The sequence below is a fragment of the Helianthus annuus genome, chromosome 4, assembly GCF_002127325.2.
Source record: "Helianthus annuus cultivar XRQ/B chromosome 4, HanXRQr2.0-SUNRISE, whole genome shotgun sequence".
Classification (NCBI taxonomy): domain Eukaryota; kingdom Viridiplantae; phylum Streptophyta; class Magnoliopsida; order Asterales; family Asteraceae; genus Helianthus; species Helianthus annuus.
The window spans coordinates 162,921,292-163,065,470 of record NC_035436.2 but is presented as its reverse complement, the minus strand read 5'-3'; the positions used below and the strand labels follow the sequence as shown (position 1 = coordinate 163,065,470).

At 38.3% G+C, this 144,179-nt stretch overlaps 5 protein-coding genes across 5 annotated transcripts; 3 read left to right on the top strand and 2 right to left on the bottom strand.

The window, feature by feature from the left end:
* The first annotated feature begins 47,833 nt into the window (after nt 1–47,833).
* Nucleotides 47,834–54,788, top strand: LOC110936871 (protein NRT1/ PTR FAMILY 4.5). Its single transcript, XM_022179285.2, has 6 exons — nt 47,834–47,906; nt 48,000–48,096; nt 51,257–51,474; nt 52,851–53,294; nt 53,367–53,494; nt 53,762–54,788. The coding sequence occupies exons 1-6, from the start codon at nt 47,895–47,897 to the stop codon at nt 54,600–54,602; spliced, it is 1,740 nt and encodes a 579-aa protein (XP_022034977.1). The 5' UTR covers nt 47,834–47,894; the 3' UTR covers nt 54,603–54,788.
* A 20,341-nt stretch (nt 54,789–75,129) lies between these two features.
* On the bottom strand, nt 75,130–76,224 carry LOC110936870. Its single transcript, XM_022179283.2, has 2 exons — nt 75,762–76,224; nt 75,130–75,639 (listed from the first exon to the last, which is right to left on the bottom strand). Exons 1-2 carry the CDS (start codon nt 76,006–76,008, stop codon nt 75,398–75,400), a joined length of 489 nt encoding a protein of 162 aa, XP_022034975.1. The 5' UTR covers nt 76,009–76,224; the 3' UTR covers nt 75,130–75,397.
* An 11,461-nt stretch (nt 76,225–87,685) lies between these two features.
* Nucleotides 87,686–105,788, top strand: LOC110936869 (protein NRT1/ PTR FAMILY 4.3). Its single transcript, XM_022179282.2, has 6 exons — nt 87,686–87,739; nt 87,847–87,943; nt 88,364–88,581; nt 104,004–104,447; nt 104,521–104,648; nt 104,838–105,788. Exons 1-6 carry the CDS (start codon nt 87,728–87,730, stop codon nt 105,685–105,687), a joined length of 1,749 nt encoding a protein of 582 aa, XP_022034974.1. The 5' UTR covers nt 87,686–87,727; the 3' UTR covers nt 105,688–105,788.
* Nucleotides 105,789–106,589: 801 nt separating this feature from the next.
* LOC110933695 lies at nt 106,590–108,073 on the bottom strand. Its single transcript, XM_022176905.2, has 3 exons — nt 107,838–108,073; nt 107,283–107,378; nt 106,590–106,943 (listed from the first exon to the last, which is right to left on the bottom strand). Exons 1-3 carry the CDS (start codon nt 107,931–107,933, stop codon nt 106,590–106,592), a joined length of 546 nt encoding a protein of 181 aa, XP_022032597.2. The 5' UTR covers nt 107,934–108,073.
* Nucleotides 108,074–114,295: 6,222 nt separating this feature from the next.
* On the top strand, nt 114,296–116,956 carry LOC110934874 (oil body-associated protein 2A). Its single transcript, XM_022177607.2, has 4 exons — nt 114,296–114,580; nt 114,721–114,803; nt 116,276–116,390; nt 116,684–116,956. Exons 1-4 carry the CDS (start codon nt 114,298–114,300, stop codon nt 116,953–116,955), a joined length of 753 nt encoding a protein of 250 aa, XP_022033299.2. The 5' UTR covers nt 114,296–114,297; the 3' UTR covers nt 116,956.
* Nucleotides 116,957–144,179: the final 27,223 nt, after the last annotated feature.

Sequence of the window (144,179 nt, the reverse complement as noted above, 5' to 3'; positions counted from 1 at the left end):
TTTCCAAGGAGAGACTTTTAGTAACACTTTGTCTCCTATCTGAAATTCCAACGGCTTTCGTCTGTTATCATCATAACTCTTTTGTCGATTACTTGCGGCTTTCAGTCGTTCCTTGACTTGAATGATTTTGTCGGCTGTTTCATGTACTATCTCAGGTCCGAATAGTTGCTTTTCTCCAATTTCTGCCCAACAGACTGGGTTCAGCACTTCCGTCCATAGAGTGCTTCGAATGGTGAAGCTTTGATACTTGCGTGATAAATGTTATTGTAAGAAAATTCTATTAATGGTAGATGATCATCCCAATTTCCTCCGAAATCTATTACACAAGCTCTAAGCATGTCCTTCGGTGTCTGAATTGTCCTTTCGCTTTGTCCGTCCGTTTGAGGATGATAGGTTGTGCTTTGATTCAACTTAGTTCTCATTGCTTTTTGGAAACTTGTCCAAAAATGAGAGGTAAAACGGCTATCTCTATCAGAAACAATTGATAAAGGAATTCCATGTAATGAAACTATTTCATTTACATACAACTTAGCTAATTGTTCCATACTGAAAGTTTCCTTCATTGGTAGAAAATGAGCTGACTTAGTTAGCCTGTCTACAATTACCCAGGTTGTATCATTACCTTTTCTAGTTTTGGGTAATTTGGTAACAAAATCCATTGTTATCAATTCCCATTTCCACACTGGCATTTCTAACTGCTGCAATAAACCTGAGGGTTTCTGATGTTCAGCTTTGACTTGGGAACATGTTAAACACTTATAAACATAAGTTGCTATATCCTTTTTCATTCCTATCCACCAGAAATTTTTCCTTAAGTCCTGATACATCTTATCACTTCCAGGATGCATCGTTTACTTAGACTTATGGGCTTCTTTTAATATACGGTGTCGTAGGTTTCCTAATTTGGGTATCCACATTCTTCTCTTATGGAATCTCTAAATTCCATCTGTTCCTTGCTCTAATTCCTTAATCATTCCTTTTAATTTTTCAGTATCATCGTTGATTACTGATTCTTGTGCTTTTCTAATCTGTTCATTTAAATCTATCTGTAAATTTAATTTAAGAGAACGCACTCTTTTTGGCTTTTCATGATACTTTCGACTTAAAGTATCAGCTACCACATTTGCCTTTCCTGCATGATACTGGATATTACAATCATAATCACTAAGAATTTCCATCCAACGTCTTTGTCTCATATTCAATTCCTTTTGAACAAAAACATACCTTAAACTCTTATGGTCGGTGAAAATGGTAAACTTACTACCGTAAAGGTGATGTCTCCAAATTTTAAGGGCAAAAATTATAGCTCCTAATTCCAAATCATGGGTTGAATAATTTTCTTCATGATTCTTAAGTTGTCTAGACGCATAGGCTATAACCTTCTGACGTTCCATCAACACACATCCATAACCTAATTTAGAAGCGTCACAATAGACTACAAAGTCTTCAGTTCCTTCTAGTAATGCTAGTATGGGTGCGTTGGTTAGTCTTTGCTTAAGAATTCTAAACGGTTCTTCTTGTTTTGGTCCCCATTCAAACTTAACAGATTTACAGATTAGCTTAGTTAAGGGAATGGCTATTCTAGAAAAATCATGAATAAATCTTCTATAATATCCGGCCAATCCTAAGAAACTTCTAACCTCGGTTGGTGACTCAGGGGTTTTCCATTTAGTAATCGCCTCGATCATGGTGGGATCCACATGAATTCCTTCATGATTGACTAAGTGTCCAAGAAATTGTACCTGTTCTAACCAAAATTCGCACTTTGAAAACTTTGCATAAAGCTTTTCTTTTCTCAATAAACTTAGAAGTGCGTGCGAATGCTTTGCATGCTCCTCTTTACTCTTAGAGTAAATGAGAATATCATCTATAAAGACAATTATGAATTTATCCAAATATGGCTTACATATTCGGTTCATCATGTCCAAAAATGCAGCTGGGGCATTTGTTAAACCAAATGGCATAACAGTAAATTTATAATGGCCGTACATTGTTCTAAAAGCGGTCTTAGGAATGTCTTCTTCCTGTACCTTTAATTGATGATATCCTGAGCGTAAATCGATTTTCGAGAAAAATCGAGCTCCTTGCAATTGATCGAACAAATCATCGATTCTCGGTAATGGATACCGATTTTTAGTTGTGACTTTGTTCAATTCGCGGTAGTCAATGCACATACGCATTGATCCATCTTTCTTTTTAACGAATAAAATCGGTGTTCCCCATGGTGATGAACTTGGTTGTGTGAATCCTTTCTCCAACAATTCGTCTAACTTCTTCTTTAACTCTTGCATCTCTACAGGTGCTAGACGGTAGGGTGCTTTGGGAATCGGTGTTGTTCCTGGTAGTAGGTGGATTCTGAATTCAACTTCTCTGTCTGGCGGTAGTCCTGGTAATTATTCTGGAAACACATCTGGAAACTGGAATACTGCTGGAATATCTTTTAGTTCTTTTCCTTTAGTGTTAGTGATTATGGAAATCAAATACACTAATGATCCTTTTCTTATATAACTTGTTGTTTTTATCACAGAGATGAATTTTGTGGATCTAGATGGCTTATCTCCTTTAATTGTGATCTTTTCACCCCTTGGTGAATTTACTTGGATCGACTTTTGATCACATAAAATATTGGCTTTATTGGCTATTAACCAATCCATTCCTAATACAACATCAAATCCTGCTAGATTCATTGGATAAAGGTTTGCAATAAACTTTTGATTTAAAAATTCTATTCTTGCTCCCTGCAAGATTTCAGAAATCTTAATGGTTTCTCCATTTGCTGTTTCTACTAGACATTCTTGTGGGAGTTTAGTTAATGGTTGATTGAGACGTTTGCAAAATGAAGTATTAATAAAACTTTGGTTCGCACCAGAGTCAAATAATACTTTAGCAAAAACATCATTAACTAAAAACGTATCGGCTATCACGTCCGGGATCATCTTTGCTTCTTCCGCAGTCAGAACAAATGCCCTAGCATTTTTAGTAGTCTTATTGCCCATGGCTGGAACTAGTTTTGGACAGTTTGGCCTGATGTGACCTTTTTCTCCACAGTTGAAGCATATTCCATTGTTAGGTTTCTTCCTACAATCTTCTTCCTTGTGTCCTGGTATCTTGCAGAAATTACAATAGGTGGAGCATTTTCCTAAATGCTTCTTCTTGCAAGCCTTGCAGTAGGGTGCAGAAGTAGAACCTACATTTTTCCCACGGTTGGAATTTCCATAACGAAATTCTTGGGTAAGCCTTTGAGCTAGGTTCCTTCTCTGGTCCTCCTCTCATGTACGCACTAACTCATCTGTTAAGGTGTTTGCTAGTTCTACAGCTTCTTCTATAGTTTGGGGTCTAGCTGCCTTGACTACATGCCTAATCTTACTGATTAATCCCCAGATGTAACGGGAGATTAATATTGGTTCTGGTGATGCAACGGTTGGTACTATTCTAGCATATTCAAAGAATAACGTAGTGTAACCCTTACTATCCACTCCAGTCATTCTAAGGTTTAGGAACTTATTTGCTATCTGTTCCTTTTCGTTGGGAGGGCAGAATTTCCTTTCTACCATGTTTTTAAATTCCTCCCATTCCATATTGTAAACCCTATCACTTCCCCTAGACTGGAGGATAGTGTTCCACCATTCTAAGGCTGAGTTCTTAAACAGATTGGAAGAAAACATTATCTTATCTTCTTCTGCACACTTACTTATTTTTAAGACAGCCTCAGTCTTTTCGATCCAGCATAGAGCTGCAACGGCCCCTTCATTGCCCGAGAATTCCATTGGTTTACAAGACTATAATTCTTTATAAGAACAACCATAAGACATGGTTCTTCTTCTTTTGTGAATGAGCACTTGAACTATGGGTCCATTGTTTACGCTGTGTTCTGGTTCAGTTGGTCGCTAAGTGCCATTGTTACTTTTATTATCCGCTTCCCTAACTGTTTTGATAATATATGGCATTGCATCTATTATCCCTTGTGCCACTATGTGTTGAATGGCACTCTTATCCACTGGATTTCCATTATTATCATTGTTCGGGTTATCATTATTTAGGTTATTGTCATTCTGGTTTTCCTGGTTCACTTCGTTGTCCATCTGAATTTTAAACATTTGCCACGTATTAATATTACAGGATAATATTTAATCAATCACACAACACGCATATTGATCAGAATCGTCGAACACTGTGACTTACTCTTTCTTATATAGTATGCATCCATATATATTACAATATAACTGGAATTAAAATTACACAACTATTAGGCATCCATAGTTATTATCTATATATTTTTTTCAACATACATACATATTATATACTATTATTTTATTATTATTACCATCACCATCACTGATATGGGTTTATCCAGAACTCCATATTACGCTCGTCATACTTCCAGACGAGTCGTTCTCCGATCTGTCTCATCCTGTCACTACCTTCCAAAATCTCCCCACCAAAGGTGCGGAGTTCTTGTACATTCTCTGCACTCATTGGGGGTGCAGGGGCTGGTACTGGGTTTGGAACTGGGGCATGGGTTCTTGGTAAGGATAAGGATTCTCTAAAATTTCCCTAATGTATTCATCGTTATCATAGTAGGGATCTAGAGGGTCCAAATCTGGGTAGGCTGCTAGGTTTGGCATAGGTTCGTCTTCTGGTATTGGGTAGCGTTGCTGGTAATCCCTATTGTCGTCTAACCATGGGTCGTAGTTTGGGTCTAAGGGATTGGGTGCTGGTATTCTAGGCATCTCATCTGGGTTGATATCAGGCATTGGGATTTGGTTTTCTGGATTGTTTTCAATTTCCATTGGCTGGGTGGGAAACAGTGGTAAGGGCTGAGGTGCTATGAGTTGCTCCAGGTTAGGGTTTGCAGCTGTGGTTGCTAGGATATGGAAATTGGCTAAACTCCTATTAAGCATATCCTGGGTGTGAGCATTTGTTTCTCTCTTGGTGACTGCTACAGCACCCTGTTGTTGTAACTTTTTCATTCTCTTCCTACGTTCATGTGCTCCCCTACTGAACCATCCTCTCTTTTTAGGAGGGAATGGCTCTTTAGACTAAGCCTTAAACATGACTATCCCATCTTCATTGTCAGCTGAATACCCTAAGAGGGCAGGCTGTGAAGAGGTGCCTTCGCTCCTAGGTGAGCTGGACAACTGACGGTAGGCGTCGGAAGGTCCTTGGTCACTCATACTGTAAACTAACAAATAGTCAAATAACACACAATAAAAAAATACAAATATGCGCGTATTTCCATAATTTATTTCCTAACATATTGAATAATATCTTGGTGTCAGCAGAGCACTTGAGTGGCTGAATCAGTGGCTTAGCTCTGATACCACCTTCTGTCACAACCCCCGTCCCCTAATTACCTGGGAACGGGCAGCCGCGGCTAGTTTCAGTGGTATCGATGTTTATCATTTTGGCAGCGGAAATTACATCAGGACCATAGTTAGGAAATATTTTATCAGAGTAAAATACCACACTTTCATAATATTAACACGTGGGAAAAATCCCAAGTTTTAAGTACACACATTTTTATAGGGACAAACCCTATTTTATTTAATAAAAACATCTCTTTATTTAGGTAACTTTTATAGCCACTTTTCCAAGCCCTCAATGCTGTCCAGCTGGCTTCTATTTGGCTTTCACATTTTGTTACCTGAAACGCGTTTAAAAACATTTTGTCAGTGGGATATACTGGTGAGTGAATCTCAGTTTAATCCAGTTAAGTAAAAGCAATGTACAGTATTGAGGGCGGTCGCGCAATTACATTTGTTTCCATCTACTTTAATTACCACCCACGGTACTGTCAACCCGACTTCTGGTCATGTTACTACTCATAATGTAGTAACAAATTTGATATACAAAACCCCAACATACCAACGATAATTGTAGAATACAAATACTCAATCCCTGTTTAATATAATGTTAATCATATGAAGTTTTTTTTTTTAAAAACAGTTTGCAAAAAGAGATTACGCACATTGTTGTCTTAGGGTTTTCCTTAAGGATTTCCTGGTGATTATCTATTAAATGGGGAATTGGCCTATAATAATCCCACCTAGACCTTATTGGCCATTAATAATCCCACCTCAGAATATTCCCCCCACCAGTCCCACATTTCACCTATTTTTCCTGCAATGGTCCCCTGTTAAAAAAACTTAACCGAGTTAAGCTTCTTTTCCAAATTACAAACAGATTTTTTAGGGCTTTTGATCAGAACGATGATACGAGTCCATTGATGTAAAACTTACTTTGAAATGCTGCTCCAAGTGGCTTGATTTTGGTTAATTGGAAATTTAAACACCCGAATTGAAGCGTCGTTTTCATCGTTTGGAGCACCGTTTCGAGGCAAGTTTTACATCAATGGACTCGTATCGTTGTTCTAATCAAAAGCCCTAAAAAATTTGTTTGTAATTTGGAAAAAAGCTTAACTCCGTTAATTTTTTAACGGGGGACCATTGTAGGAAAAATAGGTGAAAGGTGGGACTGGTGGGGGAATATTCTGAGGTGGGATTATTAATGACCAATAAGGTCTAGGTGGGATTATTAAAGGCCAATTTCCCTCCATTAAATACATATTCGGTTCATCATGTCCAAAAAATGCAGCTGGGGCATTTGTTAAACCAAATGGCATAACAGTAAATTCATAATGGTCGTACATTGTTCTAAAAGCGGTCTTAGGAATGTCTTCTTCCTGTACCTTTAATTGATGATATCCTGAGCGTAAATCGATTTTCGAGAAAAATCGAGCTCCTTGCAATTGATCGAACAAATCATCGATTCTCGGTAATGGATACCGATTTTTAGTTGTGACTTTGTTCAATTCGCGGTAGTCAATGCACATACGCATTGATCCATCTTTCTTTTTAACGAATAAAATCGGTGTTCCCCATGGTGATGAACTTGGTTGTGTGAATCCTTTCTCCAACAATTCGTCTAACTGCTTCTTTAACTCTTGCATCTCTACAGGTGCTAGACGGTAGGGTGCTTTGGGAATCGGTGCTGTTCCTGGTAGCAGGTGGATTCTGAATTCAACTTCTCTGTCTGGCGGTAGTCCTGGTAATTATTCTGGAAACACATCTGGAAACTGAGATACTGCTGGAATATCTTTTAGTTCTTTTCCTTTAGTGTTAGTGATTATGGAAATCAAATACACTAATGATCCTTTTCTTATATAACTTGTTGTTTTTATCACAGAGATGAATTTTGTGGATCTAGATGGCTTATCTCCTTTAATTGTGATCTTTTCACCCCTTGGTGAATTTACTTGGATCGACTTTTGATCACATAAAATATTGGCTTTATTGGCTATTAACCAATCCATTCCTAATACAACATCAAATCCTGCTAGATTCATTGGATAAAGGTTTGCAATAAACTTTTGATTTAAAAATTCTATTCTTGCTCCCTGCAAGATTTCAGAAATCTTAATGGTTTCTCCATTTGTTGTTTCTACTAGACATTCTTGTGGGAGTTTAGTTAATGGTTGATTGAGACGTTTGCAAAATGAAGTATTAATAAAACTTTGGTTCGCACCAGAGTCAAATAATACTTTAGCAAAAACATCATTAACTAAAAACGTATCGGCTATCACGTCCGGGATCATCTTTGCTTCTTCCGCAGTCAGAACAAATGCCCTAGCATTTTTAGTAGTCTTATTGCCCATGGCTGGAACTAGTTTTGGACAGTTTGGCCTGATGTGACCTTTTTCTCCACATTTGAAGCATATTCCATTGTTAGGTTTCTTCCTACAATCTTCTTCCTTGTGTCCTGGTATCTTGCAGAAATTACAATAGGTGGAGCATTTTCCTAAATGCTTCTTCTTGCAAGCCTTGCAGTAGGGTGCAGAAGTAGAACCTACATTTTTCCCACGGTTGGAATTTCCATAACGAAATTCTTGGGTAAGCCTTTGAGCTAGGTTCCTTCTCTGGTCCTCCTCTCATGTACGCACTAACTCATCTGTCAAGGTGTTTGCTAGTTCTACAGCTTCTTCTATAGTTTGGGGTCTAGCTGCCTTGACTACATGCCTAATCTTACTGATTAATCCCCAGATGTAACGGGAGATTAATATTGGTTCTGGTGATGCAACGGTTGGTACTATTCTAGCATATTCAAAGAATAACGTAGTGTAACCCTTACTATCCACTCCAGTCATTCTAAGGTTTAGGAACTTATTTGCTATCTGTTCCTTTTCGTTGGGAGGGCAGAATTTCCTTTCTACCATGTTTTTAAATTCCTCCCATTCCATATTGTAAACCCTATCACTTCCCCTAGACTGGAGGATAGTGTTCCACCATTCTAAGGCTGAGTTCTTAAACAGATTGGAAGAAAACATTATCTTATCTTCTTCTGCACACTTACTTATTTTTAAGACAGCCTCAGTCTTTTCGATCCAGCATAGAGCTGCAACGGCCCCTTCATTGCCCGAGAATTCCATTGGTTTACAAGACTATAATTCTTTATAAGAACAACCATAAGACATGGTTCTTCTTCTTTTGTGAATGAGCACTTGAACTATGGGTCCATTGTTTACGCTGTGTTCTGGTTCAGTTGGTCGCTAAGTGCCATTGTTACTTTTATTATCCGCTTCCCTAACTGTTTTGATAATATATGGCATTGCATCTATTATCCCTTGTGCCACTATGTGTTGAATGGCACTCTTATCCACTGGATTTCCATTATTATCATTGTTCGGGTTATCATTATTTAGGTTATTGTCATTTTGGTTTTCCTGGTTCACTTCGTTGTCCATCTGAATTTTAAACATTTGCCACGTATTAATATTACAGGATAATATTTAATCAATCACACAACACGCATATTGATCAGAATCGTCGAACACTGTGACTTACTCTTTCTTATATAGTATGCATCCATATATATTACAATATAACTGGAATTAAAATTACACAACTATTAGGCATCCATAGTTATTATCTATATATTTTTTTCAACATACATACATATTATATATTATTATTTTATTATTATTACCATCACCATCACTGATATGGGTTTATCCAGAACTCCATATTACGCTCGTCATACTTCCAGACGAGTCGTTCTCCGATCTGTCTCATCCTGTCACTACCTTCCAAAATCTCCCCACCAAAGGTGCGGAGTTCTTGTACATTCTCTGCACTCATTGGGGGTGCAGGGGCTGGTACTGGGTTTGGAACTGGGGCATGGGTTCTTGGTAAGGATAAAGATTCTCTAAAATTTCCCTAATGTATTCATCGTTATCATAGTAGGGATCTAGAGGGTCCAAATCTGGGTAGGCTGCTAGGTTTGGCATAGGTTCGTCTTCTGGTATTGGGTAGCGTTGTTGGTAATCCCTATTGTCGTCTAACCATGGGTCGTAGTTTGGGTTTAAGGGATTGGGTGCTGGTATTCTAGGCATCTCATCTGGGTTGATATCAGGCATTGGGATTTGGTTTTCTGGATTGTTTTCAATTTCCATTGGCTGGGTGGGAAACAGTGGTAAGGGCTGAGGTGCTATGAGTTGCTCCAGGTTAGGGTTTGCAGCTGTGGTTGCTAGGATATGGAAATTGGCTAAACTCCTATTAAGCATATCCTGGGTGTGAGCATTTGTTTCTCTCTTGGTGACTGCTACAGCACCCTGTTGTTGTAACTTTTTCATTCTCTTCCTACGTTCATGTGCTCCCCTACTGAACCATCCTCTCTTTTTAGGAGGGAATGGCTCTTTAGACTAAGCCTTAAACATGACTATCCCATCTTCATTGTCAGCTGAATACCCTAAGAGGGCAGGCTGTGAAGAGGTGCCTTCGCTCCTAGGTGAGCTGGACAACTGACGGTAGGCGTCGGAAGGTCCTTGGTCACTCATACTGTAAACTAACAAATAGTCAAATAACACACAATAAAAAATACAAATATGCGCGTATTTCCATAATTTATTTCCTAACATATTGAATAATATCTTGGTGTCAGCAGAACACTTGAGTGGCTGAATCAGTGGCTTAGCTCTGATACCACCTTCTGTCACAACCCCCGTCCCCTAATTACCTGGGAACGGGCAGCCGCGGCTAGTTTCAGTGGTATCGATGTTTATCATTTTGGCAGCGGAAATTACATCAGGACCATAGTTAGGAAATATTTTATCAGAGTAAAATACCACACTTTCATAATATTAACACGTGGGAAAAATCCCAAGTTTTAAGTACACACATTTTTATAGGGACAAACCCTATTTTATTTAATAAAAACATCTCTTTATTTAGGTAACTTTTATAGCCACTTTTCCAAGCCCTCAATGCTGTCCAGCTGGCTTCTATTTGGCTTTCACATTTTGTTACCTGAAACGCGTTTAAAAACATTTTGTCAGTGGGATATACTGGTGAGTGAATCTCAGTTTAATCCAGTTAAGTAAAAGCAATGTACAGTATTGAGGGCGGTCGCGCAATTACATTTGTTTCCATCTACTTTAATTACCACCCACGGTACTGTCAACCCGACTTCTGGTCATGTTACTACTCATAATGTAGTAACAAATTTGATATACAAAACCCCAACATACCAACGATAATTGTAGAATACAAATACTCAATCCCTGTTTAATATAATGTTAATCATATGAAGTTTTTTTTTAAAAACAGTTTGCAAAAAGAGATTACGCACATTGTTGTCTTAGGGTTTTCCTTAAGGATTTCCTGGTGATTATCTATTAAATGGGGAATTGGCCTATAATAATCCCACCTAGACCTTATTGGCCATTAATAATCCCACCTCAGAATATTCCCCCCACCAGTCCCACATTTCACCTATTTTTCCTGCAATGGTCCCCTGTTAAAAAAACTTAACCGAGTTAAGCTTCTTTTCCAAATTACAAACAGATTTTTTAGGGCTTTTGATCAGAACGATGATACGAGTCCATTGATGTAAAACTTACTTTGAAATGGTGCTCCAAGTGGCTTGATTTTCGTTAATTGGAAATTTAAACACCCGAATTGAAGCGCCGTTTTCATCGTTTGGAGCACCGTTTCGAGGCAAGTTTTACATCAATGGACTCGTATCGTTGTTCAAATCAAAAGCCCTAAAAAATTTGTTTGTAATTTGGAAAAAAGCTTAACTCCGTTAATTTTTTAACGGGGGACCATTGTAGGAAAAATAGGTGAAAGGTGGGACTGGTGGGGGAATATTCTGAGGTGGGATTATTAATGACCAATAAGGTCTAGATGGGATTATTAAAGGCCAATTTCCCTCCATTAAATACATAAATGCACACGTATTAGTATAATAACCTAATATTTACATTAGTAATACCCTCCTCGAGACGGCATTCCAACGACTCCGTCGGGCAGAACCTCGACAGCCGTTACGGAACCCTGGATCAATCGGGCAGCATATCTAATACATTACCGGGGTTATGATACTTAGAACGGGGCAGAACTTCGTTAATTATGGGGTATTATACCCGAAAAGCACTTTGACTATATAGAAATTCGAGAGAAAGAAAGAAAATGAGCGAATTCGACTGAAGGCCGATGCCCTCAATTTATAGGGCCTGATTTTAGGTCCCTCGCGCCCCGCGTAAGATGAAGCAGGGGCTTACGTGGCCCGTGACCTAGGGTGGGTAGGCACTAGCTGATCCGGGTCAGCACACTAGGCCTGACACGATTGTGCCACGTGGCGGCTCGAGGTAAGGCCTCGTAGCAGGGCTGTCGCGCCCCGCGTAGGCCGAAGGGAAATCCTTCTCGGCCCGCCACAACCATTAAAATTTTGATTTTGATTTTATTTTTAATTATATATGTATCCTAGGCTCGGTTTTCGCATATGGGGTGTGTTTTAAGACATATTGGGACATTTTAAACATATTAAGGGTGTTGAAATTATTTTGGAGGGTTGTTGTAGTTGCCCACTGTCTAAAAGTTTGCGCAGCTGCTATTTTTTTTTAATTGTGAACTTCATGTATAAGGTTATCACAGTCTTCAAATCGGAGAGCCCCGTATTGCCCCACTCTGGCCAGGCTATGTGTCCCAACCGGGCCCATGCTATCTCAAAGTTTGGCTTTTTTGGGCGTTCCCCCGGGAAACCATACCACCGGCAGCAACTTGACAGTTGTAGTGCTACCACAGGAGCAGAACTCTCGGACGTAACACACGGTGGGACGAAAACTCGGTTGGGCTTGAGAATCGAACTGACAACCTCATACAAGCCCTAGTTCAAATCCATCATTGCTTATATCCACCCCATATTATCACAACCCCCGATCCCTAATTCCCGTGAACGGGTGGCCGCGAGCCAGTTTCGGTGGTATCACGTTATTATCCAATTTGGCAACGAAAATTTTCATCAGCACCGTAGTTAGGAAATATTTTATCAGAGTAAACCACCACATTTTATAACATTAAACACATGGGTAAAACCCAAGTTTTCAGTATACACACTTTTATAGGAATAAATCCTATTTTATTTAACAAAACATCTATTTTATTCTTAGGTAACTTTATTGCCACTTTTCCAAGCCTTCAGTGCTGTCCAGCTGGCTTCTATTTGTCTTTCACATATTGTTACCTGAAACGCGTTTTAAAAACATTTTATCAGTGGGAAATACTGGTGAATGAATCCCAGTTTAATCAAATTTAAGTAAAACCATTTCACAGTGTACAATATTGAGGGCGATCTCGCAATTACATTTATTTCCAAGTTATACCAATTATCACCCGTTGGTACTGTCAGACCTGACTTGTGGAAATGTTACTCTTTGACCAGGTGGTAACAAATTTTGTATACAAAAAACCCAACATACCCACGATAATTGTATTCTTACAAATACTCAATAACTGTTATTAACATGGAAAGTTATTTAAGGTTTTGGAAAAATAGTTAACAAGAAGATTTACAAAAAGTGGATCAACTCACATTGCTGTTTTATGGTTTTCAGTAAGGATTTCCTAGGAATAATCTATAAATTACACAAATGCACTTGTGTTAGTATAATAACCCATTTTAACATTAGTAATACCCTCCCCGAGACGGCATTCCAATGACTACGCTGGGCAGAACCACGACAGCCGTTACGGAACCCTAGATCAATCGGGCAGAGTATCTAATACGTCTCCAGGGGTTATGATACTTACATCGTAGCAGAACCTCGCTATTTAGGGGGTATTAGACTCGGGTATAATGCCCACTATTCAGAAATTGAGATTGAGAAACAGAAATGAACGAGTTTCGACTGAAGGCTCGTTTCCCTCTTATATAGGGTTGTAATCGAGGTTTCTCGCGGCCTGCGTAAGATAAGGCAAGGCCTTACGCGGCCCGCGTCAATGTTAGTCAACGCGTAGCTTGTCTGAGTCATTAGGTAGGGTCGCCGGGTGTTGGGCCACGTGGCCGCACCGGGCTGTGCCACAATCTTGATCTCACGCGGCCCGCGTAAGGATAAGCTTAAGCTTACGCGGCCCGCCTAAACTTAAAATTCTGATTTTTATTTTATTTTTAATGTTATATTGTATTTTGGGCTTGGTTTTCACATATGGGGTATATTTAAAGACATATTAGGACATTTTAAATATTTTTAGGGCGTCAGAAAAATTACGAGGGTGTCGGTTTTCTTGAGGATTGTTACATCCTCCCCACCATGTTTTAGAGCTTGTCCTCGAGATCTACTGGAAAAAGTGTGGATATTTCCTTTGCATTTCTGATTCAAGCTCTCATGTATACTCAGGTCCTCTTTTGGAGTCCCAGTTCACTTTGACCAGAACTAATCTCTTATGTTTGAGATTCTTAACCTTCATGTCTTCAATCTGTAGAGTCCGCTCTACAAACTTGAGTTGTTCATTTACCTCTATATCCTTAAGAGGTATGTCACACCCCAATATTTCCACATATTACCGGTGGGCCCGGTGGGGAGTATCGTGACGTAGTTGATATCATCATTGTCATTACACACAATAATATAGCACAGCGGAAGGCTGGGCAAAAAAAAAAAACTATTACAAACCATACTGTCTGTGTGTTCGAGTATATGAATAATACAGACGGGAATGTAATAAGATCCACAAGCGGATCATAATATACAAAGAAACAAAAACTACAGATTTCAGGTATCTTATGGATTTGCAAGATCCACTATGACACCCTATAGCTCCAGCCTATTTCGAGAAATATCTGTCAATCAATCTTTAGGAAAATACGTCAGTTTACACTGGTAAATACAATTTAACTGACTCGTTTTGAAGATATTTAAGAAAATTGTTTCAGGCGCACAAGGCACAAATTATTTAGAACTTGGGACAATTTTAATAAAATCTTGTATACAGTTTTACATGTTTGTCATACATGTGGGGCCGGTTTGTAAGCCGGACATGATTAACTGACTCACCACTTATAGAACCCACAAAGGAGTTATCCCCAACTTGTGGGTAATTTAATATTTAGCATTTGCATCTGTCGGGTGCAAGCCTGCACCCCGTGCATAGGTCGTGGCCATTAATAATTTAAATGAGCCAAGGATATCCAGGACACGGTCGTTAACCCCCAAATGTTTATGTTATCAAACAATACAGATTAATACGGGTTATGCGGATTTATTAAATCACAATCCGACTAAATAATCCCATACCCGACCAAGCGGTATTAATATATCGTATCCTAAGCCCGTACAGGGAAAATAAGTTAAAAGTATTTAACTGGTGATAGCAGTAAAATTCCTAAGGTTCTTGAAGGCACTTTTTACTGGAAGCTATTTAATCTGTATAAAAGATTTAATTAACCTATTAGGATGCTAACGGGCCTTTAACTAAGTAAAGGACTTAGACCGGCTAGCTAGAAAGAAAACCTTACGGTTCTAAACGCTAGATTAAGCGAAGACCGGGATAGAATGTGATTTAGACCCAACAAGCTTGGATACTTGTATAATATGGGTAAACTAAATACATTCTGGAAAAGGAGAATTAATTGATAAGGTTAAGCCCGTTTCGTCTATTTTACGTAAACTAGCCACGTAAACCGATCCGAACGCATAAACGCGTAACGGGTAACCAGTTAAATTATATACAGGTCTTAATCATTATTATGCTCAAAATATGTTAATACATCAGCAACATATTAACATATATGCCCAAAAAGTAATTTAAACCAAAATAAGTCCCATAAGGGCATTTTGGTAATTTTAATGCCCATAAAAGAGTTTATATACTAAACTGAGTTCCAGATCTGATTTAATTAGTAAAAACATGTATTTTCATAAGTAACATCAGTAGGGTATTATATATATGAAATATATCTTATATAACCAAACTATGCACCGTAGGGGCATTTTGATAATTTCACATAAGCTTTAAAGCTCAAAATAGGCTTCTGAGTTTAAAAACTTTGGCTTACTGTATAATTATATAAGTTAGCTTAAAACATCAGTGGGTAATAAGTTTTATATGCCAAAAATAGTTTTGACCCATACTAGGAAATCTGAGTTTTAAGGGGTATTTGGGTTAAAATAGGGGTATTTGGGTTAAAATAGGAAATCTGAGTTTTTGATCAGTTTAAAAGGTTCAAAATATTTTATTTGTCATATAGGATCAGTAGCAAAAGGTTTGGTATTGAAAAGTTATGTAAAACTCATTTTATGCATGAAAAGGGTAAAACCAACAATTACCGAAATTAAGCTATAATCCTATGTTATGCTCAGCCTAAAAATAAATAAAAATCTTCAAAAATCCCAAGATATTACTTTACATCAGTAGGTAAAAAGTTTGGTATCAAAAATTGGGTTTAGATAGGCTTTATGCTAATTACGCTATTTAAATAATAAGAAGTTCCTTAATTACGCTATTGAGCATAATTCCTATTCTAGACCTCAACTTGATGTCAAATTTTCGGGACATGACTAAATATCAGTAGCAAAGGTTTTAGTCCATTCACATTGCTAAAAATCTCAGTTGTATGTAAAAAGGGCGTTTATGGCATTATTAAGCATAATTACGATCAAGTGCATATAATTCAAACCACAAGGCACCATGCAATATAACTCCAGAGGGTTATACTACTAAGTAATGTGGTCCTAATGGAAGCTTAAAACTTGGAAGAATTAAGCTTGAATGGGTCAGAACTGACAGTCAAAGCAAAAGTCAAGCTTTTGCGACTTTCGGTTATAAACTGACCTTAGACTACTAATTGTCGGGTTAGGACAGATAAGACATGTTTTAACATCAATTACCAAGTCATTAGAATGTTAAAATATAATTTAGAACCTCTGGTTTATTAATTTTAATCATTTTTTACTATTCTGTCCAGATTGTCAAACTACTTTGACCCGACAATTAACAGGTCAAACGAGATAATTAGGAGATGCCCTTTTAAGGGTTAATCACCTGTACTAATGTGGTTCTATAACCACTTTCAATTTGATCAGTGGTTAAGCCACTTGTAATTAAAATGAAAGTCAAACTAATTTTTCGATTAGTTTGACTTTAGAGTAATTAAGCTAATTAAAACAACTAATCAAGAAATTAGAGGCTTACTACAAGTCCTAGCTGTCTTTTCTATACTTGATGATCCTCTTCTTACTGTTGGAAGCTCCAGAACAAGTCCCTCAAGTGAATGTTTGCAAATGTGCTTATGAACACAAGAATAGGCTTTCTTATATAGCAATTTCTATGAATCTTGATTACTTCCAGGTGTAATTGGAGGCCCTAGGATCACCCCAGGTGTCCTAGCTAGTGCAAATAACTGACATATAGCTTCTGAGGTCGTCACAAACTAGGTAAAGGCGGTGAAACAGCCAAACCCGCACCTGTCAACATTTTTCTGATACTGGGGACCTCTCGCGGCCCGCGTAAGGATTCTGCTTGGCCTTACGTCGCCCGCCTGGAGATGGGAAACTGGCAAAACAAGTTTCCTAGTTGGCAGAAACAGTCCCTGAATGATTTTAACCCTTTTTAACTTCGTTGTTTTCATGTAGGGCCCTTGTAGTTAGTTTGATGAAGCTCATGGATGAATAACCAAACTTCGTTAGGCTCGGGTTCGTTAAATATCTTCATGAAAGCAAGTTTCATCAAGTTGACACTTTTAACCCAAAGTTTGGAAAACACGCTTAACGGTCTTGGAATCATGTGAAATTTTTACCACTTATTCCCGGGAGTATATTTGAATATTTCGAAGCCTCGGTTTCGTTAAAAGGTCACTCAGAGGTCAGAATTGACATATTGACACTTTTAAACCTTGTAATTTATAATCTTTTGATTATTTTTATAAATGGCTTCTTATATCAAATTGATTACCCGTTTCAGAATATTTTCGTCACGTATGATCATTCAGAGGCTCAAGTTTGGCATGTTGACCCTTTTAGTCCTTTCGTTTGCGTATTTTCGCTCTTTGTCAGCTTTAGTCCCTTAAACTCGATCTTTCGCATAATTAGAGTTTAGGACACGTGTCTATGTATAATTGGATACGTTTTTACGTGGTGTTACATCCTCACCCCCTTAAAAGAAATCTTGATCCCGAGATTTACTGGAATAAGTGAGGGTACTTCTGTTTCATAGTGGACTCGACTTCCCACGTAAATTCGGGACCTCTGCGAGCATCCCATTTGACCTTTACTATAGGCACATGCTTTCTTCGGAGCTTTTTAACCTGTCGATCCTCGATTGATATAGGTCTTTCAACAAATCTCAAGCTTTCATCGATTTGAACGTCTTTATGAGACATAGCTAGCGATTCATCGGCTAGGAATTTCTTGAGATTACAAATGTGGAATACTTTATGGATTCCACTCAGCTCCTCATGCAAGTTTAACTTATAAGCTACACTGCCTACACATTCGATAATCTCGAATGGTCCAATATATCTAGGGCTCAACTTGCCCTTTTTACCAAATCGCATCACACCTTTCCAGGGTGACACTTTCAGTAGGACTTTATCGCCTACCTCAAACTTTAGAGGTTTTCGCCTCTTATCAGCATAACTTTTTTGCCTATCCCTGGCAGCTTTCAGGCGAACACGAATTTGGACAATCTTGTCTGTAGTTTCTAGGACTATATCAGGTCCTGAAACTGAGCTTCTCCTACTTCTGCCCAACAGACAGGCGTTGTACATTTTCTACCATATAGTGCCTCAAAAGGCGCAACCTGAATGCTAGTATGGTAGCTATTGTTATAGGAGAACTCAATCAATGGCAGGTGGTCATCCCAACTACCACCCAAATCAATAACACATGCACGAAGCATGTCTTCCAAGGTTTGAATAGTACGCTCACTCTGACCATCTGTCTGAGGATGGTAAGCAGTACTAAAATTCAAACGAGTACCCAAAGATTGTTGGAAACTTTTCCAAAAATGAGAGGTGTATCTAGTATCCCTATCCGAGATAATAGACACCGGTACGCCATGAAGAGCTACAATCTTATCGACGTACAATTGGGCTAACTTATCGGAGCTATGAGTCTCCTTGATGGGCAAGAAATGTGCTGACTTTGTCAGTCTATCAACAATGACCCATATAGTGTCGTTTCCGTGCCTCTTTTTAGGTAACTTGGTTATAAAATCCATGGTTACCATCTCCCATTTCCACGTAGGGAGTTCTGGCTGTTGTAGAAGACCTGATGGCCTTTGATGTGCAGCTTTAATCTGAGCGCATGTCAGGCACTTAGCTACGTGGGTGGCAATAGATTTCTTTAAACCTATCCACCAATTGTTAGCCTTCAAATCTTGATACATCTTGTCACCTCCAGGGTGAACCGAATACTTAGAGTTGTGGGCTTCCTGAAGGATCACATCTCGAAGTCCTCCTTGAATAGGAACCCAAATTCTTCCATTCATTCTGAGAATTCCATCCTTCCCAGGTGTTAACTGTTCAGCAGTTACACCCAGCTTTTCATTTGGAAGATTAATTTCCAAAACAGCGTCTTTCTGTGCAGCTAATAGTCTTTCATTCAGACTATTCTTCAATTCAATGCTCTTGGCATTGATTCTAATTGGTTTAACTCTTTCCTTTCGGCTTAGAGCGTCAGCAACCACGTTCGCCTTACCCGGATGGTAGTGAATCTCGCAATCATAATCATTCAGAGTTTCCATCCAACGGCGTTGTCTCATATTAAGCTCTTTTTAATTGAACAGGTGTTGGAGACTTTTGTGATCTGAATAGATCACACACTTTGTTCCATATAGATAATGTCTCCACAACTTTAGTGCAAATACAACGACACCCAATTCTAGATCATGGGTGGTGTAATTCTTTTCATGCACCTTTAGCTGTCGTGATGCATAGGCAATTACATTGCCTCGCTGCATAAGTACACACCCCATGCCGGTGTGTGAAGCATCGCAATATACAACAAACTCTTCAATTCCTTCCGGTAATGATAATACCGGAGCATTGCTCAACCTTTGCTTTAGAATCTCAAAAGATTCCTGCTGCTTTGGACCCCAGACAAATTTCACATTCTTACGGGTCAAAGAGGTTAATGGTGCAGCTATTCTTGAAAAGTTCTCAATGAATCTTCTATAATATACAGCTAAACCTAGAAAGCTGTGAATTTCTGTAGGCATCTTAGGTGCTTCCCAATTCATAACAGCTTCTACCTTGGCAGGATCTACTTGGATGCCCTGCTCACTGACAACATGTCCAAGAAACTGGACCTTGCGAAGCCAAAACTCGCACTTGGAGAATTTGGCATACAATTTCTCCTGTCGAAGCAGTCCTAAGATACACCGAAGGTGCTTTTCATGCTCCACTTGGCTACGAGAGTAAATAAGTATGTCGTCTATAAAGACAATGACAAACTTATCTAAATAGGGCTTGCAGACTCAATTCATGAGGTCCATGAATGCTGCAGGCGCATTAGTGAGCCCAAAAGGCATCACTAAGAACTCGAAGTGTCCATACCTCGTTCTGAATGCCGTCTTCGGAACATCTTCAGTTCGAACCTTGAGTTGATGATACCCAGATCTCAAATCAATCTTTGAGAAATAACTCGCTCCTTGGAGTTGATCGAACAGATCATCGATCCTGGGTAAAGGATAACGATTCTTGATCGTTACCTTATTTAGTTCACGGTAATCAATGCATAAGCGCATTGATCCGTCCTTCTTTTTCACGAACAGAATTGGAGCTCCCCAAGGTGAAGAGCTAGGATGAATGAAACCCTTTTCCAGTAAATCATCTAACTGAGTGCTGAGCTCTTTCATTTCAGTAGGCACTAGACGATACGGAGCTCGTGCTATACGCGCAGATCCTGGAAGGATATCTATCCTGAATTCTACTTGTCTCTCAGGAGGTAATCCAGGTAACTCGTCAGGAAAGACATCAGGATACTCTGAGATGATTGGGATGTCTTCAATTTTTGGCTTTGGATCATTCACAGTCACTTATGCCATATAAATGACACATCCATTTTTCAGACACTGAGATACCTTAAGAATGGACACATTGCTAGGCAATCCATATTGTGTGTCTCCCTGAATAGTGACTGATTCGCCAGAAGGGGTTTTGATAATAACTAGCTTTTTGTCATAGGCAATTTGGGCTTGGTTATGCGACAACCAATCCATGCCTAAAACTATGTCAAAACCAGCCAATTTCGTTAGCAAGAGGGATAGCGGGATAGAATGGTTCTTAATGGATATGGAGCATCCATCCAGAAGAGTTGAAGTTGTTTCTAAGGTGCCATCGGTAAGCTCTACCTCATATTTTATGTCTAGAGTCTTAATAGGCAAATTCAACAACTTATAGAACTTATGGTCTACAAAGGACCTATCAGCACCGGAATCAAATAAGACTCTAGCATAAATATTATTGATGAGGAAGGTACCTGTTATGACTTTCTCGTCATTCACCGCTTCCCTTGCTTGCATCTGAAACACTCTGGCATTGTTCTTCTTTGCCTCTTCAGGCTTCTTTGCGTTCTTGGGGCAATTAGTTTTGATGTGCCCCTTCTCATTGCAACCATAACAGGTTTCATCCTTCATATTCCGGCACTCAACAGACTTGTGCCCCTTCTTTTTTCAAATCCCTCATGGTTTGGCCTGTGGGTCTCGATTGCACTTCCCAAAGTGCCTTTTGTGACAAGTCTTGCACCTGGGCTTATCGTCTGATTGCCCCTTCTTGGAACAGAGTTCCCTTTGCCCTTTTTGTTTGATTGAGAAGACTGATCATCCTCTCTTTTTCTCTTTCCTTCTTCAGTAGTCTTCTTCGCCGACTCCTCACTACATCTAAAGTGAGGGATAATGATAGATCCACAACGGATCTATAAGTGGCTGGTTTAGAGGCTTTAACATTTCCCTTGACTTCAGGGGCCTGACCACCAATGAAACGGGCAATGCGTTTGGGCTCAGGAGTGACTAGATATGGTACCAGCCTTAACATAGAATTGAAACTAGTCACATAGGATCTACAATCTAGATCCTTCATCACAAGGGTGAGGAAATCCGTCTCTATCCTCTCTACTTCGTGCTGAGGACAGTAAGTGTCATTCACCAAGTCAACAAACTTCTCCTACGAGAGATTGTACAAATGAACTTTCCCACTGGACTGTACTAGTGCCTTCCACCATGTGAGGGCATCGCCCTTAAACGATTAGGATACAAACATAACCACATCCTCCTTAGCGCATCCGCTAATGTCTATCACCGTCTCCATCTCGTCTAACCATTTCATGCAATCTATCACCCCCTTTTCTCCTGTAAAGTCCCTTGGCTTACAGGAAACAAAGTACTTGTAAGTACAACCTTTGATGTGGGGTTGACTCAAAGACTAACTGCTTCTTGGGTTCACTACCCTGGTTAGATGAGTGCGGAGACTCAGTATTCTTATGAGTGTGTGGTTGGGAATGGGTTTTTGAGTGAGTTTGAGACCTAACGATACTCGGCTCTTTAAACTTAGCATCTACCGCTTGAGAAACTGCCGCGGTGATCATTGCTTGGAGTTCAGCACCAGTGATATTTATCCTGGTGTTGCCTTCTGCAGGATGACTGTTTGCTTCATCTGAGCCAGCCATTTCCGAATACTATAACAAACAATAATAATAATATTTAAATTATATATATAGATTCATCGCATTAATGATCAGATGGTCATGGTATTACTTAAACCATTTAGACCATTTTAAATAATAATTTAAAATCAAATAGAATACACTATTCTTTATGCTATTGAGCAGGGGAAGATAGAATTTCCACAACTGCAAATGTCGTGAAAGACATTTTATTTATCATTAAGCTCGTCTCGAAGGACATTTAAATAGCTTAGGAAGCTTGTCACAGGGACGACTTAAGATCTGACCACCGATTTCTTGGATCAATGATCTTTCAAGGGTCGAACAAAGTTCATCGCCTTAATGACAAGAAGTTTATAAATTGAACTTTCGTTGTCATTATTACACCTTTGCTTATAGTCATACATCTCTAAAGGATGTCTTGGTGTTCACGTCATATTGATGTTTATTAGCCATGATTCGCATTGATCATATGGGCTATATATAACTTGGTAAGATCCAAGTACCTTTGGATGCTTGTGTGGTTTCTCGTACCGCACAGCTAAGAATGTCAACATGTTTTCGGATGTTAACACAGATTTGCTATCTTAAAAAGGTTGTACCATCATAGTCAATTAATACTTTGGCTAGGTTATACCTCTAAGAGTTTTCTTTGGCGGATCAATTATAAATTGAAAAGATACAGCATGATGTAATAAAATACATAACTAAAACCAAAGATAAAACTTCATTAAGCTTGAAACAAGTACAGGTGCCCTAAACGGGACTTAGAAAAGACAAACTGCCCACGCAGGGGCTTACAGAAACAAGAAAATAAGTCCTCGTAGGGACTTTGATATAGAAATTAAACAAATGTCCTCACAGGGACATGATTACAAACAACCAAGAAAAATTAACAATCCCCTACTTCTTCTTCCCTTTGATAAGGTTTGCAAGGCCCTTCTTGAAGTTATTATGCTTCTCCTTGTTTTTCCTAGCCTTGTGCTCAACCCTATCTAACCTCTCCAGGATTTCCTGAGTCTGTTGCTGCTGCTGCTGCTGTGGAGGAGGAGGTTGCTGGTACGGTGGGTACTGATAACCCGGTACTAGATATCCAATTGGAAGAACTGAAGGGTAAGAAGAAGGGTAAAGGTGATGATACTGCGCAGCCGTAAGGTACGGGTCTTGAGATACATAGTCCGAGGGGTACCCCGATGGGTTTTCAAAAGGATTATACCCAGAAGAACCTGGGTAGGTTGGGATTGGGTTATCAAAACCCATAGGCGGCTCAGGTGGTGCATAAGAAGCTGGCGGAGGTTCAACCTCCGGCGCCGCATTCGAGGGCCCACCCATCTGGGGGTCCTCCGGAATAGGGGGATAAGAACTCGAACCCTGGGGAGAACTGAAACGAGGTCCCCCCCCCGTACGGACATACGCGCATTCCTCCTTTGCCTCGGAGGCTCGGGAGGTTGTTGCGGTGGCTCCTCTACAGGAAGTGGCGGCGGTGAGACAGCTTGGAGTTGTGGTTCTAACGAAGGTGGTTGGGCTGGAGAGTTATGGTATGATGGGTTAAAGAACCAATCATATGTGGCCATTTTCTCTTGGAACGAATCTGGTCCATTGTAAGGTGATCCCTGAAATGGAGATCCACTTGATATGCTTATTGGGTGACCCGGCGTTCCGGTCTGCATCTCCGGATCTGGATCATCGTCCGTTTCCATCCCATGAGAAAAATGGTCCTCAGGGCCCAAGGGGCTATAACCAAGAAAATCGTTAACATATTCGTTCGGGTTAAACTGTCCCGGGGAGTAGAGTGAATCAGAGTGGTGAAACGAATGGGATTGCAAAGAGTGGTGCGACTGATAAGACTCGTGAGAATGATGAGATTGCTGAGAATGGTGTGAGTGTTGGGGTTCGTCTGGAACTAACGGCCCAAAAGAACGGTGGAAAGAAGGCGAAGAGCTCAGCGAAACAGAATGTCTTGCTGGCTGAAAAGGTTGACCCCACAGATCGTGAGAGTCAGAGGTAGAAAAGGACGCCGATGGAGTGCATCTTTGAGATGGTCCTGCTGTCGACGGTCCCCTCGCATGGGACCTTTGCCTCTTCCCCTTACTCTTGGAGGCATGTTGATGAATTTCCTATTAAAACAAGAAAAGAAAATAAAATAGAACATAATAACAGCAAAGGAAGTAAAAGATATATCCTAGGTCATTTACCTAGACTTGAGAGTCTAAGGAATGTGCTTATTGTGTCATTGAGATTAAACACAAAAGGTTAGTGTTTAATTCACTGAATGTTGGCTCTTATACCAACCTGTCACACCCCAATATTTCCACATATTACTGGTGGGCCCGGCGGGGAGTATCATGACGTAGTTGATATCATCATTGTCATTACATACAATAATATAGCACAGCGGAAGGCTGGGTAAAAAAAAACTATTACAAACCGGTGTGTTTGAGTATATGAATAATACAGACGGGAATGTAATAAGATCCACAGGCGGATCATAATGTACAAAGAAACAAAAACTACAGATTTCAGGTATCTTATGGATTTGCAAGATCCTCTATGACACCCTATAGCTCCAGCCTAAATCAAGAAGTACCTGTCAATCAATCTTTAGGAAAATATGTCAGTTTACACTGGTAAATACAATTTAACTGACTCATTTTGAAGATATTTAAGAAAATTGTTTCAGACGCACAAGGCACAAATTATTTATAACTTGGGACAATTTTAATAAAATCTTGTATACAGTTTTACATGTTTGTCATACATGTGGGGCCGGTTTGTAAGCCAGACATGATTATCTGACTCACCACTTATAGAACCCACAAAGGAGTTATCCCCAACTTGTGGGTAATTTAATATTTAGCATTTGCATCTGTCGGGTGCATGCTTACACCCCGTGCATAGGTCATGGCCATTAATAACTTAAATGAGCCAAGGATATCCAGGACACGGTCGTTAACCCCCAAATGTTTATGTTATCAAACAATACAGATTAATACGGGTTATGCGGATTTATTAAATCACAATCCGACTAAATAATCCCATACCCGACCAAGCGGTATTAATATACCGTATCCCAAGCCCGTATAGGGAAAATAATTTAAAAGTATTTACCTGGTGATAGCAGTAAAATTCCTAAGGTTCTTGAAGGCACTTTTTACTGGAAGCTATTTAATCTGTATAAAAGATTTAATTAATCTATTAGGATGCTAACGAGTCTTTAATTAAGTCAAGGACTTAGACCGGCTAGCTAGAAGGAAACCTTACGGTTCTAAACGCTAGATTAAACGAAGACCGGGATAGAATGTGATTTAGACCAACAAGCTTGGATACTTGTATAATATGGGTAAACTAAAAACATTCTGGAAAAGGAGAATTAATTGATAAGGTTAAGCCCGTTTCGTCTATTTTACGTAAACCAGCCACGTAAACCGATCTGAACGCATAAACGCGTAACGGGTAACCAATTAAATTATATACAGGTCTTAATCATTATTATGCTCAAAATATGTTAATACATCAGCAACATATTAACATATATGCCCAAAAAGTAATTTAAACCAAAATAAGTCCCAAAAGGGCATTTTGGTAATTTTAATGCCCATAAAAGAGTTTATATACTAAACTGAGTTCCAGATCTGATTTAATTAGTAAAAACATGTATTTTCATAAGTTACATCAGTAGGGTATTATATATATGAAATATATCTTATATAACCAAACTATGCACCATATGGGCATTTTGGTAATTTCACATAAGCTTTAAAGCTCAAAATAGACTTCCGAGTTTAAAAACTTTGGCTTACTGTATAATTATATAAGTTAGCTTAAAACATCAGTGGGTAATAAGTTTTATATGCCAAAAATAGTTTTGACCCATACTAGGTGCTAAAACGCTTAAAGAGTCGGTTTAAAGGGGTATTTGGGTTAAAATAGGAAATCTGAGTTTTTGATCAGTTTAAAAGGTTCAAAATATTTTATTTGTCATATAGGATCAGTAGCAAAAGGTTTGGTATTGAAAAGTTATGTAAAACTCATTTTATGCATGAAAAGGGTAAAACCGACAATTACCAAAATTAAGCTATAATCCTATGTTATGCTCAGCCTAAAAATAAATAAAAATCTTCAAAAATCCCAAGATATTACTTTACATCTGTAGGTAAAAAGTTTGGTGTCAAAAATTTGGGTTTAGATAGGCTTTGTGTGTTGGTGCAGTTGTCTGTCGACTACATCTTCGTTCGAGTCTTAGGTTAGGGCTGATTGTATCATGCACGGAAATCGAGAAATCATGTTTTAATCATGGTTCCGCTCATATGTCACTAAAGGGTTTCGCTTATGTGTCATTAGGTTAGTTCCGCTTTTGTGACATGATAGTTGCGCTTATTTGTCAATGTAAAGGTTTCGCTTTTGTGAGCATGTATGTATAAGCGAAACCTCAACCCTATATAAAGGGTCATTTGAGCGAAACTAGTAGTAGGGAAGTAGTGGTCTTGTATGGTACGGCGAAGCCCTGCCGGATTGTCTCCTGCGCTTGTATATTGTTAGCAGATCAATAAAAGAGACTTTAAATTGTGAAATCAAGCTAAACAAAGACTGAATCAATGAATTCCGCCTCTGATTCAGTCTGAGCACTCTTCTGATCGACTCGTCAGGTCGTCTAACGTTCCTACAAGTGGTATCAGAGCTCAGGAAGAAGAGTTCTTACCGTTTAGCTCGTTTTCGCTAAAAAATTCTGATTTCTACACCTTCTTTCATCATCAGATCAAGTTTTAACGGTCGAAATTCGCTCAAAAATTCACAGACTGTGTGTTATTGGACACTAACAAACCCTGGAAAGTTTCGGACCAAAATTCGGACTAAAAATGGATGAAATTACCTTCGGACTAGGTTCCGCTCATTCGGACAGTGTGTAGTTTCGCTTATATGACCACCTACTTTCGCTCTTGTGTCACCAAAGTTGAAGGGTTTCGCTCCAAAGACCAAGTAGTTCCGCTCTTGTGAACATAACTAGTTTCGCTCTTGTGAACAATACTAGTTTCGCTCTTGAGAACAACTTGGTTTCGCTCATGTGAACAACTTAGTTTCGCTCATTTGGACTTGATCTAGTTTCGCTTATAAGGACACTTATAGTTTCGCTTATTTGAACTCAGTGGTTTCGCTTTTAGGACCTCTAAGGTTTCGCTCATAGGTGCAAACATCTGGTTTCGCTTATAGGGTTGGTCTGATTTTGCTCTTGTGTCAGGATTGTTAGAAAAATGGCATAAATGTTTGATGAAAAGGAGAATGAGTTTATTGAAAGGTTAAATAGATATGGTTGGTATCATACGAGTATGTATGAACAAGATGATAAGAAGATTTGGACTCTTAGACTTGAAAGGTTTGCATGTCAAAAGGATGAGACTTTGAAAGAGATGGAAAGGAGATTTGATTACTTGGTGGACAAGTTGAAAATGTTTGGAATTAAATTGACAGATACTGAAAAGATTTCAAAGTTTGCAGACGCTTTACATGCCGAATGGGATGATGTTTTAAAGAAATTAAAACAAGAGCCTAAATTTGCAAAATTACATCCATCTGATTTCATCAATAAACTTCAAAAGCATAGTTATGAAAATTCTGATAAGAAGAAAATATTGATGAATAAAATCAAAGAGAATCTAGATAAATTGAATTCGGGAAATCTAAATAAAATCAATTTGGATGTAATTACTGAAATTGATAGGAGAATATGTATGTGTTTTGCTGCAAAACAAAACATGAAATATGATTTTAAAAGGGCATGTTATATTAATGCAAATTTAAATCCTCTTGATTTTGTGAAAATTGTTTGTGCAGGAACATACAAGACAAAGACAAAGGAAATGTTAAAGAATGAAGAATCTGTGAAGAATGAATCTTTAAGTTCTGAATCAGTATACACCAAATGTGACAACTTTAAGACTGACAATGACAAACTCTTGAATGATGCGGAAAGTTTGATATTGGAAGTCAAGATGTTGAAAGACGAGAAGCAAGCTGATATTAAACAGATTCTTATGTTTCAGGAAATTTGTGAGAAACTGAAAGTTGAAAATGACAAACCGTTAAGTAATTTGAACAGTTTGACATTGGGAAACCAGAAGTTGAAAGAAAATGGAAAATTCTATGAAGAAAGAATCAAAACTTTTGAAAATGAAAAATTAAAAATGGAAAAAGAATTTCAAAGTCAAATCAAAGTTCTTGAAGATGGGAGAAATGTTTTTAGTCAAAACAACATTGAAAAGCAAAAAATGATAAATTCCCATCCAGAAACTTATTAAACTTGAAAAAGAAGGTGAATGTGCTCGAAAGAAAATCGAAGAGTTAGAAAAAGACTTTGAAAGCAAAAAGAAATCTTCAGAAAATGAAGATTTCTGGATAAAGCTTGAGAACAAAAACTTGAAAGCAAATGAAACGAAATTTTAAGAACAGATAAAAGTTTTGGAAAATGAAAAGTCTGTTCTTGAAAATATGAAGAATGAGAATGAAAAATCAATCAAGTCTCATTTTGAGAGAATATCTCAGCTTGAAAATGAAGCTGAGAATTCGAGGAACAAAATTGATGAACTTGAGAAAAAATTGAAAGGTTTTGTGACTTCATCAGACAGTTTGAATTTTCCCTGTCCAAAACCGATCAATTCAGTTCCAATAAGTGACGATGTCACAAACTTTGACAATGTCAAAGTTGAAGATTGTGATGAGAAATCTGATGATGAAAAAGAAAAAATTGAAAAACAAAAATTGTTTTTGAAATTAAAAGAAAAATTTCAGAAAACTGTTCTACAATCGACTGAAAAGGGAGAATGCTCTAAGCAAAAACCTTTGAAGAAGAAAGTAGAACAAAAATAAAACAGTAAAAATTTGAAAAATGTTCAAAAAGAGAATAACAGCTCATCAGATCGATCATGAAATCAAAATCAAAAATTACAAAAAGAAAAAAATGAAAACTCAAAAATTGTTGGTAATAAGTGGTACAGTTTGGACCACAGTGCTCAAAAGTCAAATCCAGCAATCAAGAGGAAAAAGGAGTATCACCAAGCCAAACAGTGCTTTGATTTGAGCATTTGGACTAAAGATGGTGATTGGTATGATAACAGAGTGTGTTACCAGTGCGGTCATCAAGGACACATTGCTGTTAACTGCCAGAGTTGGAGCTATGAGACGAGAAGATGCTATAATTGTCAAATCAAAGGTCAGATTGCCAGAGATTGCCCAAGGAGATCGAATGACAGATTGAGGGCTAAGTCTCAGAAATTGGCAAAGATTCCAGTCAATGTCAAGCCCCATGAACAGAAGGTTCTAAAACCTAAAGTTCAAGAACAGACAATTCAAGAAAAGAAAGTTAAACTTTCACAGGGGCAGAAAGAAAGACTGAGGAAGAAAAGGAAGAAGGCAAGAGAGTATCTTGAAAAGATATTGTCCTCGGGTTCATCTGGTGGATCAAATAAGAGTTCTGATGAATCGACTCCCTCGAGTACAAAGTCAAGCCAGGCGAATTCATCGGATACAAATCTGAGAACAAAAGAAGAAAAGAAGAAGAAGAAAATGGTCAGCAATGAATCTGACGTGTCTAAGTCAGACAAGCCACCTTCAGGCGATGAATCTGATTTGTCAAAATCAGATAAGCCATGTGCAGGCATTGATTCTGGTTTTTCAAAACTAGAGGAGCCTGGTGTTGAGGTAAAAAAGGAGAATTCAGGTTTAACAATGGATGATGCAAATTTTCCACCATTGTTGAACAAGAATTCAAAATCACCCAATGACCGTCAGGCTTGGGTGAATCTGTTTAAATGAAAAACCTGATTTGCCGGAGTTCCCAGGTTGGTAAGCGTGGAACATGAATCGGCACATTTCTTGAGAAATTTCACTCTGGTGATTTTTCGCCTTACATATGGTAAATCAGGGACATTAAGTTGTACTTGATTTTCTACAAGTGATTTTTGAAATTTAAAACCGAAATTGTAAAATCTGTCATGTATTTGAAGAAAACAAAGTGATGAAGTAACCCAAAACCTACAAGTGGTTAATAAACAAACTAAGTTTTCCGGAAAAACCATTTTGATTAAAACAAACTTAAGTGTCTTGAAATCATAATGGGAAAATAGTTTGTTGTGAGGGGGAGTTCTGATTGTTTACGCCAGGTGGATGGAGAATTGAAGTGATTTTCATCATGTTGTCAGTTTTGTACAGTTTATTTCAAATTTTCCCAGAAAATCAAAATTGAAACATATTTTGATTTTAGGGGGAGAAAAAGTTTTAAAAAATTTGAAAATTTGAAAATGTCAAAAACATCGGAAAAAAATTAAAAATGAGTTTTGGTGCGAATAAGGGGAAATGATAGTAAATCAGCTAGACTGGCACAATACGCTAAAGAATTGTAATGTATAAATGCAATTAAGCAGTCTCACTAAAGATGTGCCGGTAGGTTTTCACAAAATCAGTAGATCAGTTTGGGATATAAACATAAAATTAACTTGCGTCTACATGAGGAACACCTCCAGGATATATAGGTAACCCCTGAAATCCTGTTTGAAGGGTCCCGTATTATGAGATACTAGGTCTTTATACTCAGTGATATCTGGGGTATTATCCAGGGACTTCTGCTGTATGGAAGTACTGACCTAGTCCCCGGATAATACTTTCTGCAAAAGCTATGAAATATAAGCTCACCCTCAGCATGCTGATGAAACAATAAAATTGATAGTCGCTGCTGTTGAAAACAAAAGATCCTCTAAAGGGGACACACCTTAAAGTCGAAGCCGTCATCTCTCTGCGTATACGGAAGTATCGACCTGAGCTCTCACGGCCCTCGCACATACCCCTTAATAGATATCAGTTGTGGTATACTCACCTGTAAGACTGAATATTGGGGTCTGGATACGGGAGTATATTCTGAGGTGGGACACATGTAGATGTTTAAGTTCTAAAACACTAAATCAGTATCCCGAACAGGTTGAAAGTTTTGTGAGAATTTAAGTGGATCAATATATTGGCAATCTATGCGAATTGTTTAATGCTTGAAATGAAATAACAGCTTAACGGTGCTAGTGTTTAGTCAGCAGCTGATATGATCCTCTTGCACGAACTCACAAAAATAATGTTTGTACATATTTCATTTCTGCATTTAGTTGTTGTTATTGTTTTTATGTTTGATATTTTGAAAAATCCAAAAAGATTTTCGACAACTGATGTTGGAAAGCTGATATTCAAAATCTCAAAGGTTTAACATGACGAACAGATGGGTTGGTTAATTGGTTTGAAATGTTTAATCAGATTTAGAAATGGTTCAAAGTTTGATAAGTTTTACATGTGAAGATTCTCAAAGGTTTAGTTGATTCATTAAGTTGAATCACAACTTTGTTGGTTTGTAATAGAATGTTTGAGTTGTATAGGTTTCTGATCCTGCTGCTACGGAAAGCCAGGAGATACATCAGAACCTGAGAAGAGCTTTAACTGATAAAGCCAGGATTTGATTTCAATGGTGATAACAAATTCCAGACAACGATCCCAGCTTGATGATAGGGGGAGTCTGACGAGAGTTAGAGCCAGAGAAAGATCCGGGTATATGATTCCATGAAGAGTTCCTGAAGAAGACCGATCGAGATTGAAGAGTTGTCATGTTTGAAGACTCTCACTGAAGATTCCGTCAACATTCAAGGGGGAGTCTGTTAGTGCAGTTGTCTGTCGACTACATCTTCGTTCGAGTCTTAGGTTAGGGCTGATTGTATCATGCACGGAAATCGAGAAATCATGTTTTAATCATGGTTCCGCTCATATGTCACTAAAGGGTTTCGCTTATGTGTCATTAGGTTAGTTCCGCTTTTGTGACATGATAGTTTCGCTTATTTGTCAATGTAAAGGTTTCGCTTTTGTGAGCACGTTTGTATAAGCGAAACCTCAACCCTATATAAAGGGTCATTTGAGCGAAACTAGTAGTAGGGAAGTAGTGGTCTTGTATGGTACGGCGAAGCCCTGCCGGATTGTCTCATGCGCTTGTATATTGTTAGCAGATCAATAAAAGAGACTTTAAATTGTGAAATCAAGCTAAACAAAGACTGAATCAACGAATTCCGCCTCTGATTCAGTCTGAGCACTCTTCTGATCGACTCGTCAGGTCGTCTCACGTTCCTACATTATGCTAATTACGCTATTTAAATAATAAGAAGTTCCTTAATTACGCTATTGAGCATAACTCCTATTCTAGACCTCAACTTGATGTCAAATTTTCGGGACATGACTAAATATCAGTAGCAAAGGTTTTAGTCCATTCACATTGCTAAAAATCTCAGTTGTATGTAAAAAGAGCGTTTATGGCATTATTAAGCATAATTACGATCAAGTGCATATAATTCAAACCATAAGGCACCATGCAATATAACTCCAGAGGGTTATACTACTAAGTAATGTGGTCCTAATGGAAGCTTAAAACATGGAAGAATTAAGCTTGAATGGGTCCGAACTGAAAGTCAAAGCAAAAGTCAAGCTTTTGCGACTTTCGGTTATAAACTGACCATAGACTACTAATTGTCGGGTTAGGACAGATAACACATGTTTTAACATCAATTACCAAGTCATTAGAATGTTAAAATATAATTTAGAACCTCTGATTTATTAATTTTAATCATTTTTTACTATTCTGTCCAGTTTGACTTTTTGTCAAACTACTTTGACCCGACAATTAACAGGTCAAATGAGATAATTAGGAGATGCCCTTTTAAGGGTTAATCACTTGTACTAATGTGGTTCTATAACGACTTTCAATTTGATCAGTGGTTAAGCCACTTGTAATTAAAACGAAAGTCAAACTAATTTTTCGATTAGTTTGACTTTAGATTAATTAAGCTAATTAAAACAACTAATCAAGAAATTAGAGGCTTACTACAAGTCCTAGCTGTCTTTTCTACACTTGATGATCCTCTTCTTACTGATGGAAGCTCCAGAACAAGTCCCTAAAGTGAATGTTTGCAAATGTGTTTATCAACACAAGAATAGGCTTTCTTATATAGCAATTTCTATGAATCTTGATTACTTCCAGGTGTAATTGGAGGCCCTGGGATCACCCCAGGTGTCCTAGCTAGTGCAAATAACCGACATATAGCTTCTGAGGTCGTCCCAAACTAGGTAAAGGCGGTGAAACAGCCAAACCCGCACCTGTCAACATTTTTCTGATACTGGGGCCTCTCGCGGCCCGCGTAAGGATTCTGCTTGGCCTTACGCGGCCCGCCTGGAGATGGGAAACTGGCAAAACAAGTTTCCTAGTTGGCAGAAACAGTCCCTGAATGATTTTAACCCTTTTTAACTTCGTTGTTGTCATGTAGGGCCCTTTTAGTTAGTTTGATGAAGCTCATGGATGAATAACCAAACTTCGTTAGGCTCGGGTTCGTTAAATATCTTCATGAAAGCAAGTTTCATCAAGTTGACACTTTTAACCCAAAGTTTGGAAAAGCACGCTTAACGGTCTCGGAATCACGTGAAATTTTTACCACTTATTCTCGAGAGTATATTTGAATATTTCGAAGCCTCGGTTTCATTAAAAGGTCACTCAGAGGTCAGAATTGACATATTGACACTTTTAACCCTTGTAATTTATAATCTTTCGATTATTTTTATAAACGGCTTCTTATATCAAATTGATTACCCGTTTAAGAATATTTTCTTCACGTATAATCATTCAGAGGCTCAAGTTTGGCATGTTGACCCTTTTAGTCCTTTCGTTTGCGTATTTTCGCTCTTTGTCAAGTTTAGTCCCTTAAACTCGATCTTTCGCATAATTAGAGTTTAGGACACGTGTCTATGTATAATTGGATACGTTTTTACGTTATGTTACAAGGTACTACAAGTGATTCATCAGCTAAGCATTTCTTGAGATTAGATACATGAAATACATCGTGTATACCTGCCATTTCCTCTGGCAGTTGTAGCTGATAGGCTACAGGTCCTATTCTTTTAATAATCTTAAAAGGTCCAATATATCTGGGACTTAGCTTTCCCCGTTTGATGAACCTTACTACTCCTTTCCAAGGAGAGACTTTTAACAATACCTTATCACCTATCTGGAATTCTAACGGCTTACGTCTGTTATCAGCGTAGCTCTTCTGTCGATCACGTGCTGCTTTCAGTCGTTCCTTGACTTGAATGATCTTGTCGGTTGTTTCTTGCACTATCTCAGGTCCAGATAGTTGCTTTTCCCCAATTTCTGCCCAACAAACTAGGGTTCTGCACTTTTTTCCATAAAGTGCTTCGAATGGTGCAGCATTAATACTCGTGTGATAACTATTATTATAAGAAAATTCTATTAAAGGTAAGTTATTGTCCCAATTACCTCTGAAATCAATTACACAAGCTCTAAGCATGTCTTCCATTGTCTGGATTGTTCTTTCGCTTTGTCCGTCCGTTTGAGGATGGTAAGCTGTGCTTAGATTTAACTTAGTTCCCATTGCTTTTTGGAAACTTGCCCAAAAATGAGAGGTAAAACTGCTATCCCTATCAGAAACAATTGATAAAGGTATTCCATGTAATGAAACAATTTCATTTACATACAATTTGGCTAATTGTTCCATACTAAAAGTTTCCTTCATTTGTAAGAAATGAGGTGACTTGGTTAGCCTATCTACAATCACTCAGATTGTATCATTACTTTTTCTTGTTTTGGGTACTTTGGTAACCAAATCCATTGTTATCAATTCTCATTTCCAAACTGGCATTTCTAATTGCTGTAACAAACCTGAGGGTTTCTGATGTTCAGCTTTGACTTGTGAACAGGTCAAACATTTAGAAACATAAGCAGCTATATCCTTTTTCATTCCTATCCACCAATAATTTTTCCTTAAATCCTGGTACAACTTATCACTTCCTGGATGCATCATATATTTAGACTTATGAGCTTCTTCTAATATACGGTGACGTAAATTTCCTAATTTAGGTATCCAAATTCTCTTTTTATGGAATCTCCAAATTCCATTTGTTCCTCGTTCTAATTCCTTAATCATTCCTTTTAATTTTTCAGTATCATCCTTGATTACTGATTCTTGTACTTTTCTAATCTGATCGTTTAAATCTGCTTGTAGATTTAATTTAAGAGAATGTACCCTTTTTGGCTTTTCATGATACTTTCGACTTAAAGCATCTGCCACTACATTTGCTCTTCCTTCATGATATTGGATATCACAATCGTAATCACTAAGCAATTCTATCAACGTCTTTGTCTCATATTCAGCTCTTTTTGCCCGAAAACATACCTTAAGCTTTTATGATCTGTAAATACGGTAAACTTACTACCATAAAGATAATGTCTCCAAATCTTAAGGGCAAAAATTATAGCTCCTAGTTCCAAATCATGGGTTGAATAATTCTCTTCATGATTCTTAAGCTGTCTAGATGCGTAAGCTATAACCTTTTGACGTTGCATCAATACACATCCATAACCTAACTTAGAAGCGTCACAATAGACTACAAAGTCTTTCGTTCCCTCTGGTAACGCTAATATGGGTGTGTGGGTTAGTCTTTGCTTAAGGATTCTAAATGCTTCTTCTTGTTTTGGTCCCCATTCAAACTTAACAGATTTACAGGTTAACTTGGTTAAGGGAATGGCTATTCTAGAAAAATCTCGAATAAATCTTCTATAATAACCGGCCAATCCTAAGAAACTTCTAACCTCGGTTGGTGATTCAGGGGTTTTCCATTCGGTAATCGCCTCGATCTTTGTTGGATCCACATGGATTCCCTCATGGTTAACTAAATGTCCAAGAAATTGTACCTGCTCCAACCAAAACTCGCACTTTGAAAACTTAGCATAAAGCTTTTCCTTTCTTAATAGACTTAAAAGTAAGTTCAAATGATTTGCATGCTCTTCTTTACTCTTAAAGTAAATTAGAATATCATCTATGAAGACAATTATGAATTTATCCAAATATGGCTTACATATTCGGTTCATCATGTCCATAAATGCGGCCGGGGCATTGGTTAAACCAAATGGCATGACCGTAAATTCATAATGACCATACCTTGTTCTAAATGCGGTTTTAGGAATATCCTCTTCCTGTACCTTTAATTGATGATATCCTGATCTTAAATCGATTTTAGAGAAAAATCGAGCTCCTTGAAGTTGATCGAACAGATCATCGATTCTTGGTAATGGATACTGATTCTTAATCGTGACCTTGTTCAATTCACGATAATCAATACACATACGCATTGATCCGTCCTTCTTTTTGACAAACAAAATCGGTGCTCCCCATGGCGATGAGCTTGGCTGTATAAATCCTTTTTCCAATAATTCGTCTAACTGTTTCTTTAGTTCCTACATTTCGGCTGGTGCCAAACGGTAAGGTGCTTTGGCAATCGGTGTTGTCCCTAGTGGTAGGTGAATTCTGAATTCAACTTCCCTGTCTGGCGGTAATCCTGGCAATTCTTCTGGAAATATATCTGAAAACTGGGACACTACTGGAATGTCTTTTAGTTCTTTTCCTTTAGTGTTAGTGATTATAGAAATCAAATACACTATAGATCCTTTTTCTTATATAACTTGCAGTTTTCATCACAGAGATGAATTTTGTGGATCTAGATGGTTTATCTCCTTTAATTGTGATCTTTTCACCCCTTGGCGAATTTACTTGAATTAAATTTTGATCAGATAAAATATTGGCTTTATTGGCTATTAACCAATCCATTTCTAACACGACATCAAATCCTACCAGATTCATTGGGTAAAGGTTTGCAATAAACTTTTGATTAAAAATTTCTATTCTTGCTCCCTGCAAGATTTCAGAAATCCTAACGTTTTCTCCATTGGCTGTCTCTACTAGACATTCTTGTGGTAGTTTAGTTAATGATTGATTCAGAAGTTTGCAAAACGAAGTATTAATAAAACTTTGGTTTGCACCAGAGTCAAATAATACTTTAGCAAAAATATCATTAACTAAAAACGTACCAGCTATGACGTCCGGAATCATCTTGGCTTCATCTGCAGTTAGAACAAATGCTCTAGCATTTTTAGTGTTCTTGTTGTTTGCAGTTGGAGCTAACTTCGGAGAGTTTGGCTTGATATGACCTTTTTCTCCACAGTTGAAGCACAATCCATTACTGGTTTTCCTCCTGCAATCTTCTTCCTTGTGTCTCGGTGCCTTGCAGTAATTGCAGTGAGTAGAGCATTTTCCAGAATGCTTCTTCTCGCAGATCCTGCAGTATGGTGCAGAGGTAGAACCTACATTCCTACGGTTGGAATTCCCAGAACGAAATTCTTGGGTAAGCCTTTGGGTTAGGTTTCTCCTTTGGTCTTCTTCTCTAGTACGCACCAGTTCATCAGTCAACGTATTGGCTAGTTCTACAGCTTCTTCTATGGTTTAGGGTCTAGCTGCCTTGACTACATGTCTAATTTCTCCAATTAATCCCCAAATGTAAGGGGAGATTAATACCGGCTCAGGTGATGCAAGGGTTGGCAATATCCTAGCATATTCAAAGAATGTAGTATTATACCCCTTACTATCTACCCCAGTCATTCTAAGATTCAGAAACTTATTAGCTATCTGTTCCTTTTCATTGGGAGGGCAGAATTTCCTTTCTACCATATTTTTAAACTCCTCCCATTCCATGTTGTATACCCTATTACTTCTCCTTGACTGGAGGATAGTGTTCCACCATTCTAGGGCTGAATTCTTAAACAGATTAGAAGCAAACATTATCTTATCTTCTTTAGCACACTTGCTTATTTTTAGAACAACCTCAGTTTTCTCTATCCAGCGTAGAGCTGCAATAGGTCCTTCATTGCCCGAGAATTCTATTGATTTGCAGGACCAGAATTCTTTATAAGAACAACCATATGGCATGGTTCTTCTTCTTTTGGGAATGGGCACCTGAAGTACGTGTCCATTGTTTACGCTGTGTTCTGGTTCAGTTGGTCGCTTACTGCTATGCTTACTTTTATTATTCGCTTCTTGAACTGTTTGAATAATAAATGGCATTGCATCTATAATTTCTTGTGCCACTATGTGTTGAACGGCACTATTATCCATTTGATTTCCATTGTTATTGTTGTTTGGATTCTCATTATTCAGATTATTATTATTCGAGTGGTTGTCGTTCTGAATATTATCATTCTGGTTTTCCTGATTCACTTCGTTGTCCATCTGAATTTTAAACATTTACCAAATATTAATATCACCAATACTATTTGAATATAGCCAACCACACTTTTGGTCAAAAGCGTCGATCATTGCGACTTACTTTATTCATATAGTATGCATCTATTACACACCAGTACTGAAATAAAAATTACGATACCGACTGAAATTTAAAACTACACTACTAGTAATAGGCATGCGTAGTTTTTTTTTTCTAACACATACACACATATTTTATTACTATATTATATTATATTATTATTACTACCGTTTCCACTATCACATTCATGGATATGGATTCATCCAAAAATCCATATTGTGCTCGTCGTATTTCCATACGAGACGCTCTCCTACCTGTCGCATTCGTTCACTACTCTCTAAAAATTCCTCACCGAAAGTCCTAAGTTCTTGTACGTTTTCTGCACTCATTGGGGGTGCAGGTTGTAGGACTAGGTTCGGAATCTGGGGTGCGGGTTCCTGGTATGGGGGTATAAGGGCCTCGTATGGGTAAGGATTCTCTAGAATCTCCCTAATGTATGCATCGTTATTAAAATAGAGATCTAGAGAATCTAACCCTGGGTAGGCTCCTAGGTTGGATGTTGGCACATCTTCGTGAATCGGGTAGCGTTGCACATAGTCCCTAACATCATCCCACCAGGGGTCGTAATTTGGGTCTAGGGGATTTGGTGGTTGTGGTTGGGGTGCTAGCATTTGCTCCAGGTTAGGGTCAGCTGCAGTGGTTGCTAAGATATGGATATTAGCTATTCCCCAATTAAGTATATCCTGGGCATATGCATCGGTTTATCTTTTGGATGCGGCTAACACTCGCTGTTCCTGTAACTTTTTCATACGCTTTCTACGCTCATGTGCTCCCCTACTGAACCATCGCCTCTTTTTCTGAGGAAATGGCTCTTCAGACTGAGCCTTAAACACGAATATTCCTTCTTCCGTATCAGCAGAGTACCCTGAGAGGGCAGGCTGAGAAGAGGAGGTGCCTTCACTTCTAGGCGAACCAGACAATTGACGATACGCGTCAGATGGTCCTTGGTCGCTCATACTATAAACTAACAGATAGTCAGATAACACATGACAAAAAAATACAATTATGCACGTATTTTCGTAATTTATTTCCTAACACTTTGAATATTGATGTCAGCAGAACACTTCTGTGGCTGAATCAGTGGCATAGCTCTGATACCACCTTCTGTCACAACCCCCGATCCCTGATTCCCGGGAATGGGCGGCCGCGAGCCAGTTTCGGTGGTATCACGTTATTATCCAATTTGGCAGCGGAAATTTTCATCTGGACCGTAGTTAGGAAATATTTTATCAAAGTAAACCACCACATTTTATAACATTCAACACATGGGTAAAACCCAAGTTTTCAGTATACACACTTTTATAGGAATAAATCCTATTTTATTTAACAAAACATCTATTTGATTCTTAGGTAACTTTATTGCCACTTTTCCAAGCCTTCAGTGCTGTCCAGGTGGCTTCTATTTAGCTTTCACATATTGTTACCTGAAACGCGTTTTAAAAACATTTTGTCAGTGGGAAATACTGGTGAGTGAATCCCAGTTTAATCAAATTTAAGTAAAACCATTTCACATTGTACAGTATTGAGGGCGATCTCGCAATTACATTTGTTTCCAAGTTATACCAATTATCACCCGTTGGTACTGTCAGACCTGACTTATGGAAATGTTACTCCTTGACGAGGTGGTAACAAATTTTGTATACAAAACCCCAACATACCCATGATAATTGTATTCTTACAAATACTCAATAACTGTTATTCGCATGGAAAGGTATTTAAGGTTTTGTAAAAATAGTTAACAAGAAGATTTACAAAAAGTGGATCAATTCACATTACTGTTTTAGGGTTTTCAGTAAGGATTTCCTGGGAATAATCTATAAATTACACAAATGCACGTGTGTTAATATAATAACCCATTTAAACATTAGTAATATCCTCCCCGAGACGGCATTCCAATGACTACGTCGGGCAGAACCACGACAGCCGTTACGGAATCCTCGATCAATCGGGCAGAGTATTTAATACGTCTCCAGGGGTTATGATACTTACATCGTAGAAGAACCTCGCTATTTAGGGGGTATTAGACTCGGGTATAATGCCCACTATTCAGAAATTGAGATTGAGAAACAGAAATGAACGAGTTTCAACTGAAGGCCTGTTGCCCTCTTATATAGGGTTGTAATCGAGGTTTCTCGCGGCCCGCGTAAGATAAGGCAAGGCCTTACGCGGCCCGCGTCAATGTTAGTCAACGCGTAGCTTGTCCGAGTCATTAGGTAGGGTCGCCGGGTGTTGGGCCACGTGGCCGCACCGGGCTGTGCCACAATCTTGATCTCACGCGGCCTGCGTAAGGATAAGCTTAAGCTTACGCGGCCCGCCTAAACTTAAAATTCTTATTTTTATTTTATTTTTAACGTTATATTGTATCTTGGGCTCGGTTTTCACATATTGGGTATATTTAAAGACATATTAGGACATTTTAAATATTTTTAGGGCGTCGGAAAAATTACGAGGGTGTCGGTTTTCTTGAGGATTGTTACACATATGACACAGGTGGGAATTGAGCATGAATCTCCATTGGAAAACTCAAGCTTTCTACCACCAGGCCACAAGTGGGGGGATAGCAAACTGCCATTGTAGTGGTGGGAATTGGTGATTATGAAATATGTAAATGTACTAAAACATCTTGGCTCAAAACATTTAGATTTGTCCTTTACCGGAACCGCGCCAATTTATTGGTTCACGGCAAATATAAAGAATTAAAACATGAACGTACTTTGCCTCATAAATGATAGTACAAATGGACGTACGGTTCATGTCCTCCGGGATACAGATTAACCAATTATACCAAAAATGTTTACGCATGTATACGTTTGTCTTAAAGGAGGGATTTTGATTTAAATTTAAAATTTAGAGTAAAATGATGTGTGTTAGTGTGTATATGTTTTAGGTATATATTTTAAGCCCTTTTTACACTTTTTAGCCAAGTTTTAAATTTATAAAACACGATATTTACTAACACTAAACACACATATGGGCAAGTGCACCCATCGTGGACGTAGTATAGTGTTGGTAAGATACCGAGGTCGTCCAAGGACACAAGAGCTTTTAGTACCGGTTTATCCTCAACGTCTAATCAAATCAAAATGTTAGAAAAAGATTTTTAAACTAAGAAAATTAAACTAACTAAAATGCTGAAAATAAAAATAAAAGTAAAAACAGACAGACAAGATGAATCACTTGGATTCGACTCGTGTGTTAGTGTAACCTTTGATTATTTTCGCACTTTTGCACTTATTTAAGAGATTATCTTAGTTATTGTAGTAGGCCCCTCTTTTGAAGGTGACGTTACCCTCAACCCAGTAGTTTGAGTCAGCAAGGATACAATCCTAAAGGGTCGGATTATTGAAAGATAATTAATTAAGTTATTAATGCATAATGTGTTAGGCCCCTCTTTTGAAGGTGACGTTACCCTCGGCTAAGTAGTCTGAGTCAGCAGGGATACAGTCCTAAGTAGCCGGGTTAAAGTTTTAATAGTAGTTTAACTTATGAGGGGGTCAAAGAGTTTGGACCCCCGCCATCCAATACCTTTGGGTATTGAAGGAGGTCCTACTAAATTTGACCTAGGTCCTTTGCAGGATCTATACACTGAACAATGGCAAGACTCTTACCAAACCGTTCCCTTAACCCCCGACCAGGTAGCCAACATATCTCCATATAGACCGTGGAGATATGAATGGTGAAAATCTTTTATTTTATATTATAGACAGTAAAATAATGCCAAGACACCACGGACAAATGATAAGGAAGAATCACCTTCAACATAAGAAACTAGTAATTAAAGTCATTAATAAAAAACCAATTAAAAAGTGCAAAAGATTAAAAATAAAAAGTATTACACTAAACACTTGTCTTCACCAAGTGATGTAAGAGACTTAGGCAAACATGGCCTTTGATTGTCAAGAACTCTTACGATCAATCTTGGATCCCGAGACGACTCACACACTCTATGATGAACAATGGATGATGGTCGTGGATGATGGTGTTATGGTGGTGGTGGGTGGTGGGTGGTGGGTGAAGTGTGAGAGAAGTGGTGTGCCAAGGGATGAGTTGAAATGTCTCCAAGCACTCCTCTTTATAGGCTGAACAGAAGCCTGGGCACGGCCCCGTGTCCGCTGGGCACGGCCCCGTGCCTGTCTGACACTCTCTTTCTTCATTAATTATAATTCGCAATTACAATAAATGCGCCTGCAGCACTCTGACCACGCCCCCGTGTCCGCTGGGCACGGCCCCGTGGTGGGCAGTAGAAGCTTCTATAGGTTTGTCTTTTCTGCTGCTTCTTGGGCACGGCCCCGTGCTCGCTGAGCACGGGGCGTGTTCAGTCTTCTGGTTTCTCTGTTTTTCTTGGGAAGATGCTGTCGGGAGGGTCGGCATATCACTTTTGTTCCTTTTCTTGTAATTATGTTTAGATTTTGCTGTCTTTTTGCTTCTTTTGTTATTTTGAGCTCATTTAATCCTGAAAATACAAAAGGAAGACAAAAGCGCACTTTTTCCAACATTGGTACTTAAAAAGGGTTAGTTTTAAGCCATTATTGATGTAATTTATATGTTGCATTTTGTGCACATCATAAAATGCACGGATAGTCCATATGGTTTTGTAAAATAACATCTACAGTTCTCAACTTTTGGAAATTACACCGATGCTCTCATAGGTTTGACAATTTGTTACTCGGATAGTCCCTGGAGTAGATGGAGGTTAGTCTTCTCAGTTAAGTGGATGTGAAATGACAAAACTACCCTTACTATTAAATATAATAACTTAAACATTAAAAGAAATATATATCTTTATTTATTTATTTAATCAGGTGGGGCCCACCATCGTTATCTTCATCAACCCAACCCACCCCCAATATAACCCTCACCAATCAATACTCAACAGAGCGATGAAGTTGTAACTCTGGCGTAATTTCGGCGTGATTCCGTCACAAGAAATCCAGAGACAAAACTCCCAACCTCCCTTATAAACAACCCAGCCCCCTTCCACCTCCATGTTCACTTCCGCATCAAAATTAAGTTGCTTGGCAGGGGTTGGGATGTCCGATGGAATCAAATTGGTAGTACAAGGGGATTTAGAAGGTGTACAACAAGGGACATCTTGTTGCTTACTTTGATTGATAGCATTCACAGCATCATCAAATGAATTTGGGCTGCCAGACACACCGATAGGGTTTGCAGGAGTATCTTCAGCTTCCATTGGAGCAGCGACAAACACAGGAGATGGAGAATGATGAAAATCAAGTGCCGAACCCTTTTCATGAACATTGATATTGGGATTCTCGTGGACTAAATCATTCACACTCAGGTTTGCTAGAGGTGATCGTCCCTTTTTACTCTTAGATGACTTGTGCATACCTTTGACAAAAAATATTAGCAAATTGAAATTAGGGCAAATACATGAAATCAAAGGATCTGAAATATCAAGTACATTAAGGATACTGATTCATGAGAGATGTCTTTCCAACCCTGTAATCGATCAACAAACACCATAAAACAGTTTAATTGAACTCGAATCAGTAAATTATTGATTACAGAAGTGAAAATTGAAGGAATTAAAGAAATTAAGTCGTTGTCACCGAGGATTATGACTTTGAGAAGCATACGATGACGAGACGCCATGGATTTAGATCTTCAATTTCTCCAATTCGTTGATATGGATGATTGAAATTGAAAATTGGATTATGGTTCTTACCACTTTACAGCAAAGTGCGTAGAATATACCCTGATTCTTTTTGTTTTAAATATTTAGTGATATAAAAATAAAGATGATGGGCCCACTTGATTAAATAAATAATAAAAAGATATATATTTCTCTTAATGTTTAAGTTATTATATTTAATAGTAAGGGTAGTTTTTTCATTTCACATCCACTTAACTGAGAAAACTAACCTCCATCCACTCCAGGGACTATTCGAGTAACAATCTGTCAAACCACAGGGAGCAGCGCTGTAATTTCCAAAAGTTAGGGACTATAGATGTTACTTTACAAAACCACAGGGACTATCCGTGCATTTTACTCTAAAATTAATGAAAATTAACAACTAAGACAATCAAATTGTTGGGAAATTCATATATTAAAAACTAGGGGAATTGGCCTGTAATAATCCCACCTAGACCTTATTGGTCATTAATAATCCCACCTTAGAATATTCCCCCCACCAGTCCCACCTTTCACCTATTTTTCCTACAATGGTCCCTCGTTAAAAAAAACTTAACGGAGTTAATCTTTCTTCCAAATTATAAACGGATTTTTTAGGGTTTTTGATCAGAACGATGATACGAGTCCCTTGATATAAAAGTTACTTGGAAATGGTGCTCCAAGTGACTTGATTTTGGTTAATTGGAAATTTAAACACCTGAATTGAAGCGCCGTTTTCATCATTTGGAGCACCGTTTCGAGGCAAGTTTTAAATCAATGGACTCGTATCGTCGTTCTAATCAAAAGCCCTAAAAAATCTATTTGTAATTTGGAAAAAAGCTTAAATCCGTTAAGTTTTTTTAACGGGGGACCATTGTAGGAAAAATAGGTGAAAGGTGGGACTGGTGGGGGGAATATTCTGAGGTGGGATTATTAATGGCCAATAAGGTCTAGGTGGGATTATTACAGGCTAATTTCCCTAAAAACTAACTCCAATGCTAAAGCATTTCATGATTTGATACGGCTTATGGTCATTAACAATTATGGTGCAGTGAACCATAATTAAATGGTTTGTATCAATACTAGATGTCATATCGTTGAAATATCTACTCCATCTGTCTAACCAAGCGCAATTCGTTGATTAGATTCAACCGCTACTCTAAGCTCACGCCGTTCAGATCTTGTGTACGGATTGAGTGATAGAAGTATCGTTTATAATTAAAAACTTACGTTGTTCGAAATGTTTAACTATATTGTGTGACTGCATAATGAATTCAAGTTCATATATATATATATATATATATATATATATATATATATATATATATGATATCAATAAGGAAGTCCACCCGGTTAAGAGACCTCAAGAACCTTTTTCAACCAATTAAATTTAGCCACATCATTAATATAAGCTGACAAGGTATAGGGTATGGACTTTTTATACTGCCTTTCTGTCTCTTCCTAATATGTTATTGTAAGTCCAAAAAAACTTTGATCTAACAATGATATTAAACAATCACCAAGGATGGGCGGAATCCAAACTATGTGATATTCAAGAAAAACAAGAAATCACAAGAACACCGAATCACTTTAACACCTTGCACACGATTCTATTACTTGAATAAGCAAAACCGTCTGGAACAAGATGAACACTCAAATCACCTCTCTCTAGCTCTCTCTAGGACATGATTCGAACAGAAGAATGATTGATATACATGATTCAAGATAGAAGAATGATCGATGCTTTAACATGGGTAGATGTCCTACATTTGAAGAAGGACCTGCATTCCTATTTGTGGGTAGACAACTTCGACATGATATAAACTCCCAATCATCGCTTTAGTCTACAAATGAGATAATTGCTCCCTTTGATATACGGCTGACGATATGTAGAAAAAGAATTTCCACCTTTACGCTGGATGGTATGGAGGGGGGGGGGGGCAGCCCCTTCACGCCCCAAACACCACCTCGCAACATCATCTTGGTCGGTGTTGCCCAAGGGTGCGGCAAAACTTCCATGGGCATGGGGCATTTTACTTGTGCTTTGATTGAGATTTTTGTGGGGTTTTCAAAAAACTTACATGTCCGTCCTTACCCTTGCCCACCACACCATATAGTCTTAGCCCTTCAAGACTTCAATCAAATCTAAAATATCCTTGAGAGACGATGTATCATATATGATACAAAATAAACACAAAAATTAAACATGTATACAAATAAGTTTAGAAATATAAAGATATTGAGTAAAATGAAAAAAATCATCCTTAGGGTTCGAGCAGATTTGCTTGTTTCATCCAGAAATGTTGTTTTTTCCTTTTTTTTTTTTTTTTGGGTTTTTTCTTTTTTTTTTTTGGGTTTTTTCTTTTTTTTTTTTTTTTTGCAACTAGGCTATTGAGATTTGCAATTTATTGTTATTTAAATCTAATTCTCTAGTAGGTGGCACTCCCAAAATACGTTGCATATAATCATTAATCATTATTTGATTCTTGTTACATTCATTGTTGATCACTAAAAAGAAGATCACCATACAATAGAGAAAATGGGGGAAGAGCATGGTGGCGGTGAGTTATGGTATGATTGTTGCGACAAAAATGTGAAGAGAAAATAAGAGGAAAGGCATTTTCATCTATTATTTTGCATGTATTGGCTAGTTGTTCAACATGTTCTACATCTAGGATAAAATTATACAAAACTGGAATGCCATAAAACTAGTCCTAGAAAGTGGATAAGACTAGTCTTTATATTATACAAAATTGGAATGCCATAAAACTGATAAGACTAGTCTTTATTTATGTCCCTTTTCTATTTTTTCAATAATTGCCTTACATTTCACCAAAAAAAAAAAAAAAAAAAAAAAAAAAAAAACTTGCTAAGTTATATCAAAACCAAAGGTAGACGTGCAACAAGTTGCACCGTCGTCCCTTTCTGGATTGCAAATCCTAACCTTTCAAAGACAAACCTCTGCCCCCTGAGGTTGGACAATTGTTGTGGATGACCCGTTGAACTCTGGTAAAGAAGTGGATAGCTTCTGACGCTAGAGAGCCAAATGTATCAAAGGTAAAAGGAACAAAGACATGCTGGTTCTCTGCGCAAGCTTTAGCGTACTTATCCACTTTCTTTGATTCTGACTTTCTTGCTACTTGTTTAGGTACAAATCCGTTTTCCCTTAAACCAACCAAAGAGGAAACGCCCGTGAACTAAAAACAATCAAATGTGGGACTATTATAAACTTGTAATTTTGAACTTCGAAAATGCATATTGTACATGTCACTTTGGATAACTATGAGCAAAATACATACCTGCACAAGATGATGATCGAGAGGTAGCACATCGTAATTCTGGATGCTTCCTTCTTTATTTGCTTTAATATATGTTAGATTGCTGGTTGTTAACTCTATTCAAAATCCAAAAGAAATAAAACCGCTTTAGTTAACTAAGTTCGCGTTAAATGGAAATGACAATATAAAAAACTTTGAGCTGACAAGTTTCTTCATTATCTCTCTGAATCACTTCTCTATCTTTCTTATTTCACAAGATAAAGCAAAAAAATTTCAAAATTCTGGTCCGATCGCGACCTAGCCTACCGGCCTGACCGCACAAACAGGCCGGGTTTTTGCAGAAACGGCTGAACATGTATAACCGAACCACCGACATCTCCGATCCCCGGTCCAACCGGTCCAGCCGGCTGAACATCTAACAACATTGTGCTGAACATGTAACAACATTGGGCTGTAGCATCTTTGTATTTTCCCAAGAAAGAAAATATTAAAATACAAAAACAGACAAAAAAGCATTTGTATTTTCCAAAGGAAGAAAATATAATATTTATTAAAATACAAAAACAGACAAAAAAGCAAAAAATAAACATACCCCGTTAACGAGCTATAATTGACCATTATCTATGTAATTAAGTTTATAATAATTGATTATTTCTACATCATCAACTAAATTAGTCACTTATTTTACTTTTATGCCCTCGTCACGTAGATTCTTATATAAAGAAGTAGCAGTTATGTAAGGCTGAAACCTTTGCTTTGCCTCCATCATTTTTACATTTTCTAGTTCTATCTTGTAGCAGTTTCAAGATCCCTGGTTACCATGGATCTCACTGTAAATCATACATAAACTATGTTTATGCTTTCTTTTGTCCCCTTGCTTAGTTAATTATGTTTATTTATTTCCATTTTTTTCTCTAATTATCAGGAAACAGATGTGCTCATTATTGGTAAGGTAGACTGGAAAGGAAGACCGGCAACAAAGAATAAGCATGGAGGCATGCATGCTGCGACTTTCGTACTAGGTAGTTTTTTAGTTTCGTGAACTTTATGTAAACAGTATAGGCGACTCTTTGTTATAGGACATTTTTTTCATTTATCATCTTTAATTTTCTAGACAACTAGAGGAAATTTTTATCTCTAGAAAGTGTTGGAAAATATTGAAAACATGTTAAAAATTGCATTTCATGTTTAAAAACTCAAAATACATTTTTAGATGGAACAGATTTCCAGGTTTTCTTGTCATGTTTTTTTTTTTCTAAAAATCAACATAAGTACAAAACTATAGAATCGGACTGCATTAGACAGTGGGGTATGGTGGGGCTTGGGTTGGGGGGCATGAGTTGACACGTGGAGTTCGAGCCCCCTCACTGGTGAGTGACGTGTCCGTGGGGTATGGCGGGGCTTGGGTTGGGGCGTGGCTTGGCAGTTTATTAAAAAAAAGCGAATAGGACATGGCCAACAAAACGAATAGGAGCCCGCCACATAGGATCGCTAGCCCGCCCCACGTCCGGCTTCAAACTCCCCCCCCCCCTTGGGCCACGCCCCAACCCAAGCCCCCGGAGTGGTGGCTTGGGCGTTTTCAGCCAACCCACACCCTAACACAAGCCTCATACCTCATAGTCGTAGTAGCACATAGTTGGACAAAAAACACATAAAATCCGGAAAAACTACTAAACTAGATTGGTTTGACCTTTTTTTTTCAAAACAGACATCAGTTTTTTTAGCTTTTTCAAAACTATTTATACTAATCAAATTCCACCAGCCGAGAAGGCAAATACCCAGTGGTTGATTTTTGGTGAACGCTTCGGTTCAGTCTGACTATTTTTTGCAAGAGCGCCGTCTCAACCCCTGCTTTTGTATATTTTGGATTTTTTTTAGTCAAATATGTTTATTTTAGTAATTTTTTTTAGAGTAAACTGCAATTTTACCCCCTGGGGTTAGGGGTCATTGGTACCCTTACCCCCCCCCCCCCCTCAAGGATATAATTGCAGTTTTATCCCCCACTGTTTGCTGTTATGTCGCAACCTTACCCCCTAAGCTCAATTTTGTTGACTGATCTATTGACTTGGTGGTGAAATGACTATTTTACCCTTTTATTTTACCCCCCTGTGTTTTGTTTACTCTGTAATATTACCCCCTGCCACCACTGCCACCGCCATTCACCACCACAACCACCACTGCCATCTTCTTCCTCCCCCTATCTCTCTCTCTCTAAAAAAACCCACCACCCGCCTTCAAGATTATTACTTTGGAACTCTTCCTCTGTTTTGTAGGACAACCCCACAAAACAAAGAAACAAACCCATGAAACTAGACACAGAATCAGAGACAAACAACATAGAAACTAAATCATGGGTTTTTTTGTAGTAAACATAGTCTACCACAAGGGAGTAACAAGAAACTGTAAAGAAAAACACCCACCACACCCTTATCACAGATGGGTATTTTCTTGATCCTGTCGACGAATTCGAAACAAGTGTGTGCAAATAAACAGAAATAAATAACCAAACAAGTGCTCCAAGAATAGCATTCAAAAGGGTCACAATGTTTTCATCAGTCCAGCCATTTCTATACCAATAAAAATTGTTCAAGAAACACAAAACAAGATTAAAGAGTGAAAGAACAAGAGAACAAAACAGAGTTTGCTTGTAAAACAAACACCCAGAACTCTGTTTTGGAACCAAAGTTTGATCAAGCTTGAATCTTTTCCATACCCAAGTGATGAATAAGACAATCAAGAACAGAAACTGTAGGGATGCAACACACCCATGTAAGAAAATAGGGTTTATCAAAGGGTTCATTGCAGAATCGTAAAACATACCAAATCTTAAAACAGTAAGAATCTTAAATATGTTATTTTTTGGGGGATTTGGGGGTCACCACTCACTCAGTATAGCAATGAGTCAGAAAGCACGAGTGGTGATGGGGTTTTGGGTTTATGGGTGATCATTATATAGTCATTTTTCAACGATGAAAGTGAAGGTGTTTTACAGAGGTGATTATGAATGGTTTGGTTGTATGTATGTGTATGATTGGGGGCTGGGGTGTGGAGATTATGAATGGTTTGGTTGTATGTATGTGTATGATTGGGGGCTGGGGTGTGGAGATGACGGTGGTGATTGTTGAAGATGAAGGCGGGTGGTGGGTTTTTTAGAGAGAGAGAGAGAGAGAGGGGGGAGGAAGAAGATGGCAGTGGTGGTTGTGGTGGTGAATGGCGGTGGCAGTGGTGGTTGAGGGTGGTGGCTGGAGGTGGCAGTGGTGGTTGTGGTGGTGAATGGCGGTGGCAGTGGTGGCAGGGGGTAATATTACAGAGTAAACAAAACACAGGGGGTAAAATAAAAGAGTAAAATAGTCATTTCACTACCAAGTCAACAGATCAATCAACAAAATTGAGCTTAGGGGGTAAGGTTGCGACATAACAGCAAACAGTGGGGGTAAAATTGCAATTATTTCCTTAGGAGGGTAAGGGTGCCAATGACCCCTAACCCCAGGGGGTAAAATTGCAGATTACTCTTTTTTTTAAATGGAAAATGGATCAAAGTCAAAATATGCACCTCGAGAAAGCCAACGAATAGCTACTAATTAAAAAGAAGTATACAAATAAAACGAGTCAAATGGTTGGACAACAAAATCAGTTTAGTGTAAAAATAATGAAACGGCATGTGTTGAATGTAAAAAAGAATTAGGAGTTAGGCTAAAAAGTACAAATTTCTTAAAAAATGTAAAAAGTCATTTTATACTAAAATGTCAATTAAAAAACATCATATATGTGGGTTGTGTTTTCTGTTTTGGATGATAAGGATTTAATTATCAAATGACAAACAGTATTTTGTTTTATGTTGATTACCATGTTGTGTTTTATATTTATAGTTTTACGATTGTGTATTTTAAGTTTTTATGAACTATTATGGTTTGAATATGGTTTTGTGTTTTATATTTATAATTTTACGATTGTGTATTTTAAGTTTTTATGAACTATTTATAGTTTCACTCTTTTGTTTGTGGGTTTTAAGAGTGTTTTATGATTGAAATTATTGTGTTTTATGACTTTTTACACTTTTAAAAAAAAGTCTTTAAAGTGTTTAGAAAACTGGGTGTTTGTTATAAGGTAAAAAAGTCAGTTGAGTTTAAGAGAAGTATAAATTAATTACTTGCTAATTATACGACAATTTTTGTGCTTCAGCAACTTCTACATTCGAAAATATGGCAAACTTGGCACTGGCAGTGAACTTCGTGACTTATTTTAATGGGGTAATGCATTATAACATAGATGAAGCAGCGAACCATGTAACCAACTTCTTGGGCACCTGCTATATTCTTTCCATCGTTATGGCTGGTCTTGCGGATGCGTACATAGGACGATTTAGAACTGTTCTTATTGCGGCTTGTATAGAATGTGTGGTAAGTATTATTTAAGTTTTCTGAATATATTCATAAAAAAAAACTGAATGTTCTTTAATTATTAAAAAAGATTTAAATAGTAAAAATATACAACAAATAATGTTGTTTTTAATAAACATAAACACAATCGTGTATTTTTTTAATGTTTACCAACAAAAGCTATTAAAGAAATATCAAACTAATAAAAATTAAATTGATTAAAGCCGTATATTATATATATTATAAAGAGTGAATTTCAAACTTAAAAAAAAAAACTATATATACACGAAGAATAGGTGAGACATTATCATTGGGGGTCAACCGACCTTCATCTAAAGAAAATTATGGATTTAACACTAGACATTATTATTCATAGTTTGTGTTTTATGTTACAGTTATAATTATATTTTTGTTTGTAAAGTTAGTCATTTTATAAAATACTATTGAACAACGTAACTTAGCTTTTTATCTGTTACCGGACTCGCCTTTGACGAGATGCTCTCTTTGTCAATACGCATATAGTGATAGTGAGAATTCCATATGAATCCTATAAAACTTTCTAAATTTAGTAACATATGTAAATATTATCATCACTACTAGAAATCTGGCAATTTCTGACCAAAATTTCCGACAAAACAAATTTGGTCGGAAAATTCCGACCATTTTCCAACAGAATGTCGGAGAAGAAACGTTGGCAATCCATCAGGAAAAGCTATGTTGGTGAACCGTCGTTACAGTATCACCGACGGTCAATATATCGGTGGAGCATGACCGACATGTTCTCGTGTCACTGATGATTTTGACCGGCAAACTTCCGACAAATGTGTTCGTTGGTGAAGCGTTTTATAAAATTTTGTTGGATATATATATTCTAGGATATAGATATTCTATTTTTAGAAAAAGTTCTAGTAAGTATACCCAAGATTTTCTATCGTAGTATTGTAGTATTTTACGAAGGTTGGAAGTCTCTTACCTTGATGTCGTATTTTTGGTTTGGATCAGATAAAGATAAAAACTGATAGCTTGTTGGTGCAACTGCTAATTAAAACTAAGAGCTACATTGTGGTTTTGAGTTAATCATGATCGAAGAAAAGGTAATGCATTAAGGTAATGCATTACTCAATAACCATTTAGAAAGAATAGATATTTTAATCGAATTCAATACTATAAAAATTCAAAGTTGATAAAAAAACCTCGGGTGTGGTGTTCGAAATTTTAAATTAAATTGATCTTTCCTAAGTAAGTTTTTAAAATCGGTGTTAAAAATTTCAAGGTGAATAAAAGCCGTAATGTACATTGCATATAAAAATGTGTGCTTTGTTCATGATGGAAAACAATTTATATATTTTTTATCCAGCCATTTTTCTAACTTTTAATTTACAAATAATTTATCGTAGGGGATTACATTGCTCACTCTACAAGCTCACTACTCAAAGCTCAAACCGCCTCTATGTAACATGTTTTTGCCAACATCAAACTGTGAGAAAGTGAATGGAGGAAACACTGTGCTTCTATTCTTTGCAATCTACCTTCTAGCTGTAGGTAGTGGGGGTGTAAAAGCAGCACTGCCATCACATGGAGCAGATCAATTTGAACAAAATGATATAAAAGAGGCAACCAAGATGTCAACCTTCTTCAATTGCTTGCTACTATGCACTTCCGTGGGAGGTTCAGTTAGCTTAACTTGCTTCGTGTGGGTGCAAGACAACAAAGGTTATGACAGAGGATTTGGGCTTTCATTTATCGCAATGTTCTTGGGTGTAATTATCTTTGTTTTCAGATTACCCCGGTATCGTATACATGTTGTTAAAGGAAGCAGTGCCATCACAGAAATTGTACAGGTTTATAGACAACAGCACATTTTCATAAATTCACATAATTAAGAGACTACCCTTAAGCTTGCTAAATTTCAGGTTTACGCTGCTGCTATTAGAAATCGAAAGCTTCCACTTCCCAAGGACCCTTTTGAACTCTATGAGATACACCGGGACAAGGAAGCTGCACTTCATCAAGAATTCTTACCTCACAGAGATGTTTACAGGTTAACATTTGGATGTAACTTCAATGTGTTCCCATTCCATTAAACTTCTTCATTTGTAGCTTATTAAGAATATAATTAATGTGACAAAAGTGACATTTTGACAAAATAAGGACCTAACAACATAAACATCAAATATTCACTGTGTCCTAGAAGCCTACATGTCAGATTATAATTTTCAATTTTTACAAATGACCAAATAAAAGTCGATATATAGTTTGTAACTTGTTTAGGTATAATATTTTTAATGGTTTTCCTTTTTTTAATTAGGTGGCTAGACAAAGCAGCAATTAGATCTGGCAACATTGAACAATCTCAAAGTCCCTGGAAACTTTGTAGGGTTACACAAGTGGAAAATGCAAAAATCATATTAGCAATGGTTCCGATTTTCTTGTGTACCATTATTATGACACTTTGCTTAGCTCAACTCCAAACGTTTTCGATTCATCAAGGAGGCACCATGGATACTAAGCTATCGAATTCTTTTAATATACCACCTGCATCACTCCCGATTTTTCCTATGATATTCCTACTCATTGCAATTCCAATCTATGACCAAATCCTTGTCCCTTGGATTCGTAAATTTACTGGCATCCCCACTGGCATAACTCACTTACAAAGAGTAGGAGTTGGGCTTATTGTATCTGCACTATCAATGACAATTGCGGGTATTGTTGAAGTAAAGAGAAAAAATGTCGCTAAACACCACAACATGCTAGACGCGATCCCTGTGCTTCAACCATTGCCCATTAGTGTATTCTGGTTATCCTTCCAATATTTTGTTTTTGGTATAGCTACTATGTTCACTAATGTGGGACTACTTGAGTTTTTCTACTCACAAGCACCTCAATCAATCAAATCCATTTCTTCTTGTTTTCTGTGGAGCTCAATGGCATTAGGGTACTACTTAAGTAGTATCATGGTGAAGATAGTGAACCGAGCGACAAAAGGGGACACAACAAATGGAGGATGGTTGGCTGGAAACAACCTAAACCGGAATCACTTGGAAAATTTTTACTTGCTTCTTGCAATATTGAGTTTGATCAATTTCACAATTTATCTATTTTTTGCAATGAAGTACAAGTATAGGCCACAGAGTATTGATGTTTAGGATGAGTGATAGGTACATTAAGCGAGGACTCTAAATCATTCAATGGGAGGTTTACAATGCGTGAGAAGTTAAATATCTCCTAATTTAGTTAGAGTTCATCCTTTAAGTTGTATGATTTCATGTTACATGTACCATTTAAGTTATATGATTGTGTGTTGTAAATTGTTTGTTTATTAGTTGTTTAGTTGGTTAGGTAATTAGTAAACTATTCAAAATATGAAAAACAGTATTATGTAAGCAGCAAAGATGCATACAAAATATTTATCTTAATTAATTCATAGGTTTGTATCGAATAGATTTGCATAGTTATCTCCCAACCTTCTATTTCACTTGGGATTACAAGAACATTATGAAACAATAATAATTAATCTTCAATTTGTTCGACACAAACCCATTGGTTTGTCCTGATTACACTATTTTTGTGTTTTGTTTTGACAATATACATCGATGCACACTTTGTTTTATTTACAGCTGTTTCTAATTTCTGTTTTCACTAGCTTATGGTTTGTTTTGTTTCCCCATTGCCGCCCTAGTAGAAAATCATCAGTCTCACGCTTTGCCTATTGACCATTGTAACACGGTTCTTCCTTCATCATTTTTCCATCATCGTTTAAGTTTGATGCTTTTGTTTCTTTTAAGTTTTATTAATTATACGTTATTATTATGTAGGGTTTTCCTTTCCTATCCTTCTTTGTATGGAGGTTTTGATTATTAGCTTGCCCTAATTTTTGAGATTTTGGGTCTTATAACAAGACAGGGAATTAGATCATGTGTAGTGGTAATGCTCCTACCTTTGGGCGTTTTGCGTTATGTGATAGTCCAGTCAACAACTGACTATTATAGCCAGCGTTTTCTAAAATGGGTGTAGTGAGGATGTGGGCATTGTGGTGTAATAGAATTAAATAAAAAAAAGCCATAAAAAATGTTACTGGACAAATGGAGCATGGAAACAACTAATTGGCCAAACAACTTTCTCTCCGGCGTTGATTTTAAAATGCTCCGGGCAAATTTTGGTATAAAACGCCCATGGGGGCGGAGAACCGAGCGTGGTGGGCGTTGTTTTCGAAAAAACGACTAAAAAATGAACGAGTACGGGTGGTCTTACTGGGATACTCGTTAAAGATGAGCAACCTTTTATGATGTTTCCGAGGTTAAGGAGGACTACAATAAATGTTGATTTCTTTAAGGTGTATGATTCCGAGAAGAAAAATTGAAAGCCCTTGTATATTTATATACTATTAATTTGCATTAGGTTTTAGCATTAACGTATTGTATTATGTGTTAATATGGTTTTACATGCATTGCTTTGTTGCAAGTTGTGTTATTTTATTTGCAAATTATTATTATTTATAATATTCTAAATAATTGCCAAAATCTTGTTAATAATATATTATAATAATATATATATATAGTTAATTTAATACTTTTATTATTTTAGTATTATAATAATAATTCTTTTTTTTTACTTTTTAACTTTAGAGTTAATTTAGTCCATATGGTTTGCACAAACCAGCATACTTAGGTATTAATAATTTAAAATCACCTTTTAGGGTATTAACTTTTTATTTTGTAACATTTGGAGGATTAACTTCTAGGGTGTTAACATAGTTAGTCTCTGTGATTTGCACAAAATAACATACTTAGATACTAATAGTTTAACAAACAATTAACGTTAATACCTCCAAACGTTACAAAATGAAAAGTTAATAACCTAGAAGGTGATTTAAACTATTAGTACCTAAGTATGTTATTTTGTGCAAACCACAGGGACTTACTATGTTATTAACTCTTAACTTTAATTTAATGATTTTTGTAGTATCACAAATTGGGATAAGGTTGGTGTCAACCAGTTGTTAACTCTTAACTTTAATTTAATGATTTTTGTAGTATCACAAATTGGGATAAGGTTGGTGTCAACCGGTACTAGTATCGAAAATACCAGTACGGTTCTGTTTGGTATTGGTACAAATAGTAATTTTAATATTATATATATATAGTTTTTTTAATCTTTTTATTATTTTAATATTATAATAATAATTCTTTTCTTTACTTTTTAACTTTAATTTAAGAGTAAACTGCCATTTTGGTCCCTGTGGTTTGAGCACTTTTGCCATTTTAGTCCAAATCTCAAACTTTTTACATCTGGGTCCTTGTGGTTTGCATTTTGTTGCCATTTTAGTCCAAATTTCAATTTTGGTCAGATTCCCCACTAATGACCATGATATTTTGTCTTTACCATCAGGGGTATTTTAGTCATTTTGAAATTATTATAACTCAATTATATTTATATATATATATATATATATATATATATATATATATATATAGGGTAGAGTTCATGCGAGAACCACCTTTATTGCGAGAACTGCGAGAACCAATGTGAACAGGGGGCAATTTTGTAAATAACAAACAATTTTTAAAAAACCCGCATACCAGATTCCCTTTACCATCGGACTTCAAGCATAAAATATATTACATTTAATAAAAACTTTCACATCCAATATCTGAACTCTTATCTGAACTGTGATTACATCCAACTATCTCAACATTTCTCAACCTGATTCTCTCAACAATTCGTCGATTACAGTCGTTTACATCATCGTCCTGAATACATCATCACTTCACCATCATCAGTTCACCATATCGAAGCACCTAGATTGAGATTGTATCTCAGATTTGAGATTTTACCGGCAGATATTACCAATTCGTCGATTACAGTCGTTTACATCATCGTCCTGAATACATCATCACTTCACCATCATCAGTTCACCATATCGAAGCATCTGGATTGAGATTGTATCTCAGATTTGAGATTTTATCAGCATATATTTTATATTTCGTCATATAATCGAGGTTAGTTCCCAAATTTGGTCCGGTGATTATAAGAATAATTTTTTTTTTGCACTTTCATATGTTAACATGATGCTTAATTGTCGATTCATATCCTTTATATGTTAATATGACGATTAAATCATAGTTTCATAAATGCATTAGCGAAAATGGTTTGATGTATATGATGTTTGTGAGATTCAGGGTAATTGTTGTGATACACCGACTTGTAATGTGGTAGGTATGTGTGTTTTTATTGTATGTAGGTTTTGTTACTGAATAATTTTAAATGTATTTGGTGGTAATACAGAATTTGAGTTAGCAATGGTTAGGTTATTCTATTGAAGCAAACATTACCTGTTGATATTGTCGGTCATGTTGATGCACATGTGCACATAGTTATGCACATGTGCATAGTTAATATGGTGATGATAAAGTTGATGCATATATTGTTAACAAGGTCGTTTATGTTGATGCACATGTGCATAGTTAATATAGTGATGATAAAGTTGATGCATATGTTGTTAACAAGGTCGTTTATGTTTATGCACATGTGCATAGTGTATATGGTGATGATAAAGTTAACGTTAATGCACATATTTATTGATAATTTATGTTTATTAATCTTATTTTTTATTATTTTATTGTTTTTTTTTTGTATATAAACAATAGGAAAAAATTGAAGAAAGTAACTTTTGTTTTGAAGTCAATGGATGAAGGGTAAAAAAAATGTAGGATGCAATGGAAGATGATTATGCGACATGCAATGGAAGATGATTACGCGGCAGTTAAACAAAGAGGTAAAAGATCGAAAAAATAACTTTTGTTTTGTCTAATATTTTTTATCGAAGCAAACCTGTTGATAAGCTCAGTCATGTTAATGCACATGTGCATAGTTATACACAAATGCATATTTTGCCAGATTATTTCAATTAGGTCAGTCATATGGATGCAAACGTGCAGTTAGGCACATGTGCATAATTTGCCAGAATATGTTAATAAGGTCATTCATGTTGTTGTACATGTGCATAGTTATGCACATGTGCATAGTTTGCCAGAATTTTGATAGAATATGTTAACAATGTAATTTATGTTCATGCACATGTGCATAGTGTATATAGTAATGATAAAGTTAAAGTTAAAGTTAATGCACAAATTCATTGAGATTGTATGTTTGTTAATCTTATGTTTTTTTTTGTTTTGTTTATTATCGCAGATCGATAACGGAAAAAATTCAAAGAAGGTAACTTACATTTTGAAATCAAGGGATGAAGGGTAAAAATATGGCCGGATGCAATGGAAGATGATTACACAACTGTTAAACAAAGAGGTAAAAAAGATTGATTAATATTCGATGATGCAGTTGGGAGTTTATGCACATGTGCATACCTTTATTACTTTCACGTTAAATGATATCATTTATGTATACACATTAAATATATCACATGTAGGTGCACAAGAAGAAAAAAAAGCATAAAGAGGAGGACAAGTGAGCGAAATCACGATGAGAAAAATCGAACAAGTAAATGAAATCCCTTTATTACTTCACAGTTTGCGGGGTAGTTTGTGGGGTTTTCGCTATGCAACATATTATGCGACATATGAAGATGTATAATGGGAGTGGTGAGAAGTTTGATTGCATATTCAGCAAAGATAAATAAATTCAAGACTTCCAACTTAAGAACATGAGAATGAAGATAGCAGCAAAATTGCCAGTATCAGAGACGAATGATCATGTTTGTTAATATATGGTGTATTATATTGTTTAGTAGAGAGAATGTTGGTAGTGCACATGTGCATAGTTTGAAATAGCACACATATTGGAATTGTATAATGCATTACAGATGGTTATATTTGTTAATTTAAGATGTAATATGTTGTTCGGTATAGTATATGTTGGTGATGCATATGTGTAATAATGATTGTTGATTGGATTATGTGATTCTTATGATGAGGGTGTTATATTTACTTGTTATAACACAAAAGTTGGTATAGTAAAATGTATGCACATGTGCATTGTTCGAAACAGTAACCATGTTGGTAATATATGTCAGGTGGTCAATAATGGAATTACATATGATTACATGTGCATTGTTCGAAACAGTAACAATGTAATCACAGTCTATGAATATGAAAACAAATAGTACAAAAAATGATTGTAAACAAAAAAAAATCATAAACAAGACGATTAATGAGTAGAAATTGTTTGACATCATATATAGGCTAATAGAGGATCGTCGGTTGATTTACGACACCTGGATGAACGTCTAAGGGATTGCTCACGTTCATATATATATGTGTGTGTGTGTGTGTGTGGTCTTCTGAATCATCATCAGCATCTTCATTAGTGTCATTGGAATCCACATCATTCATTGGAATCCACATCATTCATTGGAATCAACATCATCGGAACAAGAATTAGGTTCATCATCAGGGGGATCATGAATCCAATAGCATATTGTCATTAAATGTATATATAATGTAATTGTCAATATAATGCACGTGTGCATAATGTAACTGTTAACATAATGCACACGAGCATTATCATTTTATATATAACGACATTTTTTTGAACAAAATAAGATGTCATATATTCAAACCAGAAATCTAACCAAGAACTAGAGAAGCACGCTTAAAATAAACATATAAACTCATAATTTTCTATTACATTCACACCGCTGGCGTACCACTCTTCAGTCACTAAATTCTCCATTTTGGCTATGACGTTCATCCACAACAGAGTACAATCATTGACTTGTTCCAGTCTTATATCATTTGAAAACTGCACGACTTTGAATACCTTCTCATTTCTGCTCGACCATATGATCCATAATGTAGCCATCACTATGCAGGCAGTTGACTGCCTTTTTTCTTCTTCTTAGGAAAAAGAGAGAATATATGCCACTGTTGAGCAATAATGTAAATCTTTTACTCCCAGCCATGATCCGACCATCCACACCATCCACCATAGCGTTTTCGACATCAAACACGTAATGAGGATGTGTTCAACAGTTTCTTGCTCGTATCCGCAACTCGGGCACAATGTGTTGCTGATCTGAATTCCCTTTTTTTCCAGATCCGTCTTTGTCGGTAACCTGCCTTCGACGCCTTTCCATGCTAACATATTGGCTTTAGGTGTAGCCAAGCCATTCCAAGTCATTACAAAGCCACTCGACGGGTCCCCGCTTGTGACACACAAACACTCTCTAACGGTTTTAACATTGAAAGTCGACTTATTTTTCCGAGTGCCAACCCCACCCATATTGACCCGTCTTCATTCTGGTATCTCTCAGCAAGGCCAAAAGCTACATAAACTCCACCAATGCCTCCCTGGTTTTCGGATTGTTCTTCCATTGCCAATCCCACACAGTCACATCCCCTATTTTTTTGTAGTTGTCCGCCACCCAAGCCCCTTTGTTTGCTGTCATCCTGTACATAATTGGATAGTCATACATAAGGCACTTGTTCAGAATCCATACATCAACGACATAGTTTAATTTTCAACATAATGCACATTTGCATATAATTTAATACAATATCATTTACAGTCAACATAATGCACATGTGCATATAATTTAATACAACATCATTTATAGTAAATATAATGCATCTGTGCATATCATTAATATAATATCATTTACAAAGTATATACATCAATTACAGTCAACATAATACCTTTAGTCACATATCGAATGGACTGCAACTTCAGGTATGTATTCAACATCAACTTCAGGTATCCAATATGGGGTGCCATTGGGTGTAGAATGTATCGCAGCCGTAACCGTTGCTGTGAATTTAATAAGAAAATTTAACAAATTACATGTGCAATGTAATTTAATATACAAAATAACAAATTAATTGTCGTCATCATGCACATGTGCATATATTTATAATGTATTATAATTTATAATATGGTTGATTAATAATTAGTGACAACATAATATGAATGTGAACATATTTTAAACATGTATAACATTGAATAATATACAAATTACACAAAATGGACATGGGATACCTTTAGTCTCAAACCGAATGAACTGCAATTGAGGTTGTTCTGGATTTGTGGGTGTTGTACCAGTCGAAGTAGTGTCAATCGACAACAATTGGTCAGATATATTGACATTCCCAGATGCATTCCCAGATGATACCGTAACATTAGCTGGTATTGACATGGAATCAAGAGTAGGTATTTCAAATCCATGAAGGGAATGTCGACTATCAACTGTTGTGTACACAATTTTTCAACTTTCAATTGGATTGACATCATATACGGGTTTGGCAGCAGATGGACCACCAAGATAGGTAGTATCAGATGTATGAGGATGATATTCAGAGATTGGTGGGTTAGTATCATCGGATGCGGTAGGTTCAACACGAGATATTTCAACACGAGATGGATCAGAGGACGCCATATGTAGCAATAATCTCGAATTCCCCAGCAATGAAATTTGTGGGATGAAATTTGTGGGATACACTGTTGTCTAATGTCGCGAGAACCACCATAAACTCATGTGTGCCGCCGGTAAGCCGCCGTGAACAGCCGTGAACCTCAATCAAAGTGTAGATGATGATGATGCAAATTGTGGATTGGGAACAAATGTGATGAAGAAACCCTAAAACAGGGGACACACGTGTTTATGTTACAGATCCATGTATTTACAATTATGACACCCTGTGTTTTTGTTAGAATTCAATATATTTACAATTTTGCCACGTGTTCACACTGGTTCTCGCGGTTCTCGCAATAAAGGGTGGTTCCTAACGGATCCTTATCCTATATATATATATATATATATATATATATATATATATATATATATATATATATATATATAATACCCTAAAACCATTAATATATATATATACACACACACATACAGAGACTCTGCTCTCTCTCTCTCTCTCTCTGAACTACCACCACCGGATCTGCAGCCCGCCGCCACCACCACCACTCTGCCGCCACATGCACCACCACCACCGCCACCTCCTCCTAGGGATGGCAAAAAAGCCCAAGCCCGACGGGTATACCCGAAACCCGAAACATACGGGTCGGGTATACCCGAAGCCCGATGGGTATGGGCCGGGTATGGGCTTAAAAATGGAAAAAAATCGGGTACGGGTACGGGTATGGGATTTAGTGATACCCGGCCCATTTACCCGAATAATACCCGAAATAAATATTGTGACAACCCGAATTCTTGAGGTTAGTATTATCCTATTTCCCGAACTCCTTTGTCGTATTTACATATCCTTGGAATCTTGTAAGATCATTGTGCTGGTGGGAATATGTTGCAAACTTGTTAATGAGTAACGTATTGAAATACTCGATTTATACTAAGACATCTTTCAACCAAAGATCCTTCGACCGAAAGGTCCAACCTTCGAAGGATCACGAAACATAAGACATAACTTTCGACCGAAGACCCTATCTTTCGACCAAGGATAGGATCCTTCGACTGGGATCCGGGTCTTACGGCCCAGTCTTTCGGCCCAGTCCTTCGGCCCACGAGTTTAAGGTTATATTTAGAACATACGTGTGTGATACGAACAGTTACAAACCCTAGACCCTCTCATTGTGTGACGGCAGAAGAACAAGTTTTCTCTTTAGAAGCATCAAACTGTTGATCCTGTCTTTCGGTTAGTAAGATTCTTGTTCGTTTAGTGAATTAGAAACGCTTATGATTGCTTGTTTGATTTAACATAGTAACAACCTCGTTCATGGATTGAATACGTATGCGATTAGGTCATGACCGATTATGCATGTGATATTATATTTGATTTGCAATTTCGATTATCGTTTATCGTAACAGTGATGGTGAACCCACATGTCTTGTGCCGATAACTATTAGTGAATAATTCTGATATGATGAACGTTGTGTGAGAATTAGATCGTTAGACATTATGTGTTAAATCATAGTGACTAGTTAGCATGGATATTGGTTTTGATAAAATTGTTGTTAGACGGCACAATCTAAACTGCTGGGTCAAACTGATTAGATCTTGATACATGTTTACTGTACTGCTTGATGACCATTAGGGTTCCGTTTCGTAACTGATGGATCGAATAATAATTGCTGAATTGTAACCGAATGATAGCAGTTAAGTCGTATGTTAGGATTCTGGGAACCGAAAGATAACTGTGGTAGTCGAAGGATAACTGGCATAGTCGAAAGATGGTATTTGGTTCGAAACATGGTATTTGGTTCGAAACATGATATTTGGTTCGAAACATGACATTTGGTTCGAAACATAGCATTTGGTTCGAAACATAACTGTTAGATCGAAAGATAAGTATGTCGAAAGATAGGTAATAGGTCGAAGGATGACTGTGAATCGAAATATAACTGTGTGTCGAAACATAACCATTAACCGATTGATAACTAATGTGTCGAAGGATAAATACGAAACGAAAGATAGTGTCGAAACATAACTGAGGTGTCGAATGAAAGTGTGAACCGAAAGATATTGAGGTGTTAACATTGTATTCGTGTACACTAGTTGATGATTAAATGTGAAATGATACGTGTTGTGCTGATATGCAAACTGACTGTTATGTGTAACTATCATAGGGCTTGGTAAATCACTGTTGTTAAACGAGTAATTAATTCTACCGAGCAATCCAAGGTGAGTTCACTACATTCGAGCATGCGTCCCAGTGGTTGGGGACAGTCAGTGGGTATCCCATGGGGGGATAAGTCTTTGGGTAAAAACGGGTATATTGGTTAATATTCTCACCTATCATCTTTTGTAAGTCCCTCATCGGGTATTAGTTAGTAGCGCTACTTAGGTTTGGCACCCTCACACCGCTCCTGTAGAGGACGGAGGTGAACTAATGACCCAGTCTGGCCCAGTACTAGATAGGAGTACGTGGGAAGGGCAGTCGTGTATTTCAGGAGCCGTCATTGTTCGGAATTGAGATATTAACAATATTACTTGCATTGGTTATTGAACTGTTTTACATACAACGGGTAACAAACGTTTTCTAAAACTGTGAACTCGCCAGCTTTGTCTGATACACGTGTTACATGCTCGCAGGTCCTTAGGTACTTGGAACGCAGGAACTTGCTGGCTGGAGGGCGCGAGTGGTCATGGTTGCATTGTTGAGTTATTTAACAAACATTTATTTACTTTGGTTGTGTGAAACATATACTTTGTGATACGTTAATGCTTCCGCTGAACTTAATGGTTTCGAACAACTTGTGCTTGGATTTTATTACTAATAATTTATGAAACTTTGTTTTGACCTTATGATTCAATGTAATTGGTGGCTCCTAGCTTGTTGTCACACGCCTAACAGGGACACTCCCTAGGTGGTAAATTGGGGGTGTGACAGTTTGGTATCAGAGCCACTGGTTATAGTGAATTTGGTTTTAAAAATGTTTTATAAAACCAGACTATAACTGAACTGATACGACATACTGATACGACATGGACCATGACACTCAGCTCCAGGCAGCAAGGTTCGTCTCTTGTTTACTATTGCATAGCATAGTTAGCACATACTCATGATTAGTATCACACCCGAACGCACACTTGAAATTACAATACGAATTACTATGCTATCTGTTTATGCTACGTGTTTTCAGAGTAGGACTCTACTTGAACTTACATGCTCTATGTCGTGATGTCGACGGTCGTACTGCATGAATTTGGGGAAACCTTTTAACATGAGTAGGGAGGAACTGAGATAAGCATGCAAATCAGGTTATTATTATGGGTGCACACATAATAACAACGTGAGGTGCATGTGAGTCCCGGTAAATCTCGACTAGTGTGAAAAAGGAATCCCGCGTTGTTAGTCAATGTTGTATTAGAGCCTCGAAAACTGTGAATACTATAGCAATACTTGACATCCGCTTGAAATGGTCTGTTAATTTGTTACTTCTTCCCATACTTATAGAATCATGAACGGACGTGGTGGAGGTCGTCGTGGTGGACGTGGTGGACGTGGTGGAGGCCGCGGTGGTGGACGTGGCGAGATCCATATGACCCAAGCTGAGCTAGAGGAATTACTCAACGCCCAGGTGGCTGCAGCCTTGGCAGCTTATCAGGCTGGTATGACATGTACCAGACATTCCTTCCTTTGAATCGTGAACTTGAGTCTTACTTGTTGGTTTATTTTCTCTCGTTAATAGGTCAGCCGGCGCCACAAAACCAGCCTCACCCACCGGTCTGCACTTTTAAAACTTTCATGGATTATAAGCCACAGACCTTCAGTGGCACTGAAGGGGCTGTAGGACTTATACGCTGGTTCGAAAAGGCGGAGTCAGTGTTTGCGATATGTAACTGCCCAGTTGGGGATAGAGTAAAGTTTGCAGCAGGCACGCTTGAGGATGGTGCCTTGACCTGGTGGAATGCCCAGGTCCAACTGCTAGGTATTGAGGCGGCGAACGCCACTACGTGGGATGATTTTAAAGAACTGATGAGAGAGGAATACTGTCCTCGAGACGAAATACAGAAGTTAGAGAATGAGTACTATGATCTGAAAATGGTGGGGTCTGAGATTGAAGCGTATGTGAAGCGGTCGTATTAGTTAGCTGATTTGTGTCCGACTTTGTCCCGACCCATGTCCCGAAGAATCGAGTTGTTTATTAAGGGGTTACCTCCACGGGTGAAGGGTTTAGTTACAGTGGCGAACCTCAATAACCTAACTCAGATTGTTAGATTGGCACATAAGATCGTTGACCAGGAGGTGGAGAGCGACTCATTGCCACCTCGTATTTCTAGCACTACCACAGCTGCCACTACTTCCACTGCATCTGCTGCTGATAGCAAACGTAAGTGGAACGATACGGACAAGGGGTCCAACTCTGCACAGCCTCAGAAGAAGATGGATACTGGCAGCACCCGCAGTTTCAGTCAGACAGCATCAGTGAATCAGAACTCGAGTAACAAATCAGGGCAGGGATCATATGCGGGGAAGCTACCCTTGTGCAGCAAGTGTAACTATCATCACAAGGGACAGTGTGCTCGGGTTTGTCATCGATGTAATCGACCAGGGCATATGGCTAGGGATTGTAGGGCCACTTTTCCAGCTCAGCAGCAGCCATCACAGCAGTTGGGTAGGCAACAATCTCAACAAAATCAGGGTACTCAGAGAGGGTGTTATCAGTGTGGAGCCGAGGGGCACTTCAAGCGAGACTGCCCTCAGCTGAAGCAGAACACAGGGGGTAGTAACGGGAACAACAATGCGGGGAATAACGGGGGTAATGTTGCGCGTGGGCGCGGGTTTGTGCTGGGAGCTGGGGAAGCGCGGAACGACGGCAACGTAGTTACTGGTACGTTTTCAGTGAACGGTGTTATTGCTTCTATTTTATTTGATTCTGGCGCCGACTGGAGTTACGTGTCTTTAGAGTTTAGTTCTCAGTTAGGGTTAAGTCCTACACTTCTCGTAATGAAACACATAGTAGAAATCGCAAATGGTAAAACAATCGAAGCTACACATGTTCTATTTGGGTGTAAAATCGATCTTCTGGGTCAAGTCTTCGACATTGACTTAATTCCTATTACTCTTGGAAGCTTCGACGTGATCGTTGGTATGGACTGGTTGTCCAAGTATCAAGCGGAGATTCTCTGTAAGGAGAAGATCATACGTGTTCCCCTTCCTAGTGGGGAATTTCTATCAGTTCAGGGTCATCGCAGCGGGACCCCAGTTAGTATTGTTTCGGCAATGAAGGCTCAGAAGTATTTGCGTAAAGGCTATCCTGCTATACTGGCTCTTGTCACTGATTCGCCGTCTAACGAAAGGAAGATTGAGGATCTTCCAGTTGTTCGTGACTATCCTGACGTATTTCCTGAGGAACTCCCTGGTTTACCTCCACATCGTCAGGTGGAATTCCAGATTGACCTCGCCCCAGCGGCAGCCCCAGTTGCTCGTGCTCCTTATCGTCTTGCGCCAGGGGAACTGCAGGAATTATCAAACCAACTCCAAGAGCTGTTGGATAGGGGTTTCATCCGACCTAGCTCTTCCCCCTGGGGAGCTCCAGTCTTATTTGTGAAGAAGAAGGATGGGTCCTTACGAATGTGTATAGATTATCGCGAGCTCAACAAGATGACGATCAAAAACCGTTATCCTTTGCCTCGTATTGACGACCTGTTTGACCAGTTACAGGGGTCGAGCTTTTACTCTAAGATCGACTTAAGGTCTGGTTATCATCAAGTGCGAGTCCGAGAGGAAGACGTTCCCAAAACCGCGTTTCGGACGCGATACGGTCACTATGAGTTCTTGGTTATGCCATTCGGGTTAACCAACGCGCCAGCGGTCTTCATGGACCTCATGAACCGCGTGTGCAAGCCATACCTTGATGACTTCGTTATCGTTTTTATCGACGACATTCTAATTTACTCCAAGAACAAGGAGGATCATGAACGGCATCTACGCCTTATCCTAGAACTCCTGAGGAGGGAGCAGTTGTACGCAAAATTTTCTAAGTGTGATTTTTGGATACGGGAGGTACATTTTCTGGGGCATATAGTCAATGAGGTGGGCATACATGTGGATCCTGCCAAGATTGACGCCATTAGAAATTGGACGGCACCAAAGAACCCTTCGGAGGTGCGGCAATTTCTCGGTCTAGCAGGGTATTATCGTCGTTTCATTCAGAACTTCTCAAAGATTGCACAGCCACTCACCTCGTTAACACAGAAGAAGGTAGTTTACTCTTGGGGGACGAAGCAGGAGGATGCTTTCCAGCTTTTGAAACAAAGGTTATGCAGCGCACCAATCCTATCTCTACCGGATGGCACTGAGGATTTTGTAGTTTATTGTGATGCTTCGATTCAGGGCCTCGGTTGCGTGTTGATGCAACGCGAGAAGGTGATAGCTTACGCTTCTCGACAATTGAAAGTTCACGAGAAGAACTATACGACACACAACTTGGAGTTAGGAGCAGTGGTGTTTGCGCTGAAGATTTGGAGACACTACTTATACGGTACGAAATGCACCATCTACACCGACCACAAGAGCCTTCAGCACATCTTTGACCAAAAAGAATTGAATATGCGACAGCGTCGTTGGGTAGAGTTGTTCAACGATTACGAGTGTGCCATCAAATACCACCCAGGTAAAGCTAACGTAGTAGTTGATGCACTCAGCCGCAAAGAGACAAAGCCTAAACGTGTTCGCGCATTACAACTCACTATTCATTCCAACCTTCCTGATAAGATTCGTACGGCTCAGACTGAGGCATTGAAGGAAGAAACATCGAAGCTGAGGGTTTACGCGGTATGGAAAAGCAGCTTGAACAGAGATCTGATGGCATCTACTACATCATGGGAAGAGTATGGGTTCCTCTGTTTGGTGATCTTAGAGAACTTGTGATGGATGAAGCACACAAGTCACGATATTCTATTCACCCGGGATCGGACAAGATGTATCACGATCTTAAGGTTATGTATTGGTGGCCGAATATGAAAGCCCTTATCGCCACATACGTGAGTAAATGCTTAACTTGTGCTAGAGTTAAAGCGGAACATCAGAAGCCTTCGGGTCTACTGCAGCAGCCAGAAATACCCAAATGGAAGTGGGAACAGATCGCTATGGATTTCGTCACTGGATTACCGAGGACTCAGGCTGGAAACGATACTGTATGGGTGATTGTTGATCGACTCACGAAATCGGCACATTTTCTAGCAATCAAGGAAACGGATAAGTTTTCGCAGCTTGCAGCAGTGTATCTTAAGGAGGTAGTTGCTAGACACGGAGTGCCAACTTCTATCATCTCAGATCGAGACCCGCGTTTTACTTCTGAATTATGGCAGTCTATGCACAAACTGTTCGGTTCGAAACTGGATATGAGCACCGCTTACCACCCCCAGACGGATGGTCAGAGTGAGCGCACTATTCAGACGCTTGAAGACATGCTGCGGGCATGTGTGATCGATTTTGGGAAGGGATGGGAAAGGCACTTGCCGTTAATAGAGTTCTCCTACAACAACAGCTACCACACAAGTATTCAGGCAGCTCCGTTCGAAGCATTGTATGGGCGGAAATGTCGTTCTCCTCTCTGTTGGGCAGAAGTAGGTGACAGTCAACTCACAGGTCCTGAACTCATTCTTGAAACTTCACAAAATATAGCTCGGATAAGGGATCGTATGGCAGCAGCGCGTGATCGCCAGAAAAGTTATGCTAACAAGCGTAGAAAGCCCTTGGAGTTCGAAGTTAATGATCGGGTTATGTTGAAAGTTTCACCGTGGAAGGGCGTTGTACGCTTTGGGAAGCGTGGCAAGCTTAATCCACGTTACATTGGGCCATTCAAAATTCTTGAGCGGATCGGTAAAGTCGCTTACAGACTCGAGTTACCTGCGGAATTAGGTAATGTTCACGATGTGTTTCACGTTTCTCAACTAAAGAAGTGTCTGGCTGATGAGACACTAGTTGTGCCATTTCAAGAGCTCAAGTTGGATGACAAGCTGCAGTTTGTTGAAGAGCCTATTGAAATCATGGATCGGGAGGTCAAGGTCCGTAAACACAGTCGAATTCCGATTGTTAGGGTCCGTTGGAATTCAAGGCGTGGACCGGAGTTCACGTGGGAACGCGAGGATCAGATGAAACTAAAGTACCCTCACCTCTTTCCCAAGGACAAGGCAGAGTCAAGCAAAACTAGTGAATCTCGGGACGAGATTCCCCTTCAAGTTGGGGATGATGTAACACCTGAGGAAAATCCGCAACAATCTTGAATTGTCACTCCACTCTCTCGTACCTACTTGCTAAATTTCGGGACGAAATTTCTTGCTAAATTTCAGGACGAAATTTCCTTCAAGTTGGGGATGATGTGACAACCCGAATTCTTGAGGTTAGTATTATCCTATTTCCCGAACTCCTTTGTCGTATTTACATATCCTTGGAATCTTGTAAGATCATTGTGCTGGTGGGAATATGTTGCAAGCTTGTTAATGAGTAACGTATTGAAATACTCGATTTATACTAAGACATCTTTCAACCAAAGATCCTTCGACCGAAAGGTCCAACCTTCGAAGGATCACGAAACATAAGACATAACTTTCGACCGAAGACCCTATCTTTCGACCAAGGATAGGATCCTTCGACTGGGATCCGGGTCTTACGGCCCAGTCTTTCGGCCCAGTCCTTCGGCCCACGAGTTTAAGGTTATATTTAGAACATACGTGTGTGATACGAACAGTTACAAACCCTAGACCCTCTTATTGTGTGACGGCAGAAGAACAAGTTTTCTCTTTAGAAGCATCAAACTGTTGATCCTGTCTTTCAGTTAGTAAGATTCTTGTTCGTTTAGTGAATTAGAAACGCTTATGATTGCTTGTTTGATTTAACATAGTAACAACCTCGTTCATGGATTGAATACGTATGCGATTAGGTCACGACCGATTATGCATGTGATATTATATTTGATTTGCAATTTCGATTATCGTTTATCGTAACAGTGATGGTGAACCCACATGTCTTGTGCCGATAACTATTAGTGAATAATTCTGATATGATGAACGTTGTGTGAGAATTAGATCGTTAGACATTATGTGTTAAATCATAGTGACTAGTTAGCATGGATATTGGTTTTGATAAAATTGTTGTTAGACGGCACAATCTAAACTGCTGGGTCAAACTGATTAGATCTTGATACATGTTTACTGTACTGCTTGATGACCATTAGGGTTCCGTTTCGTAACTGATGGATCGAATAATAATTGCTGAATTGTAACCGAATGATAGCAGTTAAGTCGTATGTTAGGATTCTGGGAACCGAAAGATAACTGTGGTAGTCGAAGGATAACTGGCATAGTCGAAAGATGGTATTTGGTTCGAAACATGGTATTTGGTTCGAAACATGATATTTGGTTCGAAACATGACATTTGGTTCAAAACATAGCATTTGGTTCGAAACATAACTGTTAGATCGAAAGATAAGTATGTCGAAAGATAGGTAATAGGTCGAAGGATGACTGTGAATCGAAATATAACTGTGTGTCGAAACATAACCATTAACCGATTGATAACTAATGTGTCGAAGGATAAATACGAAACGAAAGATAGTGTCGAAACATAACTGAGGTGTCGAATGAAAGTGTGAACCGAAAGATATTGAGGTGTTAACATTGTATTCGTGTACACTAGTTGATGATTAAATGTGAAATGATACGTGTTGTGCTGATATGCAAACTGACTGTTATGTGTAACTATCATAGGGCTTGGTAAATCACTGTTGTTAAACGAGTAATTAATTCTACCGAGCAATCCAAGGTGAGTTCACTACATTCGAGCATGCGTCCCAGTGGTTGGGGACAGTCAGTGGGTATCCCATGGGGGGATAAGTCTTTGGGTAAAAACGGGTATATTGGTTAATATTCTCACCTATCATCTTTTGTAAGTCCCTCATCGGGTATTAGTTAGTAGCGCTACTTAGGTTTGGCACCCTCACACCGCTCCTGTAGAGGACGGAGGTGAACTAATGACACAGTCTGGCCCAGTACTAGATAGGAGTACGTGGGAAGGGCAGTCGTGTATTTCAGGAGCCGTCATTGTTCGGAATTGAGATATTAACAATATTACTTGCATTGGTTATTGAACTGTTTTACATACAACGAGTAACAAACGTTTTCTAAAACTGTGAACTCGCCAGCTTTGTCTGATACACGTGTTACATGCTCGCAGGTCCTTAGGTACTTGGAACGCAGGAACTTGCTGGCTGGAGGGCGCGAGTGGTCATGGTTGCATTGTTGAGTTATTTAACAAACATTTATTTACTTTGGTTGTGTGAAACATATACTTTGTGATACGTTAATGCTTCCGCTGAACTTAATGGTTTCGAACAACTTGTGCTTGGATTTTATTACTAATAATTTATGAAACTTTGTTTTGACCTTGTGATTCAATGTAATTGGTGGCTCCTAGCTTGTTGTCACACGCCTAACAGGGACACTCCCTAGGTGGTAAATTGGGGGTGTGACAAATATATTATAAATTTCCATACATATAACTATATTAGTATCTAGAAAATTATATTTTTTTTCTTTTCATCTTACCCTATTCTACTCATAAAGCAAGAACACAAAAAGTCAAGTAGCAACAACACCATTATCAGATCGAGATCTTGTTCTTGTAGTGAAGGTAATTTTTTTTCATGTCTACCAAGTGCTCAACCAAATGCTAAATAAAATAAAATGACTTTATGTGTTGTATATGTTTTGAGTTATTGTTTTCAAGTGTTGGAATTGAAGATGATAAACATAATAAATAAACTGACTTTATGTGTTGTATATGTTGTATATGTTTTGAGTTATTGTTTTCAAGTGTTGGAATTGAAGATGATAAACATGTCTTTTATTGATCCATGTAATGTGTCACACCCCGAATTATCAGAGCTGACGTGACTGGACTGGTACCTTCATTGCACAGCGGAAGCAAATAAGCTAAGACTTCTAGAACATGAACGCCGCTAAGTACTTGAATTCCCATGGGTTCTCCTATTCCAACCGTTCCATAGTTTTGAAAATGCAATCTGAGAAAGAACATGCGAAAAAGTCAACATAAAGTTGAGCGAGTTCATAGTTTGTTTTGAAAAGATTCAAAAGAAATCTTTTTGATAACCGGTTTTAAAGTTGTTGAGAAAATATAGTAAAAGCATTTTCTTGGCATGATATATGAGAACTGTGAGTCTAGCCCACGAGAGTGTTTGTGCATTGCACGAGAGAGAATGAGCCGAGCCCAAACGAACCTTTGTAAGCAGGATCAGCGCGTCCTCTTACTTAGGTATAATTTGAAAAACGTTACCAAAGTTTGTAAATCCATGTATTTGTGAGTTTCCATCAAATGAATCTTATGAATATATGAAAGTTTTAGTGTTGTAAATGGGTATGTAAAGTGTCTATGAACAGGTTGATCGTTAATGTTTCGCGAGGACATTAACGTATGCTACGACATAGGAAGTACTCAACCTGTGTAGACGATTTTTTTAGTGTCGAATCACCTCGACTGTGTGAATCACCTCGATTGTGTCGAATCACCTCGACTGTGTGAATCACCTCGATTGTGTCGAATCACCTCGACTGTGTGAATCACCTCGATTGTGTCAAATCACCTCGACTGTGTCAAATCACCTCCACTGTGTGAATCACCTCGATTGTGTCGAATCACCTCGACTTTGTCGAATCCCCTCAACTGTGTCGAATCCCCTCGACTGTGTCGAATCACCTCGACTGTGTCGAATCACCTCGACTGTGTCGCCCGTACCCATTAGAAAATCATGCACGTTTCGTAAATATGTGCGCGTTTTGTAAAACCGGTATGTTTGATCGAAATCATTCGTAAACCATTTAAGTTCCTTGAAATTCATTCGCAACACGATTTAGAAATATGAGTTTTCATTCATCGAAATAGTGTTTTCTTTTGCAAAAACTTGCATGTCTTTCCACCCCCGAAAACATTTACAAAAATGTAAAACCGTAAAAAGTGGGGGTTACGAACTCACCTTGATGTTCCTGTGCAAAGCTAGCCTAGCGTGATTCCGTAGTATCATTCCAAGGATGTGAACTCTCTAGCGTGCAACTAAAGCATTCCTAATCAAGGAATAATGATAAGTTTCTAATATAACGACGTAGTTAAACTACGTGTCCGAGCTCTATCGAATCGTTAACTAAACGACTCTGTGAAGGGGTTATTAGTTTGACTCAGGATAACCAATCCGATGGTTATTTGATCCCGTTTAGAATCGGGATAAAGTAAGTCTCGAGATCGACTTAGTATTCCGAATGGTTTATGGTATATATATATATATATATATATATATATATATATATATATATATATATATATAGGGGAAGGATAAATCGAAAACCCACTTGAGTTGAGAAAACTCAGAAAACCTTTGTAAAAAACAATGTAAACTCAAGAAACATTTCTAAAAAAAATAGGGAATGTAATATACATATATTTGAACATTTTCAAAAAAGAAACACAAAAAAACACCAAGTAGTTTTTTTTTTAAAAAATGTTACAAAATTTCAGGCTACATAATACATATGTCCAAAAAAAATGTAACATACAAATTTTCAACATTTTTTTTTTAAATAGAAAGCGTTTTTTACATTTTTTTCATAAATAGGTCCGTGTACATTTATATTACATTCCCTATTTTTTTTAGAAAAAAATAAAAATGTTACATAGGGTTTATTTGGGTTTTCTCAACTCACATGGGTTTTCGATTTATCTTTCCCCTATATATATATATATATATATATATATATATATATATACAAATAAATTTAATTACGTAGTCGTGCTAGTCGTCGTGAATTAGAAGGTGTAGGTGAATAGTTGTACGACTCTTCGTAGCTTTAATAGAACGTAATGAAATAAATATAAATATTACATTTATCTTATAAAAATACACTACGTAACGACGTTTGAAATAAATATAAATCGTTATATTTATTTTATGAAAGTACTCGGAAGTATCGATGTTTGAATAACTATAGATAATTATGCTTATCTAAATAAGTGTCGGGTTTCGTTAAGTTGTAACTCGCGTGTTGTCGAAATGTTATAATTTCAGTTTATAAGTTATAAAACGTCACTAAAATAAATATACTTTTATATTTATTTTATAAGAAAACTTGGATTTAGATACGTGTCGTTAAGATTTAGATACGTTTTATAATTCGGGTTTTAGCAAAAATCGGACAGAGTTTTTCCTCTGTTTTTGGAATAACCCTGACAACTCAAACATTATATAAGTTTTACGTCAAATATATCAAAACGTCGAATACGAAACAAAATCACTAAATGTAAAACCGTTAGTTAGTCGGGTTGAGCTCGGTTCGCGTATACTAAGTAGAATCTAACGTAGTCTAACTCGCTACGCTAACAACTTTACCGGGTCTTATGTTGACTGAGTTTGACCTCAGTTGACTGGAGTTGACCGACACTCGAACCGGACTTCTGTTGACTAGCATTGACCCGCTGACCGCAGTTGAATGAATTTGATCGGCTTTTACTATTGGCCCGAACTGAACAAACTGAATCTGACCGGGTTTGACTTGACGACTGCCCTTGACTCCTGTTGACTGACTTTGACTGTTGACCCGAACTGCTCTGTTGACCGAAGTTTAACCCGAGTTGACTCAGGTGTTGACCGAGTCGACTCGGTTTGAGCCGAGTCCGAACCGTTGACTGTGTTTGACCGAAACCTGAACCAAACCGAAACCCACAATCTGAACCGCGATCCTGATCCGAAATCTGAGAAGAACCGAAACTGATGTGAGAGTAAATCTGACCAAGAACCCGAACAATGTCTGACTCGAACTACATCCGAACCCATCTGAATCCAAACCAAACTCGAAACGAATCGGAAGTCGAACCTGCTGGATTGTTGACCGGAATGCTTCTCGGAATCAAAACGCCACCACCGCCGTGGACGACGGCTTGTCTGTCGTCCGTCGTGCTCCGCCGTTCGTCACCGGCGATCCGTCGCCGGAAATCGGTGTCCCGATCTCTCTCAGTCGCGTCCCTCTCTCTCCTCTGTTCCCTCTCTCTCCTCCGTTCCCCTTTCTCTCGCTCTGTTTCGTCGTAGCACCACCACCAGACGACGGTGGTGGTGGTGGTCATTTTGTTGATCGAAAGCAGGAGGGTGGTTTAGGGGTGTGGGTGAGGGTGAACTCAATAGGAAAGGGTAATGTTTCTGTGATTTATTTGTGGGTGTAGTTTGGTTGCAGACACAAAGGTGAGAGGGAAAGAAAGGGTTGAGTGGTAGGGTTTCGCGTGAGAGAGAGAGTAGAGAAGGTAATATGAAATTTTGTTTTGAAAGTGTAGGATGGGACTTAATGTTAGAAGATATTTGCCCTTTTTTCTTTTTCTTTGATGCCATTCGTTAACAACAGAAAATAAGGAAAAGTTATTGAAATGTGAAGGTTTACTTTTATGATATCTCTGAAGGTTAAAGTACAAACCTAAGATTAAAGATAATACACTTTGTTACATCGGAATGGACAGACATAGAATTTAATAATACTACAACATGACCTTTGCGTTTTGTGTGTTGGAATGGAGAAAAGATCTTTTCATCAAGTCTTACGAAAAGATCGACTAGAAACTTGTGTATGTAACTAGATAGTTGGATTTTGAATGAATTTATATATATATACACACATATATGTATATATTTTTTTCTATCGTCAATATTTATTTGTTTATTAAAATAGTTTTTCATCATTTTACATTTTTTTTAATTTTCCTTTTACATACATCTCAATAACAACTACTTTTTATTTGAAAATCTTGTTAATATGTATGAGATCAATACTCAGCATCCATATGTTATGCAATATAAATATAATTTATAAAAACATACATATCAAATTTCAAATATCGCAACTGAAATCGCTAGTTAAATAACGCGTTCGTTCGTCGTAAGTTATGGGTTGTCAGTATTTCGTCTGTGTCAGTTCATTACCGTTTAACACTCGTCAAGTTTTCCAGCAAATCACCATCCGCGTACTGTGAAGTCGAATAAGCGCTCCTACGCATTCCCAATAGCCTAATTAAGTTAATATGTGTCTTATACACTACTTATTATCGCCTAAAACGTTGGTTAATCGCGTAATTAGAGGCGTTAATTACCGATTGTCACATAATGCTACACAAAGTATGTGAGAACAGAGAACAGATACGCCCAGTGGAATAAGTCCATATGTATTTGGCAACTGCTTAGTGACCAAATAACTTATTTTTGAGCATGTATATTCGAAATGGAAGTATTTAATCGTTTTGATTTAGTTTGGTATATGTGGTATGAATATGATATGGAAGTATTTAATCATATTTTCATTTCTTATAGTTATTAAAATTGCAAACTATATAAAAATCAAAGTAAAAATTGCACATTTGTCCCAACGGGTATTTTTAAGAAATTAACGGGTATACCCGATACCCGAGGGTATGCCCGATACCCGACGGGTAATTACCCGACAAATACCCTACGGGTAACAGGCCAGGTATGGGACAAAAAATTACAACCGGGTACGGGCCTGGGATTACCAATACCCAGCCCAAAACCGGCCCATTGCCATTCCTACCTCCTCCCCCTTCTCACCACCGCCACCATCACCAACCTCTCTCTTTTTTTCTCTCTCTACACCACCGCCACGCCTCAGCCACCACCACATCTGTGTCAACTCCATACCTCCGCCACCACCACACCTCCGCCACCGACCCCCCTGTCACGACCACCTGCAATAAATTAGAAAGTGATTTTACCTGAAATATTCATCGTCAACCATAAACCCTTGTTCGGATTCACAATTTTATCAAGAAGAGTACACACATGAACCCCATTCTCGTTCTCGTTCTAAATCAGACCCATGAAATTGCAATTGGTTCCTCGATTCATCTTCCTCTTGAACAACTCTACAAAAAAGCCCTAGACTTTCAAAACTGTTCCCCAAAATCAACCAAACCGTCATTTTTAGCAACATATATTGATTTGGGGTTATTGTATATTTCATCTAGATCTGCCATTTGACAGAGAGAGAGAGAGAGAGAGAGAGAGTGTGTGATCGGAAGAGAGAGAGAGAGAGTCTCCGGGTTGTTTTGTCACCACAGTGGGATGGTGGTGGTGGTGGTGTGATGGTAGTTCAGAGAAGAGAGAGAGAGCTAGCTGAAGTTGGAACCCGGTTGCTAGCAACGTCGGCGGCGGCGGTGGCATTCGATCTGTAACAGGAATTGAAGTTGTGGGTGTTTGTTGTTAGGTTTTAGGTTAAAAAGAAGCCATTTGATTTTGTGTAATGATAAAGGGTTATTTGATTTGGGATGAAGTTACGTGTTGTTATGTGGTGTTTGAGAAGATGATAATGAACTGTTGAAGATGAAGAATCGATGAAAATGATGATGATTTGATTTTGTATGTGGATAAGGGGTTGAAGATGAAGAACCAATGAAGATGATGATTATTGATATGGGTTGTTTGATTTGGGATGATTTATTGCCTTCTATACATACACCTCATAATGTGTGTATATATATATATATGTATATATATATATATTAATTTTTGAGTTAAGAAAATGTTAAATGAAAAGCAAAATGACCAAAATGCCCCTGCACTAAAGGACAATAATCAGTTTTCAACAGTCAAAAAAGAGAGTTTTTGGATTTTGGACTAAAATGGCAACAAAATGCAAACCATAGGGACCCAGATGTAAAAAGTTTGAGATTTGGACTAAAATGGCAAAAGTGCCCAAACCACAGGGACCAAAATGGCAGTTTACTCCTAATTTAATGATTTTTTTTGTATCACAGGTTGGGATAAGCTTGGTGTTAACCGGTATCGAACCGGTACTGGTATCGAAAATACAGGTACGATCATGTTCGGTATCAGTACATGAAGATAAAAACCGCCACCAGCCTGTACAGAAAACGCCAAAAGTCGGTACCGAGTTGATATTGAAAATCTTTTAGTTCAGGAAATTCAGTGCTGCTACCCGGTACCATTTGCTCATCCTGATCACGGGTACTCTACGGACAATGGTATCATACAACGTTTTTTTTTATTTTCTTCAACTTTTAGTGATTTATTTTTTTAGTTTCAGGGGTAGGGATGAGCTCGGTGCCAACCGATACCGAATCGGTACTGGTACCGAAAATACTAGTTATAATATTGGTATATGAAGGTAAAAACCGGTAGCGAACCGGTACCAACAACGCCAAAAGTCGGTACCGAATTGGTACTTATGATCTTTCTGTTCGGGAAATTCCGGTACCGGCACCCAGTACCATTTGCTCATCTCTGACCACGGGTTTCATACGAACAATAACATTACCATAAAAATTTTTTGGTTGATTTTATTTTCTTTATCTTTTAGTGTTTTTTTCTACATTTTCTTTTGTGTTATTCTCAGCGGTCCCGTGCGCAACGTGCACGGAAGTATAGAACTAGTTATGCTCAAATATTAGTTTAACAAATGATTGTTAGAAGTCATCTCATAAGAAAATTGAATATACGATGCTAGTGGGGGGGGGTAAGTGCACGGTCCTCCCAACCGCCGGAGTGATCTCACTCCGGGAGCCGCTACCCGACCAAGCTAGCTCCGCGGTGACTTCCCCATGCCGAGTTCTTACCCTGGGCGACATATGCCACTCCCAAGACTCGAACCCGGTACCTCTGGGAAGAGGTGGGTGTCGGTGGCCAACTGGGCTACCCCAATTGGTTTATACGATGCTAGTGCATTTTGGTTTGGTATGTTCGTCCTGTTCGAATAGACTAGGTGAGTCGTGTGCCGAATATGCTTGTTAAACGATTGAACGGGAGTTCCATCATTATGAAATAGTTAGCGAATGGAACTCAATTGTTTAGTATGTTAAACTATTGAGTCAAGGGTAAATGATTGAGCCAATCACCTTTAAATATAACGTTTAAAGTGAGAGTGATTAAGCGAGAGTGTGTGTAGGTTTGAAATGGGATCACAGATGTGATCTCCCAATTTTAACGTCGATGTAAACTCTTTCGGTGTAGAATCTGTGATGAATCCATAACGTTTACATACTGATGTAGTTTTTTTTTTTTATTTCAAACTTATATTTGTATCAAATTCAATAAGATTTTCGATCCTAGTAGCGGTATATGGGGGTGTCAATCGTGTCGGGTTAATAGATTGGCGGGTTGAAATGTTCAACCGAACCCGACCTATATTATTATTCTGGTCAAAGGTTTCAACCCTAACCCGCACATATATAAATCCTAGTCAAACCGAACCTAACTCGTTTAACCCGTATTTTTAAATGAGTCATACAAGTTGATGATTTATAAGCGAGTTGTTGAGTTTTAAGAGGGTTATCAATCACATGTTTCATGATGAGTATGAGTATCACATATATATGTCAAAACTAACACTATTATGACTAATCATATAAAATAAAATAGAAACGAAAAAAACAATAACAATAATATAAAAGATTTTTGTCCAAATAGTTAAAAGGGTTAACGGGTTGACTCGTTTCTATATGGGTCAACCTGTTTTTATACGGGTCAACCCGACCTGCTTTTAATACAGGTCAACCCGAACCCAACGTGTTTTTTAAATGTTTAATCGACCCAAACTTGTTTTTTTCGTGTCGGGTTCGGGATGGTTGGCGGGTCATGTCAAGAATTGCCGCCCCTAGTGGTATCAGAGCTCTGGTATCCGATCTAATCATCAAGATGACTAACTGAATTAAATCACCGAGCTTTTAATTTTGATTGAATTTGAAGGTTGTTGGTGAAAATAACTCACTTACTGAATTAAAAAAACTCAACGGATAATTGTTGGAATTCTCTGGTTGCTTCCCTAGCTGCACTTGTTCATTAAGGAGTGTATTATTCTTCTAAGAAATGTTGCTGCAACTGCTACCATGTATGAAGACTCGCATAGAGCAATGATATGAACCAATCTCTCGCCGCATCTTTCAATGAGAACTAAAACAATACCAACTTTAACCTGATTTGGTGTAAACTCCTGTCTAACAATCATCCCGCACATTACTTCGAAATCAGTAATATGAGCATATGGTTCCTCACTACCTTTCCCATGAAAAGTAGATAACATGTTTAGAATACGCGGCTTCGTCTCAAATGACCTATCCCCATTCACTATCGGCATCACTATTGGGGACAAGTGTTCTTCGATCTGTGGTCGAAAATGGCTCTTTCCCCCCTAATATTCGGATTCGGAAATCGCGGATCGATTTACCTATGATGATGCATAGCTGGTGTCCTGTTAGCTCGTGGTGGGAGTTTGGTATCCATCTCCCGGACACTACTATCTTTGCTAAAATCCTCGCTGGTTCTGGTTCGCTGCCTAGATTTAACTGACCACATCAATACCCCGTACACAGCATCATCACCGAAATCTTCTTCATCTCCGTACTCCTCACCGTAACTACTATCATCCCAGTTCTTAACTCCAGCCCGGTTATCTCCTTAATCAAACACGTCACCCGTACGGTGCGGGTGTGGATCTCGGTTGGCTCTATGAACAGCCCACAACGGATTGGGTTGTGGGTTTGGTTGGTTCTCTAATGGGTATTCTAGTGCCCCACAAATAATATGGAAATCACCTTGTGGAGATTGTGCTTGTTGGGCATTCGGATTTTGTGGTGGTGGTGGTTGATTTTTTTGATTTTGGTGTTGTGGCTGGTTCGGTTAGTTTTGCTAAAAGTGAGGAGGTGGCATGTCAGGAAGTGGGTTTTGCTATGGTGATGGGTGGTTCAGGTTTTGCTAATTTTCTGGTGGATTCACGTTTGTAGACTGTGACTTTCTTTTAAATACTGAACGAAAAACAACACGATTATGTTTAACAAATCTTCCAATTTCTGGATCGAAAAGAAGCGGCGATGACCTTATTGAAAACCTGGTATGCATGTAGGAAGAGATCACCTGTACACAAGCAAACAATAAATTGCGCGTAGTACTGAACGAAACAAGAACAAACAGAAAGAAGTATTTTTGGGTTTTTACGTTTTAAAAATAAATAAAAAAAAACAACTACTCTAAACTAACATTAAGCGCACAAATTCCCCGGCAACGGCGCCATTTTGATGTAGCTGTCGTGGGCTAATCAAAGGAGAGTATTTTACTTAAATATCAATATTAGTACGTGTAAGTAAGGTCGTTAGTGAATCAACTAATTAACTACTGTTATCTAAATCGGGGGTATGTTTGATTGATTGAGAAAAGCGCAATTTGTTAAGAAAAGTATTATAAGAATGAGAAGAAGCAACCCCACTCAGAATCCCGATTACCAATTTAACATAAAAAACTTATTTAGACTGTGGGGTATGGTAGGGCTTGGGTTGGGCGTGGGTTGGGGCAATTGCTGACACCTGGATGTTGAATTCTCATAACCCAAACCCAAGTTTTAATGGGGTATGGTGGGGCTTGGGTTGGGCGTGGCTGGGCCGGCGTGGCCTAGCCACATCACCATTTTTTTTAATATATATTTAAATTAATTAACTACATAAAAAAACAGATTTTTTTTTAAATACATAAACAAACATAATAATTATTAAAATAAAAAACAATCATTCTTCGTCGTCTTCGTCGGTTTCGAACCCAGGAATCGTTGAAACATGTTCCACCAAATCAGATCGAAGGTTGTGATGTATATCCCTTGACTTGATCCAAAATTCACTATCCGCTTTATCTTGGTCTGTTACGTTACCTGGTTGGGAATCATCGTCATCATAGTGGGTAATGACCGCTCTACCTTCATCCTCCAAAATCATGTTGTGAAGAATGATACATGTGTACATCACGTTTCCAATCTGATCCTTGTCCAATAGTCGACAAGGCATTTGTAATATTCGCCACCTTTTCTTCAAAACACCAAATGCTCGCTCGACGTCTTTACGTGCAGCCATCTGTACCCTGTTAAACTTTAATCTCTTTGGATCTGTCGTACCGTGTTTTGTGAATGATTTTACAAAAACCCCCCACTCTGGGTAAATCCCATCAACTTGGTAGTACCCATACACGTACTCAACCCCGTTTACAAAGAAAGTTCCTTTGGGTCATATACCATTTACTCGATCATTGAAAAGGGGCGAGTGGTTTATGATGGTAAAATCATTATGTGAACCTGGCATACCGAAGAACGCATGCCATATCCAAAGATCTTGGGACGCAACCGCTTCAAGCATGATGGCTGGACTCCCATGAAATCCACTCGTGTGAGCGCCTTGCCATTGGGTAGGACAAAGTTCCCAAGCCCATTTCATACAATCTAAACTACCTAGCATCCCGGGTAGCCCATGATAATCTGCGTGATGTTCCAATAATTGTTGCATGTCACTGAATGAGGGCTTTCTCAAATATCTTTTCCTATAGAGTTCTAGAATACACGAACAAAAGTTGTGAAGACTTTCTCTAGCTACACGTGCAGACATTTTTAAATAGTCATCCATAATGTCCGAACTATTGCCGTACGCTAACTGCCTAAGTGCGGCCGTGACCTTTTGCCACGTAGTAAATCCTAATTGCCCGGTTACATCGGGTTTTTGTTGAAAATAAACATACTTCTCCTCAAGATCTCTAGATATCCTTAAAAATAAGTTTCTACTCATACGAAAACGACGCCTAAACATTTTTTCATCATACTTAGGTTCAGATGAGAAGTAATCGCTTACCAACAAATCGTTAGCGGTGACCCGTTCACGAGCGATGTACCTTCTTCTGCGTTTAGGTTGTTGACTCTCTTCCTCCTCCTCTTCGTTTTCACCGATAGCTTTCACCACCGTCGCGATCGTTTGTAGAAATATTTCCGCCCCATCGTCAGATGATGATGACGATTCAGTATAACTTGAAGAACTCATGGCGAGATTGTGTTTTATGTGTTTGATTTTGTGTGAGAAAAAATGATAAATATTGTAAAGTATTTATAAAGGAAAATTTTATTTTTTTTTAAAATAGACCAACGGCTAGCCCAACGGCTAGTTTGGTTTGGCCATTCACAACCCGCCATGTCAGCTTGGCCAGACCGCCCCACGCCCGGCTTGAAACCCATGCCCCAAGGGCCACGCCGAAACCCATGCCCACACGGGGTGGTGGCGTGGGCGTTTTCCCCCTACCCACGCCCAAACTCCCGCCCCATACCCCGCAGTCTTACCGATTCAAACACCACATAGACATGACTTTGATTTAATGACTTTGATTAACGATTAGGGACAATTTTTATAATAACTATACAACCTAACAATCCGTTAATTTATACCAATTACCCATTAGATAACCATCCCGCTAATGCTTAATAAGTGACAAATAATACAACTATAAATGATGTTTATCAAAAGTCAACACAAGTGATTAAAACTATCCGTTACAAGAATCAGAAAACAAAGTTTGATGTGAAAAACCTCGCAATTGTTCATCCGGGGGAAGTCACAAAGAGTGCAGACTCATATGTTCATCATCGCAGCTTTAGATCTTGATCCCGAACGAACTGGCATGAAGAAACGGGATGATTTGGGTGTTAGGACAAAATCACCTTTTTCTTCCTTCTGGTTCGTAAAAACGACTTGGGATGTGGATGGATGATCTGTTAGGCGAAATTAGGTAAAAATCACAATTTTTGGGTTTGTGCCCGCCCGCCCGCGCCACGCGACGTGTCACCTGTACCCCATCATGTGGCGTGGGGGAACACCTGTTAGCTTATCGACTTCTGTTACCCCCTCCGCCACGCGCCAGGTCACTTGTGTTCCTCATTGTGGCGCGGGCAACACTTTCTTTAGCATTTTGTTTTCGGTCGCTCGTTCACCCCGCGCGCTTCAAATTTCTTCGTTTATGTTCGTTTCCAAATGTTTAGCACCCGTTAAACGAATTAAAATCGACACACAATAAATACAACTCATCGATGCAACCCCTAAACCATAGGGACACCATTTTATTAACCGAATCTTTGTATCCTCTAAACTCCAAATCGTTTATGGATTTCCAATTTTCCATATGTGTCAAAACTCAAAATGTTATTAGGAATATTGCTACTGTCAGCTTCTTCCACTCCTTGGACCCTTGTATGACTCCACCAAACTGCATACTCCTGGGACCCCTTATATGACCACCAAATAGCATATTTTTGCAAGAATTAATAGTTCCAGGGAAAGGAAACTATAGCGACAAAAAAATACTTCACCATACAGATTTTGAAATCAAACATCCTGCTAGTAACTGGTCAGTAGACTCCATATATTTTCAACATATACATTTTCAAGTTGCTTACGTCATCGGGGAATAGGATTGTTAAGTGGTTGGCCACTTTTGGCGGCCATTTTGACTTTTTTTTTCCTTTTTTTATATAATAGTTATTTATAGGTGATGCCAAATTACAATTTTATCCTAGGTGTAAAATTACGATTTCGCCCTCGATTCAAAATAAAATTTTGCTTTTGCCCCTTGCTTAAATTTACGATTTTGCCCTCAGTTAAAAAATACAATTTTGCCCCCAGTTCAAAATAAAAATATGGTTTTGCCCTCAGCTAGAGTCCTGCCAAATTACGATTTGGTTCCCAGTTTAAAATTACGATTTTGCCCCCAGCTAAAAATTACGATTTTGCCCACAGCTAAAATATTACGATTTTGCCGCCATTTCAAAATAAAAAAAATGGTTTTGCCCTCATTTCAAAATATTATTTTACCTCCATTTTAAAATTACGATTTTACCTCCGCTAAAAATTGCAATCTTGTCATCGTTTTTCTTTTCCTTTGGCAAAACCATGATAGTGTTTTATTTTTCTTTGTTGACTTAATTTTGTTTTTTTTTTCATGCCAAACAGCTGCCTAGCACTTGCTGATTGGTCCTGACAAATTATTATTTTGCCCCCAACTCTAAGTTACACGCTTATCATCGTTTTAGTTATTTTTTTTATCATAACTATGGTACTGTTTTTCTTTAATTGATTAACTTGATTTGTCTTTTTTGATATCGCGTTATAGGTAGCATGTATAACTAACCGACATAAAGACGTACATGTTATTAACCTAAGAAATACTCGGTTTAGCGCCCCGCAACGCGGGCGGCGCATAACTCTAGCTGCCTAACACTGGCTCATTAGTCCTGAAAAATTACAGTTTTGCCCTGAGCCAAAAACTACGGTCTTATCATCGTTTTTATTCGTAGCAAAATTATAGTAGTCTTTTTTAATTGATTGACAATTATTTGGCCATTACCCCGCAACGCGGGCGTGACATCTACTAGTTATATATACATAGATTATGGATGGGTGCCAGGCACTACTTATTGATCCAGAAAAATTACGATTTCACCCTAATTCAAAATTACGATGTTGACCCCTAAAAAAATACGATTTTGCGTTTTGTTAACAATTACGATTTTGCCATCAACTCAAAATACAATCTTGCCAACATTTTGACTTTTGCTAAATTACGAATTTACCCCCAGTTCAAATTACAGTTTTGCCATTATTATAGATGCGTTTGTTTGAATTGGTTGTTTCCATGTAATTAATATTTGTGCCAAACAGTTGTCTAGCACTGGTCATTGGTCCTTTGAAATAACAACTTTATCCCAAACTTAAATTATTGTCTTGCCATCGATTTAGGTTTTTTTTAGCAAAACTATGATAGTGTTTTGTTTTAATTGTTTGAGAAATATTTAGCATAGCGCCCGACAACGCAGGTGGGGCATAAAAGGAAAGGCAGCTGCTTGGCACTTCCCCATTAGTCCAGCCAAATTACGATTTTGCCACGTTTAAATATACAGTTTTGCTATTGGTTTTGTTTTTTCTTCTCCTAGCCAAATTACGATTTTGACCTCAGCTCAAATTTATAGTTTTCCAATTGTTTTTTCCTACCAAATTACGATTTTGCCTCACTGTAAAATTCGTTTTATTGTTTTTTTTTTATATAAAACTATCGTAGGGTTTTGTTTAATTGTTTGGCTCGATGTAATTTTTATTAGTGTCAAGCGGTAGTTTTTCCATCCTTTTAGTTTTTCCTTTTAGCAAAAGTATGGTAATATTTTGTTTTAATTGGTTTACTCGACGTATTTTTTTTAAGATCGTGTTATGAGTAGTTTTTTTTTTTTGAACGGCTAATTTCTTTAATCCCCTGTCATCTGTGGGACTTGAACCCAATACTTTCCCCTTCCCAACCTAGGTGTTTTAAATGCTTTGTCTTTGCCAATGGACCACCACTCCATTGAACGTGTTATGAGTAGTATGTAAAAATAAAAGTAACCGATACACTAACGTACATGTTATAAGAAAGAAATATTTGGCTTAATGCCCCGCAACGCGGGCGGGCAGTTTACCCACATTTAGAACATGTATAATTTTGCTTGTATATTTTTTAAATTTTAAAAGACTTTGATATACTAATTTTAAGTATGTACAAGCTTTTCAAAGTATATTTTTTTAATGGTATTAATCCTTCTCTATGCGACTCGGCCGTCTCTTTTATTTGTCATGTTTCATTTCTTATAGGATCTAATATTGGCTCTATTGTATTTGTATTTTTACGAAGAAAGAAAATATAATATTTATTAAAATACAATAAAAACCAAATTAAAACTAAAAATAAAGTATACCCCGTTGACGAGATATGATTGGTCATCATCTATGTAATTAAGTTTTTAACAACTGTTTATTTCAACATCATCAAATAAATTAGTTACTTAATTTAATTTTATACCCTCGTCACATAGATTCTTATATAATGAAGTAGTAGTGTAGTGTAGAGTGTAGCACAACAAAGGTTTTCTTTATCTATGGCTGAAACCTTTGCTTCCACCATTTTCAGAATTTGTATTTCTATCTTGTAGCAGTTTCAAGATCCCTGATTATCATGGATCTCACTGTAATATATTCTTACATATTTCTTTATATGTTTTTGGGGTCTCCTTACTTTTATTAATTATGTTTATTTATTTCCAGTTTTTTTTTTGTTTTGATTCTAATTATCAGGAAACAGATGTGCTCATTATTGGTAAGGTTGACTGGAAAGGAAGACCGGCAACAAAGAATAAGCATGGAGGCATGCATGCTGCTATGTTCGTACTTGGTGGGTTTTTTGGCTTCCTAAACTTTTATGTTAACACTTTACACTTTACAACTTTAGGCGATCCTTAGTACTGCATCACTAAAACAAAATTCAACAAAAATATATGGAAAATGGGTCAAATTCAAACAAAATATTCACCTCAAGATAACCAATAGAATAGCTACTAAAAGAAGCATACAAATAAAACGAGTCAAATGGTTAGATAACGAAAAAGAAGTGAAGAGATGGCATGCGTTGAATGTAAAACAGAAACAATTGAATAGGTCAAACATAAACAAGAGTTACAAAAAGAGTAACACAACAAAGTGTTTGAAATGTTTTTAGATAACTGGGTGTTTGTTACAAGTTAAAAAAATGAGTTACATATAAAATAAGTATATATTGTTACTTGCTAATTGTACGACCATCTTTGTGCTCCAGCAACATTCGCATTCGAAAACATGGCAAACTTGGGACTGGCGGTGAACTTTGTGACTTATTTTAATGGGGTAATGCATTATGACATAGATGAAGCAGCGAACCATGTAACCAACTTCTTGGGTACCTGCTATATTCTTTCCATCGTTATGGCTTGTCTTGCGGATGCGTACATAGGACGATTTAGAACTGTTCTTATTGCGGCTTGTGTAGAATGTGTGGTAAGTGTTATTTAAGTTTTTCTGAATATATATTCATTATTTAAAACTGAGTGTACTTTGATCATTGAAAAAAAGTAAAATAGTACAAGTGTACAACAATAATGTTGCTCTTAATGAAGGCACTATCTATTTGGACGTCCTAAGTGTCGGAAAGAAGAAAATAAATAGTATAGGGGGCTAATATGTAACTTGGTGTTCTATATAAGCACCATTTCTTTGTAACCCTAGAAAATGAACTTCGATACAACTTCAATACAATTCAATACAATTCCAAACCCAAATCGGCTCATTCTCTATACCAAATAACATGGTATCAGAGCAGAGTTTCTGATCCGTAAAACAATCTGTTCTTCGATCCAACCAAACCAAAATCAATCAAACCAAAATCAATCATCTTCGAATCCCTCTTCGATCCACGAAGTTTTTTTTATTCCCACAAACCTTGGTTCATACCTTTGTTTCTAGCAACTGTTTTTTATTCCCATGAAGCTTTTTTTATTCTCAGAGACCCTTGTCATACTTTTGTCTTAGAGGTGAATAAGAAAGTCAACATCAATCATCACCATCACGTGTAGACCTTGGTTTCATACCTTTGTCTTGGGAAGGAAAAAAAAGGAATTATTTTTGGGTGGCGGCAGCGAAGATTTGGAGTGTGCACGAATTAGGGTTAGGACATACCCTAGTAGCGAATTTAATATTTGGTTTTTGCAATCCCTTCTTTTGTTGGCGGAAATAATTTTTCGAATAAAGATAGCAGACTTGTTTCATTCGGAAGTCAGCGAAAGTGTTCGGGCGAAATTACTTGGGGTTGTTTAAATCTTGAACGCGAGTTCAAGTCACCGGTGAATTTCGATAAATTCGCCGGCTGAGATAGCTTCGCCTCTTAGCGGAGTTATTCCGAACCAAAATCTTGAACGCGAGTTCAAGTATCCAGCGAAATTAATAAATTCGCTGGCTTGGTTGGTTACTTAATAACCGTGCCGGGACAACGTTAAAAAAAATGGAGATCAATCATAGTAAGAACAGTGCTTGGATTTTTGATTCTGGTGCCATTGACACCATGACGTTTGAACCATTAGACATACGGTCAATGACCCAACCTCAAAAATCTCAAATACATACAGCAAACAACGGAACGATGCAAGTGAAAGGAGGAGGAGTAATTGAAATTTCACCAACTATGAAATTGTCAAATTGCCTCTAAGTTCCGTCCTTATCGCACAAATTACTGTCAATCAGTCATATTACCAAAGAATTAAATTGCACGGTACTAATGCACCCTACTTTCTGTCTCCTACAGGATATCAGGACGGGTGTGATTATTGGACGTGGTACTGAGCGCCAAGGATTGTACTATGTGGATGAAGTGGCTCACCAGGGTACTGTGATGTTGGCTCATGGAACTGATAACCGGGACGCCTGGCTATGGCATCGACGTTTGGGGACATCCATCTCATGGTTATTCGCACCTTTTGTTTCCAAAACTCTTCCTTTCAAATGGGAAAATAGATTGTGAAACTTATCTTCGCGCCAAAAGCCATCGACACCCGTTCAAACCTAGCAATACGAAAGTTGCTTCACCTTTCTCATTAATCCATTCCGATGTGTGGGGTCCTGCTCCTGTAATTGGGGGGCAGGGTCTTCGGTACTTTATATTATTCGTGGATGATTGCACTCGCATGACATGGGTATATTTTTTAAAAAATAAAGCCGAAGTTTACGAAAAATTTGTCATGTTTTATGCTATGATCCAAACTCAGTTTCAAACTCAAATCCAAATCCTTCGATCCAACAATGGGGGGAATTTGTCAATACATCTATGAAACAATTCTTTACAACCAAAGGATTAATTCATCAAACCTCTTGTGCCCATACCCCAGAACAAAATGGTGTTTCCGAACGGAAAAACCGTATTATCCTTGAAATGACTCGAGCCCTTTTGATAGAATCTCAAGTCCCTAAATCTTTCTGGCCGGAGGCAGTTGCAACCTCCGTGTATCTGCTGAATCGGCTTCCCACAAAAGCTCTTAAATTCAAGATTCCCCTAGATTGTCTGTCTAAATCTGCCAATATTCCCCATCCTCTTACTCTTGAACCTCGAATCTTTGGGTGTACCGCTTTTGTCCATATACCCAAAACCAACCGGAACAAACTTGGCCCATGTGCTGAGAAATGTGTATTTGTCGGCTATGGGATCGATCAAATCGGTTACCAATGTTATAATCCAACAACTCGTCAAATGTTCACCACAATGAATGTTGACTTTCTTGAAACAAAATACTTTTATAACACCCAACTCAGTGGTCAGGGGGAGAATGACAGTATAGACACTCTGAGCTGGTTAACCCAAATTCCCTCATCTGAAGAAGTCACAACAGAAAACTATCACAGTACTGCAAGTCCTTCAAAAACAGACACACAATCCACGGAGCACAGTACCACTGAAGAAAGTCCATCCAACGTGATGCCTGAGGTAAGAAATACTGAGAACCCTGAATGTTCTACGTTTTATAACTATGAGACAACAGGGGAACATATAGAACCGACAACTACAGAACATGTTGATCCAGTTGTTGAACAGGTTGAACCAGTTGTTGAACATGTTGAATCAGTTGCAACAGAGACTACCGGAAGATACTCTCTTCCACCTAGATCCAATAGAGGAGTTCCTCCAAAGCGGTACTCCCCAGAGAGGGAAACCAGGAATTCAAGATATCCTGTAGCTAATATGGTCAACGGGAACTTATCTAACAGTGGAAAAGCATTCGTTGCTTCCCTATACACTGAGTAGATACCTAATTCCGTAAAGGAAGCTCAAGGTAAGAAGAACTGGGAAGAAGCAATGGAAGTGGAGATGCGTGCTCTTATGAAAAACAATACATGGGAAAAGTGCATTCTTCCTAAAGGAAAGAAAACTGTTGGATGCCGGTGGGTGTATTCGATTAAATATAAACCAGATGGTTCCATTGGAAGATACAAAGCCCGGCTTGTAGCCAAAGGGTACACTCAGACGTATGGGATCGATTACTCTGAGACATTTTCTCCGGTTGCAAAAATGGATACCATCAGAGTCCTCTTTTCCGTTGCAGCTAATAAGGATTGGCCCCTTCATCAATTTGATGTTACAAATGCATTTCTTCATGGAGACCTAACCGAAGAAGTTTACATGGAAGCACCTCCAGGTTTTTCAGGGGGTTTTAAAGATGGGGAAGTTTGTAGGTTGAAGAAATCTCTATACGGGCTAAAACAGTCTCCTAGGGCATGGTTTGGAAAGTTCACCTTGGCCATGAAAGAATACGGGTACCGCCAAAGTAACGCTGATCATACCTTATTCCTCAAAAGGAGGAACGGCCTCGTAACTTGCTTGATCATATATGTGGACGACATGATTATCACCGGAGATGACGTAGAAGAAATAGCACAACTGAAAAGGAATTTGTTTTCAAAGTTTGAAATGAAAGACCTTGGGAATCTCAGGTATTTCCTTGGAATTGAAGTTCTCAGATCTAAACGGGGGATTTTCATCTGCCAAAAGAAGTATGTTCTTGACCTCCTGGCAGAAACTGGGTTGATTGATTGTAAACCAGCTGATACGCCAATGGTGGTGAACCACAATCTTCACATGGAACTCGATGGAAAGCTCGCAGACAGAGAAAGATACCAAAGGCTAGTGGGCAAGTTAATTTATCTTTCCCATACTCGCCCTGATATAGCTTACGCTGTTGGAGTGGTAAGTCAGTTTATGCACCAACCACAAGTTGCCCACATGGAAGCTGCTCAGAGAATTCTAAGGTATCTCAAGGGAACTGCAGGCCATGGTGTGTTGTTCAAAACAAATGGGCATTTAAATGTTGAGCTCTACACTAACGCAAACTGGGCAGGAGATAAGGGAAACCGAAGGTCTACATCAGGGTACTTCTCCTTGGTTGGCGGAAACCTAGTTACCTGGAGAAGTAAGAAACAGAAGGTGGTTGCTCTGTCAAGTGCAGAAGCAGAGTTCAGAGGTATAGCTCGAGGGTTAAGCGAAGTTCTTTGGATCAGGAAGCTGCTAGAAGACATTGGTTTTTCACAAAAGGCTCCTAGTAAAGTTATCTGTGACAATACCGTTGCAATACAAATCTCAGAAAACCCAGTTCAACATGATCGAACAAAAGACGTGGAGGTAGATCGACATTTCATCAAAGAAAAGTTGGAAGGAGGAATCATAGAGCTCCCGTATGTAGCATCAAAAGATCAACTTGCAGATATCCTCACAAAAGCAGTCAACGGAAACGCGTTTAATAGTTGTTTGAGCATGTTGAGCATTGGTAACCCCACTACTCAACTTGAGGGGGAGTGTCGGAAAGAAGAAAATAAATAGTATAGGGGGCTAATATGTAACTTGGTGTTCTATATAAGCACCATTTCTTTGTAACCCTAGAAAATGAACTTCGATACAACTTCAATACAATTCAATACAATTTCAAACCCAAATCGGCTCATTCTCTATACCAAATAACACTAAGTGTCTTCTTTGACACTTTATTGTCTTATATACGATTCGCATAGCTATATAGGAGTCGTATAAGACTGACCTTAAACACCTGAACTGCCTGTCACCTATAAATGATGACATACAAATGTTATCCTTAAAAATTTGCAAAATATAGGTGTTTAATTAAAAAATTGAAATATTAATTTTATATTTTGTAATCTTATCATGTTGTGATGTGTCGTATCGTATTGTGTCTTATTGTCTCGTGTCGTGTCGTATATTTTTTTAATATTAATATTAAACATCTTGTATTGAATATGATTGTGTCTTGTCGTATTGTATTGTATTGTATTGTGTCTTGTCGTATTGTATTGTATTGTATTGTGTCATGTCGTATCATATTATACGTTATATGTAACTAACCAACCATTCAAAACATTGTAAATAAACATCACAAACATAAATAACTGAAATATAAACACATAATAAGTTTGTACATACACAACAAAATCAAAATACAACAAAATGTGAAATATAAAAAAAAAAAAAAGACAACTTTCCTAAACTTGCGCATGGCCCCTATGGATCCTGACCCGCCACCGGTGGATCATGTGGGGTCGGATCATCTAGATACTTTTGTAGCAAGGGTATCGGTCGAGGTTGAATACCAAGCGCCTACGCCCTATCCATATCCCCCACCCCTTGAATAACCCGTAATAAAGGGTCCTCGAAGCAGGCATGGTGGCGATCTCTGGTGCTCTAACCGTCGCTCCATCCCATCTAACGTCGCGGCGATAGCCGCAGGCAAATCAATGAAAACGTGTTGGGGGTACAAAGGCACCCCATATGGCGGCGATGGTGGTAGGATTTCAACGTCTACTGGAAGGTCATCCGAAGCGTCACCCACATTCACGGGCTTACCCAGCTCAACCAAAGGTGGTATGGCCTCCGGCAACGCGTCAGGGATAAGAATCTTCCCTCTCGTGAAACCGAACACCAATGCCCGGATACTCGCGCATAAGGCGCATGCCTATCAGTGTCTTCCAACATAATCTCGTTGACTTGAACGCTGCAAAAAACGGGCATCACCATCTAAAATGAGGCCCAAGGAGCGGGTATTGATGGTGATGTACGCCGCTCCGTCCAACGACCTTCGCTCCTGTTGGTGATGTACTGATGCGAACCACTCCCCGAGACACCTGGCCAGGGCGCACGACCGTTTATATAATAAACACTAAATATAAAACAGGTCGTCCTGGTTGCACCACTCGCGACTCATCTCCTGTGAGGTACCGATAAGTTTGTGCAAATATAGGTATAAAGGGTGTCTAATGGCAATGAGTCTTCCATTGCTCCTGCCAAAGCGGGACTCAGCAATCACCATCAAGAAACTGAGGAGCGTAGATCAGTCAACAATCTAGATCCTATCATGTAAAATGGTGTAACGGTCTCCGACTCGGTATATATCTGGAAACCAAAGCAAAATGATGAAACAACATCTCATATGTGCGACATGCCAAATAGTAACTAACCATGACAAATGGGTGGTCCGAATCGTCCATTTCCTCCGGTTGATCATCTGACCGAGGCGTCAAAGTGAATGAGGCAATGAACTCGACAACCAGCTCGTGAAATGACGGCCGGAAGCCTGGAACGCTGTCTTGGACAATCGATACGACGGGGTATCAAGTCTAATGATATCCTGGGCTCTGGCATCCTCAATGACAACATTGTCCAATCAGTCACGACATGTCTGAAGACATGTATCCTACGTAGCTTTCGACGACGGCCAAAAGCATATGTATGCTCCTCAAAATCTAAGTGTGGTGGTCGTGTAGCGGGTCAACCGAGGGCCTACCGACCTCACGCGCCCGCCCTTGACCCGCTTGTCTCACATCAACATCCATATTGACCTGTAAAGTTTCAAATGGTTTGAGCTTGGAAGCAACCTGATATCTATCGATAGGCGAGAACAGACTGCTATTGGCTGCTTCGCCTATCGATTCTATTATGGCCGGCTTGGAGACATCAGAGGAAGACTATCATCTGGCATACGAGAAAAGAGTCCAGCCGAGCATATTTGTTTGCTAGTTTAGGCTGTTGACGTGTCCTCCGCACCCACTTGAATGAGCTTGTTCTGGTAATGAATTAAGCGGCATCGAGGAGGTTCGGTTCCATAGTGATTTCGTCTGCTTTTTAAAAATCGAGTCGGTATACGTCTTTTAGTTTTATATTTAACAACATTATATATAGGGGAAGGTTCAAATGAAAACCACTTTTTATTGTGAAAACTCGAAAACTAAATAAAAAAAGCCAAAAAAAACATAATTTTTTTAATTTTTTTTTGCAAACCAAAATTCGCAGGTTTTTATATAAAAAAAAAATTTTTGTGTAGTGCACATGTGTAATAATACACATGTGTATGTGTAATACTACACATGTGTATGTGTACTACACATGTGTATTATTACACATGTGCACTACACAATTTTTTTTTTTTGAAAAAAGTTTTTTTATATATAAAAACCAGCGATTTTTATAAAAAAAATTGAAAAAAAAAAATTTTTTTTGTGTGTTTTTCAGGCTTTTTTTAATTAGTTTTCGAGTTTTCACAATAAAAGTGGTTTTCATTTGAACCATCCCCTATATATATATTGTTATTAAAGTTACGATGAATATTAACTTTATTTTTATAATAATATATAGCTTTTGATTATTTTTTACTTAATATATTATAATAGTTTATTATTTTATTCACCTTTTAAAACCATATATTTCCTTTACCATTTTTTAATAATTCTTTTTTTCTTTTTTCTTTTTTAGAACATATACTAATTTATTTATTAATTTGATACGTAGTTGTGCTTGATTTTTTCTCTAACATTCCGTCACAAGTTTTTTTAAAAACGATATTGTACTCAAAATAAAGTATTTATTTGTTATCATAAAATGGTACGATGATAAACTAAACCGTTCTAATAGTATGACTTTCTAAACAACATGTTTTGTTTTCAAATCACGTTTGTTTTACGTTATAATTTGCTCGTTTTCGCCGCAACGCGCGACATAAAAAAACTAGATATTGTTTAATATTCAAATAAACTAATTCATATTTAAAAGAAAATAAACTTAATTATTAAAAACATGGTAATTTATAATCTTTTTAAATATTGTAACAAATTAATAATAATTAATAAACTTATTAATTTATAACTTTTTAAATATTTTTTATTTGTAAATTATTATTATTATTACTTATTATTTATTTTTATTATTATATTTATATTTATATTTATATTTATATTTATATTTATATTTATATTTATATTTATATTTATATTTATATTTATATTTATATTTATATTTATATTTATATTTATATATATATTTATATTTATATTTATATTTATATTTATATTTCCTACTTATACATTTAGAAGCTGGGGGAATAGTGCCAGGCAGCTGCCTGGCACTCCCCCATTGGACCAACCTTTTTTAAATTTAATTTTATTTTTTGTTTAAAATTACGCTTTCGTCCTTCGTTTAAAAATACATTTTTGCCCCCAGCTCAAAAAAAATTATAGTTTTGCCCCTAGCTCAAAATTACGCTTTTGCCCTCGGTTCGAAAACTCATTTTTAATTTTGTTCTCAGTTTAAAATTACGGTTTCGCCCTTAGCAGCTGTCTGGGACTCCCCCATTGGACCAACCTTTTTTAAATTTCATTTTATTTCCAGTTTAAAATTACGCTTTCGTCCTTCGTTTAAAAATACGTTTTTGCCCCCAGCTCAAAATAAAATTATAGTTTTGCCCCTAGCTCAAAATTACGCTTTTGCCCTCGGTTCAAAAACTCATTTTTAATTTTGTTCTCAGTTTAAAATTACGGTTTCGCCCTTCGTTTAAAAATACGGTTTTGCCCCCGGTTTAAAATAAAATTTTGGTTTTCCCTCTACCTTAAAATTACGATTCTACCCTCAACTCAAAATTACGTTTTTGCCCACAGTTCAAAATAAAATTATGACCCCCCCCCCCCCCCGCAAGCTCAAAATTATGATTTCGCCTATAACTCAAAATATAATTACGATTTTGCCCTCTATACAGACATAAATGTTATGAGAGAGAAATATTCGGTTTATTGCCCCGCACTCCCCAATTGGACCAACATGTTTTTTATTTTATATTTTTTTAAGAAAAAGAAATATATTTTTCATTCATATTTGCCAAGTTACATCAAAACAGAAGGTAGACGGGCAACAAGCTGCGCCGCCACCCCTTTCTGAATGGCAAACCCTAATCTGCCAAAGATAAAATCTCGTCCCTTTGGTGCCGAGCAATTGTTGTGGATGACCCGTTGGACCCTGGTCAGGAATTGGATAGCTTCTGGCGCTAGAGAGCCAAATGTGTCAAAGGCAAAAGGGACAAAAACATGCTGGTTCTCTGCACAAGCTTTAGCGTGCTTGTCAACTTTCTTCGATTCTGACTTTCTTGCTGCTTGACCAGCTACAAACCCATTTTCCCTTAAGCCAACCAGAGGGGAAACCCCCGTGAGGTCAACACAAGCGTGTTTCCCCCTAGCCGAACCAAAAACGAGCAGATCTGCTAGTCGCAGAGTAGATCTCCCTTCCATGGGGTCCGTAAGGAAATTCACAGGAGCCTCTTTCTTAGCTGAAATCCCAGCTCTTCTCAGGATGTCCCACAAAACATCTCGTACCCAGTCATGCCGATATTTGAACCCAAGGAGCTCTTTACAATGCACTGCGTGCTCTCCGTATTTATCCATACAAGCTTTACGGCATATTGGGCATGTTTCATCTCTGGATACATAGGGATCATCAGCCGGTATTTAAGGATTGCTATGTATTCTACTGCTGACATACATTGTCCCAGCCCCTCAATTGGATAACGGTCAGAAAATCCTGAGCATGGGGACCCTTCAGGCACTCCCACACCGCCCTTTGGCGAGGTGACAAATCAGAATTTTCTCCCAGTCTTTGAGCGATTTTGCTAAACAGAGCATTCGACAAAGTTGTTTGTGGTTTCGAGGGGGCGGTGTCCTTTTTAGAGAAACCGCCGATATCAAAGTCTGGGAGATAGACATTTAAGCGTTCAAGCGCCTGCAGATAGTCCACGTCGAGCTCGACAACCCCACTGTTCCGAAGGATATGATCCTGTAATTCCCAAGACTGAGCTCTGGACGCCACAAAAGCATAAACCCCGACATCTCGAGCTGAGAGCAGACCCAAACCACCTAGACGCATTGGCAGGGATGCCAAACGCCATTGGAGGTCCCCAAAGAATGGGCCACCACCTACGACTATGTCTTCTATAGCCTCTCGGAGGCCATCATCGAACCGAGATGATGCATCCTCCATCAAATAAGGTTGACAAGTTCGCAGCCCGAAAAGTAACTTAGCAACCCCCATGCACGATCTTAGCAGAAGGAGTTCACATTGAGGGTCCCTAAGGCATGGCAAGAGTTTCATGAGTTCAACCGCCCCCGTCGCCCGCCGCCCTGCCAACTCGCCAACGAAGCTAGGGTCACGGCTAACAGCTCCACCCAGCAGCTTAACCCCCCTCTCTGGTCTGCCAATCCCTTTCGGGAAAAGCCCGTCCTGAAGTTTCTGCCCATCACATGTCGGCCAATATTTTATATCCATTTTAAAATTATGTTTTTGCCCTCAACTCAAAATAAAATTTACATTTTTTTCCCTATCTCAAAATTACGATCTTGCCTTTAATTCAAAATTACGACTTTGCCTGGCACTCCCCCATTGGACCAACCAGTTTATTATTTTATATCCATTCTAAAATAACGTTTTTGCCCCCTCTTTAAAATTACGATTTTGCTCCTAGCGCAAAATAAAATTACGATTTGTTCCCAACTCAAAATTACGATTTTTCCCTCCATTCAAAATTAAATTGTGGTTTTGCCCTCAACTCAGAATTACCTTTTCGCCACCAGTTCAAAATAAAATTCTGTTTTTTTAGTTGGTTGACTCGATTTAATTGTTTTTCGTGTCAATGAGCTGCCTAACACTCGCTTATTATTCGGCCATCGCGCCGCAACGCGGGCGGGGCTATAACTAGTTATATATAAGTAGGAAGTTAGCTACAGTGTCAAATACATGTCTTTCCATGATTGGTGCACAACTTAATCAACACAAGGTACAAGCTCCAACATTTGTGAATTGGGAACAAACAACACAGCACGACATCACCAAACCACTACACCACCGTAACATTTTTGACAGTTACCACGTCGGTAAAAGGCCTTCACTGACCACCGCCGGTACTACCATCATGGGTTTCGTTGGTCCAAGTTTCTAACCTTTTCCTTTAGAGTAAGCATCGGCCAAAAATAGTTGGTCTCATGTTTTTGCCGACCACCTCCTAACCTCCGACAATCACCAACTGCACGGGTTACGGTATCTCAACAGGTGAGAGAGAAGATATATAATCGGAGACGATGATAAGTCACCGCCGCTGTCGCTAGAACCCTAAAAGATTAGCCATGGTAGCAGCAGTTTTGCACACGAATCGTCACCTCCGTTCCCGATCTACAACATGCAACAGCCGTCGAGTCGCCATCGCTGCTTAACGAATTCGCCGGACCCCTAAAAGGTGTGGGTTATGCCATGAGTCTCGAGAGGAAACAACGGGTTCGTCTAGAGTTTTCGTGTGTTGGTGGTGGATTAAAAGGATTGACAAGAGACATGGTTCGGGAAACATGCGTTGAAGGTGAAACCGTCACGATGATGTTGAACTGGTATGTTGAGGATGACGAACAAGAAGAAAACAAAAAAGCTTTGATGGTGGTCTTTGGTCCTTTAATTTGTTTTACTAAATCTTATATTAAAATAATGAGTTAAATGCCATTTTAGTCCATGCGGTTTGGGTCATTTTGTCAGTTTAGTCTAAAGGTTTCATTTTTAACTTGTGGGTCCAAAAAGGTTTCACAGTTGTCATTTTAGTCCACTGGGTTAACTTCATTCATTTTTTCTGTTAACGAGAAGGCCAATTCGGTCATTTTATATGGCTGAATTGCCCTTTTAGTTAACAGAATTACATACAAAATGACCGAATTGGCCTTCTCGTTAACAGAAAAAATGTATGAAGTTAACCAAGTGGACTAAAATGACAACTGTGAAACCTTTTTGGACCCACAGGTTAAAAATGAAACCTTTGGACTAAACTGACAAAATGACCCAAACCACATGGACTAAAATGGCATTTAACTCACTCTAAAATAATTATCATTTTCTCCCCCACTCAATTTCTTATTTCTTAACAAAATATATATGTTTACATTAATAGATATGTTATTTGGTTTTCAACAACACTTTAAAATATTATAAGTAAAAATAAAAATGGTAATGTTTCACTTTTACCTAATGCAGTTGACAAATTAAACATTATAAAGAAGCAAGACCTTTATGCATATATGAGTTGTAACTTTGGCTTAGGGTGTTTTTCAAAAAAAAAAATGAAATTTTCTTTTTTTAACCCTAAAGTTTTATTCTTTGACAATTTAAGTTTAAAGTTTTAATCTTTGTTTTCTTTTTAACCTTAAAGTTTTAATCTTTGACAATTTAAGTTTAAAGTTTTAATCTTTGACAATTTAAGTTTAAAGTTTTAGTCTTTGGTAATTTAACCCCTTTGATTAATTTGATTTTTCACTTCTAATCAAAATTTTCCATCTTATACAATTTAACTCCTTTGATTAATTTGATTTTTCACTTCTAATTCAAAAGTTTTCATCTTTTGCAATTTAACCACTTTGATTTTTTTACTTATGTGTTGTAGTCTTGGTTTTGGGGGTTTTTCAAAGAAAAAATGGTTATGCATATGGTTGTTGTAACCTTGAGTTTGGGGGTTTGTTTTTTTACTTTTCACCCAAAAGTATTTCATAAATTACTTTTCACCCAAAACTATTTCATAAATTACTTTTAACCCAAAACTATTTGTTTTTTTACTTTAAACACAAAACTTTTTAATCTGTCATCACAACTTTTTTTACTTTCAACTTTGTTCCTTTATAGTTTTAATTTTCCGCAAATTTTTCGCTTTATGCTTCGTTCTAAATTTTGTGACTTAACACATCGTAACATGTGTCTTTGGTTTAACGTTTTTACGTTTCGTTCTAAATTTTGCGAGTTAATATGACGCAACGTGCGTGTATGGGTGAACGTTTTTACATCGTCTATTTTTTTCTGTTTGGCAGGTTCAACATAACGTGCGCGTCCTAAATCGACTTAGTTATAACTAAAGAATTCTCGTTAATTTAAATTCATATTTCAAAATTTAATATATATGAGAAACTTGATTTTCATGTATTTTCTTTTAATCTCATACTAATTTTAAACTACTCTATTTTAATCTCATCATAGATTTTTTTGCGAAAATGTTAAATATTTTTGTAAGGATTCTATAAAGTTAGCTTTATTAGCGTTTTGATGCGTTTTTTTTTTCTGCTGGGTAGATACGAGTGTACAATTCGTCGACACCAAGGCTTATAAATTTAAAACACATCTATAATTCGTCGATACATGTAACACTATTTTTGGCTTCTCTTGCGATTGCTATACCGAGTGTGAGTATTCTATATATTGTGTAATGAACGGAATCGAATCGATACCGGCTGAATTCTCGCGTGCAACAGACGTGGTAATTTTCTAGTTAATCAACATTTAAAGAAAATGTGCGTAGGCCACATCATCATCATCTTCAACATATAGCCTTGTATGGTTCTTCCCTTAAAAAAAAATGATTAAAAAAAAAAACCAATCAAAATCAATCCAAAATCATACAATTTAACGGATACAATTTAGAACAAAATACATATTCATGATCACGAGTGAAAATAACTAACCTTTACGGCGAAAAAAGAGAGAAAAGGACCGGTTGATTTGTCGGGTCTTGAGTGTGTGTTTTGGTGTGCGTTTGATTTGTGACTCGTATGAGAGAAGGTTGATTTGTACGGGTGCTAAACGGGGTCATGTTTGCGGTTTGGCAGGTTTAACGCGACTCGAACCCAAAAATTTAGATGAACCCGAACCCGAAAATCTGTCATATATATGAACCTGAACACGACCCGAATATTCCCAGACTCGAACACGACCCATTCAACCTGATTTTTTTTTATTCTTTGATTTTTTTTTTCACACTTTAATATACTAAAGTTAAAATTTACTAAAAAAACATAAATGCATATAATAAAATGACATTTAAATAATAAATTCTAATGTCAAATTTTATTTTTAAGTTATAATACTAACATAAAATATACACCCAATATAATTTTTGACATAAAAGAAATTGTAAAAACCCATAAATTTCGTGTTAGCTAAACGGGTTCGCGGGTTCAACTTGACACTAATCCGAACCCGTTTAAACTAAACCCAAACCCATGAATTTCGTGTTAGGTATGTTTCGTGTAAAAAGTTCACACCCCTACAGATTCATATCAGCCTTATACGCACCCCAATATGACTCTTATAGGACTTTACGAGCTATATAGGTGTTCGTATGAGGCTGATATGCATCAACCTCCCCCAATACAAAGCCTTTATACAAATCGTAAAGAGTTATACGAGTTGTATAAGGGTGAAGTAATTTTTTATTTCATTTTATAAGTTACGTATCGTATCGTGTCGATTCGTACTCTATCTTTACGTGTCGTATCGTATTGTATCATATGACATCGTGACGTTTCGTATTGTGTCGTATCGTGTCATTTCATATTGTCTCATTATGTGTCGTATCATATTATATTATATCATTACGTATTGTATTGTATCATTAGGTGTCGTATTGTAACATATCATGTCGTATCATATTATACATGTAAAATTACAAATTATATTCACACATTCAAAATACATGTAAATTTACAACTTAACCAAGATAATACACAGTGCCGTTTGGATTAGGATTCATTAACGCTCTGCACAACTGTATCCACCACAGAGCTGAGTTGCGGCAGCAATGATACGGTGGTGGTGAGACTACATATGCGGACATGCGGTAGTGGTGCAACCGCTAATTATAACTAAAAGCTACATTATGGTTTTGAGTTAATCATGATTAGGATTGCAAATGAGTCGAGCAGCTCGCGAGCTATTTGAGATCGGCTCGAGAAAAAGCTCGAAACGAGTCGAGCCTTATCGAGCCTTATCGAGCCAAGCTTGAGTCTAAAATAAAGCTCATTTGTTTATCGAGCCCGAGCTCGAGCCTCGCATGTGAAGCTCGTTAGGCTCATCGAGCCTTATTGAGCCTTAGTGTAAACGAGCCAAGTCGACAGTGTCGGATCTTGCCCGTTGAACGTCCCAGGGCCGAAAGACACGGGCACTAAAAAATGCCTGGGCCGAACATAGTATATATAAAAAATTTCGATCGAAATGCGGAAAATTAGCACTACGGCCGAAAAACTTGCCTGGGCCGTGGCCCTGGCACAGGCCTTCTAAGATCCACCCATGCAAGTCGAGCCAATCTTATTTAAACTTGTTTACAAACCGAACTCGAACCTTAAAATAAGCTTATTAAGTAAAGGATCCCGAGCTTCATTTATGGAGCTCGCGAGCCTAATAAGTTTATTGTTTATATTATTTTTATTTAATATATTAATTAATAGATAATAAACCAGCCGAGCCAGGGCCGAGGTCGAGCTTGAGAAAATACCAACGAGGCGAGCTCGAGCTTTGAAAACAAAGCTTGAATCGAGCCGAGCTCGAGCCCAAACTATCATAAATTAGTCGAGCTCAGGCTCGGGCTCGGCTAGGCTCATTGAACAAAGATTTCAATTGAATTCGGTACTAAAAATTTCAAGGTTGATAAAAACTCGTGTGTGGGTGTTCAAAATGTGTGCTTTGTTCATGATGGAACACAGTTCATATATTTTTTTACTTGGTCATTTTTCTAATTTTTAATTTATAAATAAATAATCTATCATAGGGGATTGCATTGCTCACACTACAAGCTCACTATCCAAAGCTCAAACCACCTCAATGTAACATTTTTTTGCCAACATCAAACTGCGAGAAAGTGAATAAAGGAAATGCTGTGCTCCTATTCTTTGCGATCTACCTTCTAGCTGTAGGTAATGGGGGTGTAAAAGCAGCACTGCCATCACACGGAGCAGATCAATTTGAACAAAAAGATATAAAAGAGGCGAGACACACGCCAACTTTCTTCAACTGTTTGCTACTAGGTGTTGTAGTGGGAGGTTCAGTTAGCTTAACTTGCTTCGTGTGGGTGCAAGTCAACAAAGGCTTTGATAGGGGATTTGGGCTTTCGTTTATCGCCATGTTCTTGGGTGTAATTATCTTTGTTTTTGGATTACCGTGGTATCGTATACATGTTGTTCAAGGAAGCAGTGCCATTACAGAAATTGTACAGGTTTGTAGACAACAAGCATATTTTCATAAATTCACTTAATTAATGGATTTCCCTAAGCTTGTTGTACTTTCAGGTTTACGTTGCTGCTATTAGAAATCGAAAGCTTCCACTTCCCGATGACCCTTCTGATCTCCATGAGATACCCATGGAATGCGAAGCTACACTTCATCAAGAATTCTTACCTCACAGAAATGTTTACAGGTTAACATTTTTAAATAACTTCAATCTGTTCCATTCTATTTGTTGCTAAAATGTTCAATCCTGAAGAAACACAAAACATTTTAATTAGAGTAGAGGTGTGGCTAGACAATAAAGTAAATATTTATTTTGCTAACTTGTTATGTCTAATGTCTATTTTAATGGTTCTCATTTTTTTTTTTTTTTTGTTAGATGGCTAGACAAAGCAGCAATCCAATCTGGTAACACTGATCAATCTCCAAGTCCTTGGAAACTTTGTAGGGTTACACAAGTGGAAAATGCAAAAATCTTACTAGCAATGGTTCCAGTTTTCTTATGTAGCATTATTATGACACTTTGCTTAGCTCAACTCCAAACATTTTCAATACAACAAGGGGCCACCATGGATATTAAGATAGCTAATTCTTTTAGCATTCCACCTGCATCTCTCCCGATTATTCCTGTAATATTCCTACTCATTGCCATCCCGATTTATGACAAAATCCTTGTACCTTGGATTCGTAAATTTACCGGCATTCCCACTGGCATAACTTACTTACAAAGAGTAGGTGTGGGGCTTATTCTCTCTGCATTATCAATGGCAATTGCCGGTATTGTGGAAGTAAAGAGAAAAAATGTCGCTAAACACCACAACATGCTAGATGCGACCCCTGTGCTTCAACCATTGCCCATTAGTGTCTTCTGGTTGTCCTTCCAATATTTTGTTTATGGTATAGCTGATATGTTCACTTATGTGGGATTACTCGAGTTTTTCTATTCACAAGCACCTCAATCAATCAAATCCATCTCTTCTTGCTTTCTTTGGAGCTCAATGGCATTTGGGTTTTACTTGAGCAGTATCACCGTGAAGATAGTGAACCGGGCAACAACAGGGGTCACAAAAACCGGAGGATGGTTGTCTGGAAACAACCTAAATCGGAATCATTTGGAAAAGTTTTACTGGTTGCTAGCTATATTGAGTTTGATCAATTTCATAGTTTATCTTTTTGTTGCAACCAAGTATAAGTATAGGCCACAAAGTCATGATGTTGAGGATGAGTGAAACGCACTTCAAGCGAGGACATAAAATCATCCAAAGGAGGATTTTTTATATGCAAAGTTAAAGATCTCCAAATTTAGCTCGAGTTTATATTGTTGATCTTCCTTTAAGTTGTATGATTATGATTGGGTGTGGTAATTTATCTACTTATGAGGTGTCTACTTGGTAAAATATTTAGCGAACTATTATACGAAAAACAGTATCATTCAAGCAACAATGATAAATAGAAACAATTTAAGTTTAATTCATACGTCTGTAACGAATAGATTTGCATAGATTTGCAAAGTTGTCTATCCACTACAAGAAATCGGATCTATAGCGACGACCCAAAAAATGCTTTTCGCGACGAAATTCCGTGCCCGTAACCTATTGCGACCAAAATTAGTCGCAACAAGGTCGTTGCTATTGATCCGTCGTACAGGCTGTTATTTTCGTCGCTACACAGGCATCGCTATAGATTGACTTATTGCGAGGATTTTTAGTCTCTATAGGGTTTTTACAATTTCCTGCAATTTCATCTTTAAAGACTAAATTTGGTCGCTACAGGTTTTTTATAATTATAAAGTTTTTCTTCTATGGACACTAAATTTAGTCGCGATAGAGTTTTTAAAAATATAAGATTTTTCTCCTATAGAGACTAAATTTAGTCGATATAGGTTGCAGGTGGATTTTTAATATGTCACCAATAACAACCACATTTCGTCGCTATAGATGAAAATTTTTGATATTTTTTTTTTCTAATTTTCCAGGTTTCCTAAATTAAAAGCTATGAACATCAATTCATTCAAACGACAAATTTTAAAATCAGACTAAGGTCAATTCTAATATAATAGACATAACATCTAAATACTTAAAAGTTGCAATATATCATTTAAATACATTCTTCCAAGTAAAACGAAACTAAGTTACACAAAGTCATCATCTTCTTGTTCCTCTTCTTGATCATCTTCTTCTTCAAGTGGAAATGACGAGCCGGGAAGTACCAACTTCAATATATGTTTCATTTGTGCTTTCAAAGCCTCATTATCTTTTTGCAACTTCTCATTAGCTTCTTCTTGTCTTCGCCAACGCTCATCCTCTACATCCCTATTTACATTAAGGAATAGCTCGGGTGTTACACTTTTCAAAACTCGTCCAACGCCCCGTAAGTGAGAATGACGAGTCCCTAAAGCTTTTTTAAGACACCCAACTTGATCAACCGCCATTTCATCCCCACCCGAGCACGACAATAATCTATTATACTCTTCTTCAATGTTTTCCTGCATTAAACAATAAGATATACATACATTAAATGCTTTACGAAAATCCGGCAGCATAACCACTATAAAATGGATAACCAGTCTGTATAATAATAGCAATAATATCCAGCCTTATTCACAAGTTATATCCCATAATAAACGCGGATAAGACTCACGTATTCACAATTTGAGAAGTAGAGTTTCCAGATCATAATCTTCACGAGTTAGCGCGTTTAAAACACAACTACAACTTATATATAGGATGGTGGAGTGCATCTTCCAAATTATGACCCGAACCCATTTTGTATCCTTAAATTACAATTTACAAGTTTAAACGGGTCAAAAAATGATATAACTTACCCAAGCATGTTTTGCATTGTCGTTAATCCATTTGCCTTTCTTACAATGCATTTCTTTCCAACCTTCAACATAGCGGGCTCGCCCGGTTTCTTTAACCTGTAAACAAAAGCATGGTTAGCTCTGTTATTAACCCATTTCTATTCCAATATATAAACTGCAGGTCACAAAAGCATGGTTAGCTATGTTTTCTAACTGTAAGTTTTTTTTGTTGGCATTTGTAAATACTATTTTAAGTCTTAATCTTTTCAGCCATGTATATTTTAAGTCTGAATCTTTTCAGCCATGTATATTGTATATTTTATACATCTTTCTACAATTATGAGTCGATTATAATCACATGCACCAGGATGTAGTAGTGCTAATTTTGTGCGGTTTTTGGCAACAGGTACTTTTAAGAGACATGAAGGTATGCATTTTGCACAAAATTTCTCAGTTTTAGTTTGATTCTCTACATTACAAAATGCCAGTATCCTACAACATATATTTTCGAATTATAATTGTGTGACCCAACATATGACTACTGATTCAAAAAAGTAATTTTGTACTAGTGGTTACCTCTTTGTGTCGCCTATTGGCAAGAGATTGACTCCCGTGATAACTTCCATAAAGTTGTTTTGCTCTGTTTGCCTTATTTTTTTCAGAACGATTCATATACTCGGGAGTTGTGAACAACCCATCAATGAGCTTACACCACGCTTCTGGATCTATTGACTCAGGGGGGGGGGGTGTCTCTTTGCCTCTTCAACATCTTTATAACCTCCATGCCTATCAAAATGTTTTTTCATTCCTGACTTTCTGTTCTTGAAACAACTTGCACATTCTACTTGTATCGATTCCTTGATTGCATCCCAGTGTTCCGTATTTTGGAAACTTTTTATATCCAAATGAAGAAATCAGAAAAAAAAAACAAACTAAATGTTACTGAATTGAAATAAAAATATTAATTTGTATACTTACAGCTAGGGTTGTCCTTTTTACCCGAAACCCGATATAAAGGATTCCCCGAAGAACCCGTACCCGAATAACCTTACGGGGTGGGATGAGTTGCAGCAGCTAGGGGTGAGCATTTTTAACTACCTGACCCGACCCGAGAAATACCCGACCCGACCCGAGAACCGAGACCAATGTATAATCATACCCGATTTACTACCCTAAAGCATCGGGTCCGTTCCGGTTATTTAACGGTCCGGGTATATCGGTCCAGTGCAGTTCGCCATCTTCTCTTGTTCGAGACTTCTGATTCTCCTTTTGAGATAACGAGACTGGCATCGACTAACATTGTTCACTTGTCCCTGTTGGGGTTTCAATCCAGTAAATAATGGTAAGAGAAGCAGAGGAGTGATAATCGAGAAAGGCTAAGAGTAAAAAATGTTGAAGGTAAACTAATAGCATGCTTTAAATTCAGATTTTTAAAGGAAATTTTATCAGTGGCTTATTTTTAATTTTGTTTAATGGCACAATTTAGCTTCCTAATAAAAACGTGAATATTATCAATGCCACAAATTAGCTTCTCAATAAAAATGTCAATATTATCAATATTTGTTTACCTTTAAAAGTAACAACTTCACATGTTATTTTCAACTATATCAAATTAATGGGTAAATTCAAAAACTCTATGGAAAACCAAAAACAATGAAATATGGATCGAAGATTAACCAAATTACCAGATTTCGGATCGGTTATGGGTAAATTCAATCATGGTTTACGGGTACTTTCGCAAATGCGCCACAACCAAGCCCATTGCTCAGCGACCCCATTATATTATGTGTTAGTGTTACAACTAATTTCGGTCCAGTTGTATACTTGGGTTTTTGGACCAACCCGACCTGAACCCGACTTCTTGTGAAACGTAGGAACCGATCCTTGTACCTACATTATACGGTTCGGTTCGGTGTGGGTAATTTTTCGGGTCGGTTATCGGGTATTTTTGGCCCGACCCAGATTATGATCACCCCTAGCAGCAGTTGCTGGATGCCACTAAAGAGCAGTCTTCCAGGCTGCGTACACAGGCCCTATTGGCCATCATTTGCAAGGCGCGTAACGAGAGGGTTTTTAATCATCTCAGTTTGGCTGATCAGATAAAGGAAGACATTATCACTAGCCTATTTAGCTGGGTGGTTTACAGGTCAAAACACAAAGATTTGCAGTGCGAGGTGTAGGGGCGGATCTATATTGATTGATACGGGTTCACACGAACCAACGGCGTTTCGAAATTTTAATATAGATTATACATAAGAAACATCAATGAACCCATAAATATTATTAAATATTATTGGAGATGAACTCATAAGCAAAAGCTATTCACAATTCAGCGGATAAGTCCGTTAATTACCATACAGAGGATCCCAAGTTCTAGTCCCAACCGTGTCTTTTTTTGTGCAATGTTAATGGAATCTTGAATTACTTTTTTTCTTTCCTATGTTCTTTCTGTTCTCTTTAGTTCTTTTCTTTCTTTCTGTTATCAGATTAATCAACACAAATAAAGTCAATCACATGAACAGATAAATAATCATTTTTATTATTGCAGGTTTCGTGTCTGACTGATAATGCTCAGCTAATACTTAATATAATGCAGTATTCAGATAATGTTGTGGAAGTTCAGGTGCGCGTTATTATCTTTAATTCACTCAAACTTCTATTAATAATTTTAATTATCTTATTCTAGTTTAGGATAAACCTTAGTTGTAACTCCCTTTTAGCCTTAATTTCTTGACAAACACGTATACCGTTCCAACACCACCATATGAGATATATTGGATACGGAAACAGAAATCCCGACCCTTTAGTTTCGAATAGGTTGATTAGAGCTATGTTTCTTTCTCTAACGAGTTAACATGGTAAAATCTTGCTAAAACATTTTAAAAACAAATTAACACATCAATCCAACATCATGCAAAACAAATCATCTCAATAGTTAAAAGATAATTTGGTACTTACCAATTTCGTGACCCCAGTAACCGATTTTAAACCTATTGACCTTGTTCCTCAACCAATTTCTCCACTAATTTCCTGACGTGAGCTAGAAACCTGAATAAATTAAGCTTAGTAACCAAATTCCTCCACACACACGAACGAAAAGAAGACCTACAAAAACTTACCAAGTCGATGAGTTGGACACCAGAGGTCGCTCTAGTTAGAGGGCATGTTCACTGGTTAACGGAGTGGAGAAGAAAGAGGGGTTCGCCGATCGACGGGGTGGAGATGAAAGATGGGTTCACCGGTAGAGGGGGTGGAGAAGAAAGACGGGTCCGTGGAGTTCGCCGGTCGCCGGACATCTACATTCCCCGTAGGGTTTTGAGGCTCAATGGAGGGAACAAAGAAAACTCCTGGGGTTTTGTTGTTTGGTAGAATAAAACAAAGAATGAAAAAACCCTATTGAGACTACTTTTAGTTGCAATAGATGTTGTTAAAAAAATATAAATAATTAAATAAAACATGTTGAGACAACTGTTCGTTGCCATAGCTAGAAACAAAAAAAAGTCTAATTTTCCTTTTTATTTTTCTTACCAATAGGATTAAAAAAAGGAAAATAAATTTTTTCTCTATCCAAACGACATTTAGTCGCTATTGAGTTTTCATAAAATTTTTACAAGTTTTCCAGGAGCGCCATAGTTCCCTCCATCCCGCTAAAAACCTATAGTAACTAAATTTAGTCAGGATAGGATATGAAAAACAAAGGTTTTTGAAACACTTGTAGGGACTAAATTTAGTCGCAGTAGGTGGCCTGTTGCGACGAAAAATTTCGTCGCTAAAGGTGTAGTCGCTAAAACCCGTTTTTCTTGTAGTGATCAAGTATCAACCTTCTATTTCACTTGTGATATACATGAACGGTATAAAATTACAACTATGTTTTAATTAATATATAACATCTCTTTCTTTATATAGGTGAACAATTTCTAAGGGTGTACGGGGCACCCTTCGGGACCCCTTCGGTGACAAAATACACCGCTCGGCAAAGCACCGCCGTTGATACGGGACAGGAAATCGGGACAGGAAACCGGTGGCGGCTCACCGAAGAGAGAGGGAGGAGAGAGAGAGGGGCGGTCCAATCACAGCTTTCCTTTTTTTTTTTAAAAAAAAAAAAAAAAAAAAACCAATTCACCTAAGAGGGGAGTGCCGCCATCAATTTAGGGTGTTAGGGGAGTTTAAGAGGGGAGTTGACGTGGCACACAAGGATTGGTTGGGCGTAAGAGAGGGGACTCACCTCTTAGGTGAGCACCCCTTACACCCTAATATTTGGGTTGTATTCCTTCATGTTATAAACACCAGTTTGCTATATTTCACTTGTGCCGACAAGAGTGACTGGGGTGTGAATTCACGATGTTGACCGTTAGAGCCAAAAAAAAGAGTGTGGCTCATTCTACTACAAAAACTCTCTAAATTCTCTCTATTTTTCTTTAGAATGGATTATTCATCCACATCGTCGGATTCATCTGAGGAAGAGGAGTTGATCGTTTCCGTGGTTCGCTCAGGGACCCATTTTTTTATGGAGCATGCCAAAAGCTCACCACCGATTACACGACAGGTTAGAATTATGTGGGATTATCAAGCTGCTAATTCAAATAGTACTACCTCCGTCCCGCTAAAAGTGTCCTATTTTGAATTTTCAAAGTCTTTATTTATAAACTTTGACCTTAAATAATTTTGTTTGTGTTAGATAATACTTGATGAAAGTTATATGATTTGAGTGTGTTTTACAAGTGTTTTTATCAGGTTAATTTTCATCAAGTTTTATATAACACAAAAAACATATAATTAAAGTCAAAGTTTATAAATAAAGACTTTGAAAATTCAAAATATGACACTTTTAATGGGACGGAGGGAGTAAATAACATGACTGATAAATATAAAAGTAAAAGAACTATGATCCGAGCCGTTTGAAAACACAAACGTTAAATACAAAAAAAAAAAAAAAAATAGTTAAATATCCACTACTCATCTTCGTTGGTTAGCCAAAGTGCATAAATATATTTCATCAATACAAGTACGTGCTCAAGCTTTATACGAGGCCGGAAATACTTTATTTTGAAAACCACTTTGAAAACCACTTGCTTTTCAATAAATAAATATCGGAATGTTCACAAAAAAATTAAACAGAGCGTGTATCTACATTTTTAAGAAAATTAACAAACACGATTTATTAGATTGAGAGAAAATTATTTGAGGTGCTAAGTTAATTTTGGATCAACAAATAGAAAAACTTTTTGTTGTTTCCGTGTTGAACTCCCACACACGAACCATAGAGGTGTGGTGTAACTAGTGTTCTATTCGTGAAAAAAAAAAAAGAAGTCAGCTAGAACGACACCCACGACCGTGGTTCCTACACAATGATGTTAGACCAAATATAGATTATTATATTAGGGGTTGGTTCCGGTACAAACCATATTTATCGTACAAACCGTAAGAACAGATCCTAGCACTTAAAAAAAGTTAAATTAGCACATACCAAAACAATACATACATAAAAGTAGCACTACGAACTATATTAGCACATGAAAATTAATCAAGATAATTGATTTTAGCACATATTTGAATGATATCAGCACTTTTCTTAATCAGCACATTGAAAACAAAAGGAAGATCCAAATAAAGAATTAATTGTTTGTTCGTATATTTATAGGGAATTCAATATAATTGATATTATTTAGGATATTATTTTATCATTTCTCTATAAATGGTTGGATGCCACGTGCCACTTTTTAAATGGTTCTTACAGTTTGTATGCGAAATGTGGTTTGTATTTGATCCTACTCCTATTATATTAAACAGAAGATCCACATAAAAGATTTTTTGTGTTTGTTTATGTTGGAACCGGTTGGTTTGATACCTTAACAAACTCATACACAAGAAAACGAAAAGAACGAGAGATTAATTTGGACACTTAAGTCACGTTTTTATATAATCAAAATCACACATAAAACATTAATCATTTTTTTAACGGCTAGTAACGACGTGCCAACCATCGTGACACCGAGCGTGTGTTCAAGGTCGACTACTCGGTCGCCACCAGCCCCTTGGCTCTCCCAGGTGCGCGGAAACCCGACCTACACCTGCCCGAAGGCACGACAGCGGAATAATCAGTAAAACTCCGCCTCCCATCCAAGACGAACCGGTGCCACCCGTATTCGCCCTTCACCTGGATGTCGCAGAAAATAATGGGGAGAGTGAGAGTCAAACCAATGTCACAAGTAACACCAATTATTTCCCCAACCACTCCACCACCTCATTGGCTAAAAAACATTGATCCTACCAATCTATTTATACTAAACTGATAACTTGCTAACTGTGTAAGGAGTGGTTAGACACTTGAAAGTGGTAAACTTTAAAATCAACCAATGAGAGTGTGCCATGTCATTCAACCTTAATAGTTTAAAGTATGCTGAAAAGTGTTGGCAATGGTTAGACACTTTGGAATAGGTAAACTATTAAAAAAAAGGAAAAATGTGTGATTGGTTGAGAAGGCATGGATCCCACCACACACCCCTCTCTCTCTCCCTTCTCTCCCCTCCCCGATTCGGTGATGGTTCACCACATGAAACCCACTTTGATCGGTAAACTTAAGATGGCATTGGTTTACCACTTTGGTAAACCCACTTTACCGCACTTCACCGATACCACACCGTATCCAAAACTAATACCAACTCAAACTAATTAAATAAAACTATTTAATTCAAGTAACGTTTATTCATTTATCTGTAATAATTTAACTCACCTAGAATTATCATAAAACTATAAAAGTCCTTCAACTTTTGTCACCTTTTCCTTTTAACCAAACTTAACATTAAACAATTGGAGAAGACTTTTCTCCCTTTACTCATTTCTGTTTTGTTGCTATGGTCTGAAAGAAACATTCATGCTGCATACACCTGGCAATCTGGCAACCAATCACTTTAGCAAAGTCACATCTCATCCCGTCAAAACCTCATTGCATCAAAGGCAACCACCTAATAATCGACTTCAATTCATAATACCAAATCAAGGAACAAAAACTAAAAACCATTGTTGCTCCAATATGATGGCTTCCAGCGATAAAGCTCCTGATTCAATGCCGGTGGGCGACGGATCAGTCCCACCCGGAAAACCCATGACGATGGGGCATCAGGTTGTTGACAAAACTGCTCAGATGCTACAAACCTTGAAGCCCATTAAACAAATGAGCCAGCATGTCTGCACCTTTGCTGTCTATGGCCATGACATGAGTCGCCAGATCGAGACTCATCACTACATCACCCGTCTCAATCAAGATTTCCTCCAGTGCGCGGTTTATGATTCGGATGAGCCCACTGCTCGACTTATAGGTGTATAATTCATGCTTCATTTTCAGATGTATATATATATACACACACATGTTATATAGAGAGAAATAGATATATGACATTTGAAATAATGTTATTTCTATGGAGTGGGTTTGATTAAATTGAGTGTGACATTGGTGCAGGCGTGGAATACATTGTGTCTGATAGGATCTTGGATACTCTACCACCTGATGAACAAAAGTTGTGGCATTCCCATGATCATGAGGTTCTTTATTTGCATTTTCTCCTTTTGAATTAAGGTTCTTCTAGAGTTTATGTTATGGATAAAGGATTGGAAGACCGCGTTACCATATCTTGCTCTTACACTACTAGAAAAACAAATATCGTAAATGACCTATGAACGATGGACAAGGTTAGTCGTTAGTAATCCGTCGGCGATAATGTCATGATAATGTTCATTAATGTCAGTCGATAAATTGTCGCAGAAGTCACTATTAGAAAATGGATATTTCCGACGACTTTTTGACAAAATTATCCGTTAGGAAGAATATTTCAGACAAATTTCCGACAATATACTTTTCGTCGAAAATACTCGTAGAAAACTTTACCTTTTTCTTGTAGTGAGCCGCAGTGTAATCCATCGGTCAATACGATGGTAAACCAATATCGGTAAAAAATATTATACACATGCTATGTCTTTTAACCGGATTACAAACGAGACTCACCTTCACCGATAGATTGTTAAAGACCGGATAACTTTGTAAAATAGTAATTATGTTTTATAATTTTTCTAATTAGGTCACTCACAAAATATTTTTCTCCAATGAGATCGCTCAAATTTACTTTAATGTTATTATTCTATGTATTTTACCTAAATCAATCCTAGATTACATTTCTTTTATATTTTTATTATATTATGACATGGCTTAAAAATACCAGCATAGATTAAAAAAATACAAATGCTTTAAAACTCTCCAAAAAAGTAATAAATTGCAAAAAATAATAATAATAAATTATAAAAATTACAAAAAGGTTTTTAAAAAATGCTAACTTTTAATATTTTTTTGCAGTTTTTTGCATTTTTATAGAACTTGTCGCATTTTGTTATTTTATTTATTTATTTATTTTATTTTATTTTTTTGCAATTTAAAAAAACACTTTTTGGAAATTTTTGGATTTTTTTCTGAAGAATTTTTTATGTTTTTTGCAGCTTTTAAAATTTTTTTGCAATTTTTTAATCTATGCTGGCATTTTCAAGCGATGCCATCATTTAATTAAAAATAAAATAAAATAAAATAAATGTCATGTAGGATTGGTGACCTTTTATTCAGGTAAAATATATAGGATTAAAACATCATAAATAAACTTGAATGATTTAATTGAAACAAAACTTTTTATAAGTAATTACAAAATTTCTAAAACTTAATTATTATTATTATTATTATTATTATTATTATTATTATTATTATTATTATTATTATTATTATTATTATGTGAAATATTCCCTATTTTCTTATGTTGCATACTCTCACGTTCAATACAAAACCAAAACCAGTTCAGAGGAGTCCTGACAATCACATAAAGTACTCTTATTAAAACATAGTAGACATGAAAAAGAAAGCATTACCTATTACATTTAGGTACTCCTTGCACTATATATTTGATTCATATGTATATGACATTTTTGAAATCGTAAAGCAGTTAGGCATTCACTAATTGTATCATGATCTGGTTTAGGTGACATCAGGAATGTGGATGAATCCTGGTGTTCCGGAGATGAATCAAAGGTCTGAACTTGAAAATATGGCGCATACTTATGGAAAGTTTTGGTGCACTTGGCAAGTCGATAGAGGCAAGCTCAACCTTTTTTTTTTTTTTTTTTTTTTACAATCATGCATCAAATAATCTAATTCGTTTTAAAAATACTTTTCAAGCACGTGCGGCACCCCTAACTTTTCCAATTTTGTAAACAATGTAACGTACAATTTTTTTAAACGGCAAACACACCTCCTACAATTCACCATTGGCATGTAATGTGCAATTCACTAGAATGAAAAACACATTACAAAGTGATTTACTTGGTGGTAAAGAATGATACAAAAACAATGTTGTTTGGCTATACTAATTGTGGTAGTTGGTGTGTAGGCGATAAGCTTCCACTTGGTGCGCCAGCACTAATGATGTCGCCACAAATGGTGAACATGAGTGTTATAAAGCCGGAGCTAGTGCGCGAGAGAGATCGCAAATTTAAGATATCAACTGATGAGGCTAGGAAATCAAGGGTTAATTTTCCAGTATCTAAGCCTGGGAATGCACGAGTAGCAGACTACTGGATGCACACGGGGAAGAGTTTCGCAGTTGACATAGAACAGGTTGAGATGAAAGACTTGGGAGGGCAGAAAATACCCTCAATCTAAACCATATGACATGGATTGATTTTTGTTCTCTTTTTGTCTAGTTTATATTATTGGAAATGAAAAATGATTAAACCGAATTACCTATTTTTGTGTTCAATGTGATCTTTAAATCTCACTGGTTGCATGCACTTTACATTTTGTTATAAACGAGTTGACGTAACCCCGCGCATTACAGCGGGATGTTGAAAAGGCTAAGATACAATTTAACTATGTATACAAAACCTATTAATTTGAATTATTAACAAATAATCTGGATCGAATAAGAAGGTATAATATAGAACTAATCGATCAAGAAACAGAAAGAGAAAGACGGATGGTGTCTTTATATACTGTGAGGGTTTTAGAACTTATGCATGGGTGGTAATGATTAAAATAGGATTTAAACACAAACAATTTATACTAATTATCTAAAATATATATATATTCTTCTTTTATTTTTTGAAATTAAATATCAATTTGTTTAATAATTATCAAATTTACCAAATTGAATTTATTGCATGAGAGAAAATTAGATTATTTACATGGCAATTGTTGAGTAAACTAAAAATACGATTGACAAAAAAAAAGTTACGAATTTTTGGAAAATTGAGTTACATTTAATGCATGAGAGAAAATTAAGTTATTTAAATGGTAATCGATAAATTTGAAAAACTAACATTAAATAAAACAATAAAATAAAAAACGCAACGGATTTTTTGAAACTAAAATAAAATTAAATGCAATGGAGAATTTGGTGATTTACATCGTAGTAGTTGATGACGACTGAATTAACAAAACATAACAATAATATATATCATTAAAAAGAGGAAAAATATCTAATATTTGGAAAATTAAATTAAGTTTAACGCAAGGGAGGAAATTAGGTTATTTGCAATTTTTTATTATTCATGTGTTTCATGCAATTACGACATATTATTTTATTTTGAGAACAATTAAAATAAAAATTAAAGAAAATAATAATAATAATACCGTTGAAAAACGTATATAAACTTGAATATCTAAGTTTATAACCGTCTTGGAAAAACATACCATAATATCGCAACTACAATTTCCGTCTCGTAGATCGTCACTATTCACCGGCTGCACTTTTTAGATGGCAACGACGAATCAACCAACAACTTTGATCGCTGGATGACGCTGAAGAAAGTTGAAGATCATTGCCGAAATCGCTACAAAAAACGTTGGTGTTCTGAAGCAGTTGGCTTTCGAATTCCGTTTAATAAAGTCCGATTGCGTTTCATATGAATCGTTTTGTCGGTTCCGTTATGGATACACGTCGGTTTATTATTCAATTGTATATGTATTTTTAATTTGAATGTAAAGTAGGATTGCTAAGATGTTGGGTTTGGTCGGTTCCTTTACGGATACACGTCGGTTCATTCATCAATCGTTTATGTACGGATTTTGCAGAGGTTTTTGTTGGTGAGTTCTAGTTGATGTTGTTCGGTTTTGACGGTGGAGTTTCAATCTCGCAAACGATCAGATTCAGCGAGTGGATGATCGGTCGGTGGCTTCGAGAAATCGAAGGAAATGACGTGGATTTTGCAGAGGTTTTTGTCGGTGAGTTCTAGTTGATGTTGTTCGGTTTTGACGGTGGAACTTCTGAATTGCTTGCTTACAATATAACCTTTTGTATGTATGTATAATTTTATAAGTAATTTGAAGGGTTATGACTTTTTTTTTTTTAAAGGGGTGTGATTTAATCAGAACCTTTTGTATGTATTTAAAAGTAGTTTGAAAGGTTGTGACTCTTTGAAAGGGTGTGATGAATTAAAAAGTTTTGACTTTTTTTTTGTAAGGATGTGATTTATTTATAAGTAAGTTGAAGGGTTGTGACTTTTTAAAGGGGTGTGATCTAACCACAACCTTTTGTATGTATGTATAATGAAAGGGTGTGCGTAAAATAAACTAAAAGATATGACTTTCAAATAAATGAGACATAACTCAAGTTACTAATTGTATAAGGGTATAATTCTTATTTAAGATGTCGGAATTTGTTGTTTGGGGTCTGATGTGCTAAAAGTGGTCAAATAAATATAAACTAAATTAACCCTAAGTTAGACACCTAATTTTAAATTTGTAAAACTAAGACTCTCTAAACCTAGACCACACAACCGGCAAGTGTACCGATCAATGTAGTATAGCCTAAGTAAGTCCGAGTATCGAACCCACGAGACTCTCTAATTACGTTGACTAGACTCGACTAACCTAACTGACCTAACTGAATTACTTGTTTTTATTGTTTTGGGGGGTTTTCTAACAATCCTAAAATTGCAATTAAATTAAACTAATTAACTAGACTAACTAGACGCGAATTTGGACAAAGATTGAGACCAGAGATGACGAATAACTACCTAGGTTAGAATCCTATTTAACTAGGAATGGATTTCTATTCGAAATTATAGTGGTATGGAACCGGGATCTTTATGTGCTAAACCCTAAGAAATCCCTCCTAAGACCTCCCGACCCTTCTCAGGAAGAAACCTGTGAGACTCTACAGGGCTGTTATGACTACCGATTGGTTAGACTTCCTCTCAGCCCTCTAACTTCTTTAAAAGTGCCTTAATCCGACAATCTACCTCTCAGCGCGAAAGTCTAAGGCAACTATGGATTTTAATTTAGTTTAATAGACACGAATAAGATTAGGGAACTAAGACCGATTTCTCTCAAAACCTAATCCTAGCTATATATCAAACCGAGACCTATTAATAACCTCGAGCCTCTCAGCGACAAGATTAGCAGAATATCAAGTTCTAAATATATTTTATTTACCGTTTCTAAGGTTATTGGCCAATTCACCCAAAGACTACCCGAACCCGCAAAGACTCGAACAATCAACACAAACCTATCCTATGAAAGACATTCACCAAGGTTCATGTGAAACGAATAAACAATCAATAATCAAAACTAGATACGCATACGCACTAAGTTAAAGATTCCAAAGTTCTTTACTTTTTAAGAAAAACCCATACACACGATAATAAACAAAAAGAAATCCAAACTTTATCAAATATTCATCTTAACCTAGGTAGTTTGAAAAGTCTAGCCAAGAACCATAGCCAAGAACAAGAAACAAGTCTCAAATAAATAACAAATCATAGTATCAAGTTGAAAGAAACACAAAGTTTTTAAAATTGAATACTAATAAATTGCAAACCCAGACTTAAATCTTAACCGCGGCTTGAACCATCACCAATCTTCTCCTTGTCTTTAAAATTCGTCCCTCTGATCACGTCTAAAACTCCTCCCCCAGTTGCCGTCTATCTCTCAATGTCTCCATTAGGTTTTATTATAAATATCTTCATATGTTGAACAACAGAATTCACATGGGCCTAATCCCATAATTTACTACTACATGCTTGGACTTTTTTTTAATTCTCACGTTGCTTTAGGGATTTTCATATTATAATATCAAATAACTTAATGTTTTAAAGGCCCACAATCACTGATTTTCACGTAAACATGGGCTGAACTTCTAGTCTTTGGCGGCCCCCTGTTCCTTTGTAAATATCTTCGTCGAACACCAAAAGCAATATATATAGATAGCGGGCTCGGTCCAATCACAGAAAATAGCTGCAAATTTAATTCAGTCACTGGCGTCTCACTCTGCCCAACTGGCTGGTTATTTCCTTTTTACTCGTTTTTGCTCCATTTGCACCAGGACCTAGCAAAACACAATATAATATAATATAATACTAAAACTAAATCAAAGCAAATAAAAACTGTACACAAATTATACAATCTACACGGGACAAATATGTGTATTTTACCCCACATCAAATATCCCCACACTTAATCTTTTTTCGTCCCCGAAAAAGAATTATGCAACGGAATCAGAGATGAATAGATACTCGGGTCAAAAACTATTTATATTTTGTTAAAATCAAAGCTTGCGTTAGCCGCGATTGCGAATATACTTGTCCCTTTAAACCTAAGTCCGGCCTCAAGCCCTTATCATGTGAATTTAATTTAAGTGCGGTCAGCCTACCTAGGGTCTCACACTAGAATCTACGGTTCACCTACTCCTGCCTCAAGCTTATAGAACTAAGGGAACGATCACTGGACCAATTCCCAACCGTCTTATATCAAAACCAAGAGAGTTTACAATCAGATTTTCTTTTCTTTTTTTTTTCTATTTTTTTTATTTTTGCTTTTTTTTTCTTTCATGAGCGTAGACGATGCTTTCCCTAACCAAGAGGCAATCCGGCTGTAGAGTCGCTATCCCCAGCCCAGATTACTTAAGCTTCGGTACTTTTTTTTCTTTTCTTTGCACGGTCGATTTCACACACCCTAGCGGTAATCCGGCTGTAGAGTCGCTATCCCCAGCCCAGACTACATAGGAATGCACTACTTTCATTTAGTTTCTAGCTCACTTTTTATTTTATTTTTTCGCATGATCACAAACTCTAACGGTTTTAACTTATAACGGTGCCCCTTATACTATTATTGGCAGTTTTAATTTCCCATATCTCCCAGGCGAAAACCCACTAGTAAACCGATAATTAAGGTATATTAGCTCAAAGGGACTTAAAACCAAACCCGGGCCTATCCACATATCCCTAACTAGACGCAAGCTCGATTTATTTTATTCTCTTATTATTATTATTTGAACCCAAATAAAAATTCATCTTTTCTATCATTTTCCGTATTAATTTGCAAACTCCTTTACTCGAAAGACATTTTCTGATTTTTCATTTTTTTTGGATTTTTGAAATTTTTTATTTTTCAAGACTCTGCTAACTAGACACACTAGACACTAAACGATAGTTTCCCATCCCCACACTTAAACTCTACATTGCCCTCAATGTAGGATGGAAACCGACTCAAAAGACGAAAAATAAATAAGAAATAAAAAAATGGGCAAATCGGAAAGGACTTAGCTGGTTAAAAAAACGCGTAAGCTCCAAAGTCTCTCGACAAATCCAGCTCGATCGTATAGCATTTCGGTCGCGATCGGCTTTGACACTGACTAGTATACTTGGGAAAATTCCTTGAAATTTGAAAAGCAGCTCCAAAATCACCCGAATGGAGATTGCGGACGGATGGTACATATTCAAACCTGCATAAACAAAAACAAGCAAAAACCAAAGCAATACCGACTCTAAAAAAACGACTAAAAACTACTAAATAAGACTCAATATACAAAAACTACTAACTACCGAAAATACACCAAATATATAAATTTTACGAACTCTACAAGAAACCTCCCCACACTTGAACTTAATCAGGAGGTTTCTCCTTGATCTGGACCCTATCTAACCCGTTTAATTCCACCCGTTCCTCAAAAATAGTTAAAAATTTACTGGTGGAATAATAAAATATTTTGAAAATTCTTAACGGGTCAGACCACCAAAATTTATACTTACCTGGAAGGAACCAAATGCGCAACATGTAAAGCGAATATTGATCGTGCGCCAACGGCTCCTTCTTGTACCAGCCTTCAATCCTCTTCCGTTTTCCATCTTTTCTTTTTCTTTTCTTTGCCTTCTCCCGTGGTTTCGATTTTTTAGTCGCATTCGTTATCAGTACCACGGGCCAGCTATGGTGTTCTTCATCTTCCACCATTCCCTCTACTTCATTGGGAAGATCCCCACACTTAATTTCTACGTGCGGTGTGGGTTCACTTATTTTCTCGGGTTTACCTTCTAGTAGGGCTTCTAAATTTGCTAAATCACCTAATGGATCAAATTCCCCTACTTGTTCAGATTCTGATAAACCTTCTAACTCCCCTAAAAACTCATCTTCCTAACTTAACATTTTTTTCTCTACCTCAACTTCTACCTCATTATCAAACAGACTACCTAAGGAATCTCCTAAATCTAATTCCTCATCAACATCTACCCCCTTAACCCATGATTCCTGGTAGACTTGCCACTCGTCTACTTCTTCCACACTCTCTCTCAATATCCCGCAATTAGCCATTTGCATCATAATCTCCTCTTCTTCACAGCCAAAATCAATGATGCCCTTCTTCTCTGTTTCTTCTACTTCTTCTAATTCCCTAGACACTTCTTCTATTGAGCATCGAATGTCTGAGAGTATAGACTGGTGATTTTGAAGCAGGACTTCATGTTCTTGAATCATTTTCTGAGTAGTCTCATCTGTAGCTACCAGTTGAACTAACAACCCCATTATCCTATCCAGCTGGTCCTGCTCATATACTTCAGAATTTTGCTGTTGGGGCTGGTGATACGGTTCCTCATACTGGTACGTGGAATACCCCTGTGAAAAATATGACTGCGGCTGCACATAGGGGTTAGCATAACAACGTATGGAGTACCTCGGGAAATATGGACAAATATAGAGATGTGAGGTATACCACAATTTTGACACATAACTGACACTAAGACTCAAGAAAAAGAAAAGACACGGACAATTAGACACCTACGACTCAATATACAAAATATACAAGTAGCACAGATATGTCAGATAAGATCAGTCAAAGAAATTAACGCAATCACCAAGAGTCCCCGGCAACGGCGCCAAAAACTTGATGTGCTAAAAGTGGTCAAATAAATATAAACTAAATTAACCCTAAGTTAGACACCTAATTTTAAATTTGTAAAACTAAGACTCTCTAAACCTAGACCACACAACCGGCAAGTGTACCGATCAATGTAGTATAGCCTAAGTAAGTCCGAGTATCGAACCCACGAGACTCTCTAATTACGTTGACTAGACTCGACTAACCTAACTGACCTAACTGAATTACTTGTTTTTATTGTTTTGGGGGGTTTTCTAACAATCCTAAAATTGCAATTAAATTAAACTAATTAACTAGACTAACTAGACGCGAATTTGGACAAAGATTGTGACCAGAGATGACGAATAACTACCTAGGTTAGAATCCTATTTAACTAGGAATGGATTTCTATTCGAAACTATAGTGGTATGGAACCGGGATCTTTATGTGCTAAACCCTAAGAAATCCCTCCTAAGACCTCCTGTCACACCCCCAAAATCCACCCGCGGATGACGCCCGCTTTGAGGGCGTGACTGACCAGGATCCAGCCACCAATTATACTGACTAATTAAATTGAAAACAAAAGTAATACTTACTAACCATAAGATTAGCAAATATCAAGTTCAGAGTTTAAGGTTTCAAGTTTAAACAGTAATAAGTAGCGGAAGCATAAATAAACAGTTTTAAACAATGTTCATAAGGTAAGCATGATAAATGCCCAACACACGGGCAGACGACCACTACACATCCCAAGCAGCTGCTCCAGTCACTGGCCACCTGCAAAGCATGCAGTAAGGGGTCAACAATAATGCTGAGTGAGTTCACTAGTTGTCCAGTTTTAATTACCAAAAACTTGTTTCACCAGTTAATTTATCCGTTTATACATGCCATGGGGAGCTACCCCAAAAGTTAGCGACTAAACTGTTTTTCCAATACCGAACACTAGGTAACCGTTTGCGTTTCCGCAGGATGCCCCGATGTCAATGTTCTATCATCATTGACGGATGCCTGAGTACATTAGTTCACGACCGATCCCATACCATGGCACGGTGTGAGGCTGGTAAAACCTAAATAGCGCTATCAACTAATAACCCGTTCGCCTGGCCCCGGCGACTAATCGGTATTATGTAGTAGGGACTTGAGTGATAGAGTTGCGTTTAGTGCCGTTTGGTTGCATTCCGTATAAACAGTAATTAACTAAAAGGTTTCCCAATGACAAGGGAAGGAAAAGTAAGTTTGTTCCCAATAACTAGGGAAGGAATGTAAATGGTATCCCCTTTACAAGGGGATAGGGTTGCTTTAGTCTCGTGTCCCAAACCACCGGGACGCATGCTTTTAAGTTGTGAACTCACCTTGGGTTGCTCGGTATGATACGTTACTTGGTTAAGTATGTTGGTCACCACGTCCTAACATGGTTACCAAATATGGGTCAAGTCGGGTACAAGTAAACACATAGCGAACACGTATAACATGCAATACACAAACAGTTGGGTCATTGGGTTAGCCCTAACATATAATCAGCAGTGACAAACATGCAGTCCAGTCAACAGTAAGCCCAACAGTCAAAAGCCCAATAACCCTAAAACAGTCCAGTCGAGACAAGAGTGACTCGCAACCGAGGTTGCGACTCGCAACCGAGGTCTCGGTTCATCACGTTTTGGTTACGAGTCGCAACCAGAGGTTACGACTCGCAACCAGCAGTTCCGACTCAGTAGCAGTGGTTACGACTCGCAACCGGATTCGATACACGTTGATTACGACTCGCAACCGGGAGGTCTCGACAAATCCTGCTGTGGTCTCGAGTCGCAACCAAAGGTTCCGACTCGCAACCGTGATTGCGTGCACAGAAATCCTTCTAGAACCTGCAAACAGTACTGGCCAATAGAATTGCAATTTCATGAAATCAGATTGTACTATGCCACTAAAACATGTTTTCTTGTCTAACCCTTGTCTAAAATGGATCAAACACACATATTTTTGAATATACAAACCATCTTCAAACTGTTCATCATAATCAAACAATATTCGAACCACATTCATCATTTAAGCATGAAACCATAAGGTCAAAGAACACATATTTAACACAATCCGTTTTAACATTAATGAGCATAATCGGCATTATTATTCTCGGTTCCTAGCCTAGCATGATTCATCATTAACCAAAACTCATGAGATCAAGCAAATCATGCATACCACTTGGTCAAAATCATCCTAACAAGCAATCTAGCATTAACCGAATAACAAAACCATTTAACACAAAACCGGATTATTTTCATTAAGACACAAAATCATTTCAAGCAATCACTTCTATCATCAAACAAGCCTTTTATAGCAACAACATCAATAATCAAGCACTAACAAGCATTTTAGTAACAAGACAAACAACTTGTAGAAATATTCATGCTAACCGGTTAGAAGTAGTGGTCCAAGAATTCGATAAACTAAGCTCCAAAAGATGATCTTGAGCTTGAATCCGCGAGCCTTGATGTCTCCGGTTGGTTCCGAGTAGGAAGAGGAGATGAGAGGAGGTTGATGATCTTGGGGTTTTAGGGTTTAGTGAGAGGAGATGAGAGGAGAGTAGGAAAGTGTTGTAAAAATGGTTAAGGGAGGGGAGGGTTGGTTTATATAGGATCTCGAGTGGGCTTAGGGGTGTTCCGGGTTGGGTTCTCGGTCACAAGGCCTTAACCGGCCCAAACCAAACAACCGGCCCCCTTTTGTTGTTCACGGTTCACTCGAGACCGGGTGGTCTCGAGTCGGGTTTGCGGGTCTCGGCTCACATATATATAATACACACTCATGCCTATATATATATACATATCATACATACACACAATGCAAGGATCACATAGAACATCAAAACAATACACAACTTTTTCATTTAATAGATAAGTCATATATATATATATACAAGTAGGTTGAATACAGGAATGGTTGTCCGGGAAAATCCGAAGTGTCACATTATCCCCAAGTTTTAAGAACTTTCGTCCCGAAAGTTAAGGCAGCCACTGTCAAGCTAGCGTAAGTGAAAGCGTTTCCACGGGGTGTCACATCATCCCCCCGTTAGTTTGGAATTTCGTCCTGAAATTCGGTTGTAGCTTCAGTGCTGGGGTTTTCGTTAGGGAACAACTGGGGATACTTGTGCTTCATCTGGTCTTCCCGCTCCCAGGTATACTCTGGGCCACGTCGCGAGTTCCAACGGACTCGTACGAGAGGTATCTGGCTACGTTTGAGGGTTTTGATCACTCGATCCGTGATCTCGATTGGTTCCTCAGTAAAGTGTAGCTGTTCATCAATAGTGAGTTCCTTGAAAGGAATCACAAGCGTTTCATCCGACAAACACTTCTTCAGGTTAGATACGTGGAAAACGTTGTGTACCGCACTCAGTTCTTCAGGCAGGTTCAATCTATAAGCAACCTTACCGATTTTCTCAGTAATTTCGAATGGTCCGATATAACGCGGATTAAGCTTGCCCCGTTTACCAAAGCGAACCACACCCTTCCAGGGTGAGACTTTAAGTAGAACCCGGTCACCGACCTGGAATTCCAATGGTTTCCTACGCTTATCAGCGTAGCTCTTCAGACGGTCACGAGCTGCCGCCATGCGTTGTCTGATCTGGGCAATCTTTTCCGTTGTATCTACCACCATCTCTGGGCCCGTGATTTGACTATCACCGATTTCCGCCCAGCAAAGAGGTGACCGACATTTACGACCGTACAATGCCTCAAAAGGTGCTGCCTGAATACTAGTGTGGTAACTGTTGTTGTAGGAGAACTCTACTAGCGGTAGATGCTTCTCCCAGTTCTTGCCAAAATCGATCACACACGCCCTAAGCATGTCTTCTAGGGTTTGGATGGTGCGTTCAGACTGTCCATCCGTTTGCGGGTGATATGCGGTGCTCATGTCCAAGCGTGAGCCAAAGGATTTGTGCATAGTTTGCCACAATTCCGAAGTAAAACGAGCGTCGCGGTCGGAAATAATTGAGGTTGGCACTCCGTGCCTCGAAACTACTTCCTTTAAGTAAATCTCCGCCAAGGTAGAAAACTTGTCAGTTTCCTTAATAGCCAGAAAGTGCGCGGACTTGGTCAATCGATCTACTATTACCCAAATAGTATCATTTCCGCGTTGGGACCTAGGTAGCCCTGTAACAAAGTCCATGGAAATTTGCTCCCATTTCCATTTCGGGATTTCTGGTTGTTGGAGTAGACCTGCTGGCTTTTGGTACTCTGTCTTGACTCTTGCGCAAGTCAAACATTTGCTGACGTATGTTGCTATGTGGGCCTTCATACCAGGCCACCAATACGTAGTCTTCAAGTCGTGGTACATCTTGTCCGAACCGGGATGTACGGAATAGCGGGATTTGTGGGCTTCATCCATCACGAGTTCACGTAAACCTCCAAAGAGTGGAACCCAAATGCGCCCTGTTACATAGTAAGCGCCATCTTCTTTCTGTTCTAGTTGCTGTCTCGACCCTCGCAGAGACTCAGCCTTGATGTTTTCCGGCTTCAATGCTTCGACTTGAGCATTTCGGATCTGGGTAGGGAGGTTAGACTGGATGGTAAGTTGCAATGCTCGCACGCGCTTTGGTATAGTGTCCTTTCGGCTGAGGGCGTCTGCCACGACATTGGCCTTGCCCGGATGGTACTTGATGGCGCATTCGTAGTCATTCAAGAGTTCGACCCATCGACGTTGTCGCATGTTCAATTCCTTTTGCCTAAAGATATGCTCGAGACTCCTGTGATCGGTGTAAATAGTGCACTTGGTACCGTACAGGTAATGTCTCCATATCTTAAGAGCAAAAACCACTGCTCCCAGTTCCAAGTCGTGCGTAGTGTAGTTTCTTTCATGCGTCTTGAGTTGTCGTGAGGCGTAGGCAATAACATTCTCGCGTTGCATTAACACGCAACCGAGCCCATGGATAGACGCATCGCAGTAAACTACGAAGTCGTCAGTGCCTTCAGGCAACGAGAGAATAGGGGCGCTACAGAGGTTATCCTTAAGCCTCTGAAAAGCAGATTCCTGTGCTTCATTCCACTTGTAGGCGATGCCTTTCTGAGTGAGTATAGTGAGGGGCTGTGCAATCTTTGAGAATCCCTGAATGAATCTGCGGTAGTAACCTGCCAATCCCAAGAATTGGCGAACTTCAGTGGGGGTCTTAGGTGTAGGCCAGTTCTTTATCGATTCGATCTTGGCTGGGTCAACATGAATTCCGTTCTTATTAACCACATGGCCGAGGAAATGGACTTCTCGAAGCCAGAAGTCACATTTAGAGAATTTGGCGTACAGCTGCTCGTGGCGAAGGAGTTCCAAAATAAGGCGAAGGTGTTGTTCATGCTCCTCTTGACTTTTCGAATAAATCAGGATGTCGTCGATAAACACAATCACGAATTTATCGAGGTAAGGCTTACATACGCGGTTCATAAGATCCATGAACACTGCCGGTGCGTTGGTCATTCCAAAAGGCATAACGAGGAACTCGTAATGACCATAACGAGTCCTGAATGCAGTCTTAGAGATGTCTTCATTACGAACTCTCAGCTGATGGTAGCCTGATCGCAGGTCAATCTTAGAATAGTAGCTCGATCCTTGCAGCTGATCGAATAGGTCGTCGATGCGCGGGAGAGGGTAACGATTCTTGATGGTAACCTTGTTCAGCTCACGATAGTCGATGCACATTCGGAATGTGCCATCCTTCTTCTTGACAAAGAGTACTGGTGCTCCCCAGGGTGATGAACTAGGACGGATAAATCCTTTATCCAGTAGTTCTTGTAGTTGCGTAGAGAGTTCCTTCAGTTCTGCAGGGGCTAAACGGTACGGTGCACGAGCTATGGGTGCTGCTCCAGGAGCTAGCTCGATTTGAAATTCGACCTGACGGTGGGGAGGGAGTCCAGGTAATTCCTCAGGGAATACCCCGGGATAATCACGTACTACAGGAAAATCTTCAATCCTCTTTTCCTTTTCGTGGGTGTTGGTGACAAGTGCTAGGATAGCGGTGTGCCCTTTTTGTAAATACTTCTGGGCTTTTAAAAGCGAGATAATGCCTGTGACTTCTCCACCTTTGTTGCCTTGGACGATGAGGGGTTGGCCAGAACGACGAGGTATGCGAACTGCTTTTTCTTGACAGAGGATCTCAGCGCGATGTTTGGATAACCAATCCATACCAATGACGACGTCAAAGCTTCCAAGTTTGACGGGGAAAAGATCGATACTAAACGTGTGGCCAGATAATTCTAGTGTGCAGTCGTGGATCATGTGCGTGGCCTCGATGTTCTTACCATTAGCTATCTCGACGATGTGCTTAGTACTTAGTAGTGCAGGCAGGTGTTTAAGTTTCTTACTAATGCGAAGGGATACATAACTGGCATCGGCACCGGAATCAAATAACACAGAAACATAACGATCATCAAGTAGGAACTTACCCGCCACGACGTTGGGATCGTTCCTTGCTTCACCAGCTCCAATCACGAAAGCTCTTCCCCTCGCACCATTCCCAGCGTTGTTGTTTTGCTCATTGTTCCCAGCTCCCTGATTGTTGTTGCGGTTCTGATTCAGTTCAGGGCAATCCTTTCGCATGTGCCCTGTTGCCCCACATTTAAAACATGCCCGGTTGTTTCCCTGCTGCTGTTGCTGTTGGGGTTGTTGCTGATTCTGCCTTGCTGGGAACTGACTTCTACAATCCTTGGCTTCGTGCCCCATCTTGTGGCATCGCTGACACTGACCCTTGTTGCATGTCCCATTGTGGTGCCTGTTACACTTGTTGCACTTAGGGTAGCTTCCCCGGTAGCCACCCTGTTGCTGAGTGCCTTTGTTGTTGTCAGTTTTCCTTTGCTGAGCTGGGGCTTGAGTAGGGTTAGCATCTTTGCTCTGATTTCCATCCCACTTTCGTTTACCATCACTAGAACTTCCTTCCGCAGCACTGATCCTCTTGGGCAACCTGCCCTCCTCCACAGCCTGATTGGTGAGTTTGTGGGCAAGACGAACCACGGGCTGTATGGCAGTGAGGTTGGCCGAGGTTACATGGCTCCTGATTTCCGGGACTAAGCCCTTGATGTACAATTCGATCCTTCGGTACATGGGTCGTGACATGTTTGGACAAAGAGCAGCATAGTCGTTGGACAGCTTGGTGTAGGTCTCAATCTCTGACCCAACCATCTTGAGTTCATAGTACTCGTCCTCGAGTTTGTGGATGTCATCCCTGTGACAGTACTCTTCCTTGATCATATCTTTGAAATCCTCCCACGCAGTAGCGTTAGCAGTCTCCAAACCAAGCATTTGAATTTGCGCCTTCCACCATGAAAGTGCGCTTCCCTCTAGAGTACCAGTAGCAAACTTCACCCAATTAGCAGGGGGACACTCGCAGACAGCGAAGACAACTTCGACCTTCTCGATCCAGTGTAGGAGACCTATGGCACCCTCAGTGCCACTGAACGGAAGAGGCTTGCAATCCATAAAGGTCTTGAAGGTACAAACACGTGGTTGCACAGGCGCAGGCTGACCTGTTGTGAGGAGTGAAGCGAAATAGGTTTAGAGGCGAAAAGACGATGTGGCGGTAGGATCTAAACATCCTAAAACAACGAGCTTACCTATAGGGTGAGCTGCGAAAGCTGCAGCCACAGTGTTGAGCAGGTTAGTGAACTGAGTCTGAGTCATGTTGACGTTTCCTCGTCCACGTCCACTCATTGTCTTCATAACCAGAAAACATAGTATGAGTGTGGTGTCGTAACATAGCGAGAATAAGATAGAAGGGGGGAGGCGTATCTATCTAATCAGGCAAACTAGTACGTATAGTAAAGCAGAAAGCATAAGACAAACAAGCAAGCAGATATGGGTCCGAGCTATGAGGTCAGATAAGTTGAGCCTTGCACTTGGAGTGTAGTGTCGTCACGAGTCACGGGTTATAGTCTGGTTTTTCTCAAAAAGATTTTTTTTCCCCTTTTTAAAACCAAGTTCACTATAACCAATGGCTCTGATACCAATCTGTCACACCCCCAAAATCCACCCGCGGATGACGCCCGCTTTGAGGGCGTGACTGACCAGGATCCAGCCACCAATTATACTGACTAATTAAATTGAAAACAAAAGTAATACTTACTAACCATAAGATTAGCAAATATCAAGTTCAGAGTTTAAGGTTTCAAGTTTAAACAGTAATAAGTAGCGGAAGCATAAATAAACAGTTTTAAACAATGTTCATAAGGTAAGCATGATAAATGCCCAACACACGGGCAGACGACCACTACACATCCCAAGCAGCTGCTCCAGTCACTGGCCACCTGCAAAGCATGCAGTAAGGGGTCAACAATAATGCTGAGTGAGTTCACTAGTTGTCCAGTTTTAATTACCAAAAACTTGTTTCACCAGTTAATTTATCCGTTTATACATGCCATGGGGAGCTACCCCAAAAGTTAGCGACTAAACTGTTTTTCCAATACCGAACACTAGGTAACCGTTTGCGTTTCCGCAGGATGCCCCGATGTCAATGTTCTATCATCATTGACGGATGCCTGAGTACATTAGTTCACGACCGATCCCATACCATGGCACGGTGTGAGGCTGGTAAAACCTAAATAGCGCTATCAACTAATAACCCGTTCGCCTGGCCCCGGCGACTAATCGGTATTATGTAGTAGGGACTTGAGTGATAGAGTTGCGTTTAGTGCCGTTTGGTTGCATTCCGTATAAACAGTAATTAACTAAAAGGTTTCCCAATGACAAGGGAAGGAAAAGTAAGTTTGTTCCCAATAACTAGGGAAGGAATGTAAATGGTATCCCCTTTACAAGGGGATAGGGTTGCTTTAGTCTCGTGTCCCAAACCACCGGGACGCATGCTTTTAAGTTGTGAACTCACCTTGGGTTGCTCGGTATGATACGTTACTTGGTTAAGTATGTTGGTCACCACGTCCTAACATGGTTACCAAATATGGGTCAAGTCGGGTACAAGTAAACACATAGCGAACACGTATAACATGCAATACACAAACAGTTGGGTCATTGGGTTAGCCCTAACATATAATCAGCAGTGACAAACATGCAGTCCAGTCAACAGTAAGCCCAACAGTCAAAAGCCCAATAACCCTAAAACAGTCCAGTCGAGACAAGAGTGACTCGCAACCGAGGTTGCGACTCGCAACCGAGGTCTCGGTTCATCACGTTTTGGTTACGAGTCGCAACCAGAGGTTACGACTTGCAACCAGCAGTTCCGACTCAGTAGCAGTGGTTACGACTCGCAACCGGATTCGATACACGTTGATTACGACTCGCAACCGGGAGGTCTCGACAAATCCTGCTGTGGTCTCGAGTCGCAACCAAAGGTTCCGACTCGCAACCGTGATTGCGTGCACAGAAATCCTTCTAGAACCTGCAAACAGTACTGGCCAATAGAATTGCAATTTCATGAAATCAGATTGTACTATGCCACTAAAACATGTTTTCTTGTCTAACCCTTGTCTAAAATGGATCAAACACGCATATTTTTGAATATACAAACCATCTTCAAACTGTTCATCATAATCAAACAATATTCGAACCACATTCATCATTTAAGCATGAAACCATAAGGTCAAAGAATACATATTTAACACAATCCGTTTTAACATTAATGAGCATAATCGGCATTATTATTCTCGGTTCCTAGCCTAGCATGATTCATCATTAACCAAAACTCATGAGATCAAGCAAATCATGCATACCACTTGGTCAAAATCATCCTAACAAGCAATCTAGCATTAACCGAATAACACAACCATTTAACACAAAACCGGATTATTTTCATTAAGACACAAAATCATTTCAAGCAATCACTTCTATCATCAAACAAGCCTTTTATAGCAACAACATCAATAATCAAGCACTAACAAGCATTTTAGTAACAAGACAAACAACTTGTAGAAATATTCATGCTAACCGGTTAGAAGTAGTGGTCCAAGAATTCGATAAACTAAGCTCCAAAAGATGATCTTGAGCTTGAATCCGCGAGCCTTGATGTCTCCGGTTGGTTCCGAGTAGGAAGAGGAGATGAGAGGAGGTTGATGATCTTGGGGTTTTAGGGTTTAGTGAGAGGAGATGAGAGGAGAGTAGGAAAGTGTTGTAAAAATGGTTAAGGGAGGGGAGGGTTGGTTTATATAGGATCTCGAGTGGGCTTAGGGGTGTTCCGGGTTGGGTTCTCGGTCACAAGGCCTTAACCGGCCCAAACCAAACAACCGGCCCCCTTTTGTTGTTCACGGTTCACTCGAGACCGGGTGGTCTCGAGTCAGGTTTGCGGGTCTCGGCTCACATATATATAATACACACTCATGCCTATATATATATATACATATCATACATACACACAATGCAAGGATCACATAGAACATCAAAACAATACACAACTTTTTCATTTAATAGATAAGTCATATATATATATATACAAGTAGGTTGAATACAGGAATGGTTGTCCGGGAAAATCCGAAGTGTCACACCTCCCGACCCTTCTCAGGAAGAAATCTGTGAGACTCTACAGGGCTGTTCTGACTACTGATTGGTTAGACTTCCTCTCAGCCCTCTAACTTCTTTAAAAGTGCCTTAATCCGACAATCTACCTCTCAGCGCGAAAGTCTAAGGCAACTATGGATTTTAATTTAGTTTAATAGACACGAATAAGATTAGGGAACTAAGACCGATTTCTCTCAAAACCTAATCCTAGCTATATATCAAACCGAGAGCTATTAATAACCTCGAGCCTCTCAGCGACAAGATTAGCAGAATATCAAGTTCTAAATATATTTTATTTATCGTTTCTAAGGTTATTGGCCAATTCACCCAAAGACTACCCGAACCCGCAAAGACTCGAACAATCAACACAAACCTATCCTATGAAAGACATTCACCAAGGTTCATGTGAAACGAATAAACAATCAATAATCAAAACTAGATACGCATACGCACTAAGTTAAAGATTCCAAAGTTCTTTACTTTTTAAGAAAAACCCATACACACGATAATAAACAAAAAGAAATCCAAACTTTATCAAATATTCATCTTAACCTAGGTAGTTTGAAAAGTCTAGCCAAGAACCATAGCCAAGAACAAGAAACAAGTCTCAAATAAATAACAAATCATAGTATCAAGTTGAAAGAAACACAAAGTCTTTAAAACTGAATACTAATAAATTGCAAACCCAGACTTAAATCTTGACCGCGGCTTGAACCATCGCCAATCTTCTCCTTTGTCTTTAAAATTCGTCCCTCTGATCACGTCTAAAACTCCTCCCCCAGTTGCCGTCTATCTCTCAATGTCTCCATTAGGTTTTATTATAAATATCTTCATATGTTGAACAACAGAATTCACATGGGCCTAATCCCATAATTTACTACTACATGCTTGGACTTTTTTTTAATTCTCACGTTGCTTTAGGGATTTTCATATTATAATATCAAATAACTTAATGTTTTAAAGGCCCACAATCACTGATTTTCACGTAAACATGGGCTGAACTTCTAGTCTTTGGCGGCCCCCTGTTCCTTTGTAAATATCTTCGTCGAACACCAAAAGCAATATATATAGATAGCGGGCTCGGTCCAATCACAGAAAATAGCTGCAAATTTAATTCAGTCACTGGCGTCTCACTCTGCCCAACTGGCTGGTTATTTCCTTTTTACTCGTTTTTGCTCCATTTGCACCAGGACCTAGCAAAACACAATATGATATAATATAATACTAAAACTAAATCAAAGCAAATAAAAACAGTACACAAATTATACAATCTACACGGGACAAATATGTGTATTTTACCCCACATCAGGGTCCCTAGACCTAATTTAAATCAGGATGTAAAAAGCCTAAGAATTAGTCGATCTGAGACTAAGTATCTTTATTATATCTTTAATGGTGTAGGCGTCGTGGATTACATTCAAATCACCATTAAGGATCAAGTGGTTCAGGTAACTAAATTTAAGTATTTGGGATCACTTGTATAAAAAGATGGTGGGATAGATACTAACGTAGCCCATCACATTTAGGCGGGCTTGTGTGGGTTGAGAGTAGCCAGTGGGACATTGTGCAACAGAAGGTTCCCAACTAAACTTAAGGGGAAATTTATAGGGTAGCAATTAGACTCGCTATGCTATATGGGACAGTTTGTTGGGCCATCAAGAAGACATAAACACGCAATATGGATGTATCGGAAATAAGGATGATTAGCTGGATGTGTGGACACATGAGATTACATCGGATAAAAAATGATGATAGGGAAAGATTAAGAGTGGCTAGTATATTAGAAATGATAAAGGATGGGATATTGAGATGGTATACGCACGTGAAGCAAAGGCAAACGTGAGTGTTAGTTTAGAGTAGTGGAAACCCTCATTGTGGAAGGAAGAGGGGTTTAAGTAAACCTAAATTGACTTGGTGAGCGGATTAGGCATGGTTTCCTAGAGTTACGCCTTTCTGAGGACATGGTTTAAGATTGGACTTCGTCAAGGTGTAGGATTATGGTTAACTTTAAGGGAGGGTACAGTATGGTCTTAATTGTGTCTTAGGTGCTTAGATCTTCCTTCAATTTAGGTAGACTTTAGATGTGATTATCATCATGTATTTACAACTATATACTATTGTATGATGTTATACATGTTTATATTTTATTAGAGGAATTGGTCTATAATAATCCCAACTAGACGTCATTGGCCATTGCCAGTCCTATCTTTGAATATTCCCCATGTCAGTCCCACCTTTCACCTATTTTTCCTACATCGGTCCTCAGTTAAAAAAACTTAACAAAGATAAGTTTTTTTCTGAATTACAAACTGACGTATTAGGGCTTTTGATTGGAACGACGATACAAGTCTATTGATGTAAAACTTACCCCGAAATGGTGCTCCAAACGACTTGATTTTTGTTAATTGCAAGTTTAAACACCTGAATTAAAGCACCGTTTCATCGTTTGGAGCACAATTTCAAGGTAAGTTTTACATCATTCGACTCGTATTCTCGTTCTGATCAAAAGCCCTAAAACATCAGCTTGTAATTCTGAAAAAATTTTAACTGAGGACCGGTGGAGGAAAAATAGGTGAAAGGTGGGACTGGCATGGGGAATATTCAAAGATAGGACTGGCAATAGCCAATGACGTCTAGTTGGGATTATTACAGGCCAATTCCCCTTTTTATTATGTTACTCTCTCACCACTTCTTTGGTTTTGGTTATTGGTAGTTTTCTATTTATGTACTCTTTAGTTCTGTTAGTTGGTATGTTGTTTGTTTTGGAGCATGTCTCTGACGTGACTGAGTGTGTATATAACAAGTGATATATTTTTAACCGTTTTATATAATGGTTCAAATTTTAATATTTATAAAGACACGATAAACTACTATCACACTACACTTCATGTTGGGCAAGTGCACCCATATATTGTTGGCGTAATATAGTGATGACAAGATACCGAGGTCGTCCAAGGATACAATGACTTTCAGTACCGAATCTTCGTCAACGTCTAGTCAAACTAAAAGTAAACGGTTAAAAAAGACCAAAAACATAAAATAAAGAGATAAATAAAAAAATTGTAATCCATGATAAGAAAATGGGTGTTTGGGATATATTTATGTAACACCTCGAAAATTTACGTCCAATAATGTATTGACACGTGTCATAGACTTTGCATATGCAAAAACATACTTTAGAGGGACTAAAGTTGACAAACAGTGAAAACTATGGAACGTAAGGGTCCAAAGTGTCAACAATGGATAAATAGACTCTATAATAACCCTACATGGTGTTTATAACCCTAAACGGATAGATCATGGATCATACGAAGCGGAAAATGCACGAAAGTGAGGAATTACAAACTACAGGGACTAAAAGTGTCAACATGTTGAATTTATACCTCTGAGTGATCTTTTGGCAGCCCCGAAGCTTTGTAATGATAGAATATACTCACTAGAATATGTGGTAAAAATTTCATGAAGTTTCGTTATCGTATGAGAAAGTTATGGCCAAAACCGTACTTGAGGGGTTAAAAGCGTCAACGTCGAATTTCATGACTTTTCGGGTGAGCGCAAAGTTAACCGAGGACATTACCATGTTGGTAAATGTCCCAAGGTTCCTAAAAATCAGATTTGAGGGTCTAAGGGTCAAGATTAATGGCCAAAACCTCGTAACTAAAGAACAGGGACCAAAACTGCAACATTCAAACAACTTTTGGGCCTGCAGACCCCAGGCGGCCCGCCTGGGCAGCGTTAAGCGGGCCGCGACCCAGTGCCCAGCATCAGGATTCACGAATCAGTAGTATTTGGGTCCGTTTTGTGAGTGTTTTACAGCTTTCTCCACCTCCCAACCTCACCAATCAGCTTACATGCAACATAGGACACCTGGGGACTTCTTACAACTTCTGAATCAACTTAAAAGCAGATCAAATCACCACAATTGAGTTCTTGTGTAGTAACCAAGAACACATACAACTCTCAAAAATTCACAAGAGCTATTCAGGAGCTTTCTGATCGACAAGGCTACTTCATAGTGCTATCTAAGCTTCATTAGGACTCTTGTAAGCATCCATAACCTTCTCTAATTCGTTCTAGCATAGATTATTAGCCAAAAGTCAATCCATCGCAACTATAGTTTGACTTTTTGATTAAACGAAAATGGCTCAGTCATTTCTCGAATTGAAAGTACCTACAAGTTGGTATTTATGTGGGAAACAAACCCTCAAAAGGGTATTCTCTGATTCCCACTCTAAGCATGATTATTGTCGAGTCAAAGATGTTCTTAAAAAGTCAACAGAAAGTGTTTTTGCAAAATCTAGTATAAATGGTAATATAGATGACATGCAATCAGTTTGATCATCAAAAATAACTTTGTAATGAAAGTAAGAATATGTTTTATTATGATCAACTCGACAATCTTTAGTATAAACTCGGATCGGAACCGAAAGTCTTATAAAACGACTTTTTCTTTGACTCTCGATTCGGATCCGTGCATGCATGTTTGAGATCTGCATTAGAGCTTATTTTGAACCATTTATATTTATGATTAACCCTCTGGAATTTTACAACTTGATTCCATGCTTAACCGATTCATATGCATGTTTCCGATTTATGCTTAAAGTTGACTATTTTGCCCTTTTTGTTATAAAACGTGATTTTTGGGAAAATGAAAGAGTAGAAACCTTTATTACTGATTTATAAAGTTGCACCGAAAATTTGATATCAGTTGGAGGTCCAGATTTCGAGTTATGTCCGATATCGTAAAACTATAGCTTTATGTTAAATAAACGGCGCATTTAGCATATAACCAATTTAAGGCCACTTTTTGATATAAAACTTTTTACCCACTGATGTTATATAATATTTTGGGATTTTTGAAGATTTTTATTTAATTTTTGGCTGATCGTATCATAGGTCTCTAAGTTGATTCGGTTAATACCGGTTTTGACCTTTTAAGCCATAAAATGAGTTTTATGCATCCTTTTGACCCCAAACCTTTTTCTACTGATTTTATTTGTTAAATAAATTATTTTGAGCATTCTGGAAATATAAAAATCTCAGCTTTCTTTTGAAAACCCGGAAACGGCTCTAAATCGCCTTTCTAAGCGTTTTTAACGCATAGTATGCGTTATACCCATATTAAACATATAAGGATTATACCTACTGATGTATTTAGCATATTTTTATAAAATAACAGTAAGTATAAGTTTTTGAACTCAGATTTCCAGTTTTGACATTTTTAGCCCTTGTGAAATTACCAAAATACCCCTAAGGTGCATAGTTTGATCTTAAATGATAAGTTTTGTATATGGGTCATACCCTACTGTTATAATATGTCAAATTAAGTATATTTACTGTATAAATCAGACCTGTAACTCAGATTTCCAATTTAACTCTTTTATAATCTTTTAAATGACCAAAATGCCCTTATAAGGCATAAATTAAGTTTAAATTTATTCGGGGCATAATAGAACATAACTTGCTGATATTATATCATATTTAAAGCATATTATCTCAGGGAACTTGCATATGACTCTTTTGGCTACCCGTAACGCTCTTTTAGCGCTCGGTTCAGTTTATGTAACTAGTTTGCAAAAATTGACCGAAACGGGTCAAACGTTATCATTTTCGTCTCAAAATCCAGAATGTATTTAGCATACCCATATTATACAAGTATTCAAACTTGTCGGGTCTAAATCACATTCTATCCGGTCTTCGCTTAATCGTGCGCCTGAACCGTATCGTCCTTAAAACTAACCGGTCTAAGCTTAGGCTTAAATAAAAGACCCGTTAGGAATCTAATAGGTTATTATAAACCTTTGTTCCAGAATAGGAGGCCCAGTAAAAGCTACCTTCACTTGCCAATTGTGATTCATACTTACTAAGGTAAATACTTTTAACTTATTTTCCCTATACGGGCTTGGGGTAAGGTATATAAAATACCGCTTGGTCCGGCATCGAATCATTTAATCGTATAGTGGTTGAATTCACTGAGATGACCTTGTTTTGAATGTGTTTTATTACTTGAAGCCTTTGGGGGGTTAATGACCATGTCCCGGATATCCTTGGCATCATCTTACGAGATGGCCACGACCTGAGCACGGGGTGTAGGCGTACACCCGTCAGTGTATAACTCTGTATTGTGGTGTGTCTATTAATCTTTAACCCGGTCTACGGATCGGGCTACTGAACGCGGAGTAACATGTAAATCCATTACAAGTTTATATTGCATAATTATCCCAAGTTATAAAAATATTTTATGCCATGTGCATTTAAATCAATTTTCAATCATTTTCAAAATGAGTCAGTTAATTTGTATTTACCAGTGTAAACTGACGTATTTTCCCAAAAGGTTAAGTGCAGGTACTACACGTACTAGGCTGGCTGTTTCCTAGAGCGTCCACAATAGTCTCGCAAGCTCGGACGACAATAAAACTGTTGAACAATTATCTTATTTTATTTGATCCGCCTGTGGATCCGTTTCAACTACTCGTGATATTTAATATTACATTTTATTTAAAGTTGAAATGAATCTAATTCTGCTTCCGCTGTGCATTATTATATTGTGTTGTTTGTCTATGATGATGCCAACTACGTCACCATACCCTCCACCGGGCCCACCGGAATACACGTGGAAATTGGGGGTGTGACAGGTTGGTATCAGAGCCAACTCTGAGTAAATTAAACACTAGCCTTCTGTGTTTAATCTCAGTTACACAATTGCACATTCCTCGATTTTCGAGTCTAGACAAAGAACTTAGGAAATGTTCAAATTTCTTTTATTTTCTAACTTTGTCTTATATATATTTTGTTGTGCCACTTGTTTGATTTTTGACAGGTTCAAGATGCCGCCACGTGTAAGAGGAAGGGGACGAGGAGCATTCGCAACCTCTCATGACCATGAAGCTGGGCCTTCACATAGGCGAACCCCTTCAGGACCCCAAAACACTGATGCCCGAGATCTTTGGAGATCGTTCGCTGAGCCCGCCAGGCACTCAGCATCACTGAGTACCTCACCTTCCCTACCACACTCTTTTGGGCCTCATTCTGAAAACGAGCCCCACAACTCCCACCAATCCTACATTCCTCTTCACCAGTCACCAGTTGATTACCCAGCACCTGTCTATCAGGGCCTGTACAACCCTGATGAATACTTGGGAGAACCAGTGGGTCATAACCCACTTGGACCTGAAGACCACTTCCCGGGTGGCAACGAGATGGAGGTCGATGAGGATACCGATCCTTCCATGCCACCGTCCGGAACACCGAACCACCCCATCGAGATCTCTGATGGGTCACCGTTTTTGGGATCACCTTACAATGGTCCCGACAGTTACGAGGAGAGATTCAAGCAGCACGACTGGGTTTATACCCCTAGTTACCATAACTCTCTCATGCACCAGTCCTACCACAGCTCTCCCTTGCACTCCCAGCATCACTCCCAGCAGCAGCTTCAGCAGCAGCCTCAGCAGCAGCAGGACCCTTCTGAGGGTTTCTAGCGCGACGTAGTCACTCTGCCGCCGCCACCACCTCCGGTTTTGCCTCCTCCGCCTCAGAGGCGAAGGGATAGGAACGCCCGGATGTCCACACGAGGAGGGATACGCATCGGCAACGCTCCACATTCAGGTAGCAGCCGATACTCGCCCCTTCATGAGGAGCCAGAGATGGGAGAATCTTCGCATCCCGTCTCAGAAGTAACATCTGCGCCAATCGCGCCACCACCACCACAGGATTTTGGGAACCCAATCCCCGCTTATGCTAGCGCGGCCGCATATAATCCCTTCGAGCCGACTTTTCCCCCAGGTTATGACTATACAGGGGATCCCTACTGGATAGCTTCGGGCTACAACCCTCTCAATCAGGAGGGTGCTTTTGGAGGTCCCTGGGCTACGGGACAATCAACTTTTGGATACTTATCGCATGGATACCAGCAGCCGCAGCCTCCTCAACCACCGCAGTATCCGCCACCGCCGCAGGCACCGATGATGTCTCCGCCACAAGTTTAAGAAATCCTTCAGGGGATAAAACGATGTGCGACGTGAATTGCGACATGAAATGCGGGAAGATCGCCGACATAACCGCGGAATGTTTAAGAAGATGGTTGATTTGATCAAGGGGAAAGGCAAGAAGGATTATTAAATCCTTTGTTTGTTAGCTTATGTACTCATGTCCCTGCGAGGACATTTATTCTGTACTCTGCCTCTGCGTGGGCATATTTCCTTTCCTGTTCTACCCCTGCGTGGGTATGTTTGTTTCTGTTTAACCCCTGCGTGGGTTTGTTTGTTTTGTTGTTTGTTGGTTTAGCCCCTGCGTGGGCATGTTATTTGAGTAAAAGTCCCGTTAGGGCAAAGTTGTACTAGTCTATTTTATTTAAAATGGTTAATTTAAGTTTTTCATTTTATCTATATGCATGAATATAATATACAAATGAATGGAAAATATCAATTATTATTTTAATTTACCATTTTAATAAGAATCTTAAGAAGGTATAACCTAGCTTGAATGTCTTATTAAAAGGCCTGGCCAATATGGTAAAACCTGGTTAAAAAGATTCAGATCTCTGTTAACATCTGTAAACATGTTAACACTCTTGGCTAGCGTGATCTGTAAAAATCACACAAGTCACCCTTTTAATAAATTATCCAAAGATTATATTTTTATATATATATCTGATTGTGACTTGATGCCTACGGGTTATAACTAATGTCATATAAAACAAAAAGGCAGCCGTGGTTTATATACTCCCTGCCAAGCAAAGGATTTATTTGTTATAATTATACAAATTCAATCCTATAAAAATCTAAATTCAAATTTAGAAACTGTCCAAGTGACTAGGTCTATTGTGCCAATATATATATTTCATTCTATGATAAAGTTGCTAATAAAAGTGCTGAATGAAATTAAATAAATTAACTAATATGGCTATTATTACCATGGTTAATAAATCGTCAAGAACGATACTACTGTTAGGTTTCTAAATAGACCTTGTCCTTACTTTTATGTAGCTCCTAAAGCTACATGGCCAAGTCGGAAGAAACAAACAGTCATTCTGAGGAAAACCCAGATAATACTAAGATTCATGTAACTGGTGCGGAGCTACAAGCACTGGTAGAAAATGCTGTTGCCAAGGCCATTGATAGGCAATTTAGGGAATCGAGCGGGACCCGAAGTAGGACCCGAACTGTACCTCATTCCAAATCCAAGAATCATTCAGAGGCTCATAGCAAACCGCCCTCTAAGAAAGACGTATCTAAGAAAGAGCAGCTAAAGAAGGATGATGAAGATAATCACTCCTCTAATCACAGCAGTGTTCCGAAAAAGGAGATCAAGCAGAAGCATGAAACGCACAACAAGTCCTGTACGTATAAATATTTCGTCTCATGCAAACCCAGAGATTTTACTGGGGAGAAAGGAGCGGTCGACTGTATGACCTGGTTAGATGAGATGGATACGGTTGTAGATATCAGCGGGTGTGCTGATCGGGATGTGGTGAAATACGTGTCCCAATCATTCAAGGGGGACGCCCTGGCGTGGTGGAAATCTCTCTTACAAGCTGCCGGAAAGGCCACACTTTACAGTATGTCATGGGATCAGTTTGTAGCCCTGATCAAAGAAAATTTCTGCCCACAACACGAAGTTGAAAGGATTGAGTCAGACTTCGTATCCCTGGTGATGAAGAATCTCGACTGCCAGGCACATCTCACCACCTTCAATACTCTATCTCGATTGGTTCCATATTTGGTAACCCCAGAGCCGAGAAGGATTGCCCGTCTTATTGGGGGTTTGGCACCTGAAATCAAGGCAAGTGTTAAGGCATCGAGGCCTACGACGTTCAGATCAGTAGCTGATCTATCTCTCTCACTCACCCAGGACGTAGTCCGGTTGAGGACTCTTAAGAACTCGGGGGAAAACAAGAGGAAACGTGAGGACGATACCTCACGAAGATCGGAGAAAAGACACCGAGGGAACAACGACCACAGGAAAGGGTCGGGATCTAAGAGAGATTGGCAACCATCAGGGGATAAGCCCAAATGCAAGACCTGCAAGAAACACCATTTTGGGAAGTGTCGTTTAGAATCAAAATCGCAGTCTCCCATGAGATTCTGTGGAATCTGCAAATCTGCAGATCATACGACTCTGAAGTGCAAAGGTCTGAAGGATGCAACATGTTACGGTTGCAACGAGAAGGGGCACATCAAGTCTAATTGCCCAAAGAACGCTAAGAAAGCCGATGAGGGAAAGAAGACCAATGCAAGAGTCTTCAAGATGGACGCTAAGGAAGCGGTTCAAGATGACAACGTCATTACAGGTA

Bases quoted from the DNA above. Each gene is read 5' to 3' on its own strand.
- LOC110936869 (XM_022179282.2), top strand. The intron at 104,448-104,520 runs GTTTGTAGACAA...TTGTACTTTCAG, and splicing joins CCATTACAGAAATTGTACAG to GTTTACGTTGCTGCTATTAG. The intron at 104,649-104,837 runs GTTAACATTTTT...TTTTTTTGTTAG, and splicing joins CCTCACAGAAATGTTTACAG to ATGGCTAGACAAAGCAGCAA.
- LOC110936870 (XM_022179283.2), bottom strand. From the start codon at position 76,008: ATGACCACCACCACCACCGTCGTCTGGTGGTGGTGCTACGACGAAACA. The intron at 75,640-75,761 runs GTTCGACTTCCG...GGTTCTTCTCAG, and splicing joins TCCGGTCAACAATCCAGCAG to ATTTCGGATCAGGATCGCGG.
- LOC110936871 (XM_022179285.2), top strand. The intron at 48,097-51,256 runs GTAGTTTTTTAG...TTTGTGCTTCAG, and splicing joins TGCTGCGACTTTCGTACTAG to CAACTTCTACATTCGAAAAT. The intron at 53,295-53,366 runs GTTTATAGACAA...GCTAAATTTCAG, and splicing joins CCATCACAGAAATTGTACAG to GTTTACGCTGCTGCTATTAG.
- LOC110934874 (XM_022177607.2), top strand. From the start codon at position 114,298: ATGGCTTCCAGCGATAAAGCTCCTGATTCAATGCCGGTGGGCGACGGA. The intron at 114,581-114,720 runs GTGTATAATTCA...ACATTGGTGCAG, and splicing joins GCCCACTGCTCGACTTATAG to GCGTGGAATACATTGTGTCT. The intron at 114,804-116,275 runs GTTCTTTATTTG...GATCTGGTTTAG, and splicing joins GGCATTCCCATGATCATGAG to GTGACATCAGGAATGTGGAT.
- LOC110933695 (XM_022176905.2), bottom strand. From the start codon at position 107,933: ATGAATCGTTCTGAAAAAAATAAGGCAAACAGAGCAAAACAACTTTAT. The intron at 107,379-107,837 runs GTAACCACTAGT...TTTTGTTTACAG, and splicing joins CCAATAGGCGACACAAAGAG to GTTAAAGAAACCGGGCGAGC. The intron at 106,944-107,282 runs GTAAGTTATATC...TGTTTAATGCAG, and splicing joins ACAATGCAAAACATGCTTGG to GAAAACATTGAAGAAGAGTA.